Genomic DNA, 113,424 nt, shown 5'->3' with positions numbered 1-113,424 from the left:
GGTGTGCTCCTGGAATAGGCTGCCCTGTGTAGCTGCATGACCTGCATGTCTCCTGAGCTACCTTTGCAGTCAGCACCAGGGAGAAAGTAGCTGTCTCACACTTGGCTGTTTGCACAGTGCTGAGAGGAAGGACAAACCGTTAATTCTTATTAAATGGGTCTGGTGTCCTTAATAACCTGACTGAGCAGTCATCACCTTTGCTTTCTTCCAGCCCTTGCAAACAGATCAGTGACCCATCCAGGACTTGCTGCAAGATAAGAGATGGGGAGGGCTGGAAATGTAAGGGAGCCTTGGTATCTTGGTAAACTGTGATCATTCTTGGAGCAAAGGTGCAGAGATCCTAAAGCCAAATGAAACGCACATTAAACATCTAGACAATGAACAGATGCTTACACCTTTAGCCATGGGTTGCATTCTGCAGCAGGTGGGAGGGCTGTAAATGGTGGTTTCCAAAAGGCAGTTGAAAACCTGGTGACTTCACTCCCCTGCTTTCTGTTACACAGGAGATGCCTGAAGCAGAACGTTCTGAATAAGATAATAAATACTGCAGTGAAGATTACACTTAGAGGCTGAGGGAGTATCGACTAGCTTCCTTAGCTGTTTTAGGACAGGTGGTCTACTTTCAAAGGCAGGTGTTCCTTATCACCTCTTATCTTTAGGTACACTGACTGACTGGAGCTTGACTCAAAATGTGCAGCTTCAACACTGAATAAAATACCTGTTTTTATCCTCGTGCAAAAGCTCAATCTTCAGATTGAGTTCACTCACCCTGGCACGTATGTAACTTGGATGCTGACACATGCTGTAATAAGATAAGGAGAGACCTCTTCAACAGCTCCTGCAGGATTTAGCATCATATAATTTCAGTGGGATTTTTAATCCTTTTAGGTGGCTTTGGATAAATCAACAATATTGGGTTGTAGTGTATGACAGTTCGTCCATTCCAGTGAGATGACCAACAGCCTTACTTCAACGAATGAGGGAATTCTCATACACCAGAATGCATGAAATCTCAGTAACAATCTTAAAAGTCTATTTTCAGCATTTATATTGATTGTAAAATTGCTAAATATGTCTGGATCCTGCAAAAGCTTATGCTAAAGGGGTCTCATTCTGTCACCTGCATGCATAAGTTTTTGCAGGTTTACAGTCCTAATTACTTTAAAGCAGAGATGTACTGGTTGCATTTGAGATTAAAATCCCATTTATAAATGGTTAGTACAGGATCAACAAATGTTATAACTAAGCATGTTACAGACTTAAGTAGTGTTTGTCATAAGATCTTACAAGTACATCGGTAGAAGGTGTTGTCAGCGGGTTGTATGCCATGATTGTAAGTGACATCTTGTCCTGTCCAAATCTGTAAAATGCACTAAAACATCTCTTAACCCTTTATAACCTCATTTTACTATGAGGCATGACCATGTAGTTTGTGAGTTTGTCTCCTTGTCCACTGCAATTCTGTTATGCCACTCAGAAGAGAGAGTGCAGTTGTGAATTCTGAAGTATATTCTTTCTCAAAATCTTGCCTGAGATAGTGTCATTAATTAAACATTTCTGCCTAGCATATCTGTATCTCAAGTCACATAATGAATTTGTTAGCATGTCTTAACAATAATTTCTTTACCTGAGAGAAGTAATTGATTTTTGTATATGATGTAGATTTTAAATACATATAAGACATAAACATGTTAAATAATCTGTTAGAAAAGTGCAGTCTCAGGTCTAGAACAAGGCATGAAGTTCCTTTTAGCTTTTATTTCTAGCTCTGATTCCCGCCTCTGCCACTGACTGACTGAGCTCAGAAGAGTTTTTCAAGACAAGAGCGTTCCCTGTTCCCTGTGTCTGAACAGAGCTATGCCATAATCAGGGCTCTAATAAATGTTTCCAAAGTGCTTTTAGATTCAAGGATAAAAGACACTATGTAGCTGCAGGATGTTAATAACATTCAGAAAGTGTGCCTGGTGTGCTTTGCATAAGAAGTTTTTAAGACTGAATGAAATATTCAGTGACACCCTGTTAATCTCTGTGCTATTTATTATTTTGCAGGAGCATGACCGAATATGTCGTTATAAAATGTTTCAGAAAAGTCCTACAGGCTACTAGCTTGCTATTGATTAGCATCATAGCACAGTAGCACCCTGCTAATGCTAGTGACTTAAGACCATAGGGTCTGATTCTCAGCTACATTCAGGGCTGGTCTATAGTAGAAAAGAAATTTTACGTTAAGTTATGAAACTCCAGCTACTAGTAGTGCGTAGCTAGAGTTGACCTACTAAAGGTTGAATTTTCGATGTAGCCCCACTGTGGGAGGTCTCCTGTCATCTTCCCTCAGTGAGGAGTACCACAGTTGAGAGGGCTACCCTCAGGCGTGCTAAATCAAACCCCAGAAGATTGACCATGATAGCATCAATCTTCCACTTAGTGTAGACATACCCTCAGGCCTCTCCACGGTGTGAAGACCCACAGAGAATAAGCACGCATGTCAGATAATATTTTAAAACAGGCAACAGTGAAGTAATACATGAAAATTGAATCTTGGAGCTTGTAGCAAAGGCCCCAGTTCTGGCTAAGTACCTTTTTCTCACATTGCAACACCTTGCAGGATCATGTGCAAACTCCATACCTGTTTGTAATCTCCACATCAGCTCAGTATGTATTGTAATGTGCTGTATTACATGCGTACTTTTCCGTCATATTTCATTGCCTTGGGATTTTTTCATTTGTTTGTTTTTAAGTTTCTGATCCCAAAGTGGAGGTTTAAAAAATAAATTCAGTGAAATATATTTCGTGTGTGAAGAACATTCCTCAACAGATTTTAAGTTTTTAGGTAGATGAGATAGGAAAGTCAACCTGGCTGTATGCTTTTAAATTCAAGTCCCTTTAAACTTTGCTTTTTTGTGAGGTAAATATTAATCAGGTGTCACTGTTACATATGTAAGGCCAAAGACTTGATGCTGGTGGATACACAGCACCCCCAACCTTATTGGTTTCAGAGGTTGTTGAACCATTCTGCAGGAGTGGATATAATGCACACAGTGTAAACTTGGTTCAAGGGACAAATTGTTTTCTTCTGCAGAGTCAGAGAACTCAATTTTGGCCTCCTGTACAATGCCATACCTAGTCCAAGGGGTGATATGTGTCCTTTGTACATGATCTGCTAGCATATGTTACTGGTAGATGCCTTCAGGGATTGTAATAGGATGACCAATATTATGAGGGGGCCAATTAGTCAAGGTAAGTTGATAGCAAGTCTGATTTTGGAAACTTTCTTGGGCCTGGCTGTAGCAGTCTCCTTCCCACAGGTTGAATTTGGCAGCTGGGTGTGTGATGCTGACTAGCTACTTGACAGTAAAAGCCACAGACCAGTCCTCTGAGACTGGAATGTGCACAACCCGTCTGAGCTTCTGGTGATTCAGTAGGTCACGTATAAGGCCAAACCACGATACACGCTGCCAGTGATCTTCACTGGTGAACAGAGCTTTGGGACAGATGAGCTGTCGCCAAAGCTCTGGGAATGATGCAAGCAAAATCACTTCTCTGCCTTTAGCATCCCTCAGCTGTACCATGCAGTTAATACGTGCCCCTGCTTGTAAAGCAGTAAATAATTACATAGATCTACAGCATCTGAGGCCCCAAAAGGTTATGAAAAATTAAAATGAAGAGGTTTTACAAAATTGCTGATTCTTGCTGTGTTTTGGAATGAAGGGGGATGGAAAGGAAAAGGATTTAGCTCATGAAAGATTCTAGAAGCAGCAGGTCTGTTGACTGAAATCTGTCTATTTACAGGGCCAGAGGAGACTTCCGCCATTTAGTCTCTATGCTGCATTCAATCCTTGTTTGCTGTGCTCTGACAATGTTTGTGCATGAATGGTAGATACGTTCTGTTATGTGGACATCTGGGCACTGAGACCATTAAGCTTATTGCAGTTAGGGTGGTCAAACAACTGTTAATAGTAGCAGCATTTGTACTTTGTCCAGTGATCACTCATTGCTGAGTGTGATCATCTTCCTCAGGAATTGTAGATCCTCAGGTGGCTGATAAGGCCTGTCCTTGAACCACTAGTTCTATTAACAGTTAGGACAGATGTTTCCTAGTACAGCAGGAAGCTCTTGACCACCATGACTGAAAGCCAGTCTCTTTCCTCCTGTGCCTCTTGTCTGCCCCAACTTGTCGGCGGGCAAATTCAAAATGCAGGGGACCATCATGTAGGACTTCTCTCTATTTTGAGTGATCCTGGGCAAGTGTTTCCCATGTGTCAATGTCAGTACTGCACTTCTTTAAGTTATCGTTCAGCAACTTTATTCAGTAACCTACAGATGGCAAAATATCCCTGTAAACTAATTACTCAATATTTTCAAACACGATGAAAAAATACTTGGAAGCATGCATATTAATGCAACATAAAAGATCAAGTCCAATAAATATACTCCTAATAAATCTTTTTCATCATCTTAACAAAGTTATCCAATCTGTTGAATATATATAATTCATTTCTATCTGTTTCTCACCCTAATACATGGATTGCAATAAAGTTTTAGCCAGATTTTTCCAGTAAAAATACAAATCTTCCAGTCAATGATACTACATGTAAATATTGTCAACAAAGGGGAAAAGGAAGGAAAACAAAAAACAATTGAATAGAGTTTGGGTCAAGATTTCAATGTAATGAATAAAATTCAAGAAAGCATTTAGAGCCGCCTTAGTCTAGTAGCTGTGTACAGTGTTGAATGGGCCCATAGGAAAGATGCAAAAAGAAAAGATAAAACTACATGGGGGAAATGTTTATACAAGGAGTCCATCAGACAATTTCCTCTTAAGTCTAAACTTTCCATAAACTGGATCAGAAATGCTCCAGCTAGGTAGGAGGTAAGCTCCTATGCTAAGATAACGGCCAAAGGGCAGATTATTTTGTATTTGCCAGTACAGTCTTTTTCTTGGTATTCTCTGTCCTGGATCTCAGTGGTATAGAAATCTAGTTCGCACAGAACTCCTCTTTTTCTATCTCCATACATTTATTTTTTCAGTATGAGCTGAGAAATTTCGGCTTCAAAGATTTGCAAACTATATTGCAATTATTGTGGTATTCCTTATGGATGTAAAGACTGGGGGGGTCTCTAATCCACAACTTGGTTTGGTGGAAGAGAGGTCTTGCTAAAAGTGGAGCTCCCTTGAGGATATTTTATCTGGTGCAATTTCAGTACCTCTTGGGCAAGATGTGTATATGCTTTGCTGTGGGAGCGTGTTCAACTTTTTACAGGGTTTTGTATGTGTCTGTCTGTCCATCGCCCAAGGAGTAAAATCCTTAGGGACAGATTGTGGCTGGGAAGTGTGCAAGCAGTAGTGACTTCCTAATGTCGTGTTCCCTTCATCCAATACCCCAGCTGTGGGCACCCATACAGGACAGGCCACCATCTTGCCCTATGGGTGTTCTTCATTGAAATTAATGGACTCCTACAAGTGCTGGACTGGGAAATGCTCTGTGACCAGTGGCCTAATTGCTATGTAGGTCTCCTGAGCTGCCTGCATCTGCAGGCCTCAGAAAGGGGAAGAAAGTACCATGTTAGAGTATCCATCAGCTGCAGCACCAAAGTAGAATACAATGAAGGACACAGAGAACGAAGGAAGCAGGAAGCAATAGGTGGGCCAGTCCTGGTCTTATTTAAGTCAGTGGGATATGGGATAGATAGAGCCTAGAGGACTTTAAAGGTATTCATAGATGGAGAATTATGTACTTCTTTGGAAATATCTTTCTGTAACCTCTGTTCCTTGATTCTGCATTTCTGATGGTAAAAATTTATTGTAATAAAAGGAACGGCACCAAACTTGTATGGGACTTGGGCAAATGTGAGTTTAGATTAGAAACAGGGACAACTGAGAGTTACATCCCTCTGTGTGGGTGGCCTTTGCATCTGCTAATTAATTCTAAATCGGGCTTAACTTGGAATGCTGTAGAATTGCCTTTATTGACCTTACAAAATGAGGGATTGGCTCTAAGGCTGTGTCTAAACTGCAGGTTTCTGTTGGGAGTCTGGAGATCTCCCAACAGAAGTCTGCCACATTGGGAGTATCCTATCAAAGGGATGTCTCAGCAGAGGGGGTTTTCCCAACATTTGGCCCTGTGTGGACAGGCCAAATGTCAGGAAAGCCACTAGTAACAGAACCGTCACCAGAAGATACACAAATGCGTTGTGCAATTTGTGTATCTTTTGCCAAGAGTTCTCGGCAATCTAGACATAGCCTAAATGAATAACTGGAACAGCTGCCTGGAAGTGCTTTATATGAAGCCTTCAAAGCTGCATGCTATAGAAAAAGTATGTTTATAGTAATGTAAGCAGGACCATCTCTGTGTGACCTGAAAAGGCCTCCAATGACAGAGGGCACATGTGACATGAAATGACATTTGGCCTGAGCTGAAAGACCCACAGATCAATCAGAGCCAAACTGTGGTATGAGAGTGTTTGTGCTGCAGGTCCTACAGGCCTTAGTAAATGTAGTAACACTACTGCAGATTCTGAAGGACAGGTACTGGATGTGAGCGGGGGACTGAATGGGTTAAGAAACTGGTGATCAGAGCCCTGAACTTCTAGTTCTTCTTCGAGTGGTCCCCGTGGGTGCTCCACAGTAGGTGTCGGGCTCGCCCGGTGCCGCAGATCAGAATTCTTCTAGCAGTTTCCATTAGATCGTGCATGCGCCAATGCACACCGCTCCTCTGCGCGCCCTTGGTCATGTGCACGATCCGATCCCCGCCAGTTCCTTCTCAACCGCCAATGGCTGCAGACAGAATCCGCTCCGGCTAAAGCCTGAGACAGATAAGATAGTTGTTTTATTTGTTAGTTCATTGTTTGTCACTATTATACAAAAAAAAAAAAAAAAAAAAGAAAGAAGAGCATATTAAATAGTAGAGAGAAGAGGAACAGAGGAGAGGGGCGGACAAAGAAGGCTGTTGAAGCCTTCCACTGCCCTGAAGGCAGTGAATATTATTTTGGGTTGTAGAACGCACTGATTAGCGGCTAAGTACGCTATTAACAGTAAAGACTCACCGCGATGGCTTCCTCAGGGTTTAAGAAGTGTGAGTTGTGCGGCGAAGCTATGCCGGCCTCCGATGGGCATAGTGAGTGCATTCGTTGCCTGGGGGAGTCTCATGTTACCCAGAACTGTTCACACTGCGCTAAGCTTACAGCCAGGACCAGGAAGGACAGAGAAATGAGGCTCAAAATGATCTTCTTTGATAAGGCCCTCCAGCCTGAGCCGCCGGAGAAGCCTCACACAGAAGGGCCCTCTGGGTCGCATAAAAGGAAGGCAGCCTCTTTGACCCCCTCTGTGTAGAAGAGGAGGAAACTCTCCCCGGCTCGATCCTTGCCGGCGGTCCCAGCGAGTAGGACAAGCGGAACGCAGAGCCCCCAGCCACGAGCTGATCAAAGTGGCAGCGCAGTAGCGCAATTGGCCGAGGCTGGGCCTCCAACTATACAGCAGGCGGCACGGAAGGCGCCACAAGCGCCGGAATCGGCGGTGCCGCCATATGTGGCACCGGCTCCTGCGGCGCCGACGGTGCAGGGGCACCCAGCACAGGGCCTACCGGCACTGGAGGAAGCTACCTGCACAGCACTGACAACAGGGCCGAGATCCCCGGCACGGGAGGGGGCAGCGCCCACCCTGCAGGGGAGGGAGAAGGCTAGAGCTAAACCCGGCACCTCAGTCCATCTCCAGGCAGGGCTGCAATGCCCTTATCACCCAGCCCCCCTTCCGAGATACACACGCCGCACTGTCGGGCGGCAACTCCACTGGCTTATTTTGGCCTCCCTCTCCGTTCCTCCAAACACTTTCGCCATGCCTCAGGCCACCTTCACCATTTTTGGGCATGGATCCCCTTGAGTACTATCACAAACCAGCTTCAGCACTATCTATGTCGTCACGGAGATCCCGCTCTCCCAGACATCATGGGTACACTCCCCGATCATGGTCCAGGTCTCCATCACCGGGCCCTTGCCCATGTTGCTATGGCCGTCCTCATCACGCTGAACACAGACACCGCAGGTCCAGATCCAGGGGCAGGTCCTCTCCCACTACTCGTCAATACTCCCGTGCACACTCTCGCTCTGGGACAGGAACGCAGTTGTCCCAGGGGGAATTAGGTCCAGAGTCCCGAGACTTCCCTTGACAGCCCACCAGGGAGCAAGTATACCAGCGAACTCGGGAGCCAGAGGACTTGGGGAAGGCTTACCCCAGCGGTTCCTCCTCATCTTCCCCAGATGAGGCCATTGTCCCCAGGGATGTCTCCCCTCCGGATGACCTTAAACAATTCCAGGAGCTGTTCAAAAGAGTAGTATTCACGCAGGACATTCAAATAGCAGAGATGCAGGAGAAGCACCATAAACTCCTGAAAAATTTGAGACCCCCGGCTTCATCTAAAATCGCTATCCCGCTGGATGAAGCCATTATGGAGTCAGCCACTAACATATGGCAGATTCCGGCCTCTATTCCACCTACGAACAAAAGAGCAGATAAGAAGTACTTCATCCCAGCTAAGGGCACGGAGTTCCTGTTTAGCCACCCACAACCCAATTCTTTGGTGGTCGAATCGTCCCAGCAGAGGTCGAAGACGTCCCAGTACAAATCAGGGGGGTCGGATAAAGATGCTAAGAAATTAGAGCTGTTCGGCAGGAAGGTTTACTCCTCCTCTACCCTATTATTGAGAATGGCAAACTACGTGGCACATCTATCAAACTATAACTTTGACAATTACTCTAGACTCACCCCTCTCATGGATTCACTTCCGGAGGGCAAGAAGCCAGTGTTAAAGGCGATTGTCCAAGAGGGCTACTTGGGATCGCGAACAGGAATTCAGATTGCCCTGGACGTGGTGGACACAACGGCTCGTTCAACAGCCACAGCAGTGGTAATGTGTAGGGAATCCTGGCTCCAGACGTCTGGTATCCCCAGAGATCTAGAGGCGAAGATCGTGGATCTTCCTTTTGACAAGCAAAAGCTGTTTGCAGACTCAACTGGCTCAGTCCTCCACTCCAGCAAAGACTCGAGGGCCACACTTAAGACCTTGGGTATCTATACTCCCCCATACAAGAAAAAGAAATTCTATCCTCAGCAAAGACGCTACGCTTACCAACCACAGCGTGCACAATATCAGCGAGGCTATGACCAAGGGTGCTATCAACAGCAGCAACAGTACAGGGCCCCCAGGCGACATTCTCAACAAAGACGTACACCCTTGGGGCAAGCCCAGAGGCAGCGAGTTTGATGGGTATGTCAAGGTCTGCACTATCAACACCATCGCTCAGTGCCATTCTCATCTCATGTTCCATCATCGCCTCAAACCGTTCCACTCCCAATGGCAAAAGATCACAACAGACAAATGGGTGCTGGAAATTATCGCCACGGGTTACACGATCCCCTTCCAGTCACTTCCACCGACGAAACCTGCCACCCAGCCTCCCCTCAGGGACGCTGCCCATGAGGCGAGGCTGAAGCAGGAGGTAGATCACCTTATGTTCATAGGGACAGTGGAAAGAGTGCCGGAACAATTCCAAGGGAAAGGTTTCTACTCACGCTACTTCCTAACAGAGAAGAAAAGAGGAGGCTGGAGGCTGATTTTGGATCTACGGGGCCTCACCCGCTACTTGCGCATGCAGTGCTTCCGGATGATTACAGTTGCCTCCATACTTACGGCACTGGACGATGGAGACTGGTTTGCAGCCCTCGACTTACAAGACGCTTACTTTCATATAACAATCCACCCAGCACACAGACACTTTCTCCGCTTCACGGTTGGCGGGGAACATTTCCAATACAGGGTTCTTCCGTTCGGCCTATCCTCAGCACCCAGAGCCTTTACCAAAACCCTGGCAGTGGTATCAGCTTACCTGCACAGGCAGGGCGTGTTTATTTTTCCATATCTGGACGACTGCCTACTGAAAGGGGCCTCAAAGGCAGAGGTCCTACACATGATACGCATCACCGCGAACACGTTTACTTCGCTGGGCCTCGTTATCAACCTTGCAAAGTCAAAGACCAAACTCACGCAAGATATAGAGTTCATAGGGGCGCGCATAAACTCTATCTCATCAAGAGTACATCTGCCCGACGCCCGCTTCCACACCATGAAATCCTTGGTGCAAGTCATGATGTACAGCCCTGCGGTGCCAGTCCTAACGTGCCTGCAACTGTTGGGACACGTGGCAGCAGCGATGTTTGTGGTACAGAATGCCAGGTTACACATGCGAAGCCTGCAGCATTGGCTAGCGAGTGTTTACAAACCGGCATCCCATACCATCCACAGGGTAGTGTCGCCCACGACGGAGGTGCAGAGATTGCTAGCGTGGTGGGAAAATCCCCTGAACCTGCTAGTGGGGGTCCCCGTCCACCAACCACAAATTTCTATTTTTCTTACAACCGACGCCTCCCACATAGGATGGGGAGCGCACATTGGCAGCAAGGTGATGCAAGGGCTATGGTCCCCTGCGGAACAGACACTGCACATAAACATACTGGAGCTGAGAGCAGTGTTCAATGCCTGCAGACATTTTCGGAAATACCTGCACAGCAAAGTAGTCGGGATCAATACCGACAATACCTCCGCTATGTTTTACATCAATCAACAAGGAGGGGCACAATCCCGTGCGTTATGTGCGAAAGCAGTCCGATTGTGGAATTGGTGCATTGCCAACAACATAACGTTGAAAGCCTCGTACTTGCCGGGTGCTCACAGCGTGAAGGCAGATAACTGAGCAGGCACTTCACACTCACGCACGAATGGCAGATCCGCTACTACCTGCTACGGCGCATATTTCGTGCCTGTGGGTTTTCCCAAGTCAATTTGTTTGCCGCCCAGTACAACAAGAAGTGTCCCCAGTACTGCTCCAGAGCAGGAATAGGGCAGGGGTCCCTGGGGGACGCATTCATGGTCTTATGGAAGGGCCCTCTACTCCGTGTGTTTCCCCCCACAATGCTTATCCACAAGGTTCTGCAGAAAGCCAGAAGGGAGAGAGCTCGCATGATACTCATAGTTCCAACTTGAGACCGGCAACAATGGTTTCCTTTGCTTCTGCGCCTGTTGGATCATCCACCACTCCCTCTACCGGTGGCGCCGGACTTACTCACGTTGGCTCAGGGCTCCATAGTGCACCCGCACCCTCAGGGACTATGCCTATAAGCATGGTTAATCCATGGCTCAGTGCCTTAGAGAGCACATGTACGGAGGGAGTACGACAAGTCTTAGAGTGTAGCCGAAGGACCTCCACCAGGAGGACTTACGAACAGAAATGGACACGCTTTACAGCCTGGTGCTCCGCCAAACAGTTAGCTCCCCTTGATGTTCCTATAACTGTAATAGTAGAATACCTATTGGACCTTAGACGAGATGGGCTTTCTCTATCCTCGCTAAAGGTCCACCTTGCCACTATATCAGCTTTTCGGCACAAAGAGGAAGGGCCCACCGTATTCGCCCACCCTATCGTCACAAGGTTCTTGAAGGGGCTGGTAAACCTGTACCCCCCTCGAAAACCGCTACCGCCGTCATGGAGTTTGGACTTGGTGCTCTGCGTGCTATCGGGACCACCCTTCGAACCATTAGCCACGGTACCCCTCTGACTCCTTTCCATGAAAACAACCTTCCTTCTTGTGATTACGTCAGCCCGCAGGGTGAGCGAGCTCGCAGCAGTGATATCAACGCCGCCCTGCACAGTATTCTCAAAGGAGGCGGTAATCTTACGGTTATACCCAGCCTTCGTTCCAAAAGTTTCCTCGGAGTTCCACCTTAACGAACCAATAGTCTTACCCTCGTTTTACCTAAAGCCTCACAGCTCCAGCAAGGAGGCGCGCCTGCATCTCCTAGATGTGAGAAGGGCGTTGGCCTTTTACATAGACAGGACCAAGTCCTTCCGGAAAACAGACAGGCTTCTGGTGTCTCTCGCTCCCAGGTCAAAAGGGGAAGGCCTCTCTTCCCAGAGAATTTCAAAGCACATTGTGGCCTGTATAAAACTGTGCTACGAGCTTCGAAAGACCCATTTGCTGGCCCCACCTAGGGCTCACTCTACCAGGGCGGTGGCGGCATCAATAGCCTTCTTCAAGAGAATCGCGTTGAAAGACATCTGTAGAGCGGCGACTTGGTCATCCTACGACACCTTCGCCAAGCATTACGCCCTGCATCAGGTGTTCAATGAGGATACCCGTCTGTCGACAGCAGTCCTCTCGGGGGCAAGCTGCACATGAATCGAGTACCCACCTCCTTACTTGGGGTTACTGCTGGGTAGTCACCTACTGTGGAGCACCCACGGGGACCACTCGAAGAAGAAAGAGAAGTTACTCACCTGTAGTAATGATGGTTCTTCGAGATGTGTCCCCGTGGATGCTCCACCACCCGCCCATCCTCCCTGCTTTGGATCTCTGTCCGGTGTTTTTCAGGAGCATCCGAGGCGGTTGGTCAAGGAACTGGCGGGGACCTGATCGCTCACATGACCGGGGGCGCGCAGGGGAGCGGCGCGCATCGGCGCATGCGCGATCCAATGGAAACTGCTAGAATTCCGATCTGCGGCGCTGGGCGAGCCCGACACCTACTGTGGAGCACCCACGGGGACACATCTCGAAGAACCATCGTTACTACAGGTAACTTCTCTGTCACTAGTGCAGGTGGAGTAACTACCAAAAGTGGCTGTCTAACAGCCTATGTGTAATCACTTTGGACTCAGACTGGTGTGTACTGGGAATGTACAAAAATATGAACACCAGAGTGACGGACTTACTGGTCAACCAGACGCTGTGGAACTGGAAGGCCTCAAGTAGGCGCAGCGCGGACAAACAAACAAAAATACATCCTAGCAGCATATACTGTACTGCCTCAGGGATTTAGCAGAGTGCGCCTCTCATACTAAAGTTCCAAGCCCTAACGCACTGTCTCCCTGCTGAAGGCAGGAGCAGAGCTCTGGGGACCCCTAGGTCTGCCCCCTAATTCCCTGAGCTGAAACTCTTGAGTCCCAGTGTCCCCATGAAGACTAATGCTGGGAGTGGAATTATGGGACTGAGGCCCCAAGTCCCAGAACTCCTCCCAGCTATAAAGTGCTGAGCTCCTGTGGGGAAAAAAAGCCCTGAAGCCCCTCACTCCCCCAGAGCCCTGGCACTCTAAAGGCCAGAAGTCCCAATTTCCTACCCCCAATGTGGATTCCCTTTCCCACACCCTATGTCTCCAGCCCCAAAGCCCTCTCTGCCCCACTGAAGTCTTCGTCAGAGTTAGACAACCTCCCTTCCCAAGGTATCTGCAACTCTAAGGTTCTGCTCTATCTACATCACAAAAACACCAGCTTGGTGACACTTTTGATGGCAGTCTCTGCTGAGAGGCAAGGGAAAGATTCCAGCTTTCAAGCATGTCAATTTCTCTCAGTGCATTCCCTAAAACAGCGTTTCCCAAACTCTGTTCCGTGGAACAATGGCGTTCCACGAGATACAAATAGGTGTTCTGTGAAAAAATGTTGATGCTAGCAGTATCTTGCCTTCTAAAATAAGAAATTACGTGTGTATTTAAAATACTCACTCATTATAGTTATTATGCAATTTGTGCTGAAACGGGGATGCAAAAACACTCTTCCCATTAAAAAAAAATACCAATAGTTACTTATTTTTATTTTCCAGTAGTTTTTTGTAAAAATAATAAATTTATAAAAACATTTAAAAATACTTTCCCTGCATACTTTGTTTTGTGTTTCTTTTTCATAAAACTGTGGTTTTTTTAAGCTTTAAGGAAGAACAATCCTATTTCAAACAATATTGTCCTTTCTATTTTTGTACAAAAGAACAACACTAACCATCCTTCTTTTGGCTCTTATATTGATGTTTTGTTTTGGATTTGTACTTAATTTTTAATTCTTATACTTAATTATAGGGCTGCTAACTGCCTTCCTATCAGAAGGACATTAGTTGTTCTTTAAGATGATTTTCTCTTATTTTTTTGTTGTTTGTAAAATAAACAAAAGCTAAATAACTCTTTTAAAACAACTTTTGAGCATTACATGTGGAAATTTTTCGGTATGAAACCCTCCTCTCCACTGCCTCCTGGACAGGCATGTATGTGTCTGTCAATATATTCCAAGCCTAAAAGTGTTCCGTGGACAAATTAGTTGGGGAATTGCTGTACGAAAACAATCAAACAAAACTGATACCGGAATGACTGACGTATGAATTAAATAATCTCATTCTGATTCTCAGTGTAAATGTTCTGGGAAGGCAGTGTTTTTCTTAGCTATAGAGAAACATAAATGCTGATTCTCTCACATGTCTGGATGACTGGCTGCATGAAGCCTAGGCCATGACAGGGTAGACGAAGGATGCCCAGTGTCACAATGAAAGTAAGGAAAAACAGTGAGCCACAAAGTTTATTACACTTTGCTCAGTGGGGTGAAAGGCACTTCTATGCAGAGGAAGCACATAAGGCTTGTGTAACCCTTAAAAGCAGTAAGGATGGCAAAATATGTAGGCGTTCTGTACTCTATGCAGAGGCAAATTTGATCCAATTGGCTGGAGGATTGTCTCTTCAGTTTGACAAATGACTGCAGCTTCCTCAGTTACAGCATCTCATTTTAAAGGGACCCAATCCTGAAAGACTTTATTTTGCTGAGCTCTTGTTGACTTCATTGGCCCAAACATGTACAGTGGACATGTTCTTGTTTTTGTTTTGTTTTGCTTTGTTTTTTGTTTTAAACCCTGCAATCTCTGGCCAGGGGGAAGAACCCAAGAAGTTGTTCTTCTTCTTTGAGTGATCCCCATGGGTGCTCCACAGTAAGTGTCGGGCTCGCCTGGCGCTGCAAATCGGAATTCTTCTAGTAGTTTCCACTGGATCGCGCATGCACCGATGCGCGCCGCTCCCTTGCGCGCCCTCGGTCATGTGCGCGATCCGGTCCCCGCCAGTTCCTTCCCAACCGCCAATGGCTGCAGACGGAATCTGCTCCGGCTCTAAAGCCTGAGACAGATAAGATAGTTGTTTTACTTGTTGGTTCGTTGTTTTCACTATTATACAAAAACAAAAACAAAAAAAAAGAAGAGCATATAAAATAGTAGAGAGAAGAGGAACGGAGGAGAGAAGGGTGGACAAAGAAGGCTGTTAAGCCATCCGCTACCCTGAAGGCCGTGAATGTTGTTTGGGTTGTAGAATGGTAGAACGCACTGATTAGCGGCTGAGTACCCTATTAACATTAAAGACTCACCGCGATGGCTTCCTGGGGGTTTAAGAAGTGTGAGTCATGCCGTGAGGCTATGCCGGCCTCTGATGGACATAGTGAGTGCATTCGTTGCCTGGAGGAGTCCCATGTTACCCAGAAGTGTTCGCACTGCACTAAGCTTACAGCCAGAGCCAGGAAGGACAGAGAGATGAGGCTTAAAATGATCTTGTTTGATAAGGCCCTCCAGCCTGAGCCGCCGGAGAAGCCTCACACAGAGGGGCCCTCTGGGTCACATAAAAGGAAGGCAGCGTCTTTGACCCCCTCTGTGCAAAAGAAAAAGAAACTCCGGCTCGATCCTTGCCGGCGGTTCCAGTGAGCAGGACGAGTGGAACGCAGAGCCCTCAGCCGTGGGCTGAAGAAAGTGGCAGCGCGGTTGTGCACGTGGCCGGGGCTGGGCCTCCGACTTTGCAGCAGTCAGCACGGAGGGCGCGGCAAGCGCCGGAATCGGTGGCGCCGCCTCACACGGCACCAGCTATCACGGTGCTGACGGCGCAGGGGCACCCAGCATGGGGCCCAGCGGCGCCGGAGGAAGCTACCCGCACAGCACCGCTTGTGACAGTACCGAGCGCGGCGCCGACAGCGGGGCCGAGATCGCTGGGATGGGAGGGGGCAGCGCCCACCCTGCAGGGGCGGGGGAAAGCTAGAGCCAAAACCCAGCACCTCAGTCCATCTCCATACAGGGCTGCGATGCCCTTATCTCCCAACCCCCCCCCCACCCCCAAGATACACACACCGCGTCGCCGGGCGGCAACTCCACCGGCTTATTTCGGACCTCCCTCTCCATTCCTCCAACCACCTTCGCCTTGGCTCAGGCTTCCTTCACCCTTTTTGGGCATGGATCCCTATGAGTACTATCACAAACCAGCTTCACCATTATCCATGTCGTCACGGAGATCCTGCTCTCCTAGACATCATGGGTACACTCTCCGATCGTGGTCCAGGTCTCCATCACCGGGCTCTTGTCCATGTTGTTATGGCCGTCCTCATCATACCAAACACCGACATCGGAGGTCTAGATCCAGGGGTAGATCCCCTCCCACTCCTCGCCAGTACTTCCGCATCCACTCTCGCTTTGGGAGAGGAACGCAGCTGTCCCAGGGAGAGTTAGGTCCAGAGTCCTGAGACTTTCCTTCACAGCCCACGAAGGAGCACGCATACCAGCGAACTCGGGAGCCAGAGGACTTGGGGGAGGGTTAACCCAGCGGTTCCTCCTCATCCTCCCCAGATGAGGCGATTGTCCCCAGGGATGTCTCCCCTCCGGATGACCTTAAACAGTTCCAAGAGCTGTTCAAAAGAGTAGCATACACACAGGATGTTCAAATAGCAGAGGTACAGGAGAAGCATCATAAACTCCTGAAAAATTTGAGACCCCCGGCTTCATCTAAAATTGCTATCCCACTGGACGGAGCCATTATGGAGTCAGCCACTAACATATGGCAGACTCTGGCCTCTATTCCACCCGCGAATAAAAGGGCAGATAAGAAATACTTCGTCCCAGCCAAGGGCATGGAATTCCTGTTTAGCCACACACAGCCCAATTCTTTGGTGGTCGAATCATGCCAGCAGAGGTTGAAGATGCCTCAGTACAAATCATCGGGGTCAGATAAAGATGCTAAGAAATTAGAGCTGTTTAGCAGGAAGGTCTACTTCTCCTCTACCTTATTATTGAGCATGGCAAACTACGCGGCACATTTATCAAACCATAACTTTGACAATTACTCTAGACTCACCTCTCTCATGGATTCCCTCCCGGAGAACAAGAAGCCAGTGTTAAAGGCGATCGTCCAGGAGGGCTATGCGGCCTCGCGAACGGGAGTGCAGATTGCCCTGGATGTGGTGGACATAGCGGCACGCTCAACAGCTGCAGCAGTGGTAATGCGTAGGGAATCCTGGCTCCAGACGTCTGGTATCCCTAGAGATCTAGAGGCGAAGATCGTGGATCTTCCCTTTGACAAGTAAAAGCTGTTTGCAGAATCAACTGACTCGGTCCTCCACTCTAGCAAAGATTCGAGGGCCACACTTAAGACCTTGGGTATATACACTCCTCCATACAAGAAAAAGGAATTCTATCCTCAGCAAAGGCGCTATGCTAACCAACCACAACGCGCACAATATCAGCGAGGCTTTGACCAAGGGCGTCATCAACAGCAGCAGCAGTACAGGGCCCCCAGGCAACGTTCTCAACAAAGTCGTACATCCTCGGGGCAAGCCCAGAGGCAGCAAGTTAAGAACATAAGAATGGCCATACTGGGTCAGACCAAAGGTCCATCCAGCCCAGTATCCCGTCTGCCGACAGTGGCCAATGCCAGGTGCCCCAGAGAAGAAGAACAGAAGACAATGATCAAGTGATTTATCTCCTGCCCTTGTACTGAAGGCTAGGGCACCATACTTTACCCCTGGCTAATAGCCATTTATGGACCTAACCTGCAAAAATTTATCGAGCTCTTTTTTAAACCCTAATAGAGTCCTGGCCTTCACCGCCTCCTCCGGCAAGGAGTTCCACAGGTTGACTGTGCGCTGTGTGAAGAAAAATTTCCTTTTATTAGTTTTGAACCTACTACCCATCAATTTCATTTGGTGTCCCCTGGTTCTTGTATTATGGGAAAAGGTAAATAATTTTTCCATATTCACTTTCTCCACACCATTCATGATTTTATATACCTCTATCATATCGCCCCTCAATCGCCTCTTTTCCAGACTGAAAAGTCCCAGTCTCTCAAGCCTCTCCCCATATGGGACCCGTTCCAAACCCCTAATCATCTTAGTCGCCCTTTTCTGAACCTTTTCTAATGCCAATATATCTTTTTTGAGGTGAGGAGACCACATCTGCACACAGTACTCAAGATGTGGGCGTACCATAGTTTTATATAGGGGAAGTATGATATCTTTTGTCTTATTATCTATCCCTTTTTTAATAATTCCTAACATCCTACTTGCTTTACTAACTGCCGCTGCACACTGCGTGGATATCTTCAGAGAACTATCCACTATAACTCCAAGATCCCTTTCCTGATCTGTCGTAGCTAAATTTGACCCCATCATGTTGTACGTGTAATTTTGGGTTATTTTTTCCAATGTGCATTACCTTACACTTACCCACATTAAATTTCATTTGCCATTTTGCTGCCCAATCACTCAGTTTGCTGAGATCTTTTTGTAGTTCTTCACAAAAGTTTGACGGGTATGTCGAGGACTGCGATATCAACACCATCGCTCAATGCCACTCTCACCTCATGTTCCATCATCGCCTCAAACCATTCCACTCCTAATGGCAAAAGATCACAACGGAGAAATGGGTGCTGGAAATTTTCGACACGGGTTACACGATCCCCTTCCAGTCACTGCCACCGACGAAACCTGCCACCCAGCCTATTCTCGGGGACCCCTCTCACGAGGCGTGGCTGAAGTAGGAGGTAGATCACCTCATGTTCATAGGGGCAGTGGAAAGAGTGCTGGAACAATTCCAAGGGAAAGGTTTCTACTCACGCTACTTCCTAACAGAGAAGAAAACAGGAGGCTGGAGGCCGATTTTGGACCTACGGGGCCTCAACCGATACTTGCACAAGTAGCGCTTCCGGATGATTACAGTTGCCTCCATACTTACAGCACTGGACGATGGAGACTGGTTTGCAGCCCTTGACTTACAAGACGCTTACTTTCATATAACAATCCAGCCGGCACACAGACGCTTCCTCCGCTTCACGGTCGGCGGGGAACATTTCCAATACAGGGTTCGTCCGTTCGGCCTATCCTCGGCACCCAGAGTCTTTACCAAAACCCTGGCAGTGGTATCAGCTTACCTGCACAGGCAGGGCGTGTTTATTTTTCCATATCTGGACGACTGCCTACTGAAAGGGGCCTCAAAGGCAGAGGTCCTACACATGATACGCATCACCGCGAACATGTTTACTTCGCTGGGCCTCGTTATCAACCTTGCAAAGTCAAAGACCGAACACACGCAAGATATAGAGTTCATAGGGGCGCGCATAAACTCTATCTCATCAAGAGTATACCTGCCTGATGCCCGCTTCCGCACCATGAAATCCTTGGTGCAAGTCATGATGTACAGCCCCGCGGTGCCGATCCTAATATGCCTGCAACTGTTGGGGCACATGGCGGCCGCTAAGGTTGTGGTACAGAATGCCAGGTTACACATGCGAAGCCTGCAGCATTGGCTGGCAAGTGTTTACAGACCGGCAGCCCATACCGTCCACAGGGTAGTATCGCTCACGATGGAGGTACGGAAGTCGCTAGCATGGTGGGCAGATCCCAAGAACTTGCTAGTGGGAGTGCCCTTCCACCAACCACAAATTTCCATTTTTCTTACAACCGACGCCTCCCACATAGGATGGGGAGGGCACATTGGCAACAAGGTGACGCAAGGGCTATGGTCCCCCACGGAACAGACACTGCACATAAACATACTGGAGGTCAGAGCCGTGTTCAATGTGTGCAGACATTTTTGGAAATACCTGCACGGCAAAGTAGTCGGGATCAATACTGACAATACCTCCACCATGTTCTACATCAATCGACAAGGAGGGGCACGGTCCCGTGCGCTATGCGCAGAAGCAGTCTGATTGTGGAATTGGTGCATTGCCAACAACATAACGTTGAAAGCCTCGTACTTGCCGGGTGCCCACAAAGTGAAGGCAGATCAACTGAGCAGGTGCTTTGCACTCACGCACAAATGGCAGATCCGCTACTACCTGCTACGACGCGTATTTCGCACCTGGGGGTTTCCCCAAGTCGATTTGTTTGCCACCCAGCGCAACAAGAAGTGTCCCCAGTACTGCTCCAGAGCAGGAATAGGGTGGGGGTCCCTAGGGAATGCCTTCATGATCTCATGGAAGGGCCCTCTACTCTACGCGTTTCCCCCCACAACACTTATCCACAAGGTTCTGCAGAAAGCCAGAAGGGAGAGAGCTCGCATGATACTCATAGTTCCAACTTGGGACCGACAGCAATGGTTTCCCCTGCTTCTGTGCATGTCGGATCGTCCATCACTCCCCCTACCGGTAGCGCCAGAGTTACTTACGCAGGCTCAGGGGTCCATAGTGCACCCGCACCCCCAGGGACTCTGCCTACAAGCATGGTTAATCCATGGCTCAGCGCCTTAGAGAGCACGTGTTCGGAGGGAGTACGACAAGTCCTAGAGTGTAGCCGAAGGACCTCCACCAGGAGGACTTACGAACAGAAATGGACACGCTTTACAGCCTGGTACTCTGCCAAACAGTTAGCTCCTCTTGACATTCCTATAACTGTAATTCTAGAATACCTGCTGGACCTCAAACGAGATGGGCTCTCTCTATCCTCGCTAAAGGTCCACCTTGCACCTATATCGGCTTTTTGGCACAAAGAGGAAGGGCCCACTGTATTCACCCATCCTTTCGTCACAGGGTTCTTGAAGGGGCTGGTAAGCCTGTACCCTCCTCGAAAACTGCTACTGCCATCGTGGAGTTTGGACTTGGTACTCCACACGCTATTGGGACCACCCTTCGAACCATTAGCCATGGTACCCCTCTGACTACTTACCATGAAAACGACCTTCCTTCTTGCGATTACGTCAGCCCGCAGGGTGAGCGAGCTTGCAGCAGTGATGGCAATGCCACCCTGCACAGTATTCTCAAAGGAGGCGGTGATCTTATGGTTACACCCAGCCTTCGTTCCAAAAGTTTCCTCGGAGTTCCACATTAACGAACCAATAGTCTTACCCTCGTTTTACCCAAAGCCTCACAGCTCCAGCAAGAAGGCGCGCCTGCATCTCCTAGATGTGAGGAGGGCGTTGGCCTTTTACATAGACAGAAATAAGCCCTTCCGGAAAACAGACAGGCTTCTGGTGTCTCTCACTCCCAGGTCGAAAGGGGAAGGCCTCTCTTCCCAGAGAATTTCAAAGCACATTGTGTCCTGTATAAAACTGTGCTATGAGCTTCGAAAGACCCCCTTGCTAGCCCCGCCCAGGGCTCACTCCACTAGAGCGGTGGCAGCATCATCGGCCTTCCTCAAGGACTTGGTCATCCTACGACACCTTCGCCAAGCATTATGCCCTGCATCGGTGTTCAATGAGGATACCCATCTGTCGACAGCAGTCCTCTCGGGGGCAAGCTGCACATGAATCGAGTACCCATCTCCTTACTTGGGGTTACTGTTGGGTAGTCACCTACTGTGGAGCACCCACGGGGACCATTCGAAGAAGAAAGAGAAGTTACTCACTTGTAGTAACGATGGTTCTTCGAGATGTGTCCCCCGTGGGTGCTCCACTACCCGCCCATCCTCCCTGCTTTGGATCTCTGTCCGGTGTTTTTCAGGAGCATCCGGGGCGGTTGGTCAAGGAACTGGCAGGGACCTGATCGCGCACATGACCGAGGGTGCGCAAGGGAGCGGTGCACATCCAGTGGAAACTGCTAGAAGAATTCCGATCTGCGGCACAGGGTGAGCCCGACACCTACTGTGGAGCACCCACGGGGACACATCTCGAAGAACCATCATTACTACAAGTGAGTAACTTCTCCTTTCCCTCTCCGCCACTTCTCATCTCCTGAAGTAGACCAGTGTGGACATTCTGCTGGGACAGCCTGAAATCGTAAATCAAAGTCTGTTAACTGTAGAGTTTTTCTTCCATGCTGTCCTCAAAAAATGAGCCACTTTGAGGATTTTACACTCTGAGGAATCTTTGTTTTACTGAAGGCTTTTCTTTGTGTGGGCTGCTGGAGAAGCAAGAACCCTGCAGTCTTTGTGAACTAAAGACCTCCGTTCCTGTGCAGCTGCAATGTATGGCTTAAGATATTACATTACTTAGAGGCCTATTTTTGAGGCTGCTGCCACTTACTTAATATTGCTTTATAAACAATCCTCTTCGTAAAAAAAAAAAACAAAAAACCCACAAGTACCGCCTGGGAGCATGTTTTCACTGAAGTTGTACAATTGAATTTCCTGCATCTTGTCATATAGATGTTCTGCTAGAACTACAATAGTTTGTACGATTATCATTTATTTATTGGAGCACAACTAACATTGTCTCTCTACAAGTCTAAAATGATATCCACTAGACTTCTAAGCCCTTGAAATATTCTGAAAGGATTGCACACACGTGCCATACAAAGCAGTGATCTATGAATTTATACCACTGTAGATCAGAGGTCCTGACCCTTTTGTGTTTATATATGGTTCCCTGGAAATTTTGGTAAGAATAGTACCTCAAATCTTCTGCAGAACCTGATCTCCACTGAGTAGTGGAGGGTTGTGCCACAAAGGTGCTGTTGTGGCTTATGGATTGGTAGGTTCATAACAGTCCCTAGAGTATCAAGCAATCTGGCCATACCCTGATCTCTGCTCCCTGACTTCCTCCAACAGTCACCAGGAGGAGTGGTCCAAGAGAGAGCTACCTCAGCTCAGCACTTACACTGGAATGCATGCTCCTCCAGTAAGGGAAATCTGTGGTTGGGTTGGCCGTAGGTGTCTTAATGCTGGTATCCTGGTCACAGTCCCATGTGAATTTGCACTTCTCTTTCAATTCCTTATGTTATTGTTCCCTGTTTCCTGCCTGAAATTGTGTTGTCAGGGTATATTCTAGAGCGTGGTTCCCACCTTTCAACTCAGACATGCTGGCACTTTATAAGTGGGCAAAGTTATTTGGACCAAAGGCTGTTCTTTCTCAGAGGAACACTTCCAAAGAAGCCAAGAGGTCTATTTGGATGAGCTGGAACTTGTCATGAGGAAAGGGTGTAGGATCAGACCTCCCCTTTGTGAAGTTTGCAAAGAACTTTGGGCCTCTAAAACAAAAACTACTGTGTTAAGGGAGGAGCAGTTTAATTTTGTGTTAAACAGCAAGGGACACAAATTAGTCAAGACCTTTGAAATGTAAGGGCTGTAGGACAGAGTCCTGTGTGAAATAAGGGACACATCCAAGTGGCAGTGGGGCCCACTTGCATAAGTAAGCTCAATAGGATGTTGGTATCAACTACACATAGGAATCACTCTGCTCACTAATGAAAACCACCACACAGAAATGTGGGGGAATGGTACCTTCAGCTACCCCAAAAGTATAAAATGTTTTTATACTTTTATTGTTTTTGTTTTTTTATTATTTTAATAATAATTATTATTAAATTAAATTGTTTTATTATTATTTATTGTTTTTATTATTACTACACATTTTTCTTCTCTTTGTCAGCTGTTCATCTCTCCATTAAAAAGTGCTACCTCAGCTCTAGAATGGAATGGTTGTGTGTTATATAGATATTATCTTGCCTGGCACGCTGCATCTAAACAGTTAAGGGTCAACATGAGCCTAGCAACTGTTGCAAAATCCTGGTTATGGCACAAAGTATTAATTGTGCAATTAATGTTCGTCAATTGATGCTCGTCATCAGTGTGAAGCTTACGAAATATACCTCTTAAAATTTAAAAGTTATGCCTTTTCCAACAATGTTCTTTAATTTATGAAATATGGCTAGCCACCTTATTTAATTACCTGGTCATCAGCAGTTTGAGAAAGATTATTGCCATTGTATTTTGCACAAGATATTTGTGTATAACCAAAACAATCTAAAAAGAACCCACAAATTCTAAAATCCTGACCACAGAATTTTTAAGTTAACAGGAAATATGAAAGCCTTACATTTCAGTTAGTGAAGTAATTTTCCAGGTGTCCCTGTTTTTGTAATAAATAGTTACTATTTATTTTTAAAAAATCAACATATAAAAAGACAGCAATGTACTGAACTGAAAGCACAGGATCAGATAAGTCCTGTTCATTCTCTGTGGTTTCTTTACTCACATTTGTATGTATAATATATAAGGATGGAGTCCACTTCAAAAAATTATATAGATCAAATCAAATTTAACTGCATTTGTATTTAGTAAAGATTTTCTATTGTTACTTTTTCACTCTGATTCCCTCTTTGGAATTGAATAAATACAACTGGTACCATCCCAAAATAATATGCAAGGGGTTAATTATGACAGGTTAGATTATTAGATATGTGCAGAGTGAAAATAAAGTTAAAATTCAGAAACCAAATTACCTGTATTGAAAGGCATGTGGTTACTTAATTCTGAAAGTATGTTTAGTTTATGGCACTTTCTCCAGCACAATAGCATTGAACCATGCACATAATATGGCAGAAGTCACAGAGCCAAATCTTGATTGCCTTACTCAGAGCAATTGCTCACTTGTCTATAATAAACAGAGGTTGGGCCATAATTTCTTCGGGGTTCAATTCTGCATTGTCTGTATATCCATAAGATGTATGTGGAAGCCAGCACTTTGGTTGCACATAGACAGTAGGATCAAACAATTTGTTGTGAGAGAGACAGAGGGAGAAAGAGAGTTCTGTATTTTCAAAATGGACACCTAGTGCTTGTGTGTTTTGTATATATTGTAATGAATTGGTGAGTATGTGACATTGTCTTCTATTAGCCCAGGGAGAAACAAAATTGCTCGCCTGTATGTGTAAGGCCCTATGTTATAGGTGGCAAGGTCTTACCTCAAATGGTAGGTGTTTGTACTTTTGGAATAGGAATATACCTTCTATGCCTGCTGCCGCTGAAAACTTCTGACAGGCAATCATTTGCACCATAATGATACCAAGAAGCCTCAGGTAGCAACAGATTTGTTACACTGATGCTGAATTGAGAGCTGAACTACCCATGAATGCCAGACATTTGAGGTTCAGATTTGTCAAACTAAGAAAATGTATAATGGCCTGCTAGCGTATGTGTGTACCATTGTACGCCTCTCCACTGAACTGCATAAGAACTGCTCTGTTGTAGGTTATAAGGCATACAATAAGAGCTGGTTGGAAAAGTTCTGTCACTACATTCTTCTTTTGGAATTTGCCTGTTTGGTGAATCGATTTTGCTGACATTTAGCTGAAAAACAGCCAGGTTTTGAAACCTGCCTGCTCATTTGCCTTATTTGCCAGCTCACCGGGAAGAAACTGCAGTTCTGAAGTAGCCTCCCTTTTCCCTCCAACAGGTTACTTCAGACATCTTAGGGATTCCAGGGTCTGTGGCTCCACCACTGCCCACCAGGTGGACTCCATTCCCTTTCACAGAGCATTTTGAAATATTTGGTTTCTGTCCTCACTGCAACAAAAAGCAAGTTTCAAAATATCAAACCCTGAAATACCCTCTGACTGGGTCGTCTTATCGCTGCCAACAGCTCATGAAGAGTTTCTGTTAGCTCAAGTGGTACGGGCTTATCCTTCAGTAGGAGGACCCGAGTTCTAGCTTTGTGGTCACTGTGAAGTTCTGCATTGGCATGAGGTGCAGCCTAGTGACAACTGTAAATTTTTAAGTGGACAAGCATGTTTTATAGTATATTTCTTCATGGTATCAGGTACAGTTTTGGGAGGAGACATTAATTTCATTAGCCCACGACCAGAACACCTGAGGAACAATGGATGGGAGAGCCAAATCTTTAGCTGGTCAGAGAAGAGAATAGATTAAGATCAGTTTATGCTAGCTGAGGAAATGCTACTTTGTTTTTAAACAGGTGTCTTAAAGAAATAAAATCGAATGATTCTACTAATTCAATTTCATTTCCCCCACCCATATTATATCTTATTTCATATTATTATTTATTTCTCAAATCTCTATCAGTGGAGTTGTAACTTTTGGGTCATGTAGACATTGACACAGAAAACAAAAATGTGACAGACAAACTTTTACACAGCTCTTTGTAGGAATTCAAAGAAGTTGAAAAAGACAGGTGCTATTCAATGTGATATTCCAAACTGGTCGGATGTCAGTTGTGTGGCTTCAAGTACGATCCAGTTACACCTGGTTTTAAAGAGTTAAAGAAACCAATTTACTCTCAAACTGCAAAAAAAAGGCCTTTAAAAATACAGTATTCTTATGCCCCTCTTTGCTTGTACCCACAGCAATGATGGGTTAGTTGGTAACAGCTCTCTAAGGAGAACCCTGCCTTTGCAAACAGCAAGCAGTAAGTAAGTTCAGTACTGCTAGGCCCCTTTATCTCACCCTTTCCCTGACTCTTAAGTACTCTGAGGAAGCTTTTTTCCTAGCAGATAGACTGAGAATTAAAATCTTGTTAATCCAGGGACTACCACTTTCAAGTAACTAGCATGTCTTAGAAATCTCTTTAATGCTTCCTGGAATCAGTAGATTGTACTTAAAATAGATTATCAGCTGGAGTGAACTGGTGTAACTCCTTTGACGTAATGGTTCTGGGTTGATTTACACCACCAAAGGATCTGGGCTTCTATCTTTAAGATATCTGAGCCACCCTATCTGGCTTCTTCTGCAGATTTTTTGTAACATAATTACAAATGCTACAACTGCGATCCTAACCATTATGCTTTTTATGTTGTCCTACTGCGATGAACTCTCCTACGTCTTCTCTTATGCCATAACAGGATGTTTAGAAAAAACTCTGTCACTATATAAGAGAGCAGGCAAGATGATTGAGTAGAGTTTTCCAAATCGTTCTCTCTCCTAACATATCTAGTGAAAAATTACATCTGAATGCTTAAGGGAATTTAGGGATGGAATCAGTGGTGCCAAAGGAATAAATGCTACTTGATCATTCCATGAAGTTTTTGCTAATGTACAGTGCAGTTGTGATAAATGGACTGTGACAGAGAAAGAAAAGATGGAGGAGATGAAGTTAAGAATGAGAGCTATTTGACTAGAATAATTTTTCAGTTAGAGCCAGAATGGAGTATGGGTAGAAGGCATTTAGGTCAAACCACTAGCAATTCCCTAAAGAATGATCACCCATTAGAACCAAAATGGACAAGGTAAACCCAGCAGGTTTTCTATATATAACACATAGGATCCTGTGATCTTCTGGTGTGGACAGAACTGAGAAAGCCAATTTGAGAGAAATTAAAAAGCTCCCAGCCTGAGCAACTGAGTGGCCTAGTACAAATGACAATGCCCACACCACCTCCTGCTCGGATAAGACACCTCAAATGATAAAGCAGACTGATAATATGGGACACCGTGGAGGAGGCAAGAGAGAATTCTCAAGAGTCCTAAGCAGTATAATGATAACCAAGTAACCCATCAGAGGGGAGAGGATGAGCAGGCCCCAGAATGTGTATGGAAGTGGAGTCAAGTACAAGGGATGAACTGTGCAAAGCCAGAACTGCCCTCTGCTGACGATAAAAACAATTTAGAGGGGTAGCTGTGTTAGTCTGCAACTGCAAAAACAATGAGAACGCCCATGGCACCATACAGACTAACAACTATAGTGGCGCATAAGCTTTTGCGGGCAAAGACGTGCTTCGTCAGCTGCATGAAAACAATGGGGCTATGGCTGCACTAGAGGGTGTCCACACCCAACATGCATTTTGTTGACGCTTCTGCTGACAACTTTCCGCCTCTCCCAGATGAGGAAGAATGTATTTGTCTACAGTTTCTGTTAACAAAAAAGCTGTGTGGACTCTCTGGCGGGTGGGGTGGGGGTCCTCTGTCGATAGACAGGCCTTCCAGTTCCCCGTGGCAGCTCTGTTTGCTGAGCTTCTGGTCCGTTGTTCTGTCGAGACAGGGCCGGGCAGTACGGCAACGCTCTGCTGACAGAGCCAATCGCTTTTTAATCCGCTTTAGTGTAGGGCCCTGCACTGTTGACAGATGTTTTGTTGGCAAATCTGCTCGGACAGACATCTGACAGATGTGTCTAGTGGAGCTGTCGCCTGGTCCCAATCTGCTGCACAAAACATTGAACCCCACGCCTAATATATCGGAGGGGGAGCCCAGTTAGTCTGGATCTTCAAAAACCGTAAGAAGTCCTGGGGCACCTCAAAGACTAACAGATTTCGGCGCATGAGCTTCCGGGGCAAAGACCCTGGGGCACCTCATAGGCTCACAGAGATTTTGGTGCATAAGCCTTCTGGGGCAAAGTCTTTGCCCACGAAAACTCATGCGCCAAAATCTCTGTGAGTCTATGAGACGTCCCAGGACTTCTCACAACTGTAATATGCAGCCGCTCTTGGAGTAGGCAGGGCTGCTCCGAGGGTGGGGAAGGCAGGCTCGTGGCTCCTTCGCGGGTGCCAGGCCCCTGCCTGCACCAGCATTACAAGCAGCGCCCTGCTTTGGCTCCAGCGCCAGGGAAGAGCAGCCTCGGCCGTTCGGCTGCTCCCCGCGCCGGCTCAGGGCGGCACCTTGCGGCGCAGAGCGCCCCGCGCGGGAAAAACGCGAGGAATCCGCTCTTGCAGGCAGCCCCACCACGTCACTCGCTTGGGAGGCAAACACGTGGTGCCGGGAGCCCTTATAAATCTCCCTCTCCCGGCCACGACCGCGATGTTCTCGGCTGGCCAAGGGTCGCTCCTAGCCGGGAAGGCGAAGGGGCTCCGGGCGGGAGGGGAGCGGGGGATCGTAAGCCCTGGCACGGAGCAGGCGGGGAGAGGTGCCCCGGCGGGTGGAAAGGGCCAAGCACCTTTGCGAAGCGCCGCCGGGCTCCAGCCCGCGGGAGGCTGCAGCAGCGCCGGCGTGTTGACTGCGGCCGGGATTGGCGCTGGTGTGGAGGAAGAGGAGGGCGCCGGGGAAGCTGCACCGCAAGGAAGGGGGGGGCCCGGCCGGTGCCTGCGGGAGGATCAGCGCCGGAGGCGGGAGTGAAGAGCCCAGCGGTACCCCGCAACCCCAGGCCCGACGCTGCCCGCTCACACGCACGTGGGCGCCGCTCACTCGGCTCCCCGCCCGCCCCTGCCATCGCCCCTCGGCCCGGAGCTGAGCGCCCGGCTGCCCCCTGCTGCAGGAGGGCTGCCCGCCACCGGCCGGCTCGCCAGTGCCTCTTGCCGCCTTGGGGGCTGGTGGAAATCCCCCCTCCTCCTTGCCCCCCGGCGCAGAGGTAGCGCTTTGCTTTGCAGCTGCCTGGACCCCGGGGGCCTTTTTTATTTGCACCCCCTACCCGTTGCCTTTTCCCTGGCAGCCCGCTGTGCTTCTCCAGCCGCAGCCGCTCCCCCTCCTCGGGACGCCCTCCGCCGCCCCCTGGTTCAGTCCCTCTTTGCGGGGCGCTGGGACGAAGCCCGAGAATGCACTGCTATCTCCTGAGCGTGGTGCTCACCCTGGATCTGGCCACGGTGGCGCTCAGCCTGTCTACCTGCAGCACCCTAGACATGGATCAGTTTATGCGCAAGAGGATCGAGGCCATCCGAGGGCAGATCCTGAGCAAACTGAAGCTCACTAGCCCTCCCGAAGAGTTCCCCGAGCCCGAGGAGGTATCCCCGGAGGTCATCTCCATCTACAACAGCACCAGGGACCTGCTGCAGGAGAAAGCCAACCACAGAGCCGCCACTTGCGAAAGGGAGAGGAGCGATGAGGAGTATTATGCCAAAGAGGTTTACAAAATAGACATGCTGCCTGTTTTCCCCGAAAGTAAGTCCTGTGCGTGCGTGAGTGAGTGTGAGTTCACCCCCGAAGCCTCCGCAGTGCCTAGAAATACCTGCCTCATGTGATATATGTTATGATAATGCCCTCCCCAGCTGTTACTTTCACTCTCAGTTCAGTTTTTCATACTTTTTGGACGGGGATGGGAGGGGGAGCTCGGTTTCTGCAAACCTGCTGTGTTTGATCTCTCATCCTCCCGCTCTGAAAGAAATCACACAACTCACTATGTGTGCTCCGAGGACCCGGGCATACAAAACTCTGGCTCGGTAAAATGACAGGCACCCACCCACCCACACTCCTCCTTCTGGAGAACACCCTCCTGAATCATTCCACAGCTGTTCTTTCTCTTAACTTGTCTCAGTCTAGCTCTGCCTTTTTCAGCAGTATAAAAAGAATCAGAGGCTTTCTTTCCCTCCCGAGTCCCCCTGAACATCCTTCTTAAGCTCTTAACTTAAATTGGTACTCTCAGAAAGAACAGCTGTAGAGACCTCTCCCTTCCCTTTAGAATTTAATAGCCACTCTTCCAATTCATGGTGCCTTTAATTTTAGGTACAGATAAGTCCTCCTTTCTGTTCAGTGTCAGTTCCTGGAAGCCTTTTCATATTTTCCCTTGAACTGTTTTTGAATGACACTGATAATACACATCTCATTCTGAACAATAAAGGGGGAAAATGTTTTCTGCTGATATCACATCTCACGTTTGATGAATAAAAATCATCCTACCATGCCTCTTTGTTTTGGCAGAGGCAGTGGGTGTGCAGAAAAGCATAAAACGCCTTTTTTTTTTTAAAAAAAAAAAAAAAAAAAAAAAAAAAGCTACTTATGCCAAGGAAGGTTAAACACCAGTGAGAGAAAAGTAACGTCACCTTCAGCGTATCCAAAACTCCAGCGCTGAATGTTTCTTTTCCTCCCTCCTCCATCACCCTCCACTTGATGCCCTATGTATTTGCTGTCTGTTTTTCAAAAGTACATACCTCTGGCTTAAATGGATAATGTAGCCATCTTGGTAACTTTATCCTAGAGTTTCTAATTGCATTTTCTTTTATTTATGTTTAGTTTAGCGAGTTGTAGTGTTAGGACTTGCTGGGGCTTGCATGTCATAGAGCCATGATGCCAGCCAAAGGGTCTGGACCCCACTCTTTGAAGCTGCCTTTTTCTTCTTTTACTGTTAAATGACACCATCAGGTACAGGACACCTTGGCAGTCAGAGCCATTTTATTATTGTAATTGCAGTAACAGCTAGGATAAATATACTCCACCCTTGTTACCCTTGGGAAGGAAGATTTTTTTTATGTATACTGGAGCCAAGTGGTTATGCGCAGAAGGTTCAGTGTAATTTGCAGCAATAACATTGAGGCAGAATGTAGAAACCATGGTAGTTTCCCTTCAAAACAGGCTCCCACTGCCCTGCCACCCTTTCTGGTGTTTTGGTGAAAGTCAGAACTTTGTTTTGAGCCCCAACATCTCACTTCCTGAGTGTGGTAGTGAGTATTTGTGAACAAAGGCTACAGAAAATAGTAGCAACACCTTGATAGATGGGTCTGACCTTGTCATAAAGGGGTTTTGAAGGCAAGGTACAGTGATCCAGACCACAAATGAACCCCCTTTTCCACAAAAGAAAATCAAAAAAGGAGCTACTACTATAAAACCTACACTTAGACTTTTTGAAACATCCAAATATCGGAGGTGTGTGATGTCAAAGTTGACAGAACAGAGTCTATTTTTAAAACATTGGTAAGAGCCAAAAGGGTATGAAAGTATCAGGAGGGGTTTTGGCAGCGTAAAGTCGACTGCAGGTATCTACCAACAGAGTGCATCTGAACTTTGGGATCAGAAGGCCATTTAGCAACAGATCCAATACTACTACTGTGCAAGAGCTGTGGCTAACATCATAGTAAGTAGGTTAACTGTTTTTCCATTGCTCTGTAGTTATACTGGATTGAGTGAACCTTTCCAAAGAAGACAGAAAGGAAGGAATCACTCCCCCATATTTTAAACAAATGAAAGAAAGTGCAGAACTGGCTGCTATATACACTTTCTCCTGGACTTCACTGAATAATTTTCTTAACTCTGCAGTTTCTGATCCCATTGGGACAGTGATGAGGAAGGAGAAGGATATAATTATGAATGCGTTGAAGGTCAAAAGCGGCTGAGATGAAGGCATGGGAAAGATCAGTGGTTCAGTTTTTAACCACAAAGTTGTTAGTGTTCAGTAACTGACTACAGCCCAAGTACTACAAATATACACTAATTATACTCATAGTCAGCTATATATCACTAGAGCTTGCTGATAGGTCTTTGTGGGGCATTTTATATAGTTCAGACTAAATATTTTTAGCAATGAGGAGAAGTAAAAGGAAAACTATAAGAGATATTGTATATACCCTAAGGCATATTTTGTCTTAAATATTATCCTTGGCCAACTGTACTATATAAATACAGTAAATATGAATAGAACTGGCAAGATGCCAATCTCCTGGGATGACTTTTAGTCAAGAAGGTATTTATGGGATATAAATAATACTGTGTCAACATTTAAAGAAGGGATCTGATTAGTTTTGAATTTATTCATATTAATCTTTTCACATGCTGTTAGTTTAAATCTCAAAGTAAAGTTATGCTAAGGTTTCTGATTGTTTGCATTGAGGGAATGAGGGGACATCTGGCATCTGCTTGAGTCCATTTGAGGTTAAAGACACTTGTAGTCAGACTATACGTGGAAATTCAAAGAAGCAAAGAATGAGAGACGCATATAGACTGCAAAATTAGTGGCAGGAAAATAGTATCAAGAAGCTTTGGGAACTCAAACAGCAGCTGAACTTTTGTGTAGTGGTCCCTCTGAACCTTATTTTGGGTTTGGTAATAAGAGTCCAAACTGTCAGTAACAGATTTTTTGTAGAGACATAAAAAGGAGATTGAATGTGAAATCTGAAGGTGGTCAGCGATAGGATGCTTGAAAGCTTTGTGCTGAGCAGCAATTGTCTTTCCAGTTCCAAAGCCCTAATTTTATTAAAATTGGGTCATATTAGAAGATAATTATGTCTTTGGCATAAAATTGCTGATTAGACAGGTTCTGATATTTAAATTGAATGCTTATCACAATTTTAGTAATATCAAACATGGCATTGTTAATCTGCAGAAATGTAATATCAGTACAGTTACAAATTGCAAATAATAATCACACATACCTGGGACATTCATTATACATATGTATAATTAGCCATGCAGATTTTCAGGAATTTGGAAGGCTGATTTGTGTTAAACATATAAAGGCTCAATTCTGTATTTGCTGTTCATCTAAAACTCCCCATGACTCAGTAAAAAGGGATGGGTTGCGCCCTATGAAAGTAAGTGATCACTTTGAGTATTCTATCCTCTTTGGAGGAGATGGAGCTAAAATATACAACCCCCTGAAATTTTACAGTTCCTTTTCTTGATAGTTGTTTCACTCTGTTATGCTAGCTTTATACACACTGCCCCCATGGAGCCTCGTTCTTGCCTCTACACTACATGAATTTTATGGGAATTATTGATATAACTTATCTTTTAATGAACTCTACTATATGAATATTATGTTACATAGACTGCCATTCTGCTAAGTATTTGCTTAATGGGGAAAAAAAATCCTATATAAACTGGCTGGGTACAAGGCTCTGCTTCTGCTTTAGAAACAAGGAACTGATTTACCAGGGAACAGAGGCATGTGGACTTCTTGTCCTCAGAATAATTGAGTTACTAATACAGAAGTGGCAATGCTGTATGCCTTTACTGATTGTATCATTACCAAATGTTAACAGTTACTGATGTGCAGTTCATGTGTGTTTTGCATTTAGCAGAGCCCAGAAGTTAATCTGTCAGGGTTTTCTATTTTGTTAAAAATACAGAGGCGGTCTGAAGGCATATATTTTAAACCTTCCAACGGTGTGGACCCAATGTCCTAACTGTGGTGCTCAGCACCTGCCTGGAGTTTGATTTCCCCATGTGTCCAGCTTCTAAGGAATTTAGCATCCTGGTGGAGGCTTTCAGTAAGGTAGAGGGAGGTGATGGGAATGATGCCGTGTGGCTTAAAATGAGTAGCATTCATAAATCCTCCTCTGCTCTTTAGAGCTAAGAAGTTGCAGATGGATTGAAAAGGGGGCATGATAATATTATGAGCAATCTTATAATTTGCAGTTATACATGGGGGGGCAGGGTAATCGACTAATAGAATCATAGAACTGGAAGGAGCCTCAAGAGGTCATCAAGTCTAGTGCCCTGCACTCATGGCAGGACCAAGTACCATGTAGACCAGGCGTGGGCAATACTTTCTGGAGTGGGGGGGGGTCACTCCACGAATTTTAGTACAGGTTGTCAATTGGTTTTGGATCCCGGTAAGGGGTGAGGTCTCAAGCAGAAGGAGTGGGGCTGAGGGCTACAGAGACAGAGTGTGTGAATGTGAAAGAGAAACACTGTGTGTGAAAGACAGAGTTGTGACAGTGACTGTGTGTGGGGCACAGACCGGGCATGTGTGACAGTGACAGAGTATGTGTGCTGCTGCTGCTGCTAGGTAAGGTTCTGAGAGAAGTCACCAGCTGGCTCTGGCTCTGTCTCCTCCCTCCCCTGCTCTGCATTCCCGAGTCACTTACCATCCAGCCTTCAAAGTGGAGCAGCTCTGCTGTGTGTCTCCCTCTCTCCCTATCCTGTGCCTCATCTCTGCAGAGCAGAGACTGGGAACACCTTGACTTCAGCACTATCTTCTTGCCTCCACCCGCTTCCTCTCAGCATAGCTAGCAGGGAATTATAGGAGCAGGAACAAAGTCGGGGGAGGGGCAACTAAACACATGCTGCTGGCTGTAAGTATGCATGCTCCGCTAATCAGCTGGGCAGGCCAAAGAGAAATGCTTGGCAGGCTGGATCTGGGCTGCTGATGTGATTTCCCACACCACCACCCCACCCCCCGCCAATGTTGACCATTCCTGACAGGTGTTTGTTTAACCTGCTTTTAAAAATCAATGATAGAGATTCCATATGCTCCCTAGTCAATTTATTGCAGAGCTTAACCACCCTGATAGGAAGTTTTTCCTAATATTCAGCCTAAACCTCCCTTGCTACAGGTTCAGCTCCTTACTTCTTGTCTTATCAGAGGTTAAGGAACATAATTGTTCTCTCCCCTCCGTGTAACACCCTTCTAGATTCTTGAAGCTGTCTTGCTTCACTGCATACGAGTCAGGAAGGAATCACTTCTCCTTCCACTTGTACCCTCATCACACAAACAGCAGAGTGCATCCTGGTTGTTTCTCACTTTCTTCTGAACCATCAGGTGTTGGCCACAGTCAATAGTTGAGTACCAGATTTGGGAGCTCAGTCATCTGATGTGGCATGGTAAATTCTCTTACTCTGTAACTTGAGGGGACGGAGACTGAAGAAAAGAGAGATGGAAGGAACACCTTAGGCTTTTAGAGAGGAAGACTATCCAGGGCCGACTCTCCCTCTCCCTCCCCCACACCTAGGACTAAAATCCTGCAGCCCTGTTTCAGTGCCTACTCAAGCAAAACTCCCACTGGTATCATCGTCTTAAAGTGACACCAACCCTATGGAGTCCAGTCACTTTTCTAAAGAAGTGCATTTTCCGGTACTCCGCCCAGCTCCTATTCCTCTGCCAGTCCTGAGAATTTACAGCACTGGTGGGCAACCAAGATTAGTGAGTAGAGGGCAGTGGTGGCTCTCTTTCATCTCGGTGGGCTGCATGATTGAACCTATCCAGTGGTGGGTAATCCAGCGTCCATTGGGGTCTCACTTGCAGCCTGTGCACCCCAACTCTTTCCCCTTCCCTCATGCCTCTTGTGCACTGAGGCACTGGAGCCCCACACTTACTACTCCTCTTCTTCCCTCCCAGTGGTTTCAGAGCACCACCCTGAGTTGTCCACCATTCTTTTACTGTCACAGGTGACAATTTTTAGATATTTCTTCTGCTTCTGTGTGAAACAGCTCCATAAATAATGGTGGAAACTTGCTGACTAAAGTGCCAGTGCTGCATGTGATTGGCTAAATGGATCCTTGCCCTCACATGAAGTTCTCCTGGCTTCAATCTGTTATAGGATCAAGGTGCAAATGGCTACAGAGTGGAGAGAGCAGAGGTGACTATACTGAAAGTGCGGCCAAACACATATTAAATAAACTATTTGCTTTTACTACCCTCTGTGAGTCTTAGGCATTTTAGGTGTGACTTGTAAGGACAATAGATAAAATATTTTCAGAGTGGGATATTCATAGGTGGTGGTTGTTATTGCTTTAAATTTGGAAGACTTTGTGTCTAAGATCTGAACAAAAAGCTAAACAAGAACTCTAGGATTTGTTTGTTGGGGAGGTCCCTGTTCTGCAAGATGCACATGTATAGTTTTAAGTATGTGAAAGTCCCATTAACAATTAAAGCTTAAGTAGGTTGCTGAGCTGGCCCCTGATTTTGTGGGACATTAGTAGAGGTACGAACAGAGTTTTGGAGTCATGCAGCTAAAATCTCTGTGCTTCGAAAATGTATCCTTAATCATTAGGACCAGTAGCAGAGGTAAGACTTTGAGTGTGGTTTTTTTTTTTTTGGAGGGGGGCTTGTGGGGTGGGGGGGGGAGTTCTCTGTTCAATATATTTCTTATCCCGAAGAGTCGGTTCCAGCTGGACAGCTCACTTTCTGAATTATGCAAGAGTCTCTCTGCAAGAAATGCTTCCACATTACAAATTAAGAGGAAACTCTCAGTGCATCTGGACAAAACAAGTCATTAGTGAAGAATATGCACAAATGTTTCCATTCCCATTGTGTAACCATATGCTACACATTTAAACAGGCAGCTTTTAGCCTGGGAATTGTGTTCTGCAGGTATTATTTTAATTTAATAATACATCATGGACACTGAACAGATTTGTTTAGGCTGAAGAGTTTGCTTCTGTCTTTTGTTTAGAGTCAATCTGCATCCTGCCTACTACCACAATTTGGTGTTTGTTTCTCTTAAATCTAAGATATCACAAGTAGGTGCCTCACTGCAACTTTGCTACCAGTTTGCTTCCTGGAATGATCTAACTAAAGCAACAAGGAGTCTTGCGGCACCTTATAGACTAACATATTTTGGAGCATAAGCTTTCGTGGGCAAAGACCCGCTTCATCAGATGCATGAGTCATCTGATGAAGCGGGTCTTTGCCCACGAAAGCTTATGCTACAAAATATCTGTCAGTCTATAAGGTGCCGCAAGACTCCTTGTTGTTCCCAAAGCTACAGACTAACATGGCAACCTCTCTGATACTAACTAAAGCAGTTATGTTTCCCTTTGAAACAACTCCCCCAAAGCCATCTAAACCATCCTACCTGATATATAATAACTGGGGGGGGGGGGGGAACCCAGCAGTACAACATACAGTTGAATGGTGCAGAAGAGTCAAGAAGAAGTGGCCTTTGTATTTCCCCTCAACTCTGCAGAAGGGGGTGTGGATCACATTCAAAATCAAGCATCGTATCTTCCTACTTCCAGTGTCATCTGCAGGGTCTACATTGGGGTGGCCAACCAGTTAAAGTGGAAGAACGAAAAGAGCTGTGGCTAGAGCGTAAAGAGCCACATGTTGCATATTTATTTTTATATATCTCTATATATAGATGTAGCTATATATAGCTATACATTTGTGTACAGATAGATATATAAATACATGGCTCAATGCCCTCCCTCTCTCCCAGAGCCAGGCCTCCCCCAGCTCCTAACCCAATGCCAGCGACTCACTGGAACTTCTGAAACCATCGCCACATGCTTCTCCCTCCAAGAGCAGGGGCATGTGTGCAGAGCAGTGGTAAGCACTGTTGGCGTGCAGTTTGGAGCCCAAGCTGCATTTTTTTTTTTTTGTTTTTGTTCAAAGGGCTGCATGCAGCTTGAGAGCCTCAGGTTGGCTGCCCTTGGTCGTCATGGATGAATACTTGATTGATGGTGCCCTCTAGTAGTTAGCAGGGAGTAGAAGGGACCTGCTCTTACTAATTACTACAGGAGTTCTTGTTTAGCTCTATGACCATGAACTGGGCTCTCGGCTCTGAATGACTAGGGTTCTTGTCCTGATTCTTTTGGTCTGTACCTTTGTGTAATTGTTCAGGGGTTGTTGTTGTTACATACAACAGGTGCTGTGCAAGTTGGTTCTGAGCTGGGAAGCACTTTCTCTTCAGTGTGATGTCTTTCAGGTCCAGTGGAGTTGCCAGTGAAAATCTGCTTAGGCTTTCTCGGTGCCTTTTACTTCCACAAGGGGAAGAAGCTTTTGGTTGCTGTGTGAGCCAGATAGTGTACCTGAGAGGATGGATCTGACAAGCTTAAAAAATGAACTACCTGCCCTCACTCATACTGCAAGGCCCAGGGAGATACACCTGAACTTGTGGATTCCCATGCAGTATGAACATTGCACCCTGAATGCCATCCTGTGAATATGTCCATGCTTCTACCCTGAAGGAAGAAAGCTCTGTAGCAACCCCTTGAGTCTGAACTGGTGGAATTTTCAAAACGTCTTTTCCCATCATGCACATTTTTCTGCAGGACTGAAAGGTGTATCCCTAGAAACAGAAACTTCCTATGACTGTGGCTGCATAATGCACAGTAAGGTGCTATGATACCTCTCAGGGTTTTCACTGTAAATCTAATCTTACTCCTACTGAAATCAGTGGAAGTTTTTGCCATGAGAATGAGCTTTCTGGAAAATGGTTTGTCTCTCTGCTGTGTGTTTGTAGAGCCTTTAGCATGATGGGCCTTTTAGTCAATACTGCAATACAGATAAAGTACAGTCATTAAAATCAATAAAAATCAACAGGAATCTTTCCTTTGATTTCACTGAGCTTTGGATCGGGCCCAATATATTTTATTTTCTTTGTATTATAGAAAGAAATATTATTATGATTATATCAATTTATTTATAAATTAATTTGCTTTCCTTGCATATTGCTTTTCAGACAAAAATACAGGGCAGGCTGAATGAAAATATTGATTGGTATGTCATTATTTTAGCAAACACTGTAGAAAAGAAAACAGAAAAAACCGGGGCGGGGGGAAGAGAGAGAGAGAGAGAGAGAGAGAATGTTGTGACTTTGACCTTGGCTCTGTTTGTTTGGCTCCTTCCCACCATATCTAACCCATACTACTCTGACAAATACTGCATCTGTCTTGACAGGCTAGCACACAAATAGCCATTCATTCATAACTCAGAGCTGTTGTAAGAATCCCTATTTGTTGCTTAATCTGATGATTGAGAATTTGAACATTGGCTTCAGAAAATGGACGCTGCGAAATGACCACAACTCCAGTCTGACTTTGCAAAAGCTAAGAGGGAGGTCTTGCTTGAAAGAAATATTCTGCTTTTTAAAAATGTATATAAACATCTTTAAGAGCATTAAAACTTCTCTTGTTGCCAAAGCCCAAATTGGAATGTTCTGGGAAAGATTATTTAAATTGTTGGACTCATTTCAGTGATGGTAATTTCAACACTTCCTGGGGAAAGTCTATCGGTGGTTATTATACGTACACCAAATGCAGCAGTAGATCTGTCATTCTTTCCGTTTCAGTTTTTTGCTTGTATAAATTCATTATTTTTCCTCATTTGGCCAGTGTCAGTATCTTGTGTTTTCACTGGCTTCATCTCATTCAACCCCCTGCCTTGAATTTTAAAAGGCAAGCTAAGTGTTGCTGAAGTGTCCTTTTTCTTATTTGTTTCTGTTTATATTTGGCCTTTGCAATTCAGTAGCTAGCTCAGCTAAAGCAGTGTTGATAAAACCATAGAGATGACAGAGGAAACAAAATGTGGTGGGGGGAAGGGCCATTAAAAATTGGGTGTGGGCTTTGTGCTTATCAAGCTGAAGAATTGGTACCACTGTCTTGTGTGTCTGTACAGCTCCTGGCATGGAGTGCCCTGATCCTGCTGTATGAATGTTAAATGGTAATAATGAGACCCAAGAGTTAGAGAGCAGATGCTGTTTTAAGCTTGCCAGCCTGCTTTTGTCTGCTAATGCATCCCAAACCCAGCCTACCAGAGTTCTTGTTATTTCAAAGCTTGGCTGCTCCTGAGCAGGCACTGCCTAATTTGCTGTACGGATTGGTGTTTCTGTGCTCTAGAAAAACAGGCACTAAGGACAAGTCTGAAATTGCCAAGAGTTCTAATGGGAAGATTAATATGTAACGATTTTGTAGCAGTTTAAGTCTTCAGAGTGCCCTATGAATATTAAGGCACAAATTTCCCCTCTTTAGGTATAGAGGTTGAAATAGTGTCCAGAAGTGGCTTGGAAGCCTGGAATGGTGAGAAGGGAACCTGGCGGGGGGGTCATTGCTGGTTGTTAGAGAACACAACAGAGTTTTCCACTTTCAGCCCCCACTTGCTAATAAGAATGGGGCAGACCAGCAAAGCTGAGAAATACTCACTCCTGTGAGCCCAGTGAATACAGCGCCAGCTTGTTCGCTTGCAGCTTAATTTCAGACTTTATTGTTTATAAGGTTTTTCATACTGGAGCCAACTTCAGCTAATACTGCAACCTCACATTTAACAAATATATAGCTAATGAAATCTATATAGGGTTGGAGATCTAGCTACATTCCCACATGTGAGAGTGGGCAGTTTGCACCCCTTGGCTGCATGCTGGCAGAAGCTTTAAGAGGATGCATTCACCCTGGGTGGATGCTATATTACTATACTACTGCCATCCTTCAGCAGGATTGGCACTTATAGGCTTGGGGTTGCACAGCAGCTCTGCTGGTGGCTGTTGCCTAGGAGATGCATTGGCTCAGTGCATGTCCTAGATGCTCTGGTCCCACCCCCTCACTGACTGATCCTGCCCAGTCTGTGATCTGCCATATGGACTCCAGGCACCCTGGCAGGGTAGGGGTATCAGTGATGTTCCTTCCCTGGGCTCAAGTTCCTTGTGATGTGCCCTTTTAGAGACAGAATAGTTACACAAAACCAAAGGACTGGAAGGAACCTCAAGAAGTGATCAAGTCCAGTCCTCTGCATTCATGACAAGACCAAGCTCTCACTATGTAAACCATCCCTGACGTGTTTGTTTAATGTGTTCTTAAAAATCTCCAAGGATGGAGATTCCACAATCTCATTAGGCAATTTATTCCAGTGCTTAATCACCCCAATGGGAAGTTTTTCCTAATGTCCAGCCTAAACCTCCCTTGCTGCAACTTAAGCTCCTTGTCCTATCATCAGAGGTAAAGGAGAACAATTTTTCTTTACCCACCCCCACCTCTTGCAACAGCCTTTTAGGTATTTGAAAACTGTTATGTCCCCTCTCACCCTTTCTTTCCTAGACTGAACAAAACCAGTTCTTTCAGTCTTCCCTCAGAGGTCATGTCTTCTGGACCTTTAATAATTTTTGTTGCTCTTCTCTGGACTTTCTCCAATTTGTCCACATCTTTCCTGAAATGTGGTACCCAGAACTGGACAAAATGCTCCAGATGAGGCCTAATCAGTGCAAAGTAGAGTGAAAGACTTACTTGTGGCTTGTTTTCAGCACTCCTCTTAATACCAAGAATGATGTTTGCAACGATATCACAATGTTGACTCCTATTCAGCCTGTGTTGTGCAGAAAGATGCTTGCTATTTTCTTTGTCCCTCCTGTTGCATACTGACAATACAGAGTAACAGAATATTGCTCAGACATCACACAGAGCAGTAGGTGTGCATGTCTTGGAATATATGCTGTCTTTCTTGAAGAAATCCACTGACCTGGTGGTGTTACCACTCGAGGCTTACATTCAGGATCTACCTTTTGGGCTGCTGAGGATCTAAACAAGCAGCTAGATGTCTTTACGATGAATTTGTAGCAAAACCCTGGGTCCGAGCTCTCTCAGAAGATGAATTTTCACCCAAACTTTGCTGCAGATTAGGTCCATCTTTTTGACTGGGAGTGGGTCAGATGGAATTTTCACACAACCCTCCTTTCTTGTGAACAGAAGACCCTAAAAGAATGCAGAAAAAGAGATCTCTAAAAATGGCCAGTAGCTGATTCACTAGTATCTGTTGTCTAAGGGAACATAAGACCCTTCCAAAGCAGAATCTGTCTTAATCCACTTTGTTGGAAAAGTTCTCTTCCTTTTGGGGTCTGAGTATTTGTTATGGTGCGCTGGAAAGAGTCCTGTCTAATCCACACTTACCATAAGACCAGCTGCACAAGAAACATTCTGCTTCCACATGACTATTGAGAGTCTGTGCCAGTCAATTAGTGCCTAATCCAAAGCCCACTGAAATCAGTGGGCATCTTTCCACTGACTACACAGGGCTTTGCGTGAGGCACATGATGCTTTACTCTCAATTTTAAAAAAAAAAGCAAACAAATGCATTTTCAAGATATTTTGGGACATATTTTTGTTATGTGGTTCTTCTGTACAAGGCTTAGTAAAAAGCTTTAAAAATAAACCACACTGTAGTTTATTGGTAGCAGCATCTGATAGCAGATGCCACCTTTATAACAGCTTCTTCTTGGTAGTCTGTCGAGTCTGACGATGATGTCTTCAGCTTGCACAGGCTCACTGGTTGTGGACTGCATGTGACTGAGGAGTCCAAGCCTTGACCGGCATGGGCGTTCACAGTAGGGGCAACGGGATTGTCCTGGCTCTGCCTGTGCAGCTGCCGCTGGTGCTTTTCTCCTCTCACGAGCATCAGTCAGGCATATGTGTCACTGCTGTTCGAAGTTGCCGTACGTGTGTCATACGAGAGCACACCAGCCTGTTCAATCTTCTGTATGCTGCTCTAGCTGTTTTGCTTTAATCCAGCATAAGCAATGTTGGTCGTCATGCAGCCTTTATACCTCTTGCAAGGCCTGCTTTCATTCCTTTTGCCTTGGGACAGCTCACCAAAGAGGAGGAGTTTAGGGATTTTTGACTCTTCCGTTTGTATGATGTGCCCTGTCCAGCAGAGCTGGGCTTTCAGAATCATGGCTTCAGTGCTTGTGGTTCCTGTTCTGTCAAGGACTTCCAGGTTCATGACTCTGTCCTGCCATCAAAATGTGCAGTATTGCTCTCCGGCTGCGTGTGTGGAAGCGCTTCAGCAGTTTCACATGTTTTCTGTACAAGGTTCGTGTTTCACATCCATACAGGAAACTGGTCAGGGATGCAGCCTTGTATGCTTTCAGTTCAGGGGACTGTCAGATGTTGTGCTGATTCAACGCTTGTGCTCTCAAACGTCTTAGTGCCTGGTTGGCCTGGCAGATCCTGGCATTGATTTCTTTGTCAAGGGAGCCATCATTGGCTATTGTGCTGCTGAGGTAGTTGAACTCATCTACTGTTTTTAACTCTGTTCCTTCAATAGATATTGAAGCAGGGAGAGCAGCAGATCTTGGAGCAGGCTGAAACAGTACCTGGGTCTTTCCTAGGCCAATGGTCAAACCAAAGAGGCGAGTGGCTTCAGCAAACTTGTTGATGATAAGCTGGAGATCAGATTACTTGTGTGCCATAAGGGCACAGTCGTCAGCAAAAAGGGCTTCAAGGGTGAACCTCTCAAGTGTCTTGGTTTTAGCATTCAAACGGCAAAGATCAAAAAGTGACCCATCAAGTCTGTACTTCGTGTAGACTCCATGGTCCAGGTCCCTAACTGTGTGGTTGAGGACGCACATGAAAAAGAGGCTGAATAATGCTGGGGCCAGCACACACCCTTGCTTCATACCATTGGATATCTCAAATGGATCTGCAGACTCACCATGTGAAAGAACAAAGCCAGTCATGTCATCGTGAAACAGGCGTATGAGGTTAACGAATCTTCTCGGGCAGCTGAACTTTGACAGAATAATCCAGAGGGCTTTGCTGTTGACAGTGTCAAACGCCTTGGTCAGGTCTATAAGGACAGCATACAGATCCAAGTTCTGCTGTATGCACTTTTCCTGGATCTGACTAACAGCAAAGATCATGTCACTGGTGCTGTGGCTTGGGTGGAAACCACACTGTGCCTCTGGTAGGTTCTCCTCTGAGATGCCGATGATCACACAGTTGCGGATGACTCAAGCCAAGATATTCCCAGCAGTAGAGAGAAGTGAGATTTCCACAGTCAGCTTTGATGCCCTTGTTCTTGAAGAGCCAGGTGATTGTGGCATCCCTGAAGTCTTTGTGCATGTGTTCTTCCCAGATGCTGGTCAAAATTCTGTGAAAGGCTTCAAGTGACGCTGGTCCTGCTGCCTTGAAAATTTCAGCAGGGATACTGTCCATCCGAGGGGCTTTGCTAGAGCTGGTCTGGCTGATTTGCCTTTTTGACATCACCCATTGCGGGAGGCAGGTCAAGACTGTCCATCGTAAGTTTCTGAGGGATCTGGTCTAGGGCCGCAGGGTTGAGAACGGAGGGCCTGTTGAGAAGGTTGTTGAAATGTTCTGTCCACCTATTGTTGATGCTGCTTTTCTCCCTCAGGAGGGTCATGCCATCTGCAGATAGGAGAGATGTAGTACTTGGCTTTGAAGGTCCATATACAGCTTTAATAGCACTGAAGAACATCTTGGAGTTCTTGATGTCAGCTTAGTATTGGACTTCTTCAGCTTTTCTCTCCTACCACTCATCTTGCATTTTGCGAAGTGTAGTCTGTGCCTGACTCTGAAGGTGCTTAAAACAGTCATGTTTGGAGATTGAGGACTGATCATTTTCCCATTCCAGAAATGTGTTCTGTTTTTTTCCTCTAAGATCTTCATGATGGTCTTGTCATTTTTTGTTAAACCAGTCTTGGTGACCTCTTTTTAAAAGTCCTAGTGTTGACTTGGCTGACTCCATCACCAGGGTTTTAAACTGGCCCCACTCTTGTGTTGGGTCCCAAATCAGAGGTCCATGAGATGTCAGCACATCATCAAGTCAGACTGTGAATTGCTCACGATGACCAGTATGTTACAGCTTCCCGATTTGTTGAAGGAGGGTCTGACAACCTTGAGCTTCTTGCAGTGCAGTGGTGTGATGTGCAGCATAAGGACGGATCTGACGAGTCTATGATCAGTCCAGCACTCGGCTCCCCACATGGCCCTGGTGATCTTAACATTACGAATGTCTCTCCTGCAACTGATGACAGTCAATCAGATGTCACTGTTTTGATCTCGGGTGCATCCATGTGGTCTTGTATTTATCAGCCTGTCTGAAGAGTGTTGGTAATCAGGTCACTTTCTGCACACAAGCTCAGCAGAAGAAGGCCAGTGGCATTCATGTTACCAATGCTGTGATGCCCCAGCACCCCTTTCCAGTTCCTACATTTCTTGCCAACTTTGGCATTGAAGTCACCCAACAGGAGAAGCTTGTCACTTGGAGGAGTTGCTTTTGCAAGATGGTCAAGGTCCTCATAGAAACTCTTTTGCTTCATTGCTGCCGATCAGAGTCAGGGTGTAAGTGCTGATGACTGTAACGTGGCAAGAGGAGCTGAGGGGGAAGCGGAGGTTGATTTAATGCTCACTGATGCAAGTTGGTAGGTCAGGAAGCTGGTGCAGAAGTGATGTCTTGATGGCAAGTCTCGCTCAGTGGATTCTGTCTTCATTTTCTGGCCTGCCTTTCCAAAAGGAGGTGTTACCTCCTTTCAATTCACAGATGGATCCTTCCTCTGCAAGTCTGGTCTCGCTCAGGCATCTATGTCAATGTTATAGCATGCCAGCTCTCTTGCTATGAGGGCTATTCTTCTCTCAGGCTTCATAGTGTTCTCCTTGTCCAAAAGGGTGCAAATGTTCCATGTTCCAAATATCTTTCTTTTCACTGTTTTTCAACCACTGTGAGAGTAAAACTGCCAGCTGCAGCATGCTGGCCAGTTTGGTTGGGACAAGCGATTTTTTGGGACACCCTTTTGAAGTCCCTTCCCTCATTTGAGGGTGAACAGTGCTGCTCCTAAAAAGGCCTGCTCAGTCGCCTGGGATGTTGCCGAACTCCTCTGTTGTCCTGGGGTCACAGATGAATGAGCAAAGTCCACAGGCCGCCTACGTGTGGGTTTGGAACTACGAATCCCAGTGGTCACCTCCCCGCTGTCGCTTTGCCCCTCCCCCATTGCCACAGGACTTTGAAGTAAACAGAAGATGTAGACTAATAAAACAATATGGCAAGAGCAGATGATTGCAGAATGCAGAGTAATGGCATATAGGCATGAATTCATGGCCTTTATCTGTCAGGTATTCCTCACCTTCCTCCCCACCCCACCAACAGAAATGAGAATCTGACTATGAAGATCTTTCAAATAAACATGGTGTAATTTATTACTATCATCTTCCCTAAAGCCAGTTCTGATCTAGGCCCTAAAGGCTTCATATCTAAAACCCTTTCTGCAGACAACTGTAAAAATGAAAACTTAGTACACATAGCAAGGAAGATTCTAAAGGCTGGGGGAAAAAAATGGAATCTGGCAGCCCAGCAAGCAAGAGATTAGAAAGAAAGGCCAGGGCTAAGTCAACAAGGTCCTGGCATTTCATCTGTGCATTCTTAGTCCTGAATGGAGTTGGAGCCTGCAGAGTGACAGCTAAAAGCAGCAACTTGAGTTGACCAGCTGTGATGATATATGATAAATTTACAAGTTGGAAAGCAAAGGAGTTTGGGATCAGGAACTGTATTAATGGGATGGAAGCGAAAGTGGTTTTATATAGTGCCTCTCATGCTTGGTCTGTCTCACAGTGCCTCACAAAGTAATGAGCTAAATGTTTGGAGGTACATTCTGATCTCAGTTACAGAGAGGAAAACTTGGAGTAACTCCACTGAAATCGGGGAAGTCACTCAACACTTTCACTGGAGTCATGGAGGTCAGAGTCTGTTTAGTGACCAATTCAGCAAACGAAGTAGTCACTGTGAATGAGATTTTCAAGGAAACCTAAAGGAATTAGCTGTCTGCTGCCCATCAAACAGCAATGAGATTTGGTCCCTTAGGCCCACTTTCTAAATAGGAGACCTGTGTTCAGATGATAGATCAACAGAGGAACATGCTTTACTAAGAGTTTATCCTTTGCTCTTACAAGCACAAAATCAGTGAAAGCTCAGCTGCCACCAGAGGCAAGAACAAAGTGGGGGTGTGGTATAACTGCTTGTCCAAAGGAAACCCCTGCCCCTGCATTGCAGTATTTCCCATGACTGATCAGCCTGGAGCATGTACCCAAATATCTTGGAGTAGGATTTAAAGCCAAAAAGGCCTAATTCTCATTTACTCATTGCCAGCCTCTTGTGTAGGCGTCTTGGTGTACATGACAGATCTACACTCTTGTCCTTCAAAGGGTTGCTTTCAAACGGAGTCATAATGCCCTCTAATGTGTGCAGTTGGTACTGAGATGAGCAGAGCAGAGAGACTCTGCTCAGGCCATACATTTCCAGGTCTGGCTGCATTTTTAACTAACTTGACTGTGTTGTAGTTGGGGACAGGCAGTGCATTGACCTAGGATCCAGTAGAATTAAATGCACTGACCTAGGTTTAGAGCCTGGCAAGTATCACTGTCATTACGAATTTATTGGGCTTATATGAGCCTAAATCCTGATTTCAAAGGTGACTTATACTTCAGAGGTCCTTAAAGAGCTAAATGTGGCTCCAGAGCTGCAAGTTGCAAATCTGTGGGCTAAGTAATGCAAGTGACTGCGTAAGGTACTTCCCTGCACCTGAACCCATCTGTCCTGTATTGATTCAGCAGCTTGTAGGCTGGCTCTGTGCCACTAAGATGGAAAGAAACCCACACCCAGAGTACTTTCCTCACTCTTGGTTGTTTGAACATCACAAATAAGTAACAGTGAGTCCTGTGCTTCAGGAAGTTGCATTCTGATCTGATAATTATTACATTATTTGTTTGTTCACTATTTGACCTGAAGAAGAGTTCTGCTGAAGTCAGAAGCTTGTCTCTTTCACCAACAGGAGTTGGTCCAATAAAGCATATTACCTCACCCACCTTGTCTCCCTCGTATCTGGGGACCAGCATGGCTACAATTATGCTGCAAACATTTTTTCACGGATAGATCAAATAGCTGCAGATTGCACTAGCATTAAAGAAGAGACAAGTGCCTGCTTGAAATGTTGTGGTTACTAAATTTATGCTTGAGGGCATTAGACTCGAAAGGTCTGTTCGAGCTTAGGGTTAGTACATTCAGAAACCTCACTCTGAAGTTTTATAAAGAGTAATCTCATCACTCCAAGAGTTAATATCATTAGTATTACTCAGTAGTTTCTTCTGAGGTTTATTATTAGGGGACGATGCAAAATCATTCTGAGCATTTCCAGTCCTAATTTGCAAGTGTTGCATTTGCTGTAATTAGTGCTGTGAGACAGAAACAACACCAGAAATTCATATCAGTTAAAATTTTGCTATTTCTTCTGTCTCTGCCATTTGTCTATTACCCTTTAGCTGGAGTATCTTTATCTAGCTATTTAAAATTGTATTGGCTGAGATTAAAATCTATGCGTTTCCACTTGATTGCAATACGATCAAAATGTCCCGTTTTCATTTGACTTTCTTCTCCCTCCCTTCCTTACTGCACATTTTCTCTCTGCATATTTCCTGCTTTTTTATTTTGTTTTGTCTCTAGAGCTGAAGGTTGGACTGACCAACCTGCTTTTCTTGAAAATGACTTGTTTTCATTTCCTTCTACTGCCAGGGAATAGTTTAGAAATTCTGTTCTCTGGGCCCCAGGCTAAGCTTCAGAAGCCAGCCAGCTTCAGGGCTTGCCAAAGGAGCAGGAGCTCTTCCTGGCAGAGGCGGGGCAAGAGGAACAGGATCTAAACCGTGGGACTCACTTTCATCTCTTTTCCACAAACCATTGCAGAAATGTACTGACTACTTTTAAATCTTCCAGGTTGTATAGATGGGCCATGGGGCCCTGTTTTTAAAGAAAAACAACCTACTCTGCTAGATAGTAATAGTGTAAAAAGACAAGTTCGTGTGGGGGTGTGGGGAAGGCATCTAGTGTAAGAGTGAGTGACTGCCTGCTGATTGTGATGTTGAACACTTGGTAAGGGTGAATGGACTATTCTGAGTGGCTGGAACCATCCTCCCTGTCACCTTGCGTGAACTGCCTCTCTTCCCCAGTACACACACACTTGGAATTGTGTTAGGACAATAGGCCCTGTATTCTCCCAGTTGTTTCATCATATTCAGAGGCAGGGACAAGCCCTAACAGTCAGATTTACAACAGCTGTTTTCCAGCTTTCAAGGGAAATTGGGATCTGCAGTTTTAGTTTGTGCCCATCACTTTTTTGAAGGGCAAAAGTATCAATTCTCAGAATGAAACCCTCTGCTGGAAATAGTGTATTAGATTCTTCAAGATTCTTATAGTCCTTTGCAAACTGCAAGCAGATAATATCAGTTACAACTTTACAACTATGACCTATTTACAGAGTTCTGATTAATAAGGTACAGAGTGATAAATGTGTGATTTGCAGGGCTGCTGGCAAGAGACTACAGAACTGATCTCACCCATCTGACCTGCTTATATGGGTTAGTTGCCCTCTCAGAGGATGGGGTCAGTATCAGGTGTTGTGCCCCACCCACTAAACAGGTACATGGTGCAAAGAACCATTAGTGTACCTGCACTGTAGCTGGGGCCATTCTGCTGCTAACAAAGGAATGAGAAGATGAAGGCATTCAGCAGCATCTGTCTTCTGCTAGGCTCCTTGGTTCACTGTAAACAGGTTTCAGGGCATATGTAAACAGGGCATAATATTAAAATGGCTCTGATGGAGAATATTCGCAAGGCCTATTACCTGTCTGCTGATACTGCTAGATATCTCTGTCTCAGTAATTACTCCCTTCCTCTTTAGCTTCTTGAGTCAACTCAGAGGGAGCTTGGGATGCCACAGACTCAGCTGTTACCCAGTGCAACTGAGAATTTTTCCCAAAGGGGGACCTCTACCATCAGCAGGTCCCCCAATATCAGCATGAAATCAGCAAAAGGACGAAGAGTCATTAGCTGAGTCTCAGCATAGAAAAGGTAGTACCAGTAGGTAGTGGGAAATACTTCTAAGGAATTAACTGATACATTAATATCTTCTTTGATCCACAACGTCAAATCAAAGTGGTAGGTCTTGCTAGAAACCTTATGCTCCCTTGGCACATAGCTTTCCACGGTGCCAAGAAACATCACTGGCCTCCACTGCACCAGTCAGCCATGTTCACTCCTCTCATGCAAGGACCTAGCCAAAGTGATCCAGGCTTTAAACTCCCGCAGGTTGGAATACTGCAACTCACTCTACTTAAGTGGGACACAGCTGCTTTGAAGAGGCCAAAGCCAAAGCCTGCATAGACATACCCAATGCAAACACACCACATCTGTGCTTTACCACTTTCACTGGCTCCCGTCCTCCCCAGCTGTCTTCAGTGTAGAGCTCAAGTGCCTGGCTCTGATCTAGAAGTAAGGTACTTAATAGGTTGAGATCCATTTTAGAGACTGCCTTAGTGTCCAGGCAATCCCAAGACGTCTATCCATACTTTACAGGGACTTGTGCAACTGAATAGGAGCAGGTTCCTGCAGTGAGCCAATGGCAACAAAGCATTCTCCGTGTTGGGACTTTGGCTGTGAAACTTCTTGGCAGGAGAGGTCAGACAAACTACAAACCAGCCAGTGTTTAGATGAAAGTACACTGCTTTGATAAGGAATTGCTATTTTTATTCATGCCCCAGAGAAAATAATCCAAACATCTATACAAGCAGTAATACTGTGCTCCAGAAAAAAAAAATGGAGGCAAACCACTGTATATTCTGGACCTGAATTCTTAACTTTTTAAAGATACCCTAATGATAGTGGTTATGTAACCTCCACTGGAAAAAGATCAGGTATTAATATAGATGAGTATGGCCTCCACGTGCAAATTATTTCTATCTGTTATTGCCAAATCAGGGAGTATGCATCCCCTCTTCCGTAGCTCTTGTCACTCTTCTTTGATGCTGTAAAGAGCCTGAATGGGAGGACCCAGTTTCCATTCCATGCAGCAGCTGCTGGCTGAGGATCTTCTGCTGCGTGGAGCCATGTGCCAGCCAGAATTTGGCCATGTATTTACGGGGCTCATTTCACTCCAAACCTAAACACAGTCAACACCCTGGCACAAATATGCTGCCTCCATCTGTTGCTAACAACACTATCTCAGACAGGCTTTATGAGGCAAAGTGAGGGATCTCTTAATGCTTGCAGCACGGACACCTCAACTGAGATCAGACCTCTCTTATGCTAGGTGCACTCATTTTCATAGTAAGAAACCGTTTCTGCCTTAACAGGCTAGCAATTTAAATTGACGAGCCAGTGGATGCTTCATGATGTTGTGCTAAAGAAGAAATAAGTGTGCTCTAAAGTGGAGACTTTCATACAGCTCAAAGATTTCTTTGTGGTGACCATATCTGTCATCCTGCAGCTATCCCAGTCCAATGTACTCCCCTTGAGAGCAGTCCTACAGCAGAAACACAATTGTATATTGGAAATGTCACCTATCATTCAGTGTTACTGCTTTTTGCAGGGTCTACTTTTTACTACTTATTTACCAGTGGCCAGATAGCTTCTAATGATTGTTATTTCTTGTCAGCTGAGTGAGGTTTGCAAAGAGAATTTAGAATCTAGAGTATATTCCCCATCAGACTATAGCAGTTGCAATGTAGGTCAAACTTTTGGCTCAAACTGTCAGACTGTTTTGCTTTAGGCTTTTACTGCAGATCAGCAAAAGCAGGAAGTTTAAAATTAAGGATGAAATACCTACAATGACTCCAAAAACACACACATTCTAATGAACTCACTTAAAACTCTGCCACCCTGCTTGTGTTCTGCATAACCTTATTCTATGAGTAATTCCAATGAAATCAAATAGGATTGCTCGTGGAGTAAAGTGCTACTCAACCTAGTGAGGGCGGAGTGTTAAATTCTGGACTTGAGGATGGGATGTTTGCCAGAATTTGACATTGGGTTGCTTTTATCATGAACTTAAGTTATTGCAGAATATTTTTTCTATTTTACTTATACTGGAGTTCTTTATTTCTTTGCATTAATAAAAAAATAATATAAGAGATCACATTATTCAGCCAAATAACAGAAATGTATATCATGGTTGCCCAAGTAAATGTGTGTGTGTGTGTGTGTGTGTGTGTGTGTGTGTGTGTGTGTGTGTAGCTGCTCGCTCGCTCTATATACACATAGAGAGCATACTTTCATAGAATCATAGACTCATAGAACACTAGAACTGGAAGGGATCTTGAGAGGTCATGGAGTCCAGGTCCCTACCCTCTCGGCAGAACCAAGCACTGTGTAGACCTTCCCTGGTAGGTGTTTATCTAACCTGCTCTTAAAAATCCCCAGCAATGAAGATTCCACTACCTCACTAGGTAGTTTATTCCAGTGTTTAACCCCTGACAGTTAGGAAGTTTTTCCTAATCTAAACCTCCCTTGCTGCAGTTTAAGTCCATTGCTCCTTGTTCTATTCTCAGAGGCCAAGGAGAACAACTTTTCTCCCTTCTCCTTGTAACCCTCTTGGAGGTACTTGAAAACTCCTATCATGTCCCCTCTAAGTCTTCTCTCTTTTCTCAACTAAACAAACCCAGTTCTTTCAGTCTTCCCTCATAGTTCATATTCTCTAGATCTTTAATCATTCTTTGCTCTTCTCTGGACCATCTCCAATTTCTCCAATTTTGTTACCTAGGCTTATCATTTTTAACCCGAGGAGCTGCTATTGTTGGTTTGAGAGCTAGTTAGTCAGTCCTGGGGGAATACTGTGCAAAAATATTTAAAATTTTACTCCAAAAACTTAAAAAACTGTGCAAAATATTCTAAAATTCTGCATATTTGTCAAATTTTAAGAGCAATAAATATGTGTTTAAACAACAATGCAGTGGATGGAGAATGGGAGTGGAAGACATTGAAAGAAATCCCCAAGGGTGTGTCTACACGGGCACAAATCTTCAAAATAAGATTACTAATGAGGCGCCTCATTAGCATTAGGACAATTCCGGCTGTGGCGCTTTGAAAACCCTGCTTTCGAAAGTGCGCGGCTCAGCACGGCTACATGGGGGTCCTTTTCAAAAGGACCCACCTCTTTCAAAATCACTTTATTTGGATCAGTGATTGGCATAAGGGGATTTTGAAAGGGGTGGGGTCCTTTTGAAAAGGACCCCCGTGTAGCTGCGCCGAGCCGTGCACTTTCAAAAGCGGGGCTTTCGAAGCGCCACAGCCGGAAGTGTCCTAATGCTAATAAGGCACTGAATATTCAATTCAGCGCCTCATTAGTAGTCTTCGAAATATGGCTATTTCGAAGATTTCTGCCTGTGTAGACACAGCCCAAATGTCTTTTGTCTAATTATAATATAGCTAGTTTTGACCCTGCATTTCTAATTATTAGTCAACAAATATATTCAGTCGTATGCTCTGTGGTATGTCATAAGCAACTGAAGAGCAAGTGAGGTCTGGGGAATCAAAATCACAATTTTTATTGGCTACTGACTATCTCCAGAAAGGTCAATAGCAAGCAGTTCATGGAGCATATTTTTGATGGGAAATATTTTTTTAGTCCAAAAATGTAGACCAGTTCTAATTTCTAAAGCACCAGAAACGTTTATAAGGCCATATTGTCTTTATAGCACTTTGGCAATATAAAGGAGCCTGAAAATTGTCATACCTGTGTTATACTCAAAGGGGTGTTCACAAGACAATGGCACATTGTTACAACCCTATCCTTCAACGTAACTGTAATAGGTGGTAGGTATGTCTAATAACTGCAGCTTCAGGCTCATCTACAGTGGCTGCATATGCTCCAAGACAGGAAGGTCTGGTTAGAGGAATTCATAGCTGTAGATTTCTAGCTGTGCCTGCTCTCCTGTCTTTCAGAGAACAGGTCATTACCCCTCACATGCTGTGGAACTCGATTGGCTCTTCTGACTGTGGGCCCAGCCGTGTCTGCACAGAAGAGGAGGACAAGTATCAGAATTCCCCCTAAGAAAAATAAGTAGCAAACCATGATTTGGAAGAAGAAGTTGCTGAGCGTGTACAGCACCTGATTTTTGAATGCGAATCGCATGACCAGAATTTTCTTTTTTTCTTTGTTTTAAATGCCTCTCCGTAGTACAACACTCAGCAGTTCTTTAGTATCTTCCATCCAAGGATTTCAAAGCACTTTACACGTGTACATGAAAAATGAGAAAGTGGGAGCAACAGAGTTCTTCTCTGACTGCCAGTCTTGTGCTTTTTATTATTGTTTCCTCTCTGTTAAGGAATGAAGATCTGACAAATGTCATCTCAAAAAAACTGAAGTTATTTCTGAACAATAGAACTGGTGAAAAAGAAAAAAAAGTGTAGACTCTGAGGCTGCTGCTACATTACCATTGTCCTGTCAGAGGGGACATGGTAATGAGGCAATTGGAAGGAGGCTAATGGGGCACTGACATGCTTATTCAGCCCCTCATTAACATAATGACAGCTGTGCAAACAAACTTCAAATTTCAGACTGACAGTGAAGATGGGGGCAGCTTTAAAATAAGCACCCCACTTCAACGTTCCCTTGCTCCCTCAGAACTACAGGGAGTCAGGGAATGTCGAAGTGGGGCACTTATTTCGAAGCTGCTCCCCATCTTCACTGTCAGTCTGAACTTCGACGGTTGTTCATGCAGCCACCATTATGCTAGTGAGGCGCTGAATATGCATGTCAGTGCCTCATTAGCCTGCTTCCAATTGCCTCACTACCATTTCCCCTCTGATGGGAAATGGGTGGTGTAGCAGCAGCCTGAAAATCCCTGCCTCTGACCTCAAAAAGAGCAAAAGAGTTTGTAAAATAATTAATTTCAACTGATCTTCAAGAAATCAAGTCAAAGTCAAGTCGTATCATCTTCCTGACCTTATTCATTCAGTGTGCAGTGCTGGCAAGGGTTGTCATACTAAGGCGTATCAGTAGGGATTAGCAGAGATGGAAAATGTCATCATCTTAGATTTATTCTTTGGCCCAGGACTGTTTGAGTTATGTTTTTTCGGTGCCTTGTCTGGTGCAGTGCCTGTGCGGAAGCACCACCCTCATTCAGTGTTATGATTGTTTTCTGATTTCCAAAACACTGTCTCATGAGTGTTCTACATTTGGTGCCATTAGTGTATTTCCTTGAATCATAGAATTCTGGGGCTGGAAGAGATGTCACAAGGTCATTGAGTCCAGCCCCCTGCACAAAGCAGGACCAACCCCAACTAAATCAACCCAGACAGGACTTTGTCAAGCGGGACTTAAAAACCTCTAGGGATGGAGATTCCACCACATCTCTAGGTAACACATTCCAGTGTTTCACCACCCTCCTGGTGAAGTAGTTTTTCCTAATATCCTACTTACACATCCCTCACTGTAACTTGAGACCATTGCTCCTTGTTCTGCCATCTGTCACTATTGAGAACAGCTTCTCTCCATCCTCTTTAGAACCCTCCTTCAGGAAGTTGAAGGCTGCTATCAAATAAGCCCAAATCCTTGTAGGTCATATGCTCCAGCTCCCTAATCATTTTCATTGCACTCCGCTGGACCCTTTGTAATGCATCCACATCCTTTATATACTGGGGGGACCCAGAACTGGATGCAATACTCCAGATGTGGCCTCACCTTGCTAGTGAACCTCCCTCCTTCACCTTTTCTTTGCTTCCCTTTATCTCGCCCTCCACCTCTTTGTCTCCATCCAGTGCACCTGTCACTGCTGAACCTAGGCATTTGTAGCCTCCCGCACCTTTCAGGTGGCTGACAGGGGAGAAAGGTGTAATGTATCTGGAATGGTTTAGGCAAGGAAGCATAGATAAAACTGGCATTTTCTTGAGCATCTGGTGTATATCTAATCACTTTGTATTAATTGATATGAACTATACTTTTATATTTTCTTTTAAAATGATTTACACACAGATCATCAACTGATGTAAATTAGCATAGGCACATCATATTTAATTGTGACACCAAATGTTCATGACATAGTCCTAATCCCTGGTGGACAGGGTTTTATAAAAGAAGCAGTAACATCTAACTGTGGTCCAAATTCTCCCTTCAAATAAGTGTGTGTAGATTCCATTTGAATCCCAAGCCCAATTTACCCTTATGGAAGCAGCAACAGTGTTGCTTTGACATGATTTCCAGGAGATCATGCTGAATTCAGAGGCTGTTTAGAGTGACTCAGTAGTCTCCAACAGCATGCTTTTCAACTTTTGGTCCATGAGCAGCTTGCGGCTGAATTAGCACAGAGCTATGGCCCATGTTACAGCATCAGGACCGTAGAGGTAGTATTGGATTTAACCCACATCACACACGGTGGCTACATCTACACTAGGGGAAAACTTCAAAATGGCCATGCTAATGGCCAAATCAGAGAACACTAATGAGGTACTGAAATGAATATTCAGCACCTCATTAGCATGCTGCCAGCCGTGGCACTTTGAAAGTGCTGCGTTTCACTCGTGCGTGGCTCATCTACATGGGGGTCCTTTTCAAAAGGACCCCGCAAACATCAAAATCCCCTTATTCCTATCAGCTGATAGGAATAAGGGGATTTCAGCATTTGCAGGGTCCTTTCAAAAAGGACCCTTGTGTAGCTGAGCCAAGCAAAACGCACCACTTTTGAAGTGCCGCAGCTGGCAGCATGCTAATGAGGTGCTGAATATTCATTTCAGCGTCTCATTAGTATTCTCTGCTTTGGCCATTAGCATTGCCATTTCGAAGTTTTGCCCAAGTCATATATTGAGCCCCCTTATGGTCAATAGTTTGAGAGCCACTGCTATGCCAGAATATTAGGACTGGCCTTGAACTATAATTCCAGATGCCTGGGCCTGAAATATTAACTCTTTATCACCCATAGGCAGGTGCCAGTGTGTTCTTTGGCATCTCTTCTTTGAATATGTAACTACTGCCTAATTTGTACCCTGCTCTAGTTTGCCTTCACTCCTGTACCTTATGGTGGTTTAGTTTCCTTGTTCTGCTAAGATCACAACTTTCTTTACAAAGGAAGTACAGTTCCTCCTGGCAAATGAGGAATGCTCTGTCAATAATTCTTTTAGCATTGAATAACATGTAAGCAGGAGATGATTTGGCTACTTCTGACAAACTGTGCCTTGATTTACTTGAAATGTCTAAATGAGGTGTAGGTAGCAACCAAGATTTATAAATAAATAATTAGAAGACCCCTATTTAAAGATTTTTGGACTGATTTCTCTACTTTTGTTGGAATGTTTATAAGCAGCAAATAGCCTTAGGCTACATCTACACTTACCCAGAAGATCAACACCTGCTACATGATTTTTGCAATTATGTACCAAAAGTGGACTTTGCAGCTGTTGACTTCCGTGGCTGTCTTCACAGCAGAAGGTTGACAGGAGCACTCCTCCTGTTGACCTTCCTTAATTCTCATGGCTTGCGAGGAGTTCTGGGATCGATGTTGACCCTGGGCCATGCCATTTTGTACATGTGCGAAACAGTGCCCCCGAAGATCTTCTGTAGTCAGTGTAGATGTAGCCTTATTATGAAAGAATGAGCTAAATGCAGTCTATAAGCATCTTTTATAACCCTGGACATGACAACACAAGGAATAACCTTTGTAAGTTCCACCATACATTGCCTTCTGTACCCGGCTTGACCTCTTAAACTGAGGGACTTCTATAAAATATTATTTGCAGATTGCCTTCTGTTTTCTGCTGTTCATAATTTTTCCATAATCAGGACCAAGGTGAGGCAGGAAAACTACAAAACATTAATCTTTTGTGTGGGTGTGAATGTCATGTAGGTGCAAATTGTTCATCACTACATTTCTAGAAGGCACTGAATATCCCTGTTGTTTTTTAAAGCAGAGTTCAAATATATATGTAACAGAACATATAGATCTGAGAAGTTAAGGACTGAAAAGATCTGTAAGGTCAGGGAGATCGTTTTCCTGCCAGTGTTTGATGTATGTTCACTTCAGTCTAATCCTGTGGTAACTTTCTGAACTAACAACTTTTCTGGAGGGACTATGATTAAAAATTTTCAAAAGCACGTCAGTGGCTTGGAATTTAAGTTTCATTTTCATAAATGATCTAGAAGCCTAAGTCCCATCAACTTTCAATGCATGACTATGTTTTGAGATGTTAGACTTTTCTGATATTCAGTCTAAGCCAACCTTAACACTACTTTTAGCTTCTCTTCTGCCTAGCTGATTTGTCTATTCTGCACTTACCACCATTGTATCTAAGTGCTTAGAAACACCTGATAATGTTTTTGGCACCTTGTTAACATTCACATGGCAGTGCCAGAAGTTATTCTAACGACAAGGTATGTTCCAGGGTCATGGTAATACTGTCCTGAATAAACTCTTTTTTCCTAGCACTTAGATGTTTCAGAGGTTTGTTAATAGTTATTGGGACACACTTTGCATATTTAGCTCTTGTCAGTTTTCCTCAGAAATCAGATCCTCCAAGCCTCTAATTGTTCGGTTGCTTTTCTCTGAATTCTTTCCAGTTAGCTCGTATCTTTCTTGTAAGAGATGCCTGTAACTGAATGTCCTATTTTCAGTGTGGCCATAGTTGATTCACATAGGACTTGTCAACACTCCCACTTAAGTTGATTTAATTTACATCACTCAGGGGTGTGAAAACCCACTCCCAACAGGATGCAAATTACAGCAACCTAAGCATTATCCACACTGGCGCTATTGTGGTGGGAGAGGTTCTCCCACTGACACAACTTCCACTTCACTCAGAGGTAGAACAGTCACACTGATGGGAGAGTGCTCTGCCGTCAGCATAGTGCATCTTCAGCAGAGCTTGAGCATGGACTTGCCTCCTATAAACAGCCTCCCTGCTCTGTGATGGCATGCTTTGGGGCAAACAGTCAGACTGAGAATTCATCTCTAATCTGCTAGCCACTCTCAGCTCTGTCTCTCGCAATTTCCCAGGACTCTCCCTCCAGCAGAACACTAGCATTTTGGATTATTTCTCCCCAGACGTATTTTCCATCAGTTCAAACTTCCTTGTTAATTACTCTGGTTTTACTCTTTCTAGGTTTCTATGAAGCTTTTTATGTGCAGGGGCACATGGGAGAACCTCTTGAAATGACAAATCTGCTTCATGTTTTGCATTACAGGAATCCCAGCAGCATTAGATGTGTCTCAGTGACCTGTGTGTGTCATTCTATAGTGTCATCTGATTCTTGTCATATGTGTTAAGCTGGGTAAAGTGCATTCTGCAACCTCATGCACATGTTGGAATTCTGCTGTACAGTTCTGCAGCCACCTTCAGGTTATGTCCAGAGGTCTCCCAACAGAGGTCTGCCGTGTCCAAACAACGTCTGCTTTTCTGAGACCACGCTCGGAAAAACAGACCCATTCTGCTGACACATCTTGTACACCTTGTGCCACAAGGCAAAAGGAGTGTCTTGGAAGAGGGGCTTTTCCCGACATTTGGCCCCATGTGGAGGGGTCAAATGTTGGGAAGGCCTCTCCCAACAGAACTACATCTTTTGTTGACAGTTCCCATCAGTTTAGACACAGCCTCAGCCTAGGGAGTTTGCAGGTTTCCACCTCCATCTGAATGAAATATGGGCACCGCTGAAACGTATGTAAATGTGCATGATGCTTCACAATTAAAACATTCCATCTAACTCCATTTCAGAGGTTACAAATTCAGGACTGTTTGCTCAAAGGGAGAATAGCTACTCGATTTTCTAATTTCTGGATTTGTTCCACTTTTCACATCCTCATTTACAGAAGGGTGTTCCCTATTTTGTGTATATTCCTTGCCAATTTAAACACTATATACTGTACTTAATAGCCCTCAGTATCCGGTGTAAGTTGAAACAGAATCATATGTCTAAATTCATTTGGGAAGATTGCTTAGTTATGCTTCTTTAGGTTTGATCAGTTAAACAGCTGCATTATCCTACTGATAACTGTAACTAGTATAATATATCCATAATATGCATATATTACACAAAGGCAAAACTTGTTCTGAAAGGCTTTCTTGGTTGTTCTGTGGATTTATATTAGTGTGTTCATAAATAATTATCTCCATAGTCTGTTCTTAGCAAGAGCAGATGCCTTGGTAGGCTGTTCTGATCTTTAGAGGTATTGTTGCTCACACTGCTGTACATCTGTATTTTCTGAATAATCGTATTTTATGAAGCATTCTGTAGACTATTACTCAGTTCACAGTTTGTGTTAGTTTTGGATTCTTCCTTTCTGTCTGAATGTCTCCTATTTCCCTACCTCACCTCTACAGTTTGTTTGTTCAGGATAATGGGAAGAATGCTCCTGGAAAAATGAAGCAATTGTTGCTTGAAGGATAATTTATTCTGGTGGTATTGTTAGAGTGGTCTAAGTAACAAAAACAAAACAGGTGACATTTTCAGGACAATCATTGGACTAAAAGCTTCTATCAAAACTTGCAGAAATAGGGCATTCTGAATACCAGCTAGGAGGAGTTGTGGCTTTCTTTCAGACCCATTACTACTGAGATAGCTTTCAGCATTGTAGGGTCATTCAGATGTGCAGGGTTTCTGTCACACTGTCAAAGTTTTTGACACCTCTTTCTGTATATGGAGGAGCTTTGTCGGCAAAATGGCCATTTTGTTGACAAAACCCATGGCACATCCAGATTCCCAAGGGTGTTCCGTCGACAGGAGGTCAACAGAATGCAGCACTTTTGTTGACACCTGTACCCCCACTTGCCACAAGGAAGAACGCCTCTGTCAACAGAGATCTGTCAACAAAAACCTGGTCTGGTCATTCCGGGGGGCACTTCTGTCCTAAGAAAGGGCTTCCAGGACACCGGGCAGCCCTGTCTGCTGTGCTTCCAATTTGCTGTTTGCCAATAGAGCAGTCGAAGAGAGTGAATCACTCTTTTTCTCAACAGAGCGGCTCGCTCTTTCGATCTGCCCTGTAGTCTGGCCATGATCTGTTGACTTCTGCTGACAAGTCTCTCTTGTCTAGACATAGCCCAGAGAAAAAAATCCCAGGCCTTTGACAATTTAGCAGAATGTTCTCTTTGAAACCAGTTCTTTGCTGATGCATGTGATGCAAGCAATTGCCACCTCTGTCAATGATGGAACATAAGTACGTCTCAGTGAAACATTTGTCATATCCTTCAGTTAGATCCAACTACTGCAGCTCCATTTAGCTGTTGCAATCACACCTCGGGAAACTAAAGTTTGCTTTCTAAATTAGGAAGCTCAATCGATTCTGCAAACTGCCAGAAGCAATACAGACAAGACTTGTATCTGAATTCCAAGCTTAACTCATGATTACCTTTGAGTTGCTCGCTTATCACTAGCAAGAACAGGAGAACTGCAGAATAACAGTTGAGCTGCTGTAATGCCCTGCCTCCATACTGGTGTTCTGCTATCTTGTGCTTGATGAAGAGATTTCTGGAGACGTAGCATAAGTGCACATTGTCTGTAGTAAATAATTTGTATATGATTTTGCTCTAGGTGGGGCGTCTGTCTAGCTCTCCAATAACCAGCATTAGAAATAAGTCAGTTTAAAGTTTCAGAAGACTATCTGGGGCACAATAGATTATGCTAGACAACATAAATGTTTCCAAAAGTATGTTCTATTTTTTTTCAAATTTAAAAAAAAAACAGTGACTAGCCAAGTTTTGTAATAGCAATAACAATTGTATTGTAATTTGAAAACTTTGAATCCAATTTTTTTGGCAATATGCCATTTTTACTAACTTTTTCCTATTTTAAATTGTATTGAGCAAGCTCTCAATTGTTCTTAGACTTCTGTCAACCAAATGATCTTGTGTTTCAATACAAAACTCATGTTCATTGCAACTGGAGAATACCTTAAAATGTTGTCCCTGTCAATGGTCCATTTCTGAGATTTCTGGATGCAGTTAAACCATTTCCAGATCGACTTCTGAATCTGGGGAATTGTTTAGATCACAATGTGTAAAAACATGTTGTTTTAGTGGAAATCAAAGAGAACTGTGAATCATTTATTTATACCAGTGCTTGCAGCATTTCCAGGGATAGTTTGGAAAATCAAAAAACCTGAAACAATAGCTCCTGAGGATCAATTGTTAGATCTGGCCATTAGTCATGGAATTATTACATAAATATAGATATTCAGAGAATCATAAAATACTAGAACTGGAAGGGACCTCGAGAGGTTGTCAGTTCCAGTCCCCTGCCCTCATGGCAGGACCAAGCACCATCTTTATCATCCCTGTTAGATATTTATTTAACCTATTTTTAAATCTTTCCAGTGATGGGAATTCCACAATTTCCCTAGGCAGTTTATTTTAGTTTTGAAACCACCTGACAGGAAGTTTTTTCTAGTGTTCAGCATAAACCTCTCTTGCTGCAGTTTAAGCCCATTGCTGCTTGTCCTTGTATATTGTGTGTATCAGGAGTTATGTTACCTTTTTTGATTAAAAGTGATTTCATTTCGTTCTGTTTTACGAAAGTGCTGGATTTTTATGCTCACCTATACCTAGTTTTTGCTATTGTGGGTCTGCTGCTACAGGTGAGGATAGAATGGGATAGAGCAATCAGCCAGAGTTGGTCCATATTTCCCATATCTTGTTTAACCCCAAACTGAAGCACTTAGTACTCACTGGCTGACCTTGTATTTGTCTTATACCTTTGTCAGAAATCTTTGTGGGTTTTCTAGTGGCTGTCTGGAATCAGACTTGCTTTACTGTCTTTTGATAGAACCTGGTCAGGATAGATACCATGGGAAAAACCTAACAAACTGCCAGAGTCATAGGCTACAGTTACATTGACCGAAACCGCTGGCAGCAGTTTTAAAATGGGCAGTCTCGTAAATGCAAATGGCTGCTCATTTGCATATTCATTCACCCGCAGATGCTGCTGCCAGCACAAAAAAAGGGTGTAAACGTGGTTTTGCTGGCAACTCCAACCTTTGGTGACAGCCTCTTATGCCCAATTTTTTTCCAGGCATAAGAGGCTGCCGAGAAAGGGGGGGTTTTGCCAGCAGAACCATGTTTACACAGCTTTTTTGTGCCAGCGGCAGCATATGTTAGTGAGTGAATATGTAAATGAGTGGCTATTTGCATTGTTGAGACCACTTATTTGCATACTACTGCTGGCAATTCAAGTTAGTGTAACCATAGCCATATAGTTGTATAGGCTAGAAACACAGTATGATGCCCCCCTCAGCTGTTTTTAAATTCTTCCCGATAATATAAGGCATCCCCTGGAACCCTTTTGCACCATTTCTGACAGATGCTTACATCAGGCCACATCATGATTCTGTTTTATACTTCTTGGATACATGGAAGCCATTTCTAATTGCATTGAGAACTTCATGCTACATGCGACCTCTTGGGACATTCAAGTCTAATGGTGCCAGGTTTCCTGTTTAGTATTCCATTAGACAGAACAATACATACAGTAAATCTGCCTCTCACACTCACATCTCTACAGGGTGGTTTCTTCTTCCTTCAACCTCAATAAAGAAAGATTCCTCCTTCCTTCTTTCAGTCCCCAGTGAGGAGATGATGAGAAGAGATGCTTTCATAATAAGCTTTTTGTGGTAAGATTAAGTTTACGGTATGTTTAGAAAGCTCTGAAGTTTTAATATTGTTAGATTTGTGCATGTGTGTGTGTGGCTACCATATAATCCATTCCTGCTGTAGTTGGATGTATAAAGCTTACATGACTGAGTGTAGCAGTGGGAATACTTTCTGTTTCTGTCATCATTATCTTTAGAGTAGAAATAACAGAGACTTCTAAAGTCAGGTACAACGTAAGTCTCCTGTTCCACGAGCAAACTCTACTGGCAGGAATATAGTGTTCCAGTTTTCTCCAGGTGACCCATGTAATCGGGAGGTAGTTCTATATGTCATAATAAAAGGGTAGTCCTCTTTTAGTCAGATTAGTGTACTGTACCAGTAAGAAAGTCTTGAGACTGTTGGCTGCTACAGCAGAACGAAAAAGGATGGTATATTTCTTGCCTGTTGTTTGGGTTCTGTCCATTTCTAGGTTTCTCCTCATCCCACCTAAAATATTTCTTCAGCCTTTCAGAGTTCTAGAAGCACGTTCAGTACGTCCAACAAAAGCATTCAGGGATGTGCTGTGAATTGAAAATCCTTTCTTGTTAGTTATTTCTGGGTGTCTAATGTAAAGAATCCTAACCCAAGCTGAAGACTAGAAAGTGGAAATGCTAAGGATCAAAATGCTGCTTTTAAAGCACCTGCAACACTAGCGTAAGCCCCTGGGAGTTTCATTTGCTAAGCACCTCTCAAGACTTGTCCCGATATTAGCAGATGAGAAATGTGCTTTTTGACAGCAGTGTGCAAGGATCCTTCCAGCCAGTCCATACTGTGTGATACAGAAGGCAGTAGTCCATGATATTCACTTTTGCACTCAGTAATTCTTGCTTGTAAAGAGAAGATATTTGAATCTGCTTACTGCACTGTGCTTATATTTCCCTTCTTCAGCATCAACACTGTCTCCTAGGCAGCAGGCAGAGGCCTTCTTAATGCATCCAAATAGGCATTTTTCAGCTACTGGGAGATACTGTAAGCAAATGTCTTCAACCTGGCTCTCCTAACTTATTACATACCACACTTTGCAGACATCTGTGGCTGTTCTAGCAGAATGGTGGCCAAATGATTTAAAAATCCTGCATACAGAAAAAAAGCCCTTTTACTCAGTTTAAGATGCTGCTCCATTAACTTTGTTGTAAAATGTCACACACCTGATCATCATGGCTAGTGTTCCCTCTAATTTTTCCTATCCATGGGCAGAATAAATTGTGTTATGAGCACCACGGCATGTGTGGATGTGCACCACCAATAGAAACATGCTGCTGACTGTGGCTGGTTATGGATGTTCTGCTGATCAGCTGAGTGGCACCTGACTCTCTCCTGGGCAGCCACCTAACTGCTCAACTTACAGGGCACAGAAGATCCTGCAGGAGGGGAGAAGCACAGGGGAAAGATCCTGCAGGAGGGGGAAAGCATAACAAATCAGCCCTGATCTTCCTTCCATTGTTTTGTACTGATGAAGATAGTACCAAGAAATGTAAACATTTGTTCCGCTCTCCAGAGTTGAAAGGTTTATTCAAAGCACAGCATTCTTTAAGGCCTCTAACTACAAAGGCAAGTAGCACTTCCTTGTTTCCCTTAGGAAGGCATTTCTTCTAACTGTTACTTTGATGGGTAAACAAAATCTGACTGTTTATGTAGCCCAAGATTTTAATACCTTTATTTGAATTGCACGAAGCCCATTGAATGCAGTTTGGCACAGGGCAACAAAATATATACATTTAGGTGCCAAGGAGAGACTGGAGATGCTTTACATTCCAAACAAGTTACCTTGTAAGTGTAATATTTACCAGCTTTCAGTTCAGCTGGGGATGAGGAGCAAGCCTGTGAAGGAGTGGGAGCGAGGGAGAATTTTGAGCTCAAGGAGAAAAGGCTTGAATGAATTGGTACAGCTTGCTAAATTCTTACTGAGCAATTGACTTAGGTGAAGATATTGTAAAGAACAGAGTCACTCACTGGGCAGTTTATTCAGGCTAAAAATCACTGTGCATGAAAGCAAATATATGTGTGTGTGTATATGTATATAAATAAGGGGAGAATTGAGAGACTCTAGCTGGGGATGTGAAGCTCTCTAGGCTTTGTTGAAGGTTGCTCACCTCTTAGCAAGCTTTGGGTTTTATTTCATTTGCCCATGTTGACTGGTTATTACAAAGACACAACAGTGGTTTTAAGACTTTTATCCCCATAGCTTTACTTTTATATCAAGCCAGAATTTGCCTGGCCATGAGACTCCTCTCAGTCAGAGGACATTTCAGTCAATTTCTCAATCAGTGCAGGAAAATCTTTTGTTTATAAACAGAGCTAGTAAATGTGATAAAGCCAAATGGTTAGGTGGACGGGGTCCCATAAACATTTTGCTGCTGAACAAATAATAAAATCTTGACTGTGAGGAAAAAACAAGATTGATTTTTAAAATTACTTCCATAATTTCTCCTAATAATCCCCTCTACTTGTCAGTGAAGAATGGTTTCAAATGTTATCCAGTAAACTGAAATATTAAAAAGAAGCTGGATCCAATTCAATTAGATTTCATTCTATTGTTTTTTTCATGCCCCTGCCGCTGAAAAAAATGCTCCAATTCTAAATACAATGTGCTACAATTGTACAAAATCCTTAATTCGATTTTCCATTCATTTTATGTAGTAATTAAAACCACAGCACTGGAAACTGCTTTCCTAGGCAACTTTTAGTTGCAGAAGCCTACTTAATTTCTCATTTATTACAATTATGTGTTTAATTTGACTGTCTTTCAATTCCAACAGATGCTGAAACTTAACAGTCTTACCTTAACTATAAATATTCCCATTTATTCTCCTTCTGACATGTACGGAATTGTCCTGTACAGAACATGACAGCACAAATAGGCCTTCTTAAACAAATGGAGGGCATTGCAAAATGCTTCACTGAAAGATTACTTTATGAGCGTAAACAGAAAGGAAAGTTTTAAGGGAATAATTAAAGAGGGGAAATGAGTCAGTGGCTTGAAGGAAGAAAATTATGGGAGAGTTCCAGCAGAGATGGGGCAGCAAGACTGATGGAGCCACCACCAACTGTGGAGAGTCATGTTTGGAAGGCATGCAGCATCTCCCATGGTGAGAGCCATACATGTAGACGAAGAGATAGAGGGTAGCTTGGGAGGGGCATCCCTGAAGGATCATGATTCATTCAGATGGCACAGCTCAACAGTAAATCACTAATGGCTGCAGTGCCCACTTTTAATGGGATCTCTGTGAAGAGAATGGTCCATGTAAGCCAATTCGCTTGACAGTTAAAGCAGTACTTGCTTGTTGAGGTTGAAAAGCCCAACTTTTTATTTCAAAGGTAGATGCTTTGGGGGGGCAGGGGGGCTCTATTGAGACTGAAATTCAGTCCAGATGAATTTCAGTCCAGTGGATAAATCACTGCTGCACAGATTCCCCATCCACAGTTGACACTAGTTGTCATCCATGATTGAGAGCCTCAGAAGGGAGGGCAAAAATTGAATGGTCCTGTAGATTGAACTATACTCTTACTCTCAGATGTGAGGGGGGGGCATCAAAACAGCAATCAAAAACATTGGCTGAGCACTCAGAGGAACTCACATTGCTGCTGCCATTGGTAAATAGGGGGATTCAGCCACTAGGGCTATCCATCCAGTACTAAATTCATACCATTGTCTCTTTCAGTTACAGGCTGTAATTCTGGAGCGCTCTTAACCACATGCTTAAGTCCATGCCTTTTCAGGAAAGCTCTTAAACTGACTTCAGCAGAACATAAATGTAAAGTTCAGTGCAGGCGTAAGTGCTTTCCTGAATCAGAGCCACAGACTTTTTATACCACTTCATTATAGTAGAGTCAGACTGATTTTATCATTTATCTCCCACATATTCTTTTCCAATTGGTTGAAATTCCCTGCAGATTAATAAAGGGAAAAGAAAGTGTTTTATGTGAAAACAACAATGCCATGAAACAAGAACAAAATGATTACAGTTGGATTCCTTGCTTTAAGATAGAGAGACATAAAAACAACAGTCTGAACAGCTCAAAGTGAATTGTGAAATAGCCTGAGAATATCTTTTCACTGCCATTTCCTTGATTTCAACACCAAGTCTGTCATGTATGACGGCTTTGTAGTTGTTGTTATACTGTTGTAGAAAACTGAATTTAAGGAAAGCTTGCTTAGTATTTCTTTAAGTAGTTCACAGTGTTTTCAGTTTTTTTCCCTGAGCACAGCTTGCTTCAGCGGTGGGATGTTTTTGTATCATATGACTTGTCTGTTAGCACTGAGTCATGATGTCAGTGTATGACCAGGAGGTAACCTCGGAGGTTCCAACCTTTGTCCTGGGTTGTACAATAGCTCTTGCACTTACAAGCCCTTTTCCACAGACAATTAAAATGCAGATGCGTTCAGAGAGATAAAACGCTGTCTTGGTCATTTAGCAATGAGAAGTTTATCTCAGAGGCTAGGACACTTTTGTGATGGCAGTTTGTATTTGGGAGTTGTAAGGGCTGCATAACCATTTTTGACTGGGGGTCTTGGCTTGATGTTAGGGACATAAAAATATCCAGGCTAATCACAGTTTTTATTAAAAGGAGAGTAAGTTTTTGTGGGAAATAGCCTAGAATGTGTAATGAATTGGTTTCTGGGAGTGAAAGTTTGTGCCTGTGCTTTACTGTATAGATCACAAATTAGTCACAATCCCTTTTACAGTAAACCAGGTCTGACTTCTGGTACCCCAAAAACACACACAACCATGATTCCCTCCAAATCAAGGGGACTGCAAACCAATTTGTGTCTGAGGGGTAGTTCCTCATGGGATGCAGCTGCTGAAATTAGGGCAATACCAGGCATCCTCTCAGCTGGCTGGCTGGCCTGGCTACATGAACTCCCTAGCATGGAAGGGGACAGTATTAAATGGACTTAGCATGGACCTGAGACCTGAGGTTTCCTGCCTTCTCAGGTGGCAGAAGTGAATTCTTTCTGGGGCTGAATCAAGTCACTTAATCACTCTTTTTATGTATCCATGTATAAGATGGAGGCAATAATACATATCTCCACACTTACTTACTGGATGGAGTGTGATGATAAATATTGAAGTAATTCTTGATATGAATAGTTAAAACTCTCCAGCTTGTGCAACAGGGACTGAGGCCTAAAGCTTCAGACCCCAGTCTTATTTGAAGGATATGCCCCGGGTATTAAACATTTCTGAATTTTACATCCCTCGCACAAGCAGCTGGCCTCCACTTCCCCAGTGGAAATCAGCATGACGTTATGATCCAGTCCCTTTTAACGTAAAATGAACCCACAGAATCACCATTTTGACCCATTCTAAACACCTGGCCCTGAGAATGATGCTGTGATCACAGTGGGAAAGAGTTACTTATATTTAGTAGAGGGTAGGGAAGGAGAACAGAAAAATGGCCCTATGGACCCAGTTAGAAATATTCAGGCCATCTCTGAATGTGTCAGATACTAAGGAGTCCACTGAAGACATTGAGAAATATCCCCAGCTGCCCAATCTGCCCTTTCAGGGCTTTAGACGTAGCTGAAATAAAGTTACTTTCTTTTTCTGACTTATATTTATAGCATTTAGTTTATTAACAGGAAAGCGTGACAAATCTTTTTGCACTTGGTTCTGTGTATTGACAACTGCATTCTTGCTGCCTCCGAGCTGGCCTGAGCAGCCCTGTTGGCATCAGAGCCTGTCTCCAAGTGCAGGTGCATCCTGTCCATCTGCGGCAGGTTCTCCTTGAAGTTGTTAAGATTCCACAATTCCCATGCGTCTCTCTCTGAATTTACGCCTTGGTTCCAATACCCTGAGAAATCTTAAAGCCATGAAAAGCCTGATAGGTACAGCAGGTGCAGCTAGGTGTAGCTATGCCAAGAGTCTCATGTGCTGAATAGAAGATTAGATAGATTTGTAACAGAAGTAATGTTTGCAAGAAGTCTGATGGATTCAGTAAAACTATGTCTGGATGATTTTTTTTTAATGTAGCTCATTAGTAAATTGGCACTGAGATAATATCCCAAAGCCAGGTTTAATCCTACTGTCAGGATAAATTAAATATATGAAACAGGTGCCAAAATGAGGATGGACTTAAAAATAATAAACACACATGCAAACCCAGCCCAATACTTAATCTCCTGTTGATAGGAGAGTGGAAAACACTGTCTTTCATGAAAAACATTCTTGGGAGCTTTTTAGTATTATTATTTTATTTTAACTACCACCCTCAAGAAGTCTGTGTGTAAAGCAGTATGGTTTACAAATAGTATATCTGGGCTTCCATTGTACCTGTATATTCCCTCTGCCAATGGAGATGTCTCTTATTACAGACCCCTTCTGAAAATGTCATTTAAGTAGTCTGCAACCAAGAAAAGAGGCGGGGGAAGAAAGGAAGAAAAGGCCTTTGTTATGAAGGAGTCTGTGATCCATCTGGCAAACATTGCAGGAGATGAATCTGATATGTTTTCAGCATCGGCATGCTCAGCTTACCCAATACAACACATTCAGAGGGCCAGTTAAGAGGGTCAACTTGTGTTTCCCTATCAGTTTCTTAAATGGAGATGGGCAGTAGTGCCTGTGATTCTTGCTTATAAATCCTAGCTGAAAAAGGAGCCCTGCTCCATGGAAGGAGATGAAAGGCACTTGGAGTATTTTTCTTACATTCCAGTATAAGCAGAATAGCACAGTGCATACCTGAGAATTTTCCAAACACAGCACACATCTATTTACATATTTGATTTCAGTGGTGATACATGATAACCTGGGATTTCATTCAAAGGATACTAATGGCAATTTGGAAGGGTGCTCTTTTTCTCAGACGTTTGGAAAATAGCTGGCAGAAGCTTGAAGGACCTTTGTTGGCAACCTCAATCAAGAGAGAAAATGAGGCAAGAAGTATGAAGACAGTCATCGTGTGCTGAAAAACTCTTCCATCATTACCTTGCAGGATGAAATCCAGGCCCTGGAGAGGTAAAGGGGATTGACTTCAGTATGGCCAGCATTTTACCACAGAGCTTTAAAGTGAATGTGCTAGGCCTGGTGGGAAGACTTGTGCTGGTGGAATGGTTTGTGCTAACATGCTGAAGGTAGCAGTGTGGGTTTTCCAGCTTGGGCATGAGCTTGAAATCCTGAGTTCACTCTTGAGCCAGAATATTGACATTGCTATTTGCAGCACACTTTCTCAAGCCCTGTTACCTAGCATCTGTTTACCAGGCTGTGAGGCTTGCTTCTTGTTGCAATGTACACTTACCTACTCCAAGAGGGTTTGGATAGCCTTAGAGCTTGCCTAGAGGACTTTCTGAAGATTGCAGCAGCATCACTCATTCATTTATTGTGCCTCCTCTCAGCAGGTTTCTGCCAGTTCTCATCAGGAGCAGAAAATGATGAGACCATGTGACTGTAGTAATGGCGTGAGACCAGAGGATAGCCTGAGCAAGACTTCACATAGCTATAGAGTAGTACAGACTTCATGTAGCTATAGAGTAGTACAGATTTCTTTTGCTTTTGCCTCATAATTGTAGAATATTCAGGGAGAGGTGTAGCCATCATTAGGCCTCAAGCATATGTTTGTCTTAATTACCACTTTTAAACAGTAGTTAAAGGGTGTGATTCTCATATGTAGTCTTTTATCAGGGTGATATAAAGGGGCCTTAGTGTAAATGAAGTTCAGTTTTATAGTTTTTATTCATTTTAATTTGTGTATGTTTTAAAGGTGGTCCAGGGTGGAAAGCCAACTGGTACTTGGAGAACCTGGTAACCCCTGTTAAGTAGTCGCAAGCAATTGCAGCCTGATATATGACCTGAAAATAGATCTCACTTATGCATCAAGTGCTATCATGAGAGCTCAACCCTGTGTTTCAGCCTGGGAGAGGAAAAGCAACACAGCAGCACAAAAAGATATAAATAAAGCAGAGGGAAGGAATGAAATGAGTGAATGTATGCCATGGAATTTCTCTTGAATGAATTCATTTCCAAGCAATCCTAGAGGCAGCGGCAGAATGCATCTAATAAAACAGAACACATATGTGAAAATCTTGCAGGTGTTTACATGCTGGTTTGCTGGCTGGCCTTATTGTATTTTATTTTTGCAAAGGGGTGTGTGTCTGATCTTCCACAGAGAGAGAGAGAGAGAGAATAAATAATTACTAGTCTCCTGCACTCCTGTGATGCCTGTTCTGCTTCGTCCTGCAAAATATAATTTAGAGGGGCAGATTCATAGTCTGGGAAGGGTTCCATATTAACTTCTACGAAAGTGAAGCATTTGATGCTGGTCAAACTAAGTATTTCTTTGGTGTGTCACTGTGCCACCAGCAGTGATTGCTTTGTCCCAGCTGGATTCTCTGCGGTCAAGGCAGGAATACATAACTTCATTTATCATTTTATAACGCTAGAGATGCAGTGTTCTACAGCACTCACACAGCAAATGTAATAGTTAAGTGCAGCCATTAAGAAAGAGGAGCTCCGAGTGTGCATTGGAAGACAGAGAAAGAAATATTTTTTTAGAGAGGCTACAGACCCCCTTCTCACTCTGGCGAGAGGTTTCAACCATCGTAGTATAACTTTTGAACACTTCTGTAGCTCAGAGATATTTGGATCAGGATTTTGATGCAGGACTTTGTGCTTAGTTCTACCACACTAAAATGTTTTATCCGACACTGTTAGATTTTTTTTCTATGTAGTGGAACTGCTCTTCTGTACAGTCCTGGGCCTTTTCAATTCCACTTTGCTTGTGTTAGGAGGGGTGTCATTTTTACAGGAACTCAGTCTTACTCAGTGGAATGCACTGTCAAGACAGGAGGAATTTTAAAGGGCCAGGATCATGCCTTGTGTTTGACTAAGTAGCAGTGCCTGACAATGAAAGAAGGATAACAAAAGGCCCTCACAATCCTCATGGTAATCCTCTACTTCTAGCTTTCCATGATCTTTTCCTTTTCAATCTAAGTAGAGGGTAGATGCACAGATACAACTCACTTTCCAATCAGTGGGATTTTTGTGTGTGGAAAGACTTTGTGATGGTGTGTATGTATTTTACAGTTTTGCTCTCACTGTCCTCCTAGCCCTGAGTCACGCTCACATCCCTGTTCTGTTTTGTAGAGGGTTATCCCGAAATTCTGCTTAGGCAGAATTCAACAGGCAAAGAGACTATAGTACGTAAGGTCTCGCTGTCTCCATAAGTGTGTTCTAATTTGTTCTGTGACCTGTTTCTCTTTGTGGGAGCCTCTTAAATCCCACATAATGTCATCATTGGCATGTGCCCTGCAATGCAGGACACACGGGTTACTAAAAGCACACTGACAGTCAGGTAATAATTTTAGAGCTGCCCTTCTTTTGAAATGAATAGGAACTGTTGAAAAATATTGGCTTTTGTTAGCTGTTGACATTAAATATGGTCATCCTTCTCCATCAGACCTTCTCCTCTCACCTCACCCATCAGCCATTCAGACTCTTTCACTATCGCTTTCTATTTTGGTAAATATTCTCCCGCAGTGGGTGGCAGCGTGTGTGGGCTGGAATGAAGCAGGCATGCGTAGTATCTCTTTCTGCAAACTATTTAGCTCTTGCTGTCTCTGCTTTGACAGCACTTAGTGTTTGAACTTGTTTTTTTAACAGTTCATTCAGCTGCAGGAAAGGAAGAAGGAATGGGCGCCCCAGACACTGTACAGCATACAATGATGCATTAACGTTGGGTTTGTTAATGCAAATGATAGGCAGTATCAAGAGAAAGAGAGAGGTAAAGAAAGGATAAGTAGTTTTTTTTTTGTTTGTTTGTTTTTTTAAAACATTCTTGGCTTTTTATTTAAGCTATGCCCAGTGTGGTACTTTATAGCTCACTGTGTGGCTTTCTGATTATGCAGATGCTAGTGTCCAACAATTGTTTGCATGTTTTTGGAGTTTGTCTGTTTAACACACATTTGACATCATTGCCCTGGGCAACCAGCAGGGTCTGGAAGAACCTTTTTTTTTTTTTTTCTTTTTTGTGCCTTTTGGAGAAGGGAGACAGAGATTGGTAAAGATTTATGGTCAGATTTTCAGTATGTCTTACCACCCACAGTTGGGGCTAGGTATTCAGGAGCATTTTCCCCCCATTTTAGTACCAGAATACATGCCAGAGCATAGCATGTGCTGAGTGCTTTTGAAAATCAGGCCACAAATGTCACTATAGCAACTACCAGTTGCTGTGGCCTTTGGAAAATCTGGCCCTTTTTTCGGTATCTGTGCGAGCTGAACAATGTTGAAAATCTATCCCTAAGCATGTGTCTTTCTCGTGTTGGCTGAAAGCACCAGAAGAAGGTAATGCATATCTGTCAAAATATGTTAGCATTTGTTTCACAGTTTGCAAATGGCCCTGGGGTTTCTTTGCACCTGTGTGGGTTCCAAACCTGAATTAATTCACTGTGTCATTGCAACTACTGTCTAGCAGAAAGCAGTGGCTGTATGAGTCTGATAAAGGGATAATAATGTCAGCTGTAGCTCAGGTCTTTGGCCATCACCAGACACAAACTGTCTTTTCAGATCAACCAGCAGTGCACCTGTGTTTCCCTGTAACCTTACTCTTTAGTGTGAGGTTGCACCATCCTTCCCCACATTTTGAGGAAGTGAAGGAGCCATTATCTTTTCTCATGCTCTCCTCCTCAGCTGCTGGGACTGGCTATGGTTTGGCAATGCGGCTAGCATTTACTGCCATGGATCACAGAAAATAGACATGCATTCATTCTTGCTATCTTGCATGGTAGTCCTTCTCCACTTGGTAACACACAGTAAGGGAGAGAGGGAGCCAGAGGTGCCAGAATTGAATGGTATGGACGGTATGCAGCCTGTGTTGCTGGTATGGGGGTTTCATTGCACAGAATAGCAGCATTAAGCTGTGGAGTCATACTCTGCTAGCTCAGGGGTGGGTAAAGAGCTTGACAGGCCTGCAGAGCAGCATGCGAGGGTGCTGACTAGTTGGGGGGGCGGGGTATAGCCATTTACTGCCTTCTTTGTTTCCCAGATTGAATTATGTTTTAAATTGAGACTGCAAATACCAGTAGCTTCATGGGAATAGGGGGGAGACAGACCATGCACAGTCAGGTGCAACATGTGAGGAGGGGGGAAACACTGGGGGGTCAAGTGACACCCCCCCAGGTTTCTGCAGGGTCACCTGTCGCAGTATTTGTTCAGGTTTCACACAGGGACTTGTGGGTGATTTAACCATGGCCACTGGAGTGGCTAATGGACAGGAGCCCCCTCTGGGTGATGGGGCAGGCTAAGAAACCACAGCTGGAAGGAAACCACCCAGCCTTCTGTGGCTCGGGGTGTGGCCCGGGCTGTCCCACTCCCGCGCTTAAATTTCCTGTTGATTCAGAGCTGACCTCCCTCAGTCATGTGGTGCTGCTGGGCCCTGTTCTGCATGGCAGCTGGTGGAGATGAGCCAGTCAAGTGACTCTGGAGGCCAGGCAATCTACCCTCCAAGCTGCAGCCTGTGGGAATAGGCAGGAGCAACAAATAAGCACTGTAGGGTGGGGCTGCTGCTTTCTGAGAGGGGACACTGAGGATAAAGGGGAGGCCTTCTGGGGGTGGCAGTGCTTTTCAAGAGGACAATCAAACTTTTAAATTGTGCCTTCCCCCTATCAAGAGTTACTCACCCTGTTAGAAAATTACATCTTTTTCTAAGCGTGATCAAGTTTCCAAGCAGCTCCCACTTTTTTTTTTTTCCCCTTTCCATATTGCCTTGTAGATTTTTACAGAGGAACAGCAGTTCAACAGTGGAACATTCAGCACAAATTGGATAATTGTCATCTTGTAAATCCATGACCTCCTAGAATGGTATGCTGTAGTTGGCTGTGCACTGCGTGGCAGTATGGAACTGTACAGGCACAGCACGGGTAGAACACACGTCCTCCTGCTGTAATCCTCTTGCCTATGGTGAAAATCTATTTATTACCTGCAGAATAGGGACTGTGATGTACACTGAGTCCCCAACAGGCAGTTCATGAAAAGGTAAAGAGAAAAGTACACAGATTCCCTACTGGGTATGCATTGACCATAATGACTTTTTCCTTTGAAGTTGATTAGCCACTGTGGAAAGAAGTTAATTAAGTAAACAGATCTCATCAGGACTGGTTTGTGTAAATATAACTGATTGGGAGAAAAAGCCAAATTTGGGGGTTACTGGAACAGAAGTCCCGTCTAAGGTTAGGGTTTTGGGGCTTGGGTTTTTTCATAGCAAGGATTTGGACTTGATGCTCCAGTGGTAGCATATTGTCTCTTTTCCATTCTGCTGGGTTGACTGCTCTAATCTCTAGTATCAGTGGAATAGTGGTTGATTTGATTTTAGTTGTCATCAACACAGTTCTCCCAGTTTCAGCAGCATATTCAGCAGTTAGATCCCAAACCTTTTCTCTTTCTTATTGCCTTTCTGCTAAGGAAACTTCTCTTCCTTTCTTTCTCTGAATCTCTAGCTGTCTAAATGTATTACAGCCATTGCTGTGATATGTATGACACCAAACACACAAATTCAAAGTCCCAAGGGTATGAGACTGTGAGCCATGTATTCCACTTCCCTTCCTTCCCTGCTGCCCCCTCTGATTAGGATTTATTACTAAGGATAATTCTGTGGAATAGATAATTTGCTTTGGCTTTCCAGAACATATTTTTAAGATATTTGGGCATTGCTGTAGTCAGTGTTGCAACTTCTAACTGACACAAGAACCTTAGTCTCATTTTGTAAAGGATTTAGGCACTTAGGACCCCAAATCCCATTGATAATCAATGGAATTTAGGCGCCTGAGTACCTAAATTCCTTTAGAAAATGAGACTTGGGTTCTCAAATAAGTGATGGATTTCAGCGACACCTAGATGCCTTTACATACACCACCTACAAACTGTTGTGCTGTGCATTATGCTCTGAAAGAGGCAAGACACAAACATATCCTGATCTGTGGTGAAAGGGAATTCCATTGCCAGGAGCCCTCCCCTGAAAAAGCCCTGCTGTACACCCATGAGAATGTCTCCCTTAGCTCCATAGACATGATGTCCCTGAAGGATGGTAGTGTTAGCAGGGGACTGTGGGTAGAGAAGTGGAGTCAGGTAACAACCCATTGACAACTATTGAGGTTAAAAACTGGGGTGTTAAAGTGGATCCAGACAGGGAACTACTGCAGGGCTAGTGGAATACTTTTTGACGTTGTGGCATCACTGCAGGATATTGGGAATGATAACTGACTAGATCTCAGCAGCAGCTCCTCATTACAGCCACAGTATGATCCATGGAGGTTCGAGGCACTGATACAGCAGATAGATGTCTTCAGAAGCCTTTATCACAGAGAGAACAGCTTATTATAGGGGTGACTATGTGTATCTGAACTGCCTCTGAATATTTGAATGTTGGACCACTGAAAAGGTGAATGTAGCCTATAGGCATCTGACTGCACTTTGCTTCCTGCAGAAATCTGCAGTCACATTGGAGTCACAAAGGATGAGCAGAATGATTAGCCTTGAGTTTTTGAAATCCAGACGTGTTAAACAACTGTTGCATTCCTTGGAGAAGTTTTCACTGAAAGAGGGCACCTAAGAGCAAGGATAGGATCCTGCTGCTAAATCACTCAGTCTGTGTCTACACTATCCAGGAATATCAGCCGGCTCTCGGTCAGTCTTCTGGCGTTCAATTTTGTGTGTTTGGTAGGGATGGTCAAAGTCAACCTATCAGGAGTCAGCATTGACCCCGTACTCCTCAACAGACGTGAGGAGTAAGGGAGGTTGATGGGAGAAACTCTCCCATCGACCTTCTTTAGTGAGGATGACCAAGTAAGTCAATTGCAGATACGTCCATTCTAGCTACGCAATTGCCGTAGCTAGAATTGCATATTTGCAATCAACTTTTTCCCTAGTGTAGACATAGCTTCAGTAATGGCATACAAGTTGTCTTTTCCTTCACTTTCCAGTACGTACAGTTTCAGTTGTCACGTGCCTTTGTTGTTAAAGGGGGTCTGTTCTGGACAAGAATCCATATGTAGGGCCAGGAATGAAATCTAAACAGGAGGTGGGAAGAAACAATGTCATGTTATGCATAAGTGACTGTCGCCTATTTTTTTTCCAAAAAGTAGTTTATTGCTATCAGTGAGTTGCAACTTAAAAAGCTTAAATGGCTCTAATAGAGGGACTTCTGCCAGAGCACAGAAAGTATAACAACTGCATTTAATAACAATCAAGCTACTTGTATAAATATTTGCATATGCTTCTTCAAAGCCTACTACATGGCCATTCATATAATTCAGTTATGAAGAATAAAAGGGAGAGGCCGGGGGGGGTGGGAAGGAACCTCATGTTTTGTAACTGTCATAATAAAGAATGGGCAGAGCACCAGAAAGAAGAGCGGTGGGGGGGGAGGAATAAAAACCAAAGAAAACCCTCCAAAGTTTAATAAACACACAAGGGAATAAAAATAAATCTTTGGAGCATTTATTACCAGCGCTTGATGGAAGGATTAGATTGAAGCTCTCAGCCTTTCCAGTGTGGGTGGATGTGTGAAGTCAGCCCTTATGATTCCTACCAATGGGAAAAGAAAAGTTGTTTACATTTCCTAACAACAGGAAACATATTGAATTAGTTCCACTTATTTGTGATGCTCTTTCAAAGAATGTTTTGGGCTTCTGCTCTCTAACAATGAGACTATGCTTGGAAACTAAATGGGACACACTTGTCCTTGGTGTAAATGCAGTGAAATTACTGGGCCATAGTCCAGGGGGAGTTGAAGGGAGTCCAACTGTGCCTAATTTGATGTAATTTGTATGCTAAGAAGAGGTCAGAAGAAGGTACAAATTGCAGAATCTTTGAGTCACTTGGGGCCAAATGCAACTCTTTAAAGTCAGTGGGAATCTTTCTTCTCTCTGAAAGATGTCTACAATACACAAATTTTAATGTTGGTATAATAGGCTGGATAGATTTCTGAAGCTCCAAGACTGCAAATGTTTGTAAAATTTTTTAATTTAATTAGTCCATCCTCAGTTATTTTCAAACCTTTGACATCCCTACACCTTTCATGTAATGAAGATTGAATTCTACTTTATTTGACAATGAAAAAATGCTAAAATAAATAGAGAAACTATTGATTTTGTTTGTTCAGAAAAAATATATTGGCGAGGTGTGTCAAGGAAATGACTGGCAGATCCTTCAAAAGTGCATTAATGGATTAATAATATGCTGTATCTAAAACAAAACAAAAACAGAAAGGAGACAGGGAATTATAAGTTCTACAAACAACCTTGAGCATCCTATATAGAAAGCCCTTCCTAGATCTTATTCGGAAGAAATAGAAGTAGAAATATGCAGAAATACATCAGAACATAATTTAATTCTGACACAGAATGTGCCATGTGTGTACTTTTGGAGTAGCCCTTTCCTAACTTGGTTTATATATACGGAATAAAAGTGTAGACTGGTAACTTAAATAATAGACAAGGAAGAACAATTTACAATTAATCCTAAAGACATCAATCATACTTTTATGCATTATTAGCCAAAATTATATTCCTCCCATAATGTGAAATCTGAGGGTCCTACTGAATTTTTTCTTTTCCTAGTGGACAAGAGTTGAACAAAGGACAGGTAGCAGTCTTGGAGTTCCCTATAACAGAAAAAGGAATCAAGACGGCTGCTTCTGCTCTCAATGGCTGTGTCTACACTACAAAAATAACTTCAAAGTAGAGTGTCTACACACGCACTGCTTTGAAGTTAAACTTTGAAGTAGGGCACTACTCGATTCCCAGGAATGGAGTAAGGACTTTGAAGCTGGGCTCCCTGCTTCGAAGTTAACTTTGAAATAAGGAGAAATGTGTGTGGACTCTCTGCTGGCTACTTCAAAGTAGTGCCTAACTTCGAAGTTAACTTTGAAGTTAGTTCCTAGTGTAGACCACCTAATAGGATTTAGCCCCCTGTTCTCATAGAATTTCTCAAAAATACTGAGACTAAATTTTGGTTCATATGTAGAGGGAAGCTCTTGTTACAGCAATTCCCTAGTACTTTGACAGAGACCATGACCGCTGAATTACTCAAGAACTTTCTGTTAGTGTGGGTTTATAGACCAAATTCTCTTCTGACTTCTGATTTTAAGATTATTGCAAAAATTTTAGCCAATGGGGTGTCAAGGACATTATCCACCAGAGTGATCAGTAGGGTTTCTTTTAGGATGTGGGATATCTGCCCATTTGAAAAGTTTTTTTTTAATTGATGGCACTGATAAGAAAGACTTGAAAATCAATATACTAAATGTAGTAGGTGTGAAGAAGGCATTTGACCTCGTTGAGTGGAGCTTATTGTAGAAGTCTTCTTTTCACTGAGCTTTGGTACATATAATGAGAATTGGTTAGCTACTGCATATAGTGAAGCCAAACTATGTTCTAAGTTAGTTCTTTCTCATTTGAAATTTTCTTCTGGTTAAGAATTACTTCTCAGGCTTATCCATTTTCCAGTTTTTAATGAGATTTTGAGTTGTGTGTCTTGAGAAGATGCCCTTGTGAAGGCATAAGGACAATAGAAGTTGATTTCACATTCTGCTAAAGGTGCACTTCTCTTTCCTACACTAATATGTGCCTTGTGTTTGTTATTTACTTAATTCAGATCCAGACAGAAAGCATAAAATAGATGCAATGAACAATGACTGAATGTAAAAGTGAGGCTGGTGCTTTTTAGCAAATTGTGTATGACTGCTGGGTTGTAAAAATGTTTTGCTAGCAATGAAAAATACCTTAAAGACATTGTAGAAATGCAGCATGTTCTGTTCAGTCACCCTCTACTACTAGTAGCTTAGAAATACTTAAACTTACTGGAGTTGGCTTTTCCATAGCTAGGCACTGCATAATTTGTCATGGAAGAAAGAACTCTGTTCCATCAGTAGAAGAATGGACTAATACCCTAAAGTCATTGTACTACAAGGAAAGGTTTTGACCAAGTCTCTTCTTCAGGACATTTGAGAAAGCTCAAGAGTCACACTTGGGATTTAATTGTCCAGCGGCCCAATCCTATAACGTGTTGGGTGCCAACTGTTTCCACTGCGTGACAGGTATTGAGTTGTGTGAAGCATGGGAAGAATGTTGTGTTTTAAAGATGGTGGCTATGGGTGCCTCAGTCATGTCCCTTTGATGAGCCATGCTCCAGTGTAGGGGGAGCCCCACCCTCCACTGAGCATGGGCAGCTCGTGTCCTGCAGCCTTCCCTCCCCACTGCCAGAGCACTGAGAGTCCTGCCCCACCGCAGAGCATGGGCAACGTGTGGCTCCAGTTTCCCCTGCTCCAGCCAACCCAGCCCCCAAGTACAGAGAAGACTAGCAGTACATGGTCCTAGCCTTTGCAGAGCAGAAGCCCAGGCAATCTCAGGAGACTGGGGGAGCTGCTCTGAATGGGGAAGCGGGAAGGAGGCTGGGGGCAGGGTCAGCTAGGCCATTTGGGAAGGCATTGCATTCCTCTGCCTCTTATACCTCCATCCATGATGGCAGCCCACCTTTTCTAGTGGCATAATCTTGATGAAGCCCATGGAATTATATGGATGGAAGATATGACCCATGTTGTCTGTTTTTTGTTCTGTGTTCCCTCATTACATGGTTTTCATGTGTGTTGTCTTCTAGAGAGTTTTCAATATGAAAAATGTAAAAGAAAAGTCAGGCTTTCCCTGAGCTTTCATGGGAGTTGTATCAAGCCCGTAAAGTCACTTAGGCTCATCTCTGCCTTTGGCTTACTTTAAGCATTCTGCAAATGGAAGACCATTTGCCAAACGGCAGGGTTTGGAGATTGTTATACAAGAAGAGCAACTGTTCAGCACTGCAGCACATGGTTTTCTGTTTGTTCTCATGGATGAAATTAGGAAGAACAGTTTACGATGATTGCTGAACCCAATATGTTACATGGAGTTGAGTGTTTGCCATGTTAACCGCAGATAAGTTTTAGGAGAAGAAGATACACCTTCTGTAAAACTGATGATTTTTGTAATGCTATCTTGTAAGATTTTTGTCCAGCTTTTCTAAATATGGAAACAGTGCCTGTTCTTTTCCCAGCCCTCTCCAGCATGCTGCAGGTGTTTGCTTTAATATACGGGATCAAGCATCCTTGATAGCTGGTCTCTAGCATTGGAGAAATGTTCAGAAAAGGGCAGTAAAAATTATTAGGGGTTTGCAATGGGTTCCATATAAAGAAAGATTAAAAAGACTGGGTCTTTTCGGCTTAGAAAAAAGGAGAAGAAGGGAGGATACGATAGACGTATATAAAATCATGATTGGAGTGGAAAAAGTGAATAAGGAAAAGTTATTTATTTGTTCTCATAACTAAAGAACTATGGGTCACCAAATAAAATTAATGGGTAACAGGTTTAAAACTAACAAAAGGAAGATTTTTTTTTACACAGCACATACTAGGCCTGTAGAACTTGTCAGAGGAAGCTGTGCAGACCAAGGACTTGTCTGTACTTACTGGGAGATTGACTTGTTCAGGGTTGATCTTCTGGAGTTCGATTTTGAACATCTGGTAAAGGCATGTGCAAGTGGTCTCTCATGGGTTGGCTGTCAACCTTGTGTACTCCTAACGATAGTGAGGTGTAAGGGAGGTCAACAGGAGAAACACTCCTGTCAACCTCCCTCAATGAGTACAGACCTTATAGTCAAGGTCTTGGAGGTCTTACGGACCTTGCCGTAGCTAGAACTGCGTATCTGCAGTCAACTGTAAGTTCTAGTGTGGACCAAGCACAAAACTTTTAACAGAGTTCAAAAAAGAACTAGATAATTTCGAGGAAGTTGGGTCTACCAAGGGATATTAGCAAAGACAGAATCAAGCTTCATGTGCTCAAAATATTGTTTAAGCTGAAAAAGTACTTTCAAGTGTCTTCACACTTCAAGCTAGTAAATGAATAATAATACAGGATGAACCTCTCTCATCTGGCACCCTCTGGACTGGACTGGTGCTGGATGAGAGAATTTGCTGGACCAGGATAGGTAGGAATGGTGTCCCTGGCCTTTGTTTGTCAGAGGTTGGAAAAGGATGTCAGGAGAGGGAACACTTTGGTGATTACCTGTTCTGTTCACTCCCTCTGGGGCATCAGGCTCTGAAACAGAATACTGGGCTAGATGGACCTTTGGTCTGACCCAGTGTGGCTGTTCTTATGTTCTTACTATATCTAGTTCTCTTTTTGCGCATGCTTACCTATTCCCTTTCCCTTCTAATTATTTTTTGCAGTTAAATACAATCAGAATATTTTAAAACAGAAAACATATTGTACAGGGCTGGATATTTTTACTCTGGGTTTTGAAATAATGAAACCTATAGGGGCCAAAGTGCTTGCCATTAAATTCTGTTTTCTTGGAAAATATAATTAAGCCTATGCAAGTCTGAAGTCATTTGCCAGATATCAACTGTTATGGACTTACTCCAATTTAAAAGCATCCAGTATTTTCCACTGTTACTTTCAAAGAACAGGGTTAAATGAATGCCCTGAAATAGAGTTTGAAATGGTTTGTTAATCTGTTAATCTGCTAGTCCTCTAGTCTAACGTGTATGTTTATTTTTCTGGTTAAATAGTTAACTGTATTAAATTGGCCTTTGGAAACTGAATCGTGCACAAATTTTCCTTACTATTTCTCGAGGCTATCTCGTGCTGCAGTCTTTGAAAGAACAATGTACTTTATCATTTTAAAAGATTACACTAACTTCTTGCAGATGCCATCCCACCAAACTATTACAGCCTCTACTACAGAATCGTGAGATTTGACGTCTCAGCGATGGAGAAAAATGCATCCAACTTGGTGAAGGCAGAGTTTAGAATTTTTCGTTTGCAGAATTCAAAGGCACGGGTATCTGAACAACGAATAGAACTGTATCAGGTAAAGCTCTCACTGTTACTATGGATTTTTGTGCTAAATCCTTATGATAACATTCCACACATCTGATTCTCTGCTGTCTCACTTTGATTTATCCTCAAATGACTCCATTGACTTCTGTGGAATCACTCCTAATTTACACTTACGTAAGCAAAGAGAGAATCAAGCTTCATGTGCTCAAAATATTGTTTAAGCTGAAAAAGTACTTTCAAGTGTCTTCACACTTCAAGCTAGTAAATGAATAATAATACAGGATGAACCTCTCTCATCTGGCACCCTCTGGTCTGGTGCTGGATGAGAGAATTTGCTGGACCACGGGAGGTCAATATTGTGTGGCACATTACCAACTCTTCCACTGCTTACTGGGCTCTAAGACATTTAACAGTGAAGTATAGGTAAATAACAGCACAGAACACTGAGAGCCGGGACTGGTGGCTGTAAATAAACTTTATGGGACCACGGTGAACTTGGCCATACATGTGGTAAGTGATTGTCCGGCTAAGTAAAATTGTGTCGGATTACAGATGTTGCCAGATGAAAGAGTGCCAGACTAGAGAGGTTCAGACTGTACTTTGCACCTCTTCATCTCCTTCATTGCAAGATCTTAAAGTGCTTTACAACTATTAATTCACTTATTAGGTCTTACAGTACCTTTCTGAAGTAAACAAATTTTATTGTCTCCAGTTAAACAGATGGAACAAAATGAGGCAAAGACTAAGTTTACACTTGAAATATTGAAGGGCTTTGAAGTAAACATGTGGCCACATCATCAGTGCTGGGAAAGATCTCCCACTGCTCTATGTACACTACCTAAATGAGGTGCATCGCTCCCATTGCTGGGAGCCCATTCACACTTTACAGCACTGTAACTTTCTGTGCTTCGGGCAGAGGGAGAATATCACACCCCTAAGCTGGAAAGTTGCAGCGCAGTAAAGCCGCAGTGTAGATATGGGCAAAAAGAGCTTAAGACCCACTTTTCAAAAGCATTCTCTAATTTTGGGTGGCCAACAACTTCAGTTGAAGTGAGTGGGAGCTGTAATGTACTCAGCAGAAAATCAGACCTCAGATGTCTATCATTGGGCATGTGACATTGGGGGGGTTCTTACGAAACTTTACCCGACCTGCCCTGCCCCAAATAACACACTGAGTTGGTGACGAGCAAGAAACAGAATCTGGGATCCTGCCTCTCCAATCTCTTGATCTAAACACTAGTTTACATGTGCCATATGAGAAATGGGACTGTTGTTCTCAGGCCTCTGTTAGGCATTGCAGTGCCTCTGTTAGGCATTGCGGTCTGGGTTACACACGTTAACCCCCAGCTGAACTGGAGCACAGCCTGTTTACTCTTCCTTACTCAAAATGATCATTATAACATTTCAAAGCAAGATTACCATTTGAGGCTTCATTCGTTGTGCTCTAAGGTGGTTTCTGTATGGTGGCCACATAAATGAAAGGGAAAGAAAGAGAGAACAGAAGATGCACTTCCTTCCGGATTCAGAAACAGAGAAGCGAAGAGTTACATTGTTCTGCCTCTCTAACCTAGGTCCTCATGAGGCTTATTTATGTTATAATAAAATGATTTTCTGTTGGTTACCTTGAAACATCAGCAGTCACTTCTGCTAATAACAGGGTGACTTATGTGCACAGCTCCCAGGAGTTCTCATTGAAGGAGCATGTGTTTTATCATACAGGTATTACAGGAACCACAGCATGCTAGTGTAGCAGTGCATCTGTTAGGCTTTGTGGTGTGGGTTATGCTTGTTAAACCCCAGTAAAGTCCACAGGGCTGGCTCTGGGCAGTACCATTGATTTCAGTGAGACTGCTCGTGGGTAAGATACAGCACAGTGGTATTACAATTTGTGTGAAGGGTTAGTGCTGATTTCTTGAAATTGGAGCTCTGCTGCCAACTTCTCTGCACAGCTGCCATACACTATAGTCATCATTTGGCCTAGAGATATGTGGAATTGTCTTTAGGTTCTGCTGTGCCAACACCCAGCTTGCAAAACAAATGGTTTCTGAATGCTCTTGGAAACCAGCTGTAGGAGTGCAAATGTGCAGAGTAGTTGCATACAAATTACTGAGTGCTCTAGGTATAGCTGCTCCACCATTCACAAGAGACTATGACTTCTCTACAGATCAGCAGCTGGTTGCAGGATGGAACCCTTGGTGCGGTGGGAGATAAAATCAAGTATATGATATGATTTTGAAGTTTCTGGAACATTCATTAAAAGAAAAAAAATAGCATCTCGTTGAAGGTGACTTAAGCCCTCTCTTTGTAAACAAAATAGGCAGACCAGAGGGGAGTGACATAGCAGGCTGCACCATGCTATCACCCCTGTGTGCCTCACCCTTCCTGAGCACATTCAGGCTGTGTACTGACTTGGTCTCCCTACTGAGACTTCTTGTAAGGGCCCAGCTCCTCAGTGATATTTAGGGACCTGGCCCCCATCAGCAGGAGTTACTGTCACAATGCTTCTGTGGTAGCTGTTAAGCAGCCAGAAGGATGTGTATTTTGGGTTGCCTGTGCTAAACGCAATGAATTTCCTCATTTGGGTAGTAAGGGATGTGGAGGGTTAAGAAAAGTGCCTTTTCTTAACTCAGTACCTAGCCAGTAATGAGAGCCAGCTGGAGGTCATAACTGGGATGTGGGTTGCAGCAAGCTTATTCCCTACACAAAGTATAGACACCTGGGAAAGACAGGTACTTTGGCCCTATATAGAGCATTGTTGTAGAGGACTGCCTGTTCTTTGTACTGAACAGGGAGTAAAGAGATTTAGGCTCATTTAGTCTACAAAAGAGAAGGGTGGGGGCAGGGGCGGGGATAAGATAGCAGCTTTCAGCTACCTGAAGGGAATTTACAAAAAGGATGGAGAGAGGCTGTTCTCAGGGGTGACAGATGACAGAATAAGGAGCAATGACCTCAAGATGCAGTGGGAGAGGTCTAGGTTGGATATTAGGAAAAACTATTTTACCAGCGGGGGTGAAGCACTGGTATAGGTTACCTTGAGAGGTGGTGGAATCTCCATCCCTAGAGGTTTTTAAGTCCCAGCTTCGCAAAGCTCTGACTGCAGCGATTTAGTTGGGATTGGCCCTACTTTGAACAGGGGTTGAACTTCTTGATCTCCCGAGGTCTCTACTTATCCCATGATTCTATGACAATGAAGGAATGTTTTATACCAGTAATCAATCTAGACTAGAGTGAAATCAAGTCAGACTTTCAGAAGCAGAAGGCTAAAGCCAGTTTACCTGTGTGTATTTTGTATAAAAAGCATAAGTGGTGCTTATGTTGCTCTTATGAAAGACACCAAGCCTGACAATGTACTACAGGCATAGGTTCTCTAATGTGCAAAATTGAATTTGTTTGCAACATTTCCCCAGCAATGCTCCTTTTGGAATGATAGTGTTTTGGGGGCCACCTATCCCCAAGGTACTGAAGTATGACACTGATTCACTTCGTAAAGGCTCTTGGATGCTCTTATGACCAGTACCCTCCTTTCATGTTTCTTAATTTCCTTTTCACTGAGATCTAATTGCCAATCTTGCATCCTTATAAACAGCTATCAATAAATGGGTTTGCCCTGATCATTCAGCTAGCTCTGTGGTGAGGAATCTGTGCTATGAGGTATTCTTATTTTACCACCATCTCTAAGTACTACTAAATTCTGTCCACCCCAAGGCCTTCAGGCCCAAAAGGAGGCAGCAGAAGAAAGGACATTTGGTGGGGTCTTCAGAAGACTAGTGCTTTGAAATGCCTCAGTTGGTTCAAAGGTGAATTGTTGGCCAGCATGGAGAGTTGGAGAGAAAAGGAAATTCAAGGGGTGCAGAGAGGGGGTAAAACGAGTCGATATCTTGGGAATGGAGGAAGGCCTGAATAGAACAATAGGGCAAGGGTAAAACTGAAACTAGACCTAGAAGCTTCTGGGGGTGGAAAGGAGAACCTGCATATGGGAGGTCCTTAAGTTCTCTGGTTTGATAGAGGCAGGAAAAAGAGCAGAATTCAGGGGAGCTGGGAGAGGCAGGAGCCACTTCAAGGTGAAGGAGGTGTTTCTCAATATTGTATATGCAAGGATGATTTAAGTGATTGGATGGTGCCACGGAAACCTAAGAGCTCTGGTTAACTTTGTCCTGTGGCAGATATCACCTCAGAAAGAGGCTATGATTGGAGCAGCGTATGCACTGGAGTGAGCAACTGAGGCCACTTCGTTGTTGTTCCTAATTTGGTAGTCTATAAGTGAATGGAGGATGCACAGCAGGCCTGGGTCCTGGTATTTGGAGTTAGTGTCCTAGTCTTATGCTGGAAACAGTTACAGTCAAAAATACAAAAGTGGGGAAGAGACTAGGAAATTGGCATGTGACATTTATCACAGTGATAAGCTTTCCTTTCATTCTTCCACTGGTTCTCCATGTACCCAGATCCTTCACCTGACAGATCCACCCCTTGAAGCTGAAAAAGATAGAAGACAGCATCTTTGCTTTCCTAAGATCTTCTGTTAGCGCTACTCACCCCTTCCTTTGGGGCCTCATCAGAAAATGAGTGCACTGGTTTTTGCTAAGGCCCAATAAGGACACTAACTCCAGGGCTCTAGCTAGAAGCATCAGAACACAGCTCCTCAGGTCTACAGCACCCTGTTCAGAGTGATAGTGCCAATATCTTCTTTCCCAGAGAGATAGAGTAGTAGCGTGGAGCCCCATTCTCATGCAAGGAGCAGTAACAAGGGTCTCCCTTTCCATAGGGGCAGCAGAAGGATCCCTTTTCCCATTCCCATAGAAGCCTGGTTGGCCGCAAGGGAGCCTCTTTATATTTATTCCAGTAACCAACATGTAGCTGTTTGAGGGGTTGGCCCAGGCTTCCTGCACTCTTTTCCTCATGTCACATAATAGATCACAGATTTAACACTCCATTGAGATGCACATGGAATTTACGCTTCTCAGGGCTATTGTTTCTTCTCCCTATGGGCTCAGGCAGACATGACTGAATTGGTTACATCAGTTGTGTATATTCAAGATTTCCTTTATAGCCCTGATGGTTAAAAACTTAAAATGAAAGATTATTTCTAAGGTAATTACATGACTCCACAAGCTGCTCCTAGGCATGCCTCAATCTGGCCCTAATTGAATCCATTCTGCCAATGATATCCCCCCCATTCTGACATAGTGGGGCCACTCTAGATAACAGGGGCTTAGTTCTAGTCCTGGCTCCACCGTTGACTTGCGGTGTGACCATGGACAAGTCACCTGGGCTACGTCTACACTAGAAGCATCCGTCTATAAGAGTTGCTATTGGCAGAAATGTTCTGACAAAACATCTGTCAACAGATCATGTCTATGCATAATAGCGGATCGATCTTTTGATTCTCTCTGTCACCAGAGGGGCCCCCGGAGCGTCTACACAGCTTTTTTGTTAACAGTTTCTGTCAACAAAACGCATTTTGTCTAAAAAACTCTCTAGCGTAGATAGAACCTTGTTGTCCTTAGTACCAGATTCTGGTGTCTTTTACACCAGTGTACGTTTGGCATGCTTCCACTGAAATCGATGCCTGAGTAGTGTAACCTGAGATCAGAATCAAACCCTGTGTGTCTTTGTTTCCTTTTCTGTCAAAAGTGTATAACAACACTTCCCTTCTGGACAGTGGCATTCTGAGAATCAGTTGGGGAGTGCCTGAAAAAGCCTTGTGCAGATATGAAGTGTTGTAGAGATGCTAACTATGTCATACTTATTGTCAAAGGAAGGCTCTCGGGAGTAGGAACCAGATTCTTCCATATTACACAAATGCTGCTATCTTTCCAGGCCTGTAACAGGTGGAAGGACCCAGAGAGATTTAAACTTGTCAGAAGAGCCATAATTTCTGCTCCTTTTCCTCCGTGAACCCTCCCTTTAATTAGTTCATGGTGGCAGCTGGACATCAGCACTCCAGAGAGTACAGCCCTGGAAAGAAATAAAACAGTTCAGCCGCAAACACCAGAGAATAATCTTTCCTGCTCCCTTCATAGCCCTTGGCTTGAGAGCATTCGTGTGTGCCGTTTTGAATGTACAGTGAGATTTTAGAGAATATTAGGAGGATAAAGTACTTTTGGAGGAGGAATAAGATTAAACAAACAAGTCCTAACATCCTCTAGTGGCCCTTGCTATGTTTTTACAGATTTATGCCAAATGCAAGCTTTATTAGAAGTTGATCAGATAAAGCTCGGATGTTATGGGAATGTCTTTGTTCATCAGTGCTCTTGTCTGCTTGGAAGACTTCAGCGCATCTTTCTTTTATTAAGGTGCTTCTGTATTTATGAATAAAGCCTCTACACTCTTCTGAAAAGGCACAACTTTTATGATTAAGCATTCCAAAACTAAATAGGCACCTTAGCAAAGCTGGACAAGTGAAAAGTGCAGCAGACTCATAGTTGTTCTGAGAGGTATTGTTTTTAAGGTAGCTTTATTAGGTACAGACTGTCAAACAATAACATGTTAAAATGACTTCCTGTGGAACCGGCGCCATGTTTTGGTAACACATCATAAAGCATCGTGAAACATGCAGTTGAAACGCTGGTTTTTCTGTGACTGCTATCTGGGGCTGCTATATATATGGGTACCTGATAGGCTAGTGGAAGAGAGGAATGCACCACATGAAACATTAGAGGAAGAAATAGTCAAGCTGAAATAAGCACACAGCACCAGGGTAGAGCCCAAGGGGGACATCAGATTACAATGAAGTACTTGAAGAAACCGGGAGCAGAATTTTACCCTTTGTGTCTTAGGACCCAGTCCAAGACTTCAGTGACATTGGATAAGCCCCTAAGAGCTGAACAGTAGATTCTGTACCTCAGACTAAGTTACCTCAAAAATGTTAAGGGCCTCCTTTTGAGATGTGGGATGAAGATGCTGTGGAATGTATCACCCAATTTTGAGTCTGATTTAAACATAAGCCGCAGCCAGTGTTCCAAATGCCACACTTACAATTCAGACAGCATCTTGTCTTGTTTTCAGTTAGGGAGTACAGTTCGAATAAGACAATAAAAAGTTAGGCCATGTTACATCATTGTAAATTTGAAGTAATTATATTGATTTCAGTGGAAATACCCCAGATTAACCCTACTGTAATTGATAACAGAACTAGGGGGGATGGGTTCATTTTTCTTTTAAATGAGAATTCCAATTGAGTTAGTGAGTTTGTTGAATACTTTTTTCATGCCATAGAAAATACTGGTCAGAGAAACTGGATTTGGGAATCTGAACTCAGAAAATCTGTCTTAAAAAGCTCACCTGAGGCATTTGACTTCACTTGGCTGGTTTTGTAACGAATGACACATAAAACCACTTATTTTTATAGTTATTGCAATTTATATGATATTTTCCAGAAATTACAGTCTTGCAATCTGAAATTTATCTTTCACTGTGTCAAAAACACTGTGTGCTGTGAAACTATAAACTTTGAATATGTGGATCTAACAGTTTCCTTCTCTGCAAAAAGAAATAAATTATTTGGCAGCCTTTGCATATCCAGGGTACATGGGATATATTTCTCCCTAACTGTTTTCTTTTGTACTGTAGTCCACTTTTGTTCCAAATACCACAACAACTCTTGCAAAGTCTAGCACACATCAGACATTGTATAGATTACCTCTGGCTAATAATGCGTATCAGTTGATTAAGCAAGAGTCTCATTAAAAAAAAAAAATTACATGTAACTATGTACTTTGCCTCACCTACTGAAGTACAGCTATCTCTTGGATGGAATGCAGCAACTGCTGGGGACAGAGTCTGGAAACCAATCCTTACCCTATTAGAAAGTGACTCAGGTGAATATATATACACAGCTGTACATCGCTGCACAAAGAAGTTTAGATCATTGACTGACACAAATTGTTTGCTGTTAGTGGCAAATATATTTTTCAAGCAACAGAATGTCACAGCAACTGAATACAAAGGTGCAGTGTATTACTCAGATAATTTGTAGGGCCTAGGATTTATCCCTCTGTGGGATACAGAGTTGGGCTGGGTTCCAACCCACCAACTAATGGGGAGCTAGGAGTATTGTGGAGGAAAGCGCTTCAGCCTCAATTTTGGGCAGATGTTCAGGAGCCATAAAGAGCCTTGAGTTGTTGGAAGTCATCTTTTTGGCTGATTAAGGAACAGAGATGACTGAGCTAGAAAGAGCTGGGTCAGAAGAATGGCCACTGTGGTATTATAGTACCTTTTGAACACGGACAAGGGTGTGAGGTCCCTTGACAAAGGGAGTCTCCATTTTGCTCTGATTATTGCTCACACAGGACTCCTTTGCCATTCTGAGGAAAGAGGGCTTCTGTCATGCATCTCTGTCTTGAAAGCTAGAATAATCTGTAAAAAGGGACCCAGGCATAAGCGAACAATAAAGGATAAGTGTAACAGAGCACAGAGACCCCAGCCCTGCTAAAAGAAGTGAGAGGGATACCACCCTTTTTTTTTTCTTGCTGCTGTGCAGTAAACACATCTCCCCACGTTTCCTCTTCTCCTGTGAAATGAGAACTCCCAAGGCAGGAAAATCTGAAGGAGTTGCAGCTGCAAGAGCAGGTACCTGGTAGGAAGAGTTTGGTGGAGCTTTAGTCTTCCTAACTGGAGTTGGGGCCGCATTATTGCTTGACGCTGAAGAAGGGGTGACCCTATGAATATAAGACTCCCCTTCACAGAATAAAGAAGGATTGAAGAAGAGATGCTCTGTCAATGCCACCTCCACCCCCCCAATCCCCCGTTCTGTCTTGGAACAGAAGATCCTAGGACAACAATGTAGCTCTGTAGCCCCTTAGGCTCCACACTACAGTTGATACTCCACAGTATACACATAGGGAGGCAGTGATCAGTAAAAGTGCCAGAAAAGGGAGTGGAAAAGATTTGAAGGCTAAGAACAGAGGAGAAAAACAGAGAAGGAAAATTTGAGGGGGACAGAGTGAACATTTGGATGTGAGGGAAATTAATCATAAGGGAAGACTGGAGTGTGATGAAAACAAGGCAGTCTGAGAAATGGAAAGGAATGAAGAGGAGTCACTTAAGGAGAGGGAGACAGGATCTTGAGAGAGATAATGAAACAAAACATTTTAAAATGGATATTAAGTGTGATGTCAAAGTATTGCAGTAAAATGCACGTGAACATGAGCTGTAGATGTCAGGGACATGTCTGAAGGAGCAGCAGAAGAGGAGACCTAATTTTACATGGAAAATGAGTACTTGATTGCACAGCACTCCAAAAGTAGGGGTGAGAGTGTAGAAAACCCATTCTTGCATTGTTGGCTTTGGCTCCTAGTTATTGGTACTTTAATGAAACATAACTTGCCTCTGGCAGATTGCAGTTAAATGGCTAGATAAATTTACAGAATTTTGTTTTGCTTCATTTTGATCTTGCTTCAGAGAGCTCTTATAAACTGCAGGAAATTGCAGTTCAAAATCTTCCAGGAGAACATTCTCTGCTCATCCTTTCTTGTTTGTTACTTAAACAATGGAGATTCTTCCCTCCTGGTTACATCCATTTAAATAAAAGAACCTGAGAAAAACAAGGGATGTCTTCCTCGTGCTATACATTGTAACCACCCATACGTAGCCTTCATTTCCTGGCTTGGCCCTTCCTTTGGAGGTAAGATACCTTTGGCCTGACTCATCCCATCACCACAAGATGATGCAGTGCTGTGTCATTACATTTAGAGACCTGTCCAAGATGACCACCTGAACTGGTCTGTTTCAACCACTCCCCCATGCCTCCTCTGTACCTTCAAAGCAACTAGCAGGCTGATGCAGGTAGGCACTTACTGTGCTCAGTGAAGCTGCATTTCAGCAAGATATAAAGTGGATTTGGGCCTATGTGTAGTATCTTCTCTATATTTGGAAGCTTGCATGAAGAACGTGTCTGGCAAGTTCCAAGCAAATGTATCACAGAGCCGTAAACTTTAAAAACATTTTGGCAAGTACATTATATCTTTGTATCTTTGCAAGAACTCTGCATCTCATGTGTTGTTGTAAGGACCAAATTCTGACTTCAGTGTCTATCCAAACCCACTAAGTCAGTGTAGAGCTCCTCATTGACTTCAAGTATGGTTTTGGATCATGACCATAGACACTTGTGGCTCTATAATATTGCATAGGGCTGTATCAATCAGAGAGAAGACTTGGGGTATGAATAGTTTGAAAAACCTGCTCCAGAAAAATCTGGAAAATACAAACTCAGACAACAAATCTTACAGTAAATAAATGGTTGATCTCTTGTGCTGATGGTAAGAAAAAGTTGCCTGAGATATGTGTAGGTATCTTGTGAAATATGCTGCAAAAAGTTTCCACAGGTGATTAACCACATGAACGTTCGCACAGAGTCATGGCAAAAAAAGGAGCAGAACAATCAGAGCTGACATGGTTTGCAACAGACATGGATTTGTTTCTTGCTAGAATACAAGAATCCCAGTTCCTGAATTTGGCAGAAGAGTGAGGAGACGTTGGGGACTAACCAGCACAGTAGTTGGCAACCTGCAGCTTGCACATGACCCATCAGGGTTCTATGTGTGGCTTGTGAAACATTGTTTACTCTTCCCCAAGCACAGGGTTACTAGATTCTGCTGGTTTCCATCCACGTAGTTTTTTCCCACTGGTGTTACAAAAGTGACATGCGTGTAAAGCAAGCACACATGAAATGAGGTGCATGCTGATTGCACATAACGTTGACTGTGAGAGCTGTGTGCGCCCAATCAAAGTGCTAGTATGGTTCAGTCGGCACATCACACCAATTATAGGTATGCACGCACAGTTGGCAAAACTACCCTACTCCGGGAGGCAATCCTGGTTATGGCTCTCTTGTGGCCCACTGATACGCCACCCACCCACTAGCCTGGGTTTCCCACTGCTGAACTAGGGGGTTGGAGTCTCATCCTTGCTTCTTAGAAAGGGCATGGTGAAGTCAAAGATGGTTTAGCAAATAACTAGGCAAAACATATGATGATGGTTCACTGATGACTATCAGTGAAATCTGGTATCTGACAGGGAACGAGGCTCTTATTCACTAGTGCAAGTGGCACATACATCACGTGAACTAAAAGCTGCATGTGCCAAAATTTGGAAATCTTCTCTGTTTTATTGTACAGGATGAAATAGCATCTGGTAACAATTGGCATCTTACCGGTGAGCTGTAAAAGAGGATATCCTGATCGACCATTTATAGCCTTGGTGTTGTGCATAGGGATCTTATCTTTCATGCTCTTTGTCTGACCAATTTATCACTGTTTAGGGTTGCTTGGTACAAGGATAAAAAGTTGGAAGATGGTTATTTGCATTATTGACAAAGGACCATGAAGTTCTCTTGGAGATAAAGGATGTTGACTGACGAGTAAATAAAGAAAGAGTTAGTGAGTCTGAGGAAATGTCATAATACAAAACAGTCTGATCTGAAGCAGCAGAGGAGAGGACAGAAGGAAGGAAGTTATTAATGATCCAAAAGTGTCTAGAAGGAGGAGATCAGAGAGCCCAGAGTTACTGGAGAAGGGAAACAGATTACTGATGAGTGTTTTTGCAAGAGAACATCCTCATTGCTAAAGAGTGAAGAACTAGCTAAACCTTAACTTATTGTAGTTGCAAGCCTACTTAGGGTGCTAACAAAGCAGGCACGTCATTTTAAGGCTGCCATTTGATTTTTATGTTTTGAAAAATTACTGACCAATTTTTAAGGGAAGGTTAAGTTGCCAAAAATATTTTTAATGCTTAGTGACCGTAATACCCAGCCCCAGACATAAAATACATTCATTTTTTTTAAAGCTTGTCCTTTGATGTGTGCCCAGAATTTTCTCAGCTCTAACTGATGTGCACAGAATCAGCCTGTTATTTGTTTATGCTCATTGCTGAACTGTATTTGGATTTTTTGTTTGTTTTTTAAGGAGGCAATGGATTTATAAGCCAAAGTTACCTAGTAATAAATTACATGGTTCCTGGAACACTTCTTTATAGTTCTTCTGCTCTTTGATTTCTTTATGTAGTAGCTATTAGGGCGCTAGTAGTTGTTGGCCAAGCCACTGCATCTGGTTTACGCTATAATCGTGATCCTGGAAATGCTTATGCAGGTGAATAGTCCACTTGAATTTAATAGGGCTATCTATGTATGTACAACTATTTGTATGAGTCAGTGTTTGCAGGTTCAGGATCTAGATTGCAGCTTTACTTAATGTACTCTTTCAATGTTGCTTTGGGGGTTCTAGTTATTTGAAGAGAGATTCTGTCTGTCTTTCTGGGGGATTTTTACCTCTTTTTGTGGGGGAGGAAATAAGCTGGTTTAGGTGGTTATTGTTTTTGGACATCATTCATTCATATCTCCATCGGTGTGTGAAAAACAGCCAGTGGAAAGGTTAAAACAGAGCATTTCTGCATCCCACTATTTAAAAAGTTAGATGCTCAGATTCTCAGCTGGTGGAAATCCGTATAAATCCCCAGCAGTGAAATGGATCTCCTCTGCTTTAAACTGCTTAGGACCTAGCTTATCTTTTAAGCAAGGGCTGTGTTCCCGCTAGTTTCAGAAACTCTCCACCCTTGTTTATTGTCATGTAAATCAGACCTGCTGACGGCGAGGAGAGGTAGCCGGGGGCGGGGGGAGCAGTTTCACAGGTGGCAGCGGTGGTGGCCAGAGTTCCGGGTCCATTTCAAACACCACAGCAGTGCTGCTCTGCTGCTCCGCATGTCAGAGAAAGGGCGACGGCACCACGATCTGGTCATGCTAAGGGCCGACTGCCCTTGGCCACACCCATTCTGGGGGTGCAGAGCTTGGCCCCTGCTCCCACCTTGCCCCAGGATCCGTGGTGGCTGTCGGCCCTGCTGATGTAAATAACTAAGGTACTGTACACGGTGCTTTATAAACTACAGAATAATACAATCCATGCCTCTGGCTGCGGATATGTTTTGCTTTGTTATTTGCTAAACATGCAGTGCACTTTTGGGAGTGAGTGGCCACATGCACAAGCACACTGAGCAGGTGATTTCAGCTAAATATCTTGTTCTCTAAGATATTTTTAAAAAGCCTTTTTGAAACCTAATCCATGATAGTGTCAATGAAAAATAAAGTGGAACAAGTGGCAACAGCAATGGAAAGTACAGGCTTTTAAAGAAAGATATTTTTAATGTCCTTTAACACCTTCTAGTGATAAAATTTGAACCCTCGTCACCATTGAATATAGCGACCCTACTCTTCGTAATTCTAGCACCTTAGAAAGGTCTGCTGTCTTCACAATGGATGAGGGGGATGCCCACATGTGTCCACCCTTGCTACGAAAGAATGCACCCCTTGCACTTCAGGATTACTTCATAACTGTTCAAATTTTATCATGAGTCCCTTTAGGAATTAGGAAGAACTGTGTGTTTGGTGAGAGTGAGAACAGACTGGGGGAATGGCGGAGAATGGATCTGGGTTTTCTCAGTGTTTTTGCTACCACCATTAGAAAATTTGAGCATAAGATACGATATTTTGGGCCTTGTAGGCAATAAGCAGCAAAAATGTCAACGTCCCATTTCTCTGCATTGCCTTGGGTTTATTCTGCAAAGATGCCCGTGTACCAGTTACAAAGGGCTAGACTGTGAAACCCTTACCTGCATCCATGAGGATTTATTCCTGAGAGTAACCCCTTTGAAGTCATTGTGACAATGAAGCCAACAGCTGCTGTGGGCCTGGGGACAAGATGGAGGCAGGGGAGCTGCGCTGTGGAGCCTTGGGCAGAAGGGGTGCAGACAAGGGCAGTCAGCCCTTAGTGTCGCCCAGAACATGGCACTGTGCCCACTCCCCCACTCCTGCCGCACTTCAAGGAGACCCAAAACTCCCTTCAGCAACTGCTGCTATTGCTGCAGCAGCAGAACCAGGAGATCTGGGCCCCTTTGAAACACTGGGCCCCTAGGCATCCCCTACCCCTTCGGTAGGCCTGCCCCATAACTAATCCTGAGACTGCTCCTCAGCATGAGTTAGGGTTCATTAAACATGTGCAGGCACGCAAGGTCTTATGCATGTCTCTGTCTACACTGCTATATCAGTCTCTCCAGTTGAACTACAGTGTGTGTTTGTTTCTTGCATGGGATCTGGATACTACATGGTCGTATATGATGTAAGACAGGGATGGCCAATCAGTTAGAGATGAAGAGCCAAAATAGTAGTGGGTAGAGCACAAAGAGCCACGTATTACATATTTATTTTTATATATCTACATTATGATCTACATTTATTTTTATGTTATCTATATATAGATTTATAAATAAATATATAATATTTGGCTCAATGCCAACACCCTCCCCCAGAGCTAGGCACCCCCAGCCCCCTCTCACACCTGCTCTAAATTAATTCCCTCCCTCAGAACCAGGCACTCCCAGTCCTCCCTCCCCACTATAAACGAATGCCCATGCCTTCTGCAGAGCCAGGCTCCCCCAGAGCCAAGCTCTCCCAGCCCTTCTGTCCACTCTAAATGAATGCCCTCCCTCAGAGCCAGGGTGCCCCCCCCAGAACCAAGCATTCCCTGCCCTCCCCACTCTAAATCAATGCCCTCCCCCAGATTCAGGAGCCTTCTTCCCCCTCGCTCTAATTCAATGTCAGTAACTCAGTGGAGCCACCTCTGGAGCCACTTCCACGTGCTCCTCCCAGCAAGCAGTGGGTGGGTCGCGTGCGTGGAACAGGCAGGCAGCACCCCTGGCGCGTGGCCCTCATGAGCCACCTTTAAAAGCTCAGAAAGCTGAATGTGGCTCAAGAGCCGCATGTTGGCCACCCCTCTGATGTAAGGCATAGGCAACAGGGCGGGAGACCACTTTATGTTTTGTTAAGGTATTTTCAATTCATGAGTTTATAAAATGGAACTTGATCCAAAATATTTAGCAGAACTGCTTTTTTTGAGCAGTGCCACAGATAGAAAATGAGCCATTGAAGGCATGGCTCAAGCCTCAAAAAACGTTTGGGAATCACTGTTCTAAAATAATTCCATCCCTTAAAGAATAAATATGTTAAAGATTCTGAGGTGCTCAGATTCTCCACTAGTGGAGATATCAGAGAGATTAACAAGGATTTTTCTTCATTGTCATTGCCTTCACAAAGGTGTACTGCATACAAAAAGAGAGGAGGGAAAAAAACAAGAAATTGCTCTGACTTCAGGACTACCAAATAAAAGTGATACTGTGTGTAACTGTCTAAAACTTCGTGGGATACAGTTCTTTTACCTGAGTGATTTTTCTATCAGATGAATCACATATACTTTCACACTGTGCTAGTGTGCAGAATCCTTTTTAAAAAATCATGTTATTGTGCAAGCTCATGTGACAGCTAGACCCAAAGAGCATTTATATTTTTTTAGCACACACAGGCTCATTTATGCTTACATCTTTATAAGCTGCAGGTATTTCACAGAACTTTCACTCTCCTTTTGCATAACCGAGGCCTGATTTTCAAAAGAAACCTTCGCTCTTACACTGATAAAGCTGTGTATGCATTGACCTGTGCGTGGATGCTTTTGATCATTGTCACCTATCTGTGTTACAGATGATCAAATGTATTGCTGGTACATGTGGGTGATGTTTTTATATATGTAAATTCTGTCTCCTAAGCCTGCATGTGATTCAATCTGTTGCCTTTACAGGCAGGTGATGATGCAGAAAAAATCAGGTTGGGATCCAAATGAAAATCAAACTCTCTGTAGCTGTTAAAAGGGAGGGACAAGGGAAGGTGCCAGAAGGACTTGTAAAGTGTGAATTTACCTCAATGGCCCTCTCTCCTCTACCCAGAGTCATTTATGCCCCTTTCTCACTTTATTTCTTTTCTTCTATCTTCCACGAGTATCTTATTGCACTGGAAGAGTACAGCTGCCCTTACAGACAATTTAAACAGGCAAAGCGACACAGTCTAATGCTGGCAGATGGAAGTCACAGCACAGTATTTCAGGTCAGAGAAGGGGCTGAGACTCTGTCTGAGGGGAGAGCACCATAGAAAGAAAAAGCTTTCCCAAAAGGACAGAGGTTTAAGGGGTATGTGACAGAGATGATTATAGTTTACAGGAAATGGAAAACTTACTGCAAGTGCAGGGAATTATCCGAAATGAAATCTGAGAGAAGGACAACAGAGAAAGACAGGCAAGAGGATGTGGAGTGTTTACAGAACAAACGCCTTTTACCTGTAAAGATTCCAAAGCATTCTCTAGATCATCTCTCATTGGGCAGCTGTATCAGGGTGCGCAACAAAACTATGATGCAGTGTAGGAAAGGAAGAGAAAAATACTTTATCTAATTGGAAGATCAGAAGGAATGTGATCAGTAGATTGTAACTATCCGTACAGGTATTTGGCTAGCAAGCTGGGACTAGAATGCCCCTACCTGTTGAGTTAAAAAAATGTCCTGAGGTGTTTCTTGATCACAAGCAGTCAGGACTCTGATTTTATGTACCTCCTAACAATATATGGGGTGCTGATTCAACCTAGAAGGAAGAGAGAAACACTCCTGCTGGTTCCCCAATTCCACTTAATGCAGTGTAACCTCCCACAGACAGACCCAAACCTGGGACCTCAGAAGCTCAGTGCAGGAGCCTCTACAGTCATAACTGAAAGCCTGCTGTCTCTCAGCTAAAACTGTAGAGGAGACTCATTCTTTCTCTCTGTAAGTGGTCTAGGAACCACTACATGGGATAGTGAACCACACCTGTAGGTGTGTGTGCGCATCAGCTGCACCTGTCCAAATAATGCTCAAGCCTGACAGGTTAACCTGTGATGTTGATAACATAGTTTGACTGAGTACTGCTTAGCTTGTGAGGTGCCATAGCTTTCTTTTCTTCCTGCAGATGCTGTGTATGGAAGGAGGAGATAAGTCTTTTGATCAAATAATGGAATAAGGGTCATGTAACCTTCACACCTCTTCTAACATACACTGAATTCTGCTGTTTGTAGACATTGCCTGTAATACTTCCAGTTTGGAAAGCAAAACTGACTTGCAGTGCACTATCACATGTGCTGGGGGAGTGAACTACACACTGTGAACTACATGCCTGGTGAATGCTGATAGTCCCTGACACACACTTTTCACAATGTTGTTCTTGCCAGCTGGCTGCCATAGGGGAGAAAATGGGGGTGGGAAGACATGCTGTTTGGACTTTTTCTCTTCCTTGGCCAGTCCTCTCTACTCTCCCAGGGCCCACCTGAAAATTCATAATTTGCCTCAGGCCAACCATATCACATCTACTTGCATTACTACTACTTGTTTTTTTGCGTGTTTCTTACTTTGGAGCCATATGACGATATGGAAAGTCAAACCTGTACGGTCGGTTGGATCTTTGGGAAGTTCTGACTGCACAGAAGGGAGGTGATGAGCAGAAGTGCTAGGTCCTCTTTGGCTCTCTTCTAAGAAGCATCCATCAATTCATTCGTACAGAATGATAGCTGTGTTATCTTCTCAAGAACACTTGAAATGGCCCCGTAAAATTCCAGGGGAACGCATTGGATTTTCACCTCTGTAAATACTGATTCACTCAGGCACTGTTAGGAATAAGAAACTCTTTGCTCCCTTCATTCTCTCACTCTAGAGTTTTGTGAACACTTACTTTGAAGAATGTGTTGTAAATAAAAAGACCCTACTTCTGAGAGATGCCAAATACCCTCAGTCCCCATTGAGGAACGGAAGGAGGTCACATGTTTCTGGAAGGGGTGCAGCAGCTTGCAGGATTGGACCAATCACATCTTCCATATCCCTTCTCTCCCAGTCCTGCAGTAGGAGTCTAAGGGAAGAAGAAACACTCCTTCTGTGGAATAAGGACTTAATGTTTTGCTGTTCTTATCAAAAGACAAGTTCAGTGCAAGGGCTGCTGTCTTGGAGGAGAGATCCAAATATAATTCTGTGATACATGCAGAACCTCCACTGAAATGCTGCACCTGACCTGTAGTATGTCACTTAATTCCCATTTTATTTCATGATGCAGAACATATTTGAACCTCATGGCCTATTTTCATGCCTCTTGTCCATGATTTTTTCAGGTGAATTTTACCATCTCAATTGCTGATTATATACCAACAAAGTGCTGACTTGGGTTGAGAACACAGGATGGAAAAATGGATATGTCTGTCAGTCACTCATTTAGAGATGGACTTGGATTGTGAAAAAAAACATGAAGTCATGGAGCTGGCATACCAATGGGTGCAAACTGCTGTTATCATTCAATCTTGATTAAAATGTCCTTAACATGGCATGGCATTCCAGCTTCCTGAATCACAAAGCATCAATGTAGTAACGCCAGGCAACTGGGATTTCAATTCACAGATAGCCATGAGCCCAAGATTCCTTCCTGTATATGGAGTGAATCTGAGATTGTATGCAAAGAGGTAATTGCTCAGTTTTTTGGAAATAAGGGGAAGAGTTTGTTGCACTTGAGAATCTGGAAATGTGCTGCAGCATCTTACATTGGTTTAAAAAAATGATTTTCTAATGAGATATGTACTCAGTACCAGTAAACCTAAAGGCATAAAAGAAAAACTAAGTAGGAATGAATTTGGGTAGTAAAAAAATTGGGTAGAAAAAAAGCATTCTAAGCAGTACAAATAAAAGGCTATACTTAGGTAGGGTCTACACTGCTTTATAATGCTGCAACCCTCTACAATAATTAGCAGCACAGAGTGTCCATTTTGATAAAAGCCTGCAAAACTGTACTTGACAGAGATACTTGACTTTGTTCTTTGTTTCTTTCAGGTTGTTAAATCCAAAGAACTACCGTCACCAGGACAGCGCTACATTGATAGCAAGGTGGTTAAAACAAGAGCTGAAGGGGAATGGCTGTCTTTTGATGTCACTGAAACAGTGAATGAATGGCTTCATCACAAAGGTGATGACTCATGCTCTTTCCTCTCACCTTCTGCCCTGTCTTTTCCTCCCTTGCCTGAATTATGTCCAGCTCACTCCAGATGTAAACAGTGATTCACCCCACTTTTCATGTTTTGCAGAGAGGAACTTTGGATTTAAGATAAGTTTACACTGTCCATGCTGCACCTTCGTGCCTTCAAATAATTATATCATCCCCAATAAAAGTGAAGAACTAGAAGCAAGATTTGCAGGTAATGAAACAGCAATAAAAATGGAGGGGAGGGAAGCAGTGTGTTTGTACAAAGGATTCTGTTGTTGGCTGATTAAAAGATATAAATAAGAAACTTTTTGGGTGCCTGTAAAATATGAAATAAAACTAATTTGGGGGCGTGAGGAAGAAATAGGAAGCTTTGACTCTTGGTTGGATGAAATGGGATGATAAAGATACACAGGTAAAGCCATGGCAATGCTATGAAATGGAACTGTTCTGCAACTGAATCAATAGGATTTCATTGCCATGAGCACAAATGGTTCATGGCCTGCACACCAGCTTGTTTCATACTATTTTCAATTCAGTGCCCCATCGGTATCTATCTCACCATTCAAGGCACAGCTGCTCCCAAAGCCAGTGGGTTTGGTGAAAGCTTTAAAGGTCACCAGTGCATTATGGGACATAACTGAGTTGACACTATATCCTAAACTGTTTCAGTCAGAACTATTGTATTGCTGCCCACACTGGCACTAAAATAGTGCAGGCTACCATTGATCAGCCCTGGTGTAGGCAGGTGTAATTGAGGCAGTATTTAGACCACACGCAGACCATTTGCATTACTTTTATCTGTGAACATGATGGTTGGGTCTACACATGCCCCTTCCGCACGTGCCCCTTCCTTTCGAAAGGGGCATGTTAATGAGTGGGTTCAAAAGATGCTAATGAGGCACTGCAATGAATATACAGCACCTCATTAGCATAATGGTGGCCGCAGCGATTCGAAAGTGCGACTTTTCGAATTGTGCGCCACCTGTGGAGATGGGACCTTCCAAAAGGAACCCCTCCAGTTTTCGAAAGCCCTTCTTCCTGTGTTGGTTGGTGATATGGAAGATGATGGGAGGTAAGATGAGAGTGTACGAGCATTCTAAAAGATGTAAATATGAAGGAGGAAGAGGAATTGCTCTTGTGGAGTAATAAGGTAAAATAGGAATAATAGAATGAAATTAATCAGAGGAAAATGAAGGTGAAAAAAGATGATCTGATGCCTTCAGGCCTAAAAAGCTATGAATCTGAAAAGAGAGTCTGTTGAATTGGTGTTCCACACAAAGTGGCAAAAGCATCATCATGTATGCCATTTAAAACTAGGATAGACCAAGTGGACTTTCCTACATGGATAGGTGAGCCAATGGGTCTTTTCCATGACTAATTTTGACAGATCCATTAATTGCCTTCAAAAAGCCATCTACATAGATTAAAAAGCAGTAGTGGGGGCAATACTTTGTCAAATATGAGGGTGCATGATGCTGTATATACCTTAATGCAGAGAGTTCAGGTTGTGACTCCCCACCCCCATGACACAACCAGTTGATGTCCTCACCACCAGTTTTCTGAGAGAGGTTTTTTAAAAAAGATGGTTTATATAATTTGTGAAGAAAAAAACAACACAATGTTTATCACCAAAATGTATTTTTTGAAGGTATTGATGACTACTACATACAGTCCAGTGGTGATGGGAAAACTTACAGGTCCAGTAAGAAAAAATACAGTGGGAAGACCCCACATCTTCTGCTAATGTTATTACCCTCCTACAGACTTGAGTCGCAACAGTCCAGTCGGCGGAAGAAGCGTGCTCTAGATGCTGCCTATTGTTTTAGGTAAATATATGTATATAGTCAACTTCTATTTACTCCTGCATGCCTAAAGGTATAACTTGGATTCTTGAGAACGTGATTTGCTATATTTCTTTTCACTAGGTGATAACACAAAAATCTTCCCCGTGTTCTCAGGCAGGTTAGGTCATTCTGTAGTAAAACTGACATTTCATGTGGGATCTGCGCCTAATAGGAGGTGAGCACACTCAACTCCCATTGAAGTTAAGGAGAGCTGAGAGGACTCATGACCTTCAGAAAACAAGAAATCAAGATCTACCAGTACTAGTCATCAACCACACCAGTTATGTCATCACAGGAAATAGCTCCTGTGAGAAAGCTAATCTCATCAGAGGAAATTTCACCCTGGCAACATGTGTACCTTGATGGACTGGGGGGCGGCGGGGAGGAGTGGAGTGAGGGGGAAGAATCCTTCCTAATAAGTCTGGCAAATAGTTGTATCTAAGAACAAAAATAGTTGTGGCTAAGCATTCTTGTGTATACTCTCATCTACTCTTAGTTTCCAAGTGTTTTTTTTTTTCTTGAACGCCAGGCATATCTCATGGTTTAAAGAATCACAGCTGAGTCACAAAATGCCACATTTTGTTGCTCTGTACATTCCCCATTGCATGGCCACAAAATCTTTTGTCTCCCAGGTACAGTTGTTTCCACACAGGAGACAACAATAGATTAGTTTCTCAAATATATGCACCTGATTCAATAGGGGTAGACTAGGGACTGATTAGTACTTCCCATGTACATGTGATAACCTGTCAGTTTGCATCTTACCATCAGCAGTGAGGCATCTATGGGTCTAAATTCAGTGGGACCAGGATTTGCTGCTTCGTGCTTGAAGTTGAAATCATTGCTTAGCACTGTGTGGAATCTTACAGTGTGAATTAATAGGTCAGTCAGGGTTGAGCCTGCCTGTGAAGCTTTATGCAGGAAGCAATTAAATGGGTTCCTCCTCTCTCTCTCACACACACACACTATGGTCCTGACTAATACATTTCTCTGTATTTTTATTTCCAGAAATGTGCAGGATAATTGCTGCCTGCGTCCACTTTATATTGACTTCAAGAGGGATCTTGGCTGGAAATGGATTCATGAACCTAAAGGGTATAATGCTAATTTTTGTGCAGGAGCCTGCCCCTATTTATGGAGCTCAGATACTCAGCACAGCAGAGTAAGTCCTGTCTTTTGAGAACTTTGACTCATGTGACTTTTATTAGAATACCAATGTTCAAAACTTGGGTTGAATTATAATATCATTGCCACCAAATACCAACAGCATTCATAGTGCAAGGCATTTCTTATTTTAATAACTGCGGGGGTGAAATTCAGCCCTGTGGAAGGGACCAGCACAAGGCCACGACTGAAAGATTAGGTGGGACTTATGTCACCTTGTCCTGGCCCTCTGCAAGGGAGTAAATTTCATCTTATAGGGAAACCATCACTAAGGCACATGGCTACATCACATGTCATAAACATCACAAAGAGAGTGCTTGAGCTTTACCACTGGTCCAGCTGACAAGCTGAGCCTTCTCTTGCTGTCTCTGATGGTTACCATGTTTCCGTTTTGCTAGGCTACTTGAGAAAGTGAAGCTTCCACCAAGGTTTTCCTTTCTTTCATCTCCAAAGTTGGGGGAAAATAAGGTGTTTTATCCATGTAAGGAAGCTTTGGCCTCTGCTCTCTGGACCTTACCTATTGCTTGGATAACTAGAGGGTTGTTATTTCACCTTGGATATGCCACCCTTCACGGGTGTCATGAAAATGGAGCTTATGTGACTTATTCCATATTTTGAGGTCTACTTGAAAGACTCGGTGAATATGAAAAATTAAACTTGTCTTCTGATTGGTGCCTCTGCAGCGGAGTGCCATGGCAGCTGCAGCAGGGCTCAAACCAAGAATGGTAGCTGCCAGTCATCAAGCCTTCTTTAAAATACCAGATTAATATTAGCAAATGATTGGACTTCAGCACATTGAAGAGTAATCGTGCTTTCTCTAGTATGAGACAGTCTCACCATTCAGCCCTGTGTTGGTTTTGAATAAAAACAATTCAGTATATACGCATTGCATGTGTGCAGCTGGCAGACTCTATCATTATAGTTCAGTGGTGTCAACAGACTCAGATGCAAGAGAGGAGTATAAATTCTCCCTTATACATGGTAGCAGCATGCAAAGTTTGGAGCAGCACTTGTTTTTTAAGGAAAAAGGAAGAATAACTGTCATAGTCACAAATATGTGGTTTGGACAGTTACCCAACAAGTCAGAGGCTGCTTAATAAAGTAGTTAGTGTTGCTGTACTGAACAGGACTTCTGTCTCAGTTGCGAATGCTATGCTGAAGCTCTGCGAAAAGGTCACTTAGTGTTTAACTAACACATTAATGGCATCCTCGGAAATACCTATGCATCATCCGTGGGTAACCTACATACTTCTCTCAGAGAAACCCATTCTGCATGTGAATCTAATGTGGCATGAAAGCTCTAACTTGGCCATAGTTAGTTCCAGGCAAGAGTTTTGCTGTCAAAGTCACAATTGATCTGTAGCAGCAACAATGAACACAGCAGCATGGAATTAAAGCAAAGCAGTGCACACCTGAATAATACTTCTCCCTTTGATACACTAGCAAAACCAACCAGCAGTCAACTAAAATCTGAAAGCAGAAATATAGTTCTTTCGATGCCTACCATGTTAGCATAATGCACACCTAATAAATGTAGCTTTGAAGGGCTGAATTCCCCAATAATCTCCATGGATGTCCCAAGAAAAATACCCATGAGTCCACTGTGCTCACAAACCTCTGCATATCTGCACAAATCAGGTCAATGTATGAGCAGAAAAAACAGTTTAAAATTTTTCTCTGATCTGATTTTAGTGTTGTATCTTTCTCCTCCAGGAATCAATTACTGTATGTCACTGATAGTTTAAAACATTTCAGAGAGTGAACTCAGCTCAGTCTTGGCAGATAAAAAAAATCCTTTTGGTTCAACTCTGACTAAGCTTATTTATCATTAATGGAAGTTTTGCACTCACATTGTCACTTTCTTATGTAATTTTATTGCCTAGTGTTTTGCAGGCAAGTTAGAGGGCAAAGCCTCTGGCCCTAGAAGCTAACCATCTAAAGGGGTCAGTATCTCAAGGGTAGATGAGGATCGCCAAAGCAAAAGAATGTTGCACAGCAGCACTAGTTGTATTGTCTGTTGCAATTTGTGCAGCCCTGCTTACAAACACAATGCTGTACAGCGAATTGTATGTGCCAGAGATCATACCCAGTGATGGACTATTACACAATACAAACCAAACAGAGCTTGGTATGATATCTCCAGATGGTAAGTGTTATGGAACAGGTTTATAGGAGTCTGTTGAAGCAGTAAAGGATATCTTGGAGTGTATTGACATCTCTTGGTGATAGGTCTATGGTGAGCCAGGTAGAAGGCAAGAAGTTGTGTTTGGTAAGAGAGACAAATAGGATGAGATGTCCTGTTCAAGTGTAAAACGTACCCAGGGTTATGGGCCTAATCCAAAGCACAGAGAAATCAAGGGGAGCCTTTCTACTGGACTTTAGCTCAAACCTTATAGGACCAAATGAGGCTAGTGACAGAGATCAGCATTGATTTTCGGACAAAATTATGTTTTCATCCCAATGTTTTTCTTTCTTCTTGTAGGTGCTCAGTTTATACAACACCATAAATCCAGAAGCCTCTGCATCTCCATGCTGCGTGTCCCAGGATTTAGAGCCGCTCACCATCTTGTATTACATTGGCAAGACACCCAAAATCGAACAACTTTCCAACATGATTGTAAAATCTTGCAAGTGCAGCTAAAAGATATCCCTGAAACAGCAATAAACGAGTGCATACAAATTACCAAGGAAGAAAGAAAAGAGGTTAGGAATGAAGAAAAAAAAAAGAAAAGAAAACTTAGGTTCATCAGTGTTAAAAACAAAAACAACCGAGAACGAAGAAGAAAAGCGGTACTAATCCGAACAGTGAAAGTTTGTTTTGTTTTTGAAAACTGGCATCTTTGAAACAAAACATTGAAGGTCTTTGTCCTACATTTCGCCAGCTCAGTTAGTGAGATAAACAAGAAGCAAACAAAAACCAAAAGGAACGACAACAAAACAAAAAGAACCACACCTTTTAAAAATAAACACTGGAAGAATGTGTTAGTGTTACTATGTGAAAGGAAAAAAGCAGGAAAATCCCATTAAGTGGAGTTGCTGTATCTGTCCCATGCCTTACTTGATCTCTCTGTATTGTTATGCGATAGACATCCTACCCATTCTTTTTAGTTTTAGCATTAACAGTGCATTATTTATTTGTATGTAAAAACTCTCACATGAACATTTCTTCGCCATTGGAAAAAATAAAGAAACAAATGTGGACAGAGTGGAGACAAAGTAAACTGCCAGAAACCTGTTTAATGCTTAGGGGAACTCAAGCTCAAAAGATCCTGAAAATAATGGTTAGTTTGGTTCAATTAAAAAATAGAAGTCAGTTATAACATTTCTTGTGAAAATCTGTCTTAAAATGCCTTATTTTACATGCCAGTGGCCTAGGGAGGCTTCTTGTAAGGTCTCAACCCCTTGTTTTAAATCCTGAAAAACTTAATAATAAAGGACACTCTGTTTCAGTCTCAAAGATAAGTCTATACAATTTTTTTAATACTGTAAATGGTTAAAATGTCAGTTTAGTAAACCAGTGAATATTTAACATGTACTGGTCTAATCTTCAGACCTTAATATGTTGCTATATAGCTATGCTATGGGATGTTTTGTTCTTTTGGTGTATGTAACCATACCTATAGTAATACAATAGGTGGGTAGTAAAAGCCAGCTTAATTGGAAACATATCTGTAGATCTCTATTGTAAACTATTAAAGAAATTAAGTACTTTAAGTGTAATGTGTAAAATTTCCACCATATTTTTGTATTCCATAAAACTATCAACTCTGATGAGTTTGAATTTGAATTTGGGGCTCTTTTTGATCACTCAGTCATGTTTCCCTCGAGCTGGCCAGTATGAGTAGAGTCCCTATATTTTGACTTGCACTACAAATACATGTTTTATAATAATTTGCTATACATGTGCTTTGTATATTGTTCATCATTATGACATAAGCTACCTGACTCCATGTTTTTTGTTTTACAAAAATGGTGTATTGAAATATTCTCCTCCCTCCCTTCCTCCCCCTCTTCCTAGTTCATCCGCATTTGTGGCAGTAATTTGCCATGTTACTCATAGATTTAAACCCAGTTTGGGTTTATTTTCTCACCTAAAGAGAGTCAAACTGATGGATAAGGAAGCATATTTTCAAGACACGATTAAGCAGCCTAAGTAAGATGAGGCTAGGGCTCAGCTCTACAAACCTTTACACAGAGTGAAATTCAATACTGTGCAGAGAGCAGTACAAAGCATAGGCATCACTGAAGCCCTCAAAACAAAGGCTTGAGTGGGACTGGATCAGTTTAAAAGCTTTGTGTTCGCCTTCTGTATAGCAGCGATTTTTCACATGACCTACGTCTACTCACAGAGCGTCTACATGCAAAAAGGGTTTTGTCAACAGACTGTCAACAAAATCCAGCACGTCCATCGCCAGCCTCGTGCTTACCTGCGATGAGGAGTAACACCTTTGTTGACAGTTTTCAATTGACAAAAGAGCCATGTAGACGCTCTGGGGGCTCTTTTGTTGACAGACGGGGCTTCCAGTTACCTGAGCATCCCTGTTTGTTGAGCTTTCTGTTGGCCGTTTTGTCAAGAGAGTGGCCGGGCAGTCTGGCCGCTCTCTGTCACCAGAGGGGATTACTCTTTCGATCCGCTTTTGTGTGTGGATGTGATCTGTTGACAGAGGTGTTGCTGGAAGACCTCTTCTGACGGTAACTTCTGTCGACAGATTGCTGTAGTGTAGGCGTAGCCCTTCAGTTAGTCTATGGGACAAGTATCAGAGGGGTAGCTATGTTAGTCTGTATCCACAAAACATTGAGAAATCCTGTGGCACCTTACAGACTAACAGATTCACTGGAGCATAAGCTTTTGTGGATAAAGACCCACTTCATCAGATGCATGTGACAAAGTGCATCTTGGCTCATGAAAGCTTATGCTCCAATGAATCTGTCAGTCTACAAGGTGCCACAGGACTTCTCGTTGTTTAGTCTACAGGAGTTATCCTGCTCCCAAAGAGGTCAATGGCAAAACTTCTGCCAACCTCTTGGCAGCAGATGAGGTCCAGTGAAAATCTTGGAACATGGGGTGTTTGAAGGGAAGGTTTTGAAGGATCGGGCTGTGGATTTTGACTGTTACTTTTTTTTTTTTCATATAAACACCTTTTTCTCTTTCTTAGAAAAAGATGTGGGGGACATAAGTGTCCGAGGAAATTTCTCTAGGCCCTAGAACTCTAGAGGGAGGGAAAAAAATCTACATTATACGTATTGTTTAAAAATAAATAAGAGCAACAGGTCCCTAAAGAGACAAAGTTGTTTAAAAACATTAGACAGAACCACTCAACTGATTTCATATTAATTTTTCTGAGTGGCAAAGCTTGAAGTCTATGCAAGGAAATATGACAATTGGATGTAATGAGCACATTCCCTCAAATACAATAGGAACAGGATCTAGGGAGAAGTTGTGGCTTCATTTAAGCTCATGGGAGTTTTGCCATTGACTGAAATGAGGCTGGGATTTTACTCCGGAAGTTTAAAACAAAACATTAGGGACCTGATCTTCCCCTGTATTAACTTGAACTTAGGATAGTGTAACCTGATCTTCCCCTGTATTAACTTGAACTTAGGATAGTGTAACTTCATTGACATCAGCGGAACAACACTTCTGTAAAACTGAAATAACATAATGGAGCATCAGGCTGAAGGTCTGGATTCTGCCCCTTTGATTTGCACAGACAGTTCCCATCAACTCCAGTGGAAGCCCGTGCCCATTGCTGAGATGAAAATATTGCTGTAGGAATAATCTGACCGTGCCTGTTGTTTCAGTGCAGAGGAGGTATATGAGGGTCTGTATGAGTGTGTGGTTCTTTTATTATTATTATTTACCAAACTGAAATTAATAAATAAAGAGTCCAACCTTACAAACGCTTGCAAGAGCCATGTTATTCCCCTGAAGAGCCCCGTGAAAAGCAATGAAACTCTGAGGTAGAAAGCACTGTGACTGCTTTCAGCCCTCGCCTGTTTTATTAGTTTCAATGTCAGGATTCTATGGGTGGGAAGGAAGGGAGAAGGGTTGGCAACTTCAAGCCCTCCCCACACCTAACTTGTTATCAATTTAAATACTGCAAAAACCTGGTTTTGAAGATGAATAATTTAAAATAACGGGACCTGAGATGCCATTAGTGTGCAATTACACTCACTGTGCGCTGGCCGCACCTGAAGGTTTGGGCTTGGGAGGTGGCAATTTTTTTAAAGTGTGTGTATAATGCCTTATAAATTGTGCCAGGTCATTTCCCCCAAATTGGATGCAGTTTTCTTTGTATTTTTTCCTCCGAAATGCACTGATTGTATTTCAAATGTTCTATTTTACAGCTCCTAAATCTTCTTTTTTTGGTTTATTTTTAGACATATATTTTCTGTTCGTGAATAAGGACATTGGGCCTGATCCTACCAAGTGCAGATAGAGCTCCTTTGGGGTCAAACTCACCCCCATGTAAAGGGTCAGTGCAAGGGAGGTCTAGGCACAATTTAAGACCAGCATAAAGCCTCAGAATGAGGTGCAAGTAGAAATAAGGAGCCACACAGGTGCATAGTGTGGGGCTCCTCTGTGCGATGATGATCACCTCCCCTTGCACTGAAGACAGTGGGAATTAAGTATAGTCAGCACTGGGCAGGAGATACTCAGTACCTCACAGGATCAGACTCGGAAGGGATGGGGCTGAGTAGCAAAGCACTTAGCTGGTCGGGTTAGGACAGCATTATTGTATGTGTTTAGAGCAGTGCAATTCTACGGATGGCATGGTTTTAAAAAAGGAACATAAGAACAGTGGCGTTGTACTTTGATGACTGATTACCTTGTATTTTAACACAGTGTATGTCTGTTTTTGTGGTGCTCTAGTGGTAAATAAATTATTTCAATTACATGCTTATGTCGCAGTCGTATGGCAGTCTTTTCTGACATAAGGAATCCCTCATGCCTCAGCCTAACAGGGGGAGTAATTTTTGCATACTTGCACTTCAAATTGTATTCTGTGGTCTAAGTCTAACAAAACTGTCCTCCGAATGGATGTTTTGCTGCTTTGCTCTCTTTTAGTTCACAGATTACATGATCCATGCAATGTTTTTTCCTTTCATTGCAGTATAAATACAGGCAGCTTCTTTGACAGAAATTTGTTCCAGGTGAATGTATTGACAGCAAAAGCTCTTCTGGATTGACCCTCTTAGGCTACATCTACACGTGCCCCAAACTTCGAAATGGCCATGCAAATGGCCATTTCGAAGTTTACTAATGAAGCACTGAAATGCATATTCAGCGCTTCATTAGCATGCGGGCGGCAGCGGCGCTTCGAAATTGACGCGCCTTGCAGCCGCGCGGCGCATCCAGACGGGGCTCCTTTTTGAAAGGACGCCACCTTCTTCGAAGTCCCCTTATTCCCATGAGCTCATGGGAATAAGGGGACTTCGAAGTAGGCGGGGCCCTTTCGAAAAGGAGCCCTGTCTGGATGTGCCGCGCGGCTGCAAGGCGCATCAATTTCGAAGCGCCGCTGCCGCCCGCATGCTAATGAAGCGCTGAATATGCATTTCAGCGCTTCATTAGTAAACTTCGAAATGGCCATTTGCATTGCCATTTCGAAGTTTGGGGCACGTGTAGACACGGCCTTAGAGAGTGAAGTCGTCTGCCTTCACAGAACAGGTTACTTCAAAGGCATGACATTGTAAACCTCTGTTACACCTCCTCATCTCTGTGCCCACCACGTACTCAGTCTAAAACCTCTCTACAGATAATGCCATCAAGGTTACCAGTTGCCTCTCTGTGGTTGGTGAGGGGAGGAGTCGGTGTTCCCTGCCAAGTCACAAATTTAATCCAGAGCAGGTCAGGCAGTGACAAGAAAGTTCTACTTATGTCTTTTCAGTTGTGCTAGGTGAAGCAAGGGTGGTTTCAGTTCAGTTCTCAATCCAAGGGACAAAGGCTTTTCCCCAGCTCTGACTTCTATATAGAACTCACTGAAATTGTACAGTATTCACATTGATGTGCTGCATTGTCATGGTGAGCTCTTGCTTTGTGCAGTTTCCCACACAGTCTCGTAAGAGGTCTCAATTCTGCTTGCCATTAGCTCTGCCATGTGTTGTTTAAGGTCTTTATTCAACTTGCAAACCACTGTGTTTATAGTGGTTTGTTCAGAGCAGAGAAATAGTTACATGGCTCTATTTCTCTTGACAAGTAATTTGATTCCACTGTTTGTTATGAGAAGAGGCTTTCCCACCCCATTCTGCAATTTGCAATCACATCATCTGAGCAAATAAGAATCCAGGGGTCCAAAACCACAAGTTTTACTAACCATCTTTTCACTCAACTCTTACTCATGCCTTGGTCACATGAGTAAATGTAACTCAAGTGAGGGATGGTCACAGGACTAGAACACAATGTTTTCGATGAATTTATTAATAGTGGATACTACAGAAGTGTTTTCCCTACATAGAAGCTGACCAGAAGAAGCACAAAGCAAGTGCAAATTCTGTTTTCTGCGGGAGTTAAAGGAGTTAACCACCAAATACTATGCACCACTAGGTGCTGAAGAAGTAAACACACATCTGTTACTGCCTTGTTATTTAGCATATTTTGATAATAACAAATAGACCTCAAGGACTGTGAATATCTTCTTAAACAATCAGGTTTGGGATAAACATTAAAATAATTTTATGTCCCAGTTCATCAGGGTGAGTCTAGTTTGACATGTTGATTTTCTTTCATTTCAGTGGCAGTACACTCACAAAAAACTGCAATAATGTAAAACTCTCAGGCCTTTAATTTTCA

The 113,424-nt window shown here is 43.5% G+C and overlaps 1 protein-coding gene across 1 annotated transcript; it reads left to right on the top strand.

The window, feature by feature from the left end:
* Nucleotides 1-28,519: 28,519 nt before the first annotated feature.
* On the top strand, nt 28,520-108,365 carry TGFB2 (transforming growth factor beta 2). The gene is made up of 7 exons (XM_074989945.1): nt 28,520-29,565; nt 82,643-82,806; nt 101,475-101,607; nt 101,726-101,836; nt 103,274-103,451; nt 104,478-104,631; nt 107,116-108,365. The coding sequence occupies exons 1-7, from the start codon at nt 29,223-29,225 to the stop codon at nt 107,272-107,274; spliced, it is 1,242 nt and encodes a 413-aa protein (XP_074846046.1). The 5' UTR covers nt 28,520-29,222; the 3' UTR covers nt 107,275-108,365.
* Nucleotides 108,366-113,424: the final 5,059 nt, after the last annotated feature.

This window comes from Carettochelys insculpta, chromosome 3, assembly GCF_033958435.1.
Source record: "Carettochelys insculpta isolate YL-2023 chromosome 3, ASM3395843v1, whole genome shotgun sequence".
In the NCBI taxonomy this organism is placed as follows: Eukaryota; Metazoa; Chordata; order Testudines; family Carettochelyidae; genus Carettochelys; species Carettochelys insculpta.
The sequence above is the reverse complement of the archived record's forward strand: the minus strand, read 5'-3'. Positions and strand labels throughout refer to the sequence as shown.

Excerpts from the sequence above, each read along its gene's own strand:
- TGFB2 (XM_074989945.1), top strand. The coding sequence starts at position 29,223 with ATGCACTGCTATCTCCTGAGCGTGGTGCTCACCCTGGATCTGGCCACG. Across the intron at positions 103,452-104,477 it reads GATGCTGCCTATTGTTTTAG|AAATGTGCAGGATAATTGCT; the intron begins GTAAATATATGT and ends TTTTATTTCCAG. Across the intron at positions 104,632-107,115 it reads CAGATACTCAGCACAGCAGA|GTGCTCAGTTTATACAACAC; the intron begins GTAAGTCCTGTC and ends TTCTTCTTGTAG.